Source organism: Carcharodon carcharias, chromosome 7, assembly GCF_017639515.1.
Source record: "Carcharodon carcharias isolate sCarCar2 chromosome 7, sCarCar2.pri, whole genome shotgun sequence".
NCBI classification, from domain to species: Eukaryota; Metazoa; Chordata; class Chondrichthyes; order Lamniformes; family Lamnidae; genus Carcharodon; species Carcharodon carcharias.
Genome location: NC_054473.1, coordinates 77,274,599 through 77,396,494, shown reverse-complemented (window position 1 = coordinate 77,396,494; position 121,896 = coordinate 77,274,599). Strand labels below are relative to the sequence as shown.

The 121,896-nt window shown below is 44.7% G+C and overlaps 1 long non-coding RNA gene across 2 annotated transcripts; it reads left to right on the top strand.

Annotated features, from left to right (window-relative positions):
- Positions 1 to 846: 846 nt before the first annotated feature.
- LOC121280277 lies at positions 847 to 76,591 on the top strand. 2 transcript variants are annotated; one of them, XR_005943583.1, is made up of 4 exons: positions 847 to 974; positions 74,562 to 74,702; positions 75,716 to 75,834; positions 76,435 to 76,591. It is a non-coding gene; the product is annotated as an uncharacterized LOC121280277 (long non-coding RNA). The 2 variants fall into 2 exon arrangements; XR_005943582.1 differs by lacking the exon at positions 847 to 974 and adding an exon at positions 24,519 to 24,745.
- Positions 76,592 to 121,896: the final 45,305 nt, after the last annotated feature.

Sequence of the window (121,896 nt, the reverse complement as noted above, 5' to 3'; positions counted from 1 at the left end):
AGTTGTTTGCCCATGCAAGTAAACAATGAGGATGTTCCCATTCCTCAAGAATTTATTTTGTTATTGTACTTCCTGGATTCATCACCAGTATGTGCTAGACAGGTTAGAGATTGGACAAGTCGAGACCCAATCTTATCCAAAGTACAAGAAGAAATTCTTCATAGTTGGTCACAAGAACAGGAATCTGACTAAATGAAACCCTATTTTCAGAGAAGATACAAAAAAACCAGCCAGGAAGGTATCTTCTTATAGGGAGCACGAGTGATTGGTCCTCAAAACAGATGAAAGCCATTGTTGTCTGTACTTCACTGCACATCCTGGACTTTCCCGAACGAAGGCCTTAGCACACAGCTATCTTTGGTGGCCTGGGATGGATGGAGAAATTGAGAACTTAGAGGCTGTATGCAGTGTCAGCAAGTGCAAAACCTTCAACAGCTCCATTACACCCTTGGGAGTGACCAAGAAGGCCATGGGTGCGATTACACATTGACTATTTGGGACCTTTTATGGGAACAATGTTTCCTCTTATTGTTGATGCTCACTCAAAATGGATGGACATATGTGAAGTGAAATTGCCGACGACATCTGCTACAATTGACAAGCTACGGCAATTTTTCACAATCAACGGACTAACAGAAGTGGTCGTATCAGACAATGGAGCGGTATTTACTAGCGCTGAGTTTCACTGATATATCAGCCTCAATGATATTATTTGTAAAATTTCACTGTACCACCCTGCCAAGAGAGCAGTTAAGATGTTCAAGTCTGGTATGAAGAAATTATCTATCGATTCTAATAGCAACTAAATTAGCACGTTTTCTTTTCCATTATAGGACCACCCCTCATACGACAACAGGTGTCACACCTGCGGAATTGTTGATGAAACACTGTCTCCAATCAAGATTGAGCCTAATTATGCCAAGCTTGGTTTGGCGGGGGGGGATGCTGGTGGGAACTTATTACATATTATACAGGTAATATTTATCATTCCATAATTATGTCTATTGTATTTACAAACTAAGGCTTTAACACCAATGACAAAATCAAACTAATGTAACAACTTGGGTTAGGAGATCAACTTGTACCAATTCAGATTTGCAACTTTTCCTGTAAACAAGAATTTATTTTACTGCTGGTTGATTCACGTTTTCAACCTTCTTACAAAATCCTCCTTTTCATTTTGCATCATCTTTATGGTTCTTTCGGTGTTCTTAAAGATGTTACACTTCAGTTGTGTGTTCATGAACAGTGTGCTGAAGCTGCCTATACATTTTCTCCAGCTTTCCCTTGGGCTGGGATTCCAGAAGTGCATTCTACTTTCCAGAAACTAGGTCATATTTGGTTGATGTGTAAAATTTCTCAGCTCATGCTGTCAATGTTCCATTTCTTTGAGCTGAGGTTCATTCATACAGTTCATACATTTATTCTAAGATATCATACAAGAAGCTCATAATAACTAAAAATTTGAAATCTATTTGTGATGAGTTGCATGCTTCATGCCGTATTTCAGAATCAGAAACTGGCATTTCTATAAACTTCAAAATAGCATTTCAGATTCCAGTAATTTCATATCTAATAGCTTTTGAGATATTCTATTCTCCATTGGGTCTCGCATAAAGGCTTTGTGGTAATACAGTTAACATGTTTTTTCAGTATATACCATTGTACTGCAGAGGCAGGAAACAAAAAATATATGCATTGGAGAGTTCCACAAAAATGAAGTCAATTCCAGGCAACTTGTAGCACTATCCCCAACTACTAAGTCCAGGGAATTACATCCACATGGCATATCAAATGTTTGTAGATTTTCTTTTAAGATTCATGCCTAGAGACCCCTTTATTTTTTCCTTTCATATTGGACCCGTTATCATACCCCTGACCTCTGCAGTTTTGTAAGTCCAGCTTGCATTCTGTTAAGAAATCAATTATAATATCATGGAATCCTTTTTCAGTAGTATCTGTAACTGATTTACAGTTCAGAAAATGCTCCTTAATTGTAAAATTTTCTACGTCAAAAAATTTTATGTCAAATGAAAGTTGCTCAGTAGATACGACTAATGTCTGGAGTACAGTCTAAAATAAAGCTGAAATATTTGGCTTCTTTAGCACAATTTAATATGTTTTCTTGAACAGCATTTCCCAGCAAACTAATTATTTCATTCTGGACATTTTTTCCTTACAATAATGAATTTGAGTTTCGATTCAGACAACACCCAACGCAAGTGTTCATTTGTTGTCACATGAAATTTTCCAAGTAATTCAACAACCTACAAAATTCCTATTGTTTTTGGTGTAAACAATCTATCTGAAGCTCCTATGAAAGTTAAACTGAGTTCAGCTAAATAAAGGGTGGTGCTCATTAAATGTTCCAAGGCTTTATTCCAATGCTCTTGCCCTTTTTACATATGTGACTACATCTCCCTATCTATAGTTTTGTTAGTTTGTAATCACAAAGTTGACTCAAACCACTTCTTACGACATTGCAGGTTAGGTACTGAATTTTCATGTGACTGCAAATATTCATGAGCATGTTTCTAGTCATTATTTCCAGATGTTCCTAGAGATGACTGACTTGTGACAGCAAAAATTTTGTTGCTGCTCTGGGTATACTACCCATCTCCTGAGAAACTTTCCACCATTGTTAATTTTCCTATACATCATTGAAACTACATTTATTTACATCTTTTGGAAAGCTACTGTTGTTGTTAATAGGAAGGGGCTCATTCAAAATTATATGATCAGTTTCTGCCACTGACAAATTATCAGATCAAAGTGCTAGATCATAGTAATTGACATGGTTCTCCGTGTTTTCATTTTCACTTTGAACACCAATCTCAGGATTTCCAGCTATTATACCTTTGTTCAGTTCTTCAACATTACTGACATTTTGGTCCTGATATTTGGATTCCTGAGTGTGTTCGTTGTCTTCTTCAGATGATGATGGTGTTTTCAGCTGGTTTGACGAGACCAGACGACGAATTTGTAAAGCTGGATGCTGGTGTTGAAGGATTTAAGGCTGCACTCCTCCCTGGGTTGATAGTAGGACTGGAAAAAAGTTGACAATTTTGGATGTTTCTTGAACTCTTCTTGCTGAAGAAGCCTTTTTCTGTTTTTGTAGCCTGAACTTTTTTGGAGGCATATCGGAACTGGAAAAAAACAGGAGAAAAACCATGAAAATGCGACCGACAGCAAAGCATTTTTTAAAGTCAATTTTATTGGGCGACAAGGGATCAGTTTTTATTATTTTCAAGAATGAAACTCTGATACGGTAAAGAAGAAAATGGTGGTTTATCATAAAAATATCAACCGTGATGTGGCCTGCATCACCACTAACACCACTTGTTTTAGCATTGTGACAAGCAACAATACCATATATATATGAATACCACTTACCTTTTATTAGTGATTATTGTAAATAATTGTTGTTTCCAAGCTGCTCCATGCCAAGTCACATGACAGGTTAAGGTGTCCCTAAGTGCACTATTGGCTAATATGAAGTTAAATAACACTAATTAAGATTGTAATGCAGTATTATAAATCTTTAAACAATTCCATTTCCTATTTAGGCATTTTTTTTTCTCTCTCTCTCCAGTTTTTGGCACTCCTCAGCACATTGCACCCTGGATAGCTATCCCCGATTAGTCAGGTCTTGAGCTGGCCCTGCCTGGAGATGTTTATAGTTCCGTGTTACCAATAAACACTTGAAATGTTCAACCATACAAGGCTCCAGACCTTTCTGTGGGACACAGAACAAATCCTTATAATATGGCAGCAGCTAATGCTCATACAAAAAAGCGAAGAAACTGGAGTAGGACCCTGGAATCGCAAGATATGTAAAGCTAAAGAAACAAATTCTGACTGGACTGTGATGTATCTGAACCCAAGACACAGCTGGAGCTCGCCCAAAGAAGCTCCATTGCCAGACCTGGTCAAATGCAGAGTCAAAGGACTCCATTTTGTTCAGTTGTCTTCCTGGGTGTTGCTGAATGGAATAGATTTCCATATTTTAACCCCAAAACATCTTGGAATGCAGTAGATTCCACCGTCTCAGGATGATTACTCTGCTAAATTCATGCTCAATACTTACGGGAGACAGATGGGCTGCAAGAGCCGGGTCCTTCATTATATCATTCTGATCTCTTTCTGTTCAGACTGGATAAACAGCATGATGTAGAGAGTCACATGTTGGTGGACTGAGTACTACCTACATGCTGGCTTACCATGCAGGTAGTACCTAGTTAAGGCTATACCCTGGAAATGTTAGAAATGAACACTTCATGCTTCCAGACTTCTTCGTGATACATGGAACAAACCCTTATAACAAATACCTCTTCTAGGAGAGGTGAGGATTCACCAGCATCTATCAGGGTTTAACTCTGAAACTTGTCTGTAGACACTTGTACACTTAGACTGCAGTGCACATGAAGCACTTTGTGCTTTGAGCAACATGGGGATTGTAGTCTCTGTGGGAGAGATAGAGAAAGCCAGATGGTCAGGAGCAGGACGCACCAGAATTGCAAGAGGGTGCCCGACCTGGACAAGAACAAGGGGCTTCTGAGCGCAGGATGGTGCAGCTACAGAAGTGTGGAAGGAGGCTTTATCCACCCAATCACGTGTACAAAGTGAAAATAACATACTTGCATATGACTGAGACACAGTGCCAAAGGAGACTCGGGCTGTCAAAAGCTACTGTTACCTCAGATGATGGCTGGGGGATTGCTTCCAATTACGTGGGTGGTCATCCAGTGCCAGTTGCCCTGAAGGTCACTAGTGCTGAATTTATTTTGCATTCGGATCATTTTGGGCTATATGTGGGGACTTCAGTGGAATAAGGCAGCCTGCTGCCCACCACTGCACAAAGGTCTTTACAGATGCAATGTGCATAAGAGCAAGTCAATATATCAGATTTCACCATGGACTGCAACAGTTCATCCGTATGAGCCAGAGGCTTTGTGGTGATGGTAGGTTTCCTCAGGGTTCAGGGAATTATAGACTGCATGCATATCACCATAAATGCTCCACCAGGCCAGCCCAGGACATTTATAAAGAGAAAGAGTGACCACTCTCTGTTCAACTAGTATGTGACCATCAACAGAGAATCATGCAGGTCTGCGCTAGGTACCTGGGCAGCAGCCAAGACTTGTATACACTCAGGAACTGTCAGGGGCCAGACATGTTCACTGGGCCTAATGCTTTAGAAGGATGGCTGCTGGGTGATCAGGGCTATCTGTTAAGTGGCTCATAACACCACTGAGGGTTCTTAGTGCAGACGTTGAGTTGAGCACAGGTACAATAATAGCCACAGGACAACCCAGGCCGTCATAGAGCAGACAATTGGCCTCCTGAAGATGAGGTTGAGGTGCCAAGATCAGGAGAAGCTCTGCAGTATGCTCCATGAGAGACTCCCTGATGATTGTTGTGTGCTTCACTCTGCACAACCTTGTGCTCCAGAGAAGAGGATGCCTTGGAGGAGGAGGAGCCAGAACAGACCAGCGCAGGAAGATGTGCAAGGGGCCACAAGGGAGTGTCTTGATGGCCATGAGGCCTTAATACTGCAGAGGTTCCAGTAGCTCAGTCACTTGAGCCCTCTGTGCAACATATACATGGTTACATTTCTGCCATCCCACCCCCACAGGAGACCATTTAGACAAGTCAGCTTATCACATTCACAGCAGCCATCCATCACCCTTGGTTACAACCCGACGCACCTTCACACAATATTCTGCATGGACTTCATCACCGTCCATTTTCTCACAACTGAAAAATCTACTGCGCCTCTCTGATGCCTAAACCAAACATCATGGCCCACCTCAGAGTAGTGTCAGAACCATTCTGAATGAGGGGAATGAATTGCCTACTTAGCTGTAAGTTAACGTTACCCGTAGCCTTCTTGTCCTGTGGTGCCTCATTTGAAGCAAACTAGGCAGACTGCAGCGTAGTGCAAGATAGTTGAGGCTGCGACCCCATAATATAAGAGGACCTGGGCATACCCCTTAAGAGCAGCCACTGATAGCGTTGGTATTTAAAGTGAAAGGTTAAGATTTGAAGCATCTCCACAATTCCACAGGCATTTCACAGCTCACTTATTATTTTTCTTTTTTTAAAAATATTTAATTCTGTTGTTATTGACTAAACTGTAAATGTAATTTTAAATATTTTTTGTAATTTAAATTTTTTTTTAATAATTTAATATAATGGTCAATAGTTCTAAGTGTACTTAGATTTTCTTATTTAGTAACTTGGCAGGTTTAAAATAAATGACTAAGGGCAGAATTTTGTCCTTGGGCAGTCGGGAAGCCAACTGCTGCCCACAATTGGCACTGGGCCACGATTTCATGCTGGTGGGCCAATTAAGACCCACCCGGCGTGAAATGCGATTGACAGCGCTCAGCACTGCCTACGAGGAGTGGGGGGGGAGCGCTTCATACGCACAAATGAGCCCTTGATAATCTCTTAGGCACAGCTGTCTCAGGGAGATGAAGCGTTGTTAAAAAAAAATAAAGATGTAATAAAATATGTCCCCTCATGACTCTGTCATGAGCGGGGACATGTTATTAATTCAATTGTAAAACCTGTACATTATTTTTATTTGCTTTTGGAAACCTCATCCCGCCCGTGGATGAAGTTTCCAAAAAATGCAAAGGCTGCTGGGCATTTTCACCTGCTCACCAACTGTTAGGTTGGATAGCCAGCGGAAAATTAAGGTTAATTGTTTAATGGCCTTAACAGACCTTTTAATTGCCGGTGAGTGTGCTGCTAACCCCAGTGCAGCCCGCCGACTGAACTATTGCACGTCATTTCACACTTGAACAGGTTGGGCACAGCCTACCAGCCGAAATTTCTGCCTTAAGTGTAGCCTGTTGAACAATACTCATTTTTGCATGGGGCAGGATTTTGAGTTCGGTGTGCAGGCACAGTCGGCAGGCCCTGGAGCGGCTGGGAAACAGGCTGCCGCCACCTGTGATCCATCCCTTGCTGGCCAATTGACAGCCAGCCAGCATGAAAGTCGCACTGAATAGCTCAACGCTGCTGGAGTGGGGGCGGGAGGAGGGGGCTAGCGCGGAAGTCAGCAGGTGCGCGGGTTGGTACTCACAGAAAGCTCCCCGAAGGCTGAGAGCTGCCTCAGGGAGCTGAAGAATTCAAAGGCCATAATTAAAGATTTTCAAATACCGAAAAAAATGTCCAGGCACTAAGAACAGTCACCTGAACATACGGCTGATGTAAATTCTGTCCAAACATTTTGGGAAGAATCTTCTGATTGGCGTGCAGGTGCTTAAAATGTCACGCGAGCGTCCCGACATCTATGTGCAGCATCGCAATATTTCGGTCGGTGGGCGCGCTATGTAGCGGGACACGCACTCGCCATTAATTAAAGGCCTTGTTAAGGCCTTAACTTGCCAATCGTCGAATATTTTGAGGGGCCTGTGTGAACATCAGCTCGGCGCACGGGCCTGTGATTTTATGACAAACCTCATCCAGTGGCGGGATGAGGTTTGATAGCGGTTTTAAGAATGTTTAATAAAGTTTTTATTCATTTCATTAACATGTCCTGTCTCGTGTAACATTTTCACATGAGGGGGACATGGTAATGAATATTTTACTGTGCTATTTCTTATATTTGCCAGCCTTTCAGCGATCTCCCTGAGGCAGCACTTGGCCTCAGGGAGATGTGTGCTCTTCCGTGCACATGCGCAAAAGAGCGCACTCTGACGGTTGGGGAATCCCCCCCCCCCCCCCCCCCCCCCGGCACAGGAAGTGCATAGCACTTCCGGTCGGGCGGCCTGCTGGGGCCCGTTTCGGCGGCAGTGATCAGCTGCCCACCCGCCCATCAAGGGCAAAATTCTGCCCTTTATCCTTTTTTTAAGTTAATATGGGAAACCTCATCCTGCCCTTGGATGAGGTTTCCTCAAAAAGGCAAAGGCCGCCTGGCCAATTTGCCCACCTGCCAGCCATAACATTGGACAGGCAATGAAAAAACACCATCGATGACTACGTTAATGGACTCTTAATTGTCGGCAGGTATGCTGCCGACTCGCGCGCCGGCTGACCGAGATTTCATGCGATGATGTTGGGACGCTTGCCAGACATCATCACACGCTATTTCATGCTCGAGGGGATTGGGCACGCCAAGTGAAAAATTCTGCCCATGTAAAAGTGTAGTAATCTGATATGTAATATACCTTTAAGGCAAGTATTGTAAGGTCACATGATCTTGATGTCCAATAGCAGAGCAGCGTGGGCTACCTCTATCTGGAGGAGTCTTGAGTTAGTTACTGATGAGTGAAAGACAGTTTTATGTTGTAAGTGTACAAGTGTAGCTGCAGAGTTTAGTTTGTAAGTAAACAGCATATGTTTATTCTAACAATGTTTTCCGGATGTTCTGTCTCTGCACCAACTGGGTCACCCCGAAACAAGTGTGAAACCAGGATCCTTTAGCCCCAGCAAACCAAGGACACTGGATCTAACAAGACCATACAAGTGCAGGAGATTGTGCTGAAGAAAAGTCAGGATTGTGGTGAAGAATTTAACATTCTCCGAGGTGAGGTGGAAGCAAGGCGTAACCACTTGTTAGGGTGTGGGAAGACGAAACCACCAAGGAAGGTTCAGAGTGCTGATTGGAAGAAAGCAGCAACTGTTGTCAGTGTAAACAGCACCATACATAAGACAGTGAGTCTGTGCCATAAGAAATTGCATGATTCGGATTGTGTGTGTAAAGTCCCCGGGGTGCAGACTTTTAGCTGTCAACAGAAATCATGGAATGATTACGAGACAGGACAGCAAGATTTTTAAAAACCATTTCTTAGACAAAGCTGGGCCATAATGCCCGGGAGCGCTCACTGACTGGAAGTAGGGAATGTACATCAAGGAACTGATGGAACGCATGGTGGCTAATTGGTCTCTCCAACCCCGTGATAAATTGCAGTGTATGAGATTTGGGGATGAGCGAAGGTGATGTTTAAATAAAAATGCTGAGTGCTCACACCAAAATGATGGTTAATTTGTGATAAAAAAAAATTTGCTTTTTTCCTGCCTGATGCAATGGGACATATCAGGTGGCAACGTAGGTGGGTTGGCTTCAGTGTCCGAGATTCCTGAATGAGGTCAGGATAGAATGGAGGCAAGTACATCGCACCAATGTGCCACGGTAGCTACAGCGGAGGAGAGGCCTGTCAGGATGATAAAATGTCTGATTGAGGGCAGTGCTGATGACAATACTGTGCTAATGCTAAATGTAATGGTGCTTGAGGAAGGAAAGGGAAGCTCCTTGAGCGCTTTTGTCAAGATATATCACAGGGCTGGAAATTCAGTCAAATTCATACTTGTAAGCCTTGATTGATTTAAAGACAGGTTATTAGCCAGCATCTGCACGAGGTTCATATCTAGCATCTGCAGATTATTCTGCAGCAGAATGAGATTCTAAACCAGCATATGCAAAGAAACTGTTCTGGACAGGAGGAGATATAATTTAAACAGCTCTGGTTTCTCCACCCACTACCTGTCCGTAAACAAAAGTGTTTTTGATTTCTGATTTCCTCCTGTTTAAGTGATGGCATATTTTCTCCAACCCTTCAGTATTGGAGTGATCTAATTCTCTGTTAATAACCCCACAGCAAACTGGAGATGGAGGTAAAGTAAGAGGGATAGTTTATTTTACACACAAAAAGTGGGAAGGGGCTTTGCAACATATGTCTCTTTTTGCATTAATACAATAAAAGAGGGATAAGAGAAAAGAAAGGGGTTCAGGGCAAAGGCCAGGGTTAAAAATAAGAATTATGATTTCAAGTGAGTCCAAAATCAAAAAGTCCAGTGGTGCATTCCTTCAGGGGTTAGTAAGATGAAACTGTTGTAAGGTGATCCGCTTTTCCAGAAGTGATGACTTCCACAATGGAAGAAGGCACGTGGCAATCAGTTAGTCTTCTAGGCATAGATACAGAAGTTCAGTTGTTCCAGTAGAGCACAGTGTAAATTAGGGCCACACAACTTAAAACCTGGTCAGAGATCTTTATTGCTACCTGTAAGATGGTTAATGGTAGACAGAGGCAGGCTGCTAGCCTTAAGTCCTGGTTCTCTTCCGAGGTTAAACAGCAACTGAAGGTAAAACCCAAAAGCTGTATAATTAAAGCAACCTAACGGCTCAAGTCTCGGTCATGTGATGGTTGTTTCGAGTCGAGCTATTCAGCTAATGCGTTCCCTTGAACAGGTAACTAGAACCATTAGTAGAATGCTGGAGATGAGTCACAAATAGCTTTGCCTTTGTCTATAGCTGGCTGATTGTCTACTATCCTTTGTGTTAGCTTGGCTGGAATGTTTATACAATTCAAGGGGTGTTACATTCCAGGAATTTTGTGTGTTAGCCTTAGTCCATTTTTAAACTGCTCAGAAACTTCCAGAATTACCACCAAGTGGTCAGTGGTGGCCATTTTCTAAGTCCAGCCATTTGTCCATTAAAAAAAACAATCTAAACAAGAGGATGTGGAAGAGAAACAAATTTCTTTTCGATTTTTTTTCTTCTTCGTGCTGTCTCGGTGGGACAATGCAATCAAGTCATGAGCCAGCATAATGAGGTTCTTTGTCAGACTCTGGCTAAAATTGTCGTGTCTGCACCTTGTGGCCAGCAACAACTCAGAGGAGGGAACCCTGCTGCTGGGCAGCCCCTGATGCCCCGGCACACAAGAGGTCTCATCATAGAGGCGGACGGGTGGTGCAGAAGGAATTGGGGTCCCTCCCTCCATCACTGCCTCCTCTACTTCATTTCCCCCTCTTTTTTTCATATGGGATAGTTTGTCTGTATTTTCATAGCCTTTGTGTTTCTTATTTATATTGTTACTAACTTGACTGCACACTTTTGTTACATTTTACTTTATATTTACTTTTTGATTTGTTATTTATCAGTATATTTATGCCTTTACTTAAAAATGCACTGCCCCACTTCAGGTTTGAATTATTTTACTCATTAATAGTTATCTTAAAGTATTGTGCTTTTGATGCTTGAATAACATATTTGCAGTAGTCTTTTTAAAGCTTTATAAAAGCTTTTAATCACAAATAAAGGAAGAGATATGAAATCTTGTGCTGAATAATACCCGCATTTCCTGCTTCACGATGCAGAGGATGTCAGCATGCTGGTTTACGATAATATATGTGGGCGGTCAAAAGGTCTGAAACACACCTGTGCTATTAAATGTTAATCTAAATGCCAATTGAGGCAATTAACAAGCTATCTGACTGGAATAGTACAGCCACAAGGCAATAATACGGCTTCAAGGTGAGCTTTATATCAGATGGGGAACTTTTTTTAAGGGCAACCTTGCTTGGGGGTTTTTTAACTGTAGTTGAGAGCAGAGTCTGAGCTATGCATAGCTATGCAGACTCCAGGGACTCTCTTTTCATGGGGTGGGTTAAATTTTGGATATTTTCTTGAGATGGACTTTCATTCACAGGGCTGCTTTGATAGTTCATTGAATATTCTGTCCATAACCCAGGGATGAAGGGTGAATACTCTTGGAGACAGGTGAGGATTGTGGTCTCTGTTGGAGGCAGCCTCCAATGAGGAGGGGAAGGGTGAGAGAATAAGGGATCAGAGCGGGGAGGCTCAGGATGCTGTGGATCCTCAGGAAGGGGACAGAGCAGTGCCAGATCCTGAGCGTCAGGAGCAGTCGATAGAAACCCTCATCGGAGCTGCAGAAGACATTATGCTGTACCAAGGACATACAGGCAGCGATTCAGCTACCTGCAACTGAATGAGATTCTGCAGAAAATGACTGAGGTTTTCAAAGGCAACTGTTATATCACTGTGAGATGCTCGCAGGGTAGATCTTTTCAATCTGGGGGGTGGGGGGGCACTTGATGTCTGTCGCCTTGAAGGTGATAGTGCTGCTGAACTTATTCACCACGGGCTCTTTTCAGGCAGCCTGTGTAGCCTGACGGGGATAATACTGCTGGCTGCATAACATTGTATCAAGGTGTTCATGGATGTAATGTTCCAGAGGGCAATTATATCATTTTCACCCAGGATACCCAAAGCCAGAACGAGAGAGCCCAAGGATTTCCCCAGGGTACAGGAAGCCATCAATTGCACACATAGCCATCAAGGTTCCTGCGGGACAGCCCTGCACATTGCTGAACAGAAAGGGATTCCACTCAATCAACGTACAGATGGAGTGCAACCATAAGTGGCGGGTCATGCAGGTGTGTGCCAGATGTCTGCATAGCAGCTGCGACGAATGTATTCTTAGAAATTCTCAAGTTCCAGACCTTTTCACCAGCCCAAATGTGTTAAAGGGATGGCATCTAGGCAATAAGGGCTATCCTCTCGAGGTGGCTTGTGGTGCCTTTGAGGGTCCCAAGATCTGATGCAGAGACCTGAACTAGCACCAGGGCCATAGTGGAGCAGACCATCGGACTCCTCAAGATGCGTTCTTGCTTCCCCCTCACCTGTGTCCCTAATGGTCGTGGCCTGCTGTGTCCTCCAGAACGTGGCTGTACAAAGAGGAGATGCCCTGGAGGATGAAGACAGGCCAGAAGGGGACCAATCCTCTTGAGGATGAGGTGAGGGAAGACAGTGATGCTGTTGCAAATGTCCCTGGCTGTGACACTAGGGATGCCTTAACATGCCAAAGGTTTCTGTGGAGCAGTGAAAGGCAACCTAGACTAGTGAGCGGGCTGCATGAATGGCCCTCCTTCATCTCTGGGTCGCAAGATTGAAATCGGGCACGGGCACTCACCATGACCCCAAGAATAAGATTAAATACATGTAATACACGCGAAATATTTCATAATGCGTTACTGAAAATGCTTAATCATTCATATAAATCGTAGAACTGTCATCAACGTCAAATGGTAAAAACAAAAATATTTACGCTTCCCTTACATCATACTCTGCAACTTCTGGTTGGATCTGTCCTGTCCTCCACAAACTTTCTTCGATTAGGAATCACGGATGTGCAGGCGCTTCACAATTCAGCACTGGGGTTACCACCCATTAGTCTGTTGTATTTATTGCATTCGATGTATCCCATAGCATGCCTGCTGAGTTGCAAACATTTAATACCGTTGACAATTTCCTCTTGGTTTTTAATCCCATGGAATAAAATACCTGAGCATTCGGTGATGCATTATTTCACTAATTCGCTATTCAAAACTGGCTTTGCGTTACTGGCAAAATTAACATTAAAAAGTGCAACCTCCCATATCCACCAGTGTTGCAACCAAGACGGTCTCCTGGGATATGGTAATTTTGCTAACTGCGCTTGCGTACTTAGAACTTGCGGGTATGGTTCTCACAGTTAATGTTGTGTGCAATCAGCATGCACCTCGCTTCATCCTGCCAACCACCCGTTATTTGACTTGATCAATGCTTGGAATGCATAATGGCATGGTTTTTAGGACAGCTGTGCCCTTGTGGAAACATGCAACTTTGGATGAGCAGCTCATCTCAAACATTTACTTAAGAGATCTGTGTCACATCCCGATGCCATACCCTTGCTTTGCATGCATATCACTTTAGTAATACAGATAGGAAAAAAACTACATGGACAGAAACCAGTGAAATCAGGCAATCCTGTAGGTGGGCAACGGTCAACAAACTAACTTGCGGCATGCACTCAGACCCCTGATGGGCTGCATGTGGCTCGCAAGTTGCTCACCACTGCTACATCAGGGGTTACGGGAAATATTGTTCCCCCCCCACCATCTCCCAGTTGCAATGAGCAAGGCCTGATGCCCTTACATCTAAACCTCCTCCATTTACCTACACATTTACATGATTCCTCCAGCCCTCCCTCAATCTTTGATTTCCTACCTCAACCCACAGGCATAACAGCCAAAGCTATCAATAAAAACATAAGCATGAAGGAATGTGAGTTCTGTGTTTATTCACAAGCCTTCAAGGCATATCAACATCATTAAAGGCAAATGTCACCCATGTGCTCCTGTTCATGACTAATGCGGATATTTACAAACCCATTTGGGTGTTGCACCTGCACTGGAAATGGGTGTCAATCTGCCGCCTTCCTCAGCCTGGATGACTTCAACGGGTGCCCTTTGTGCGGTTGTGGTCTTCAGTGGCCGGCCACTCCAGCGGACTCTTGCACAGACACATGTGACTCTTCAGTCACCCCGGTAATGGTTGAGCGGTGGAGGCCTGTGTCAATGGCTGATGAACAGAGGAGGTGCTGCCCCCTGCCCTCAGAGGTGCCTTGAGAGGAGCTTCCAGATGGAAACAGCTGTTTCTCAACATTGCTTACCCACCCCCAACCCCAGCAACCACTAGGGCTGGATAGTGCTCCCTGCCAACTGGAGAGGTTCCAGGAGTTGAGTGGGTGATGAAGCTCCCAGTTCCACTGTTGTCCTAGATCTGTGCCCCTGAGCTCAGAGCCAGGGTAATGGTGTGCAGGTCGGAGCGCATCCCGATAACTGTGTCTGCAATGCCCTCGCTTTGCCCCTACAGTATAGTCACCAAGCTGTCTATGGAGGAAGTGTGGGGCTCTGAAGAGTGGGTGATCACAGTGCTCATGGCCTGGGCGGACGTCCACAGCCAGGGCCAGAGCATGTAATCCCTCTGGTATACCTGCCAAATCTTCACTGATCTCTCGCTGGACATCCAGCATCTGTTGCCTTAAGGACAATTCGAGGCTTATCATCCGACTCAGAAGCAGTCTCTGGATCACCCTGGACACTCCTCCAACTGCCCGAGGCCTGCTCCACCACACTCTCCAGCAGCTGCACATGCGAATGTGAAGTGCTCTGGCTGGTATGTGCGTGACCCCTGTCTGACAGGCAGAACCCTGACTAAGCGCCAGTATCTGCAATAATGCTGGGTGCGGAGAGAGGAAGTGATCCTCTGAGGAGGATCCTTGGGGGAGGTTGCTGCATGGATTCTGCTGCAGCTTGCGCTGAAGAGGCTTCAGAGAGGTAACAGAGAGAGAGATCAGTAAGGGAGTAATGGGGTATCAGATTACTCGAGACGCATCACACGACTCATAAGTCTTTTTGTGGCCTGATGTGCATGAATGAACTCAGCAGACACTATGAAACCTTGAGCAATGACATGAATCTTCATGTGTAAAATCTATACACCAAACACATTGCAATTTCCTAACCTCCTTTAAAACAAACTAACCATCTTTTCTTATCACCCAGTCTGATAATTTTGCCATCTCACCAAAACCAGACTTCCCTCCACTCTTGCTATTGCCTATAGTTCTGGTCATCTCGGGCTTGAGCAGGGCCAGCACTTGCTCCTGATAAGGAGTCAGGATTTCCATGTGGGGTATGCCTCTGCCTGTACAGGCTCACACTCGGGCATCGTGGGCTCGCTTCTCCTGAAAAGATTGGACATGGAGATTCCATTAACAAAATCAAATTGTCAAATGGATAAAAGCAAGATACTGTGGATGCTGGAAATCTGAAACATAAGCAGAAAATGCAGGAAAAAGTCAGGTCTGACAGCATCTGTGGAGAGAGGAACAGAATTGATGTTTAGAGTCCGTATGACCCTTCAGAGCTAAAGAGAAGTAGAAATATGGTGCAATTTATACTGCTTAATGGGGGTGAAGCAGGTGAAGCTGGATTGAAGACCAGCGATAGGTGGGGGCAAAGTAGAGACTGACAAAGATAAACAAAAGTTCAAAGGGAGTGTTAATGGTAGTGGTAAGGGCTAAAAAAGGTGCTGATAGTGGCATATGTCAGAAAGCAGAATGTGATAATAGCAGAACAAGGGTAAGCACTCTGAAAAGATTAACATGAACAAGTAACATGGCCCTTGTGGGGGTGGGGTGGGGGAAAATGGATCGAAAATGGGGGATAAAACAATAAATAAAAATAAATAAATTGAAAATAAGTGGATAAAAAATAAAAATCAATTTTGAAAAAAGGGATGAGAAAAGAGGAGTTCATGATCTGAAGTTGTTGAACTCAATGTTAAGTCCGGAAGGCTGTAAAGTGCCTAATCGGAAGATGAGGTGCTGTTCCTCCAGTTTGCGTTGGGCTTCACTGGAACATTGCAGCAGGTCAAGGATGGACTTATGGGCATGAGAGCAGGGTGGGGTGTTGAAATAGCAAGCGACAAGGAGGTCTGGGTCATGCTTGCAGACAGACCGAAGATGTTCTGCAAAGCAGTCACCCAGTCTGTGTTTAGAATAAGAATGATGAATCTCGGGCGTGGAGCCAGCGAAGACTCCGGAGATCAACCATCGTGGAAGTGGAAGAACCTACGTCAGCAACGTAGAGATGACATCAAAAGAGAGAGAGAACGAACACCTGGCCAGCGTCAGCTCTCCTTTTCAGGTATTAGCCTTTATATTCTGTGACTACTCGGAGTGTCAGAGAAACCTAGTGGGGTGCGTTTGGGTATAAAATTGTATAACCTGGTGCAAACTGCATGTCTATATCTAGCCAGATGTAAAAGCTATATGTATATGATCTAACGACGTGAGTAAAGCGAATTGAGAGTTAAGAGAGAATTGACTCTTCTCCTCTTGTTACTAAGCCAATAACCGTAACCGGTGACCCCCAGTCAACATAAGCTACGTTCTTAATGGGTATCCCTTATCATCCAGTGGTAATTCCAGGTGATGTTGTCATGGTCCGGTGCAACCTTGAGTTTGCCAGGACGAATGAGTCCTGGGCACTTCCCAGTTGTTTGCATTCATGTTCAAGATCTTCATTTGGGCATCGCACACCATCACCACTTTCAACAAATGGAACCTCTTCCTATTGAAGAAGGAAACAGCCTCATCTGTTGGTAACTTCAATGGAATATGCCAGGGTTGGCCAACCGAACGCAAGAGCCACATATGATAATCTTAAGATGTCCGAGAGCTGCAAGACATGAACACAGGTTACTTACAGCTAGCCGAGGGCTTGTGGGTCTCCATCCTGGCCATAAGTCTTTTAAAATCTGACTGATATGCTGTCAAGTCTGTATGAAGGAACTCCGTCAGCTATTGATTTGTAAGGACTGCACGATGTTTCCACTTTACAAACTTAATTACAGAGTACAATATGAGTTGCTCACTAGTTTTCTTGAGTTGAGGATATTTTGTTTCTGGCACTTGCTTCCAGAACCCGATTGTAGACTGTGATTTAAGTTTCACCTTTAGACCCTTGTCTTTCTGGAAGTCCAACAGCTCCATTTCTACAGCAGCTGTTACTATAACCAGAAGTTCGAGAATTGGACAGCCATCGTTGATCACATCAACTATGAATGGGTTTACAAAGGAGGTGGAGGAGGATCTCAACTTCACAGGTCATTAAACCGGGCTCGAAAATGATCAAGCACTTGTTGTAACATATCCCTGTATTCTTCAAGTTTGTGATCTTTTATTTCAATATCAGGAAATGTGTTTACCCTCTGAGTTGGGGAAAGAGGTTGAAGTTTATTGATAATATGTTTCTTTGCAAAAGGCTTATTTGATTCTGAAAACTGTCTAAGGTCAGAAATAATCTCCTCTGCAGTGCCAAGTTGAGAGTTAGTAGATGTTGCATAATATCAGTGAGAAACATCAGTTCCTGTATCCATTCGTCCTCATCCTGCTGTGGATAGGATCTTTCCTTTTCTTTAAGAAGGCTCCAACTGTTCCACAAACCTACTTAAGACATCAGGTGGAATTTTCCGTGCCTGCTGGCATTGGGGATGCTCAGTGACGTGAGCAGGCAATATGGTGAGCAGGCCAGAAATCAGTTTTACAACGCCGTGAAACCAGTCTGTGATCATCCGCTTAGCCTGTCAATGATGGGCTGCGTTTCCCTGTATTGGACGTAGGGAACCTCATTGTATAAAACATCTGCATATCATTATAAGACTCATCCTGCCCCGCTGGATCATTGCCCACGTCAGTGTGATTGTACGCCAGTGTAGAACGCGCCTTGACAATTGTGACGTGCAGAGGTCAGGACTCAACTGCCAGGGCCTTGCTCACATCACGGACACCCAAGGAACAAGATGCTGGAGCCTGACAGTTAAGGCACCCTGGAGGAACATCCATGACATGCTGAGTGGATTCTTATGGACATGGCTCTGCTGCGAAGCAGCTCACGGAAGGTAGAACATCACCGCTGAGGTTCTGCTCACAACGGATGATGGTCAAGCGGGTGGAGAGGAAGGTCCAGCTGTGTTTGAGAGAGGTAGATGTACTGAGGGGGTGGGAGAAGGTCTAGGATTGACTGGGAGAGGAAAAGGTGTCGGTGGGGGGAGGGGGAGGAAGAGATGGGTGAGAGTGTTGAGCTGTTGGGGGAGTGGGGGTTGGGGGTTGAAACGGAGGTGTCGGTGGGGGGTGTGGGAGAAGACGGCAACTAGGGAGTTCGGAGGTGGGGAAGGAGATGGGAGGGAGTCCATTGGGAGGAAGGAGTGTGGAGAGGGGAGGGAGTAAGGGTGGAGGAAGGAGTTCAGAAAGGGGAAGGAGTAAGGCTGGAGGAAACAGTCAGTAAGGGGAAAAAACTAAGGGTGGCAGAAGAGGTAAGAGTGTCTGAAGGAGACAGGAAGGGGGAAGGACTAAGTCCAGTGCGGGGGGGGGGGCGGGGGGGTGCGATGTCCAGGCAAGCGTGCAAGGGAGGGCTTTGATGAGTTCATGTCTGCCTCCAGGGGAACAAACTGAGAGGGAATGGTGAGAATGACTGAGGCCAGAGGAAGATAGGAGGGTGAGGGTTGGACAATAGCAATAGAACATTGAAGGTGTTTGGTGGGGACTTGGAGGCAGATATGGAACCTGGGGGCGGGAAGGAGGAGGTCGGGGAGGTGAATGCAGATGGGGGTGGGGTTCTCAGGAAGGAAGAATCCCGAAGGAAAAGGGTTGTGGCTGGGAGGGGAGGTGGAAGGTGACGCTGGGGTCGGGGGTGGGTCAACAGTGATGGGGGAAAGGAAATGGGTAACTGGGGGAAGGAAAAGGGTGGGGGAGTGAATGAAGAACCAAATCACCACCATGCCATCTAAATCGAAAGTGAAACAAGAGTCGTGATGGGTGAGATCAGGCACTGCATTGGAGTGCGATCAGTGGGTGTGTGGAGATGCAGGTCAGCTCAGATGGACAACTGAAAGGGAACCCCTGCAGGCAGCGTTCAAAATGCTCAGGGCATTGAGGTGAGTGTGATATGGGAAGGATCCGTGTGCGTGGGAATCTGCTTGCACAAGGCTCCGAAAGGCTCTGCCACACACTCACTCCTCTCTCCAGAATCACTCCTTGGCCAGCTGCTCCCTCTGCACTGACAGAGGATGAGATTGAGGGGGTCACAAGTAAAGGGGACTCTGAAGGAGAGGACAGCCTCTGAGATTCCTGAGTGGATGACCCAGGGGTTTCCAGTTGCCGTTCCTCCTCCCTTCGGAGGCCCCGGCCTGACTCCTTGATGGGAAGGAGCACCTAGAGGGAAGTAGAGGTGCCCCATTTCCCTCTCATGTTGCCACTGCAGGAACTCGTCCCACGATGGAGTGCAAGACTGCACATATCTCCGTGTTCTGCTGGACCAGGTTCTTCATACAGGCACATGTGGGGGGAATCACTTCATCAGAGAGCAGGCAGATGTAATCCTCTGACTCACATGCCACTCTGTTGAGGGCTTCAAACAGCTCTGCGTGATGTTTTCTGCCCACTCCAGGATGAGTTGGAAGGCCAAATCCAGAGGTTCGTAATCTGACTCAGACTTCACAGATGCCTCTTCCCCAGCACTCCTCTGAGTTCCGGGGAGCTTGGCTGAACCTGCCTTCTCCTGCTGTGGACACGTCTGCGGTGACCACCAGATTGTGAACCCGAGCCTGTTCTAGATCTAGGTCCCACCGAGGTGTGTGTCTCTGCACTGGTGGAGGGTGTGCGTAAGCACTGTGACGGGTCTCCGAAGCTGCTTTTTTCCAGCTTTTCAATGGAGGAGGTGTCCTCTTGGCCAGGGGTGAGGATCTGGATGCAACTGAGGGACTGGCTGGCTGAGAGTGTCAGTCGCTTGGCAGAGCTCCCTGTGAACTAAGGTAGAGATAATTAGTGCATGGCAGCAGAGTCAAAAGCAGGAGAGAGAGCATTCATAGTTGTGTTGAGAGAGGGATAATGTGCAGGATCCTCACAAGTGTGTTTGGTGCCGACCTCATCATCACCGCAGGCACAGTCCACGTCCTCACCAATCAGTGTGATGGCACACTCCTCAAAGTGAGTGAGGGGCCCAATGTGGGCTTCTCCACCAGTCCATTCTTTCCCCGCACCCCACTGGTCTGGACCTCTCCCCATTGATAATGAGCATTTTCTCTTGTATGGAAACAGATGGAGAGAGTGCTGCATAGAATGTTTGTGTGGACGAGATGAGGATGCGAGCTCCAGAGGATATGAGCCTGATGGTGATGTGAGGGTGTGTGTGTGAGGTTGTCAAGAAGACATAATAATGTCTATAATGTTATTGGAAATTATTTTGAAATAGAGTTTAGTGGTGTCTGTGTCTATGGGACTTTTCTTTGTTAACTCTTTTTTAAAATATCTATAGAAACTCTTACTGTCTATTCTCATATTTCTGACTAGCTTTATCTCATAATCTAAATTTTCCCTCCTTATTGCCTGAATTTTTCCCTCTTTGGGCGGGCTCGGCGGGCAGGGGCAGTCAGGGAGCCAACTGCCTCCCGCAGTCAGCTCTGCACTGCAATTTCATGCGGATGGGTCAATTAAGGCCCGCCTTGCGTGGATCACGAGCAGTAGCGGAGCACTACCTGTGCAGGTGGGGGAGGAGGGAGAGCGACCTGGCACACAGTTCATGCATGCATACAAGGAGCTGCCTCAGGGAGGTTGAAGCTGTGTCACATGAGATGGGACAAGTTTTTAATGTCAAAAGAAAATTTTTATTTAATTTGTATTAGCTTTAGGAAACCTCATCCCAATTGTGGATGAAGTTTCCTAAAAATGTAAAGGTCACTTGGCCTTTTCGCCCGCTCACCAGCTTAGGTTGGACGGGCAGCATAAATTTGAGGTTAATTAATTCGTTAATGGCCTTAATAGGCCTTGCAATTATCGACGGGTGCGCAGCCAAGTCCAGTGTGCGTCTACTGAACGAAATATCGCGATGACATCGGGACGCACCCCGACGTCATCATGTGTCATATTACGTTCAGGCATGTCGGGCGCTTGCCCGCATGCTGAAGGTAAAATTCTGGCCTATTGAGTCTTTTAGTTATTCTTTGCTGTTCCATATATTCTGTCCAATTTTCTTACCTGCTACCTGTCTTTTCATAATTATATGTTTTTTTCTTAAGTTTGATACCATCTTTAACCTTTCTAGTTAACCAGGGATGGTGTGTCCATCCCTTGGACTCTTCCTTACTCATTGGAATGTATCTATTCTGTACATTCTGAAATATTCCCTTAAATATTTGACACTGCATCTCTATTGACCTGTCCCTTAACCTAATTTGCCAGTTCACTTTAGCCAGCTCAGCTTTTGTGCCCTTATAATTGCCCTTATTCAATTTTAAAAACATAGTCTTGGACCCACTCCTCTCTCCCTCAAACTGAATGTAAAATTCAATCACTTTATGGTCGCTGCTACCTAGGGGCGTCTTCACTATGAGTTCATTAATTACTCCCATCCAATTGCACAATACTAGGTCTAGTATAGCCTGCTCTCTGGTTGGCTGCAGAACATGCTGCTCTAAGAAACTATCCTGAAAACATTCAATATACTCCTCATCTAGGCTATCATTGCCCATGTGACTTTTTCAGTCCATATGTAAATTATAATCTCTCATGATTATCACTGTGCCTTTCTGACAAGCTCCCATTATTTCTTCCTTTACGCTCAACTTTACCATGTGGTTACTATTAGGGGGCCTGTACACAACTCCCACAACTGACTTCTTGCCTTTACCATTTCTCATCTCTACCCAAACTGTTTCCACATCCTGGTTTCCTGAACTTAGGTCATCCCTCTCTATTGTGCTAATACCATCATTAACTACCAGAGCCACCCCTCCACATTTTCCTTACTTCCTGTCCTTCCTAAATATCCTGTATAAAAGTATAATATTCAATATTCGGGTCCCAATCCATGTCATCCTGCAGCCATGTCTTTGTAATGGCTCTCAAATCATAATTATTTATTTCTATGCGCACTCTCAGTTCATCTGTTTTGTCTCGAATGCTATGTGCATTCGGATACAGAGCTTTTAATTTTATTATTTTTATAACCTCAAATTTAATCTGTTGTTTTCCTGTTAGATTTGTGCTCTCTGTCCTTCCTGTCACAGTCCGTTTTTTGTTTCCCGTAATAATACCTTATTCTTTTGCCTTGTTTCTGCTCTTTGATTTACCACATCTTCCCAAATTTGATCCCTTGCCCCTGCTACTTAGTTTAAAACCCTCTCTACTTCCCTAGATAAGTGGTTTGCAAGAACACCTGTCCCAGCCTGGCTTGGGTGTAGACCATCCCAACAGTACAGATCTCATTTTCTCCAGTACTGGTGCCAGTGCCCCACAAACCAAAACCCGCTTCTCCCACACCAGTCTTTGTGCCACACATTCATCTCCCTAATCTGATTTGTCCTATGCCAATTTGCACATGGCTCAGGTAATAATCCAGGGATTATGACCTTTGAGGATCTGCTTCTTAATTTGGTGCCTAGGTCCTCAAACTGACTACGCAGAGCCTCCTTTGTCTTGCCTATGTCGTTAGTACCTAAGTGGACCATGACGACTGGGTCCTCCTCCTCCCACTGCAAGTTCCTCTCCAGTCCTGCACACTGGCATCAGGCAAGCAACACAGCCATCTGGAGAGAACGGTGTCAATCCCTCTGACTATATTATCTCTTACTACCACTACTTTCCTTTTATGCTCCCCCCACTTGAATGGCTTCCTGTATCACAGTGCCATGGCCAGTTACCTCATCTACCCTGCAGCCTCCACTCTCATCCAAACAAGGTGAAAAGACCTCAAACCTGTTGGACAATTGCAAGGGCTGAGGCTCCTGCTCTCCTGCCTTCTGAGTCCTCTCACCTATCTCACTCACAGTCACACTCTCCTGTACCTGACCACTGACCAAATCAGAAGACCCTGTCCAAAGAGACTGCCTTCTGGTACAAAGAAAACAGGTAACTTTTCCCCCTCCTTGATGTGTCACAGTATCTGCAGTTCAGCCTCCAGCTCATAAACTCTGAGCTGAAGTTGCTCAAACTTCAAACACTTAATGCAGACGTGTTTGCCCTGGATCAAACTGGCATCTTCAGGAGCCTCCATATGCTGTAACTGTGACACATCACCTGTCCTGACATCCTTAATGTGTTCTAATTAACTACTTAATTATTTTATTCAATTATATATTTTATTAACCTTATCACCAGTTGCTAGACTATTTTGAACCTTAGGAATAGAATAAACCTGAGTCACTCACTCATCAAATAACTAACTTCTCCTGTAGCAGAGTATGACCACTTGCTGAAGGCTGAGAAAGTTAGAAAGCAAATTAGCACCTCTTTCCCTTCCTTCCCTAACTCCCTAATTACCCTTGTCCCAGCACTCTATTCTAAGTCGTATATCTTGCAGTAAATCTTAGCTAAAGGACCTCTTTCCCCTTTTCACCAAATTCCCACTTAGAACTAAATTTCCAAATATACTCATACAGTCTCTCTCCTTCAGGCCGAAGTCTCCCCTTACTGATCTTGCGCCTTTTACTTATCGTGCGCTTAAAAATCCCTTTCTTATATAGATCTGTGATGAGTCCCCCTCTAGCTTAGCTTCTTGCTACAGTTATTAACACCTAATTTAGGCCCTATTCAGGCAAAGGGCTTTCAGGTGATTGACAGTTAACTGCCACTAAGACAGTTGCCTATTTAATTTGGCTACTTAAAGGCTATTAATGCTGGGTTGATAGTTCTAGGTCAGAATCTGACTCTTATTCCAAAATTGAACTTGAAAAAGATTTACCAGTTCCCAAATATACTCACTCAGTCTCTGTCTCACTCAGGCCAAAGTCTCCCCTCACTGATCGTGCGCCTCCTACTGATCATGAAGCCTTCTTAGCTGAGCATCAAAATAAACAACATCTTAAAGCAGTCAAATAAAGAAGAAAAATTAGCATGTTAGGTGTAAAGGCAAAAGCTTTAGAAACTCCTCTTCCAAACTGAAAGCATGATAAAGCTGAGACCCCAACTGTATATCCAAATAGACAAAGTTCAGAACAAAGAATTGTTAGTTTATGACCATTTGCGCTGGAATTTGTGCATGATCCTGGCAAAAAAAAAACACCCATGTAATTGCTGATGTTCCATCAAGAGTTGTTACAAGTGTAGGAGACAAGGAAAGCTCTGGGTTATGATAATTCGATGATTGTTTGGTTAAGCCCTTAAGATATGTAAATATCATATTTCACAACTATACATAACTATATGTATCGTGCTGCCTGTGGAGGATGTAATAAGTTATATAACGTGTATTTTGAAAATATCATTAAATAAAAACTTTGTGGTAAAGCATTCCTTTTCTCGGAAGGATGGAATGTGACGGTGTCTGGTGGGTTAAAGCCAGCATCGTTTTGTGCAGTCGGCTTGTGGGGGAAGCAGTGATGTTTGCTCTGAGATATGTGACATGAAAATACATGATCCAGTGTTGCAGCATGAAAGCAGGACCATGTGACAAGTTTTGCGCTTGAGTGGGTGTGTGGCATGGAAGGAGAACCCTAAGCCTGCAGCTGGAAGTGGACATTAAGCAAATATCAAGTTGTTGACGCTGTTGTTTCAAAATTGACCAGAACTGGCCATACAGTGCACAGGGTTCCTGCTGTTACAGCCAGGTGAGAGGTGGTAGAATGGATCCCCTCCCTGCCTCTCCTATCAGGTGTTGTAATAGAATTTACTTCTCAATTTAGTGAGTATTTAACTGTTTAAGGCTTGTGACTGTGTATGCTCACACACACACACACACACACACACGCTTTCTTGAAAGTTTTCAAAGAAAAGGAAATGGTGGTATTGTCCTTTACACTCGATAGATTAAAACAAAGATCCAACTCACTCTCAGATGCATTCAAAGAGACTTAAACACAGAAGTTGGTTACAGGGAAGGAGGGTAGGTTAAATTGTCCAAAAGAAAGTCAGTCATATACAGATCCTGATGGATGGCTTCAGGCCTTAGTGGATGATGTTTTTTCTCTCCTAATCCTGCACAAAGATGTTAAGTCTTGACAGATGATCTCTGCCTTTTCCTCTCATGTGAGCAGTTGTTTGGTATATATTGAAAATACTGCCTGCAGTGTTTGGCTGGTCAGATACAGGCAGGGCACAGTTCCAAAATGGCTGGAGGGAGAAAGACCACGTGTTCTCTTCTCACTGTTACTAGTGATCAGTCTGATTCTGACCTACACAAAGGGTTAGCCTGCGATCACAGGACCTCCATTCACAAACTAGCCAGTTACTGAATATATTCATCTGGGCATACAGGCAACAGCAAAGGTGGAGTAGAAGGGCACGTCAGTGCCATGCTTGGCCAAGGGAAGAGGCTCACCCTGATGATCAAGGGGCAGTGAGGCCCTTTCACATCCCAGAAGCTGAGGCTCACATAGCCATTGAGTATAGGCGTCTAGCCAGACCAAGGTTCATACCTCAAGATGAGCGAGAGACAGTGCCATTGGCGCCCCCACATTCCTAGAGATCTAGTGGCTGACATCTGCCACTTCCTCCAGGAGGAGTTGAAGCCGCAGGGACTGGGAGGCGATCCATCGTCAGTGGCTCTCAAAGTCACCACTGTTCTGAACTACTTAATGAGTAGCTCCTTGCAGGGCTCCACAGGGGAGCCCTGCAGGATCTCTCAAGCTCCTACACACAAAGGCATCTGTCATTTCCTGTATGCAAGGTACAGTTACGTGAAGTTCTTTTGAGATGAAACCAGCTGGATTCTTACAAGCGCAAGGCACCATCGACTGTACTCATGTGGCTTTAAGAGTTCCCTGGCAATCACCGCTCCAATTCATCAGCTGGAAAGGGTTTCACCCAGAAAGGAAAAAACAATTCGGACCAGTTGAAGCCTGAACTGGTGCTTAACTGGTCTCAACTGGATTTTAATGGAATCGACTAATAAACTGGCAATTCTACTCGGCTCTTCAGAAATCCAGTAGGGGCTCCCAGTTTCTGAGATGACACCAGTACTTCTCAGCTGATTTGAACTGGTGCCTTATTGCATCTGCTGTCAGTTTGACTAAACCAAACACTGGTGAATGCTTCCCTTTCGTTCCTCTTCATGTCTTGATCTTAGTCAGTTACTTTGCAATTCATTTTAATTCCGTTAATCTTCAGGTCCGGTTTTATCCTTGTGCCCACCAGCTGAATTTCCCTGGAGTTTCATGGAACCTTGCCAACCAGATGCAGGAATTTTCCCACTCCCCCTTGTACAAACTAGCTTCCCCCCACCCCATAAACAATGTAGCATTGGCACTATTTCTCCCTCTGTCCCTTAGCTTCTATCTCTTCCCAAGCAGCCCCCCAGCCCCTCCCCCCTTCCTGACTATGGCCAGAATTTTACCTTTGCTGTGCGGGTACATGGCAGGTCCAACGCTTTGCAAAATGGGGTGAGATGACATTGGGAAGCCCTCCTGACGTGGCGCCTCGCGATATTTTGGTCAGTGGGCACATGTAGAAATTAGAAGGGCGCCTGCTGATGACTGAAGGGCCAATTAAGGCCATTAAAGCCCCAATTCACTGCAATTTTGAGTGGCCTGTGTGCTTTTATGCTTGGTGCACGGGTCAATCGGCCAGGCAACCTTCACGTTTTTAATTCTACGTCCAGGGCGGGGATAAGAGACCCAGAAGTTGTTTGGAGAGGTGAGAAGTCCGGAGTTTTTAATTGACTTGCTTGTTGGTGGGCTATCGGTGGTTTTTGGAATATTTTGGTTGAGTTGGATAATTCGAGGAGGGTTACACGTTTGCAGGGGCTTTCTGCAGAAAGGCCCCTTCAGTGCTGAAAGCTGTGGGACCATTAGGTCATAGTGGGGATTGTATACTCAGCTGGAGAGACCTCAAAACGAGGGGAGGGCCAGAAGGGTGAGGAGGCGAGTTGCCTGCAGGCACTGTCCCAGAGTCTGCTCTCTGGACTGAGAGGCACAGTCAGAAACGATGGAGGGCCAGCAGGCTTTGCAAGGGAGAAGGGCCCAGAGAAGGCGCAGGTTCAGGTGCTGATCACATTGCTGCACCTCACCTTTAAATGCCAGCCACCTGGCTTAATAACACGCAGCCTTCAACAGCACAGGAAGATGTGCCAATTTAAGCTCGGGATTTCACACCTGTGAGCCCCAACAACTGTTGTCACACACAAACGCACCTCTCCATGGTTACATCTGGAATCGGTACTGGCAGAGTGCAGAAAGTCATTGACCTCTTCCTCTATTTCATCCCCAGCAACAGTGTAGCACCTTCCAGATAAAGCTGTTAATAGTTAAGGATTGAAGGTCTGCATGCCACCTCTGCCAAAAAGATCTACTCCTCAGAGGTTTTCATGGGCACTGTCACCTCACTGCTTAGGGCTTAGCATCGCACAAAATAATCTTCTAACTGTCCTTATTACTGACTTACCTGCTCCTTCCTCCTGCGATGGTATTGTTTTAACATATTGATATGATAGCCAATTCTTTTTCCTACGATCTGGTGTATTTATCAAATAATTTACTTTACTAACCCTCTTGATTACCTTGTATGGACCAATGAATCGTGCTTTCAGAGGTTCCCCCTTTAATGGCAATAACACTAACACTTCATCCCCTGGTTGTAATGTTCAGATCACAGCTTGCTTATCTGCCCATTTTTTCATCTTTGTTTGAGAAACTTTTGAGATGTTCTTGAGCCACTTTGCAGCCTCCTGTGAGCCGTTCCAATTAAGGCCCGCCCAGTGTGACATCCGCCAGGAAGCGCCATGCGCTCTGTGGGTGGGGGGATTCCCTCAGCCAGGAGTGTGCTCTTCCGCGCATGTGCATGGAATAGTGTACAAATCTCCCTGAGGCTAAGTGCTGCCTCACTTTTAAGTAAAGAGTTTAAAAATTTTCCTTGCCATGTCCCCTCATGTGACACAGTCGCATGTGTTGGGACATGTCCATGACTTTTATTTAAACCTTTCATTAAAATTTAAATACCCTCATGAAACCTCATCCTGCCCATAGATGATGTTTCATGTTTTTTCACAAGCTCACCTGGGCTCCTGGCCTGCCCGCCAACCTTAAGGTTGGACAGGCAGGTCAGTTAATGAGCTGAAGTAGTTTTCTAATGGCCTTAATAGGCCATTGACATGTCGGTGGGCGCACAACCAACTCGGCTGCACCCTCACCATCCTGAAAATGGAAATGACACAGGTTGATGTTGGGAGTTCCACCCGAAGTCACTCCTGCGCCATTTTATCCGTCAGCGAGCGGGCCCCGGCCCTGCTCGCCAACTGGAAGATCCTGCCCCAAGTTGTCAAATCCATAATAGTAAGGATCTACTGGTGTCCTGCTTTCGTTTTTGGCAACGGTCCCACTCCCTACTGAATGGTTCCTCAGAAACTGGTATAGGAATTAAGGGCACCAGTTTGATTGTATGTTGTGATTTTTTTACCATCTGCCAAGTATAGCACAAAACTGCACTATATCTTTGTGAAGACCTCGCCAGTAAAAATGTTGGTTTATCCGGACTTGAGTTGTCAGTATTCCTACATGTCTTGCCACAGGAATTTCATGTGCTATCTGTAATATCTCTTTACCAAATTTGGGCGGTACCTCTACGTGATGAACAACTGTCCGCTCTGTCGGCTGGTCTGTGAGGAGATCTCCCCTTACTCCTAAGTATCCCATTTCTAATGTAATAACATTCTGGAATTCCCTCAGCTTCAGCTTGAGCTGTTTGTGCTATCTTAACTCCAGATCGGCTTGTTGAGCCCCAATTAGAGAAAATTTATTAAACATCTCTTTTGTGTTATTTAAGTCTTTGAAGAAAGTTTCAGCTAACCGGATATCTGTTTTTGGTATCACTTTGACCTCCGATGATGGACTTTGCTAAAAATTCCTGGAACCTTTTCCTGTAACTGCTCTGTCTCTTTAACTTCACTTTGGCTTTCTGTAATTATGGGAGAAGCTACTACCTTCGCTCCTGTTAAATCATTCCCCTGGAGTAAATCAACTCCATCCACGGGTAGCTGCTGAACAACCCCTACTGTCACTGTACCAGATGACAGCTCACACTCCAAGTGCATCCAGTACAAAGGTACAGGTATACACTCCCCGCCAATATCACTGACTAAAACTTCGACTTTTAATGTGCTCTATGGTGGAAAAGTTATGCCTTTTCCTAGCAAAAGTGTTTGAGTGGCTCCTGTACTTAAGTATGATTATAGGTTTAGCTGTCTCATTTGAAAGATAAGGGGTTACTTTTCAGCTTGACAAAAATACTTTATAACTCTCATGTATGTTATTCACCTCTCGAACTCACAGCATTGTCCACAGTCGGTTATACAGCTGCAGTTAATGCTACAACTTCATCTGTTGTACTTTCAGTCAGGGTTCCTTCTGAATCGCCCTTATGTACGCCAATAAGTCCCATGGATTTCCTGAGCAACTCCCAGCAATCAGCACAAATGTGTCCCACCTTGTTAACAGTGGAAACACTTAGTCGAAGGCCTATCACTTCCACCCTCAGCACCTTCCTTTCTGGCCTGAGGAGCTTCTGGGGTATTCCCCCCCATCCCTTCACTTCCCTGGCTACTTAGCTTCCTTTCACCTTCCCACCTTCTATCCTTCTCAGGTTTGTGGGGGTGACGGAAAAATGGTTTCGATTTATGGGCCAGCTCATAACTGTCAGCCATCTCTGCTGCCTGTCTGGCTGTTTTAACTCTCTGGTCTTCAACATGGGTTCTAACTAATGGAGGAAGTGAATTTTTAAATTTTTCTAGGGAAATTATTTCCCTAAGAGCTTCATATGTTGTCTCTACCTTTAATGCTCGTATTCAACGGTCAAAATTACTTTGCTTTACCCTCTCAAATTCAATACAGTAAACACCCGCCAGTCGTGAGGGTTCCCCTCCTGCGAGATCTTGTAAGGGTGAAATCGCGAACACAATTTATAATGCAACTGAATTAGATATGTTCCAGCCATCCCCAAATTTCACATTTTTATCTTAATGTAGTCAATAAAAATAATTTTTTTGATTAAATTAAGGACAATTTTACTTAAGAAAATGTTTTTATTTTCTTAGATTGACGATTGACAATGTAAAACTTGTCAATTACCGAATACAGTACCCTTTAGTACAATTTACAAATCACAGGTACAGTACATTACAGCACAGGCACATTGAAGACAACTTTACTGAGGAAACTTCGTCAACACAACAGGAACAATTTAAAATTTATCAATTGCAGAATACAATACATACCTTTAGTATAATTTACAAATCAGAGTGCAGGTACTGTACATTACATTATGGTACAAGTACCATACTTTACTGGAGAGTGGATGTAGATGGAGTAGGTGACATGGCTGATGCAGGCGTTGATATGGATGATCTGGATGAGAAGAATGATGTTTATTGTTCACTGCTTTGCCTTTTGTTTTTCAATTTTGTGCAGTTCTCTGGAAGGAGCAATAGCTGTGTCAATCGCTCTACAAAAGGTGATGCTTCTTTCCATACTTACATCATGGTCTGCTGCCTGTTTTTTCAAATCTTCAACTGACTTTATTGAGATCTACCATCACCATGGTTGTGAACTGAGCCTTTTTAGGCTCTTCCTGCTCCTGTTTGGGTTCATTTAATCTCATCAGTTCAACTAATTCTTTCATAGAGAGTTCCTCTTGATGAGATTGAAGCAACTCATCCACTTTAGATGTGGGTGAGTGATGTCTTCAAATCTCTCCCCTCCAACTTGTTTTGCCAAGTCAACAATCCTGGCCACTTCAGCTTCCACATTGGGAACTCTGTGAAATCGTTCACAGCCTCAGGCCAAACTTTCTTCCAGCAAGCATTTATGGTTGAAGCTATAACTTCATCCCATGAGTCCTTAAGTATGCCTCCTGCTGTGAGGATGTTGAATTCCTTCTAGTAATCACTGACTGTGGTTGAAGGGTCTGTTTCCAGAAGATGAAGGATTGTGACTGAAACTTCATCAGGTGTAGTAAACCTTGAATGAGGTAGTATTTGGCGGTAAAAACAAAATGTCAACATCCGGATCGTTCTCCACATTATCGAGGATTAGTAGGACTTTGAAAAACAGGTTCCTTTCCCTCGTATAAGCCTTGACTTCCGACAGAAAGCACTTGGCAAACCAGTCTTCAAATACAGCTGCTGTAACCCAGGCATTGCTGTAAGCTTCCAAAAGACTGGCAGATGAGATTTAATTTTCCCGTTGAAAGCTCAGGGTTTTCTGACCTATAAACCAGCATTGGTTTACAGTTAAAGCCAGGAACACAGCAGAACTGTCAACCTGTCCTTTGCTTCTGTAAACCCAGGAGCTGTCTTTTCTTCTTTTGAAATTTAGGTTGCCACTTGGCATCTTCTTTCAGAACAGGCCAGTTTTGTCTGTTGAAGACCTGCTCTGCCTGGTAGCCCTTCTCCTCAATGTATTCCTGCAGCACCTTGGGAAACTCTCCTGCAGCTGCATGGTCAGCAAAAGCAGCCTCCCCCACATTCCCAACAAATGCTTCTTAAAGCAATTGAACCATCCTGTGCTGGCTGAGAGTTCTTTGGAAATAGATGGAAAGTCACCTTCTGCACCACCTTCATTGTCATGAGCACTACCCTCTTTACTACTCTATGTTCTGGCACAATTCAAGAGCTTTGTTTTGAACGATTGGACCATTGACTGGGGTCCCCCTTTGATGCTGGTGCTGAATCCACACGTTGAGTAACTTCTCCATTCCCTCTAAGTGAGGATCTCTCCTGCTCACGAAAGTTAATCTGGCAGTACAACTACCAGAAACACGAACATTGGCCCTTACTTTTTCTTCAGACTACCTAATATACCTGGTTGTGGATTCATTCATAGCATATTCCCTGGCCAACATGGAAGCAGTTGCACCATTTTAAAGTCTATCTAGGATTGTGATTTTTTTTGTTCAAGTGTCATCACTTTCCCGGGACATTTTCTGCTTGGCTGTGATTCTCACATTTTTAGTAAAGTAGTGTCCTGTCTTGTAACTGTACTGCAAAATAGTGCACTACTGTAGAATTCTGTAAGTCATAGCAACCCACATGCACATGGAGACTGCACATGCGCAGTGAAGGGACTTCTGTAGTATGCGCTTTCTTTGAGGACAAGAGGACAGACAGCATTTTTAATGGAATTTTATACAGTATGTTCTTTATTAACCTTTGCATGCATGCTGGTTTAAATTGGGATTGTTACATTTTTAACTGTGGATGAGCAAGGTTTTGTGGGCTCGAACTGCGATTTGATACACAAACAGAATTGCACAGGTAAATGAAATTGGAGGGGGGTGTGAACAGCAGGAGCTTACTGTATAGGTCTACCCAGCCTGTTTCCTTATGTTACAGAATTTCTGCCTGTGCGTCTCAGGGACTAACTCACACTCACTCAGGGTTTTTACTGCATCATCATCCCCAGATATATTTTCTGACAGCAATGCATAAACCTCATGAGCTCTACCCACCAACCTACTCTGTAAGAGCAATGTCCATATTTCTTTTGGCCATTTCATTTGTTTAGCTACCTTTTCAAATGAAATAAAGGTTCTACATTCCTTTCTTCAAACTTTGAGAGGGCTTGTACAAACTTAAAACGCCTCCCCACTGGGCTTTGGGTTAGAGGTGGTTTTTTTCATTATCAGAACCTCCTTCTACATCTGAGGCCTCTTTTTTAAAATCTAGCCTTTTAAGTTGGTATTTCCTTTCTCGTTCCTTCTCTCTTTCCTCCATTGCTAACTTCTCTCTCTGGAGGTCAAGTTTTCGCATTTCTGATTTTTTTCTCTTGTCTTATCTTGCTCCTGCCTTACTGCTTGCTCCCTTTGAAATGATCTCTCTTTTCCTTTTCTTTCGCCCAAAATTCTAGTTCCAACTTTTTCTGTTCTAACTGAAACTGTGTTCATGTAAACTTGTCTCTTCTGATTCTGAAGGTTCCTCTGGTTCTTTAACTTCCATTTTCAGCTTTCTTGCCTCTAGTTTTCGAAGCTCTGGTTTGTTAGCTTTCGCTCTATCTTCTATCTGCAACTCCTCCGTCACACTCACCAGTTGAGCGATGGTTAATATTAAAGAATCATAATTTAACCCAGGCTGTTTCAAAAACTCAAACAGAATTACCTGGAAAAACTCAGCAGGTCTGGCAGCATCGGCGGAGAAGAAAAGGGTTGACGTTTCGAGTCCTCATGACCCTTCGACAGAACTTGAGTTCGAGTCCAAGAAAGAGTTGAAATATAAACTGGTTTAAGGTGTGTATGTGGGGGGCGGAGAGAGAGAGAGAGTGGGAGGTGGAGGGGGGTGTGGTTGTAGGGACAAACAAGCAGTGATAGAAGCAGATCATCAAAAGATGTCAACAACAATAATACAAAAGAACACATAGGTGTTAAAGTTAAAGTTGGTGATATTATCTAAACGAATGTGCTAATTAAGAATGGATGGTAGGGCACTCAAGGTATAGCTCTAGTGGGGGTGGGGAGAGCATAAAAGATGTAAAAAAAAAATAAAATAAATAAATATTTTTTTTTTTCTCTTTTTATAATGGAAATAGGTGGGAAAAGGAAAATCTATATAATTTATTGGGAAAAAAAAGAGAAAAGGAAGGGGGAAACAGAAAGGGGGTGGGGATGGGGGAGGGAGCTCACGACCTAAAGTTGTTGAATTCAATATTCAATATTTCAAAAACTCATTGCTTCAAAGGTAGCCATTTTGGTATACTAATGTATTAGAAACCTGGTCTCTGTCCTTCTATCCCTTACCAGTTGCTGTTATTCGGCGTCTAATCATCTGCTGTCTGCGTTTCAAATCCCGCAAGAGCCCTCAACTTGGGCTGAATTTGCCCTTGATGTGTGGGCGGGCCCGACCGACTCAGCAGTGGGCGGCAGCCGATCGCTGCCACCAAAATGGGCTCCGCCGCCATTTTACGTGGGCGGGCCAATTAAGGTCCACCCAGTGTGACGCCCGACGGGAAGCACTATGTGCTTTCTGTGTGGGCGGGGGTGTGGGATTCCCCAACTGCAAGAGTGCACTCTTTCGCACATGCACGTGAAAGAGCGCACATCTCCCTGAGACTAAGTGGTGCTTCGGGGAGATCACTTAAAGGTTGTGAAAGATTAAAAATAGAACAATAAAAAGATCCTTAACGTGTCTCCTTCGTGAAAATGTTACACGAGATGGGACACATTAATGAAATACACAAAAACTTTATTAAACTTTTAAAAATCTGATATCCCGCCACTGGATGAGGTTTGTTAAAAAATCACTTACCCGCCTGCCCGTTGGGCCCGTCCGCCGAGCCGAAGTTTGCACGGGCTCCTCAAAATCCTCGTTAGTTGGTGACTTAATGGCCTTAACCAGGCCTTAAATTAATGGCGGGTGCACGTCCCGCTGCTTAGCGCACCCGCCGACCTAAACATCGCGTGACATTTTTAAGCGCTGACGTGTGGGCCCCGCCACCCGCACATCAGCCAGAAAATTCTGCCCCTTATGTTACGACCGGGATGGGATGATCCAGCCCCACTACTCCGCGGCCGTACCTTTAATTCAAAAGTTTAATATTCTCACCAAAATAACCAATTATCTATTTCTGCTACTGGTGCCCTGAATAAAAGAGCCTTCAACCAGGCTTCTTTCAATAAACTAAGGACAGTTGTTTATTATAAAACAAAACTTCTTTTAAACAAGTTAACACACAACAGTAATCAGGAAGTATAACTATCTATCTCTTTCTAACGAATTCCCCCAGCATACACTGAAAATATTTTCATCGGTGACAGATTTAACTTTGGTGTGTTATAATCGGGATGGGAGGAATGCGCGAATTATCCAGCCTCACGACCTCACAGGCCGTACTATTAATTTAAATGTTTAATTTTCTCACCAAAATGGCCAATTGTTTACCTATACTTCTAATACCCAGAAGAAAAGAGACTCTGACCAGGCTTCTTTCAATAAGCTAAGGACGGTTGTTTATTATAAAATAAAACTTCTATTTAACAGGTTACAAGCTCCGGTGTGTACACAACTGTAATTAGGAAGTACAACTATCTATCTCTTACCCTAGCACACAGAGACAAACAGCTAAGACTCTCTCTGCAGAGAAAGGCTTTAGAGGATGGGCGTTACAAAATAAAGTGTCTTGGCGCTGTCGACTTGGAGCTTCCTCATGTGCTGGTCCTGGTGGATGTCTGGAAATTCTCACCACCTGGTCTCAGCTTTGCAGGTCCAAATGCAGACTGGTTACACTCAGATGAGGGTTCTCTGGCTACAGGTTGATAGCCACACACCATTTTAGGCAAGGTAGACAGAGAGAAAGCCAGTTAGGGTAGCCTTCCTTCTTCAGCATGTTCCCCATCAAGACTACCTTCAAAACCAGCAAGTTTAAAATGTTAGTTTTTTTCTCTCTGACATCTGATTTCCAGCAAGTTACCTAACTGTTACTTTTCTTCAATTTTTTTTCTCCATCAATTAAAGTGATCGCAGCTCAAAAAAACAAGCAGATCTTCCTCAAGTACCATAAAGGTCAGGTAATTTCTTGGAAGAGGCCTGTCTGTTTACAGTTCCAAGGTGAATTTATGACCTTTTTAAAAAGAAAATCCAGGTTAGCATCCAAATGTCCAGATAATGCCATCACCTTCCATTTTGTACAAGAAAACTACAATCATGAGAGATGTGATTCCCACAACTGTTAAGTAGATTTTGAGTGATCTTAGCAGTTGTATTAAGACTCTGAACAAGCAACAACACTTAGATCTGATGATACAGGGAAACTGAACGAGTCACCAAGAAATTGGCTATTCTATCTTGTCAAAGATTAACTGCCCTCCATGGAAAACAACCTTGGTCTCCTCCACGTCAATACTAAACTGACCTGTTGATATGCATGATCTATCGTCTGGATGATTATGGTATCATTGCCCATGCTGCACCAAGTTTGCAAGCTGCTCATGATCTGTTCAATTCTACATATCTAAACCTGGCCTGTCCATGAATGTTACCAAAACAAAACTCAACCTACACCTGACCAGCCAAGTGCTCCACCTCCCATATATGTTGAAGGAGAGATTCTGAAGTATGTTGATCATTTTCCATACCTTGGCAGCCACTATTGGAGACATGCAACAAAGCAAAGATGTGAAGGCATTGAAGAGAGTGCAGAAGAGATTCACGTAAGTGGTTCCGGGGATGAGAAACTAAAGTGAAGATAGAATTGATAGAGATGTTCCAAATCAAGAGGGGTCCAGGGTGAAACTGTGGCCCTGTCATGAAAGGGCACAGATTTAAGTAATTTGCAAAAGTGATGAAAGAGAACTTCTCCATTCAGGGAGTGGTTAAGGTCTGGAATGAACTACCTGAATGTGGTTAGAGGTAGGTTCAATCAAAGGGGAATTATTAGGAAAAGGAATGATGTGCAGGGTTATGGTGATAAGGCTGGAGGATGACACTTTCGGAGAGCCAGTGCACTGGGCCCGAATGGCCTCCTGTGTGGTAGAAATTCAGCTGTGCCAGTTCAGCCTTCAAACTACAGCAGTGAGTGTTTGACAAAAACCTCAAGTCAACAGAAGTCCAACTGTACAGAGCAGTTGTTGTCACCACACTCACTGCAGTGAGACCTAGACTGTATCAGCAACACAACGTGAGAGGAATTTTTATCCAGACTCGGTGGGACGAACAAACGCTAATGTATTTTTGAAGCCAGCTCCACATGCATTCAGGCAAAGCTGCAAAATAGGCTTGTCCAACCGTCTCACTTGGGGACACCTCATTTCAAAATTTCTCTCGCTCAGGGGACTGACACACAAGTTTTGGAAAGAAAAAGGAATGGGCTCAGAGGAATGGAAATTTATCTTGTCGTTACTCCAAACAGCACAAATTTGCATCGCTGTGAACAAGCTGCGGATGAGAAGACTAACATATCGCTTTGCCTTCACCACACCGCATTGAGCACTGATTCAGTGAGACAGCTGGCATTCACTCGATGTAGCGCTGTGGGGTATCCCACAGCTGATGCCCGTCTCATTGGGAGTGATCTGATTTTTTTTGTATTTCTGGACAAGAAAGCTGGAAAACCTTCTCATGAGGGTTTTCATTATTTTCTCACTCGCAGGAGCCATTTGCATGTTTTGGGAAGAAAAGGGAACAAAATCAGATGGGTAGTAATTTATCCTGCCATGAATCCAAATAAAAATCTGCACCTTTTAAGAAGGGCTTCAGATGAGAAGACCAATTTATCCCCTTCCCTCCTCTGCACATAGAGCACTGATTCAGTGAGATATCTGCCCTTGCTTTTGCCTGCACAGGAAGTCAGTGCCTGCCCATGTATTTGATGTAGCACCATGGCGTGTCCCAGACCTGATGCCCGCCTGTCGGGAGTTCTGGGAGGAAAGAACAACCAGGTTATTTAGGAATTTATCTCGAGCAACAGAAACCTTCATCTTTCTGAGCAAGGTTTACATGAGAAGACCTTACCTTCTGCACACCACAGTGAGCGTGGATTCAGTGGGACCTCAGGCATTTCTTTTGCTTACACACTTGAGGTGCCGATGCGGAGTACTCTGGGTAGGTTTCTGTCTGTCAGCAATAATCCTGATTTGGACTTGATGTTGTTCGTTCTTGAAAAAAGACACTTGCAACAATATGTGCTGCCAAACAATGCAGTGAAGCGACGGGCATATCTTAACAAGTTTGTTTGTAAATCAGAGGGAACATAACGCCTATACAATATCAGAAGGTGATGCTCTGTGAAAGCACTCTTCAAGGCAGTGTCATTCTGCATCTCAGTTAGCTCCATCTGGAAAGTAAGAGGCATCAGTCCCAAATGGATCTGCAAACAGCTTCATCTCATTGCAGTGACCTTTGAAATCTGCTAATCTGTGCTTGAATTCATTTCTCAAGTTGCTGATCTGTGCAGCATACTTCTCCTGGTCCACTGTCTCAGCATTGCCTTGTGGAGCTTGTGAAATGGACAACTTGCTTCCTGGCCAACTGTTTCAGAAGCAGTTCCAACCTCTGAATGAACGTTTGGACCTGCTGATACAGTCTGATGAACTGTTCCTTTCCTTTTAGTTTCACATTCACGTCCACAAGAAGCTTAGTGATGTCAACTGTTACGTTTTAATACTGGTACTGCCGATAGCTTTTCAAAGATTAATCAATACACGTGTAGGTGCGGAGGTGTTTGAATATTGCAGCTTTTGTTTTATATTATTTCAACCGAACTAAAAGAGCAAATGGATTTTGTGATCACACAAAGCACTGGCTTGCAAAGTATGGCAAGCTAAACAAGACATAGGGAAGAATTTTCCCCCCAGTGGGGGGGAAGTTCAGGAGCGGGTGCATGCGGGCACACCTCCGATCGGGGGCGCCGCTGCCATTTTATGTGGGTGGGCCAATTAAGGCCCACCGAGCATGATGTCCACCAGGAAGTGCCATGCGATCCCTGTGCGGGTGGGGGATTCCCTCAGCCGGGAGTGCGCCCTTTCATGCATGCGCACGGAAGAGCGCATTCATCTCCCTGAGGCTAAGTGCTCCCTCAGGGAGATTGGTGCCAAATTAAAAAATGGTGCAGGTGGAAAAATAAAATTTCCCTGACATGTCCCCTCATGTGACATTGTCACATGAGTTGTGATATGTCCATCACTTTTAATCAAACATTTATTAAATTTTTAAAAACCCTCATCCCGCCCCTGGACGAGGTTTCATGCTTTTTCTGAAGCTCGCCAGGGCTCCTGGCCTGCCCACCAACTTCAAGGTTGGACGGGCAGGTCCATTAATTATTTCAATTAGTTTTTAATTGGCTGTTGACAGGTTGGCAGGCACACAGCTGATTCGGCTGCACCCCCGCCGACCTGAAAATTGAAATGACGTCGGGAGTTAGGCTTGACATCATCCCACATCATTTTATGCATCGGCGAGCGGGCCCCGCACTCCGCTCGCCGACATAAAGATCCTGGCCATAGAATACGTAACATCAACTAGGAATGCCAAGTCATTGAGCCACTAATTATCGTCCATGAAACTTGCATATTTTCCTTTGCCAGCCATGAAGGTTTTTATCTCCAAGCATTGCCCAGAATCTGGTTAATGTGGCCACTTTGCTGAGCCAGAGAATCTGGCTGAAGTAAATGGTGTCCTCGTGCTGTGATCTGGTCCCTGAGAGAGGCTCAGAACTGTCTGTGGTTATGCCCCTTGGACCTTATGAAATTGACTGAGAGAATCTTCTCCATCGAATGTTTTATTTCCAGGGTCTTTGCAGACAGCTGCTCCTGGTGGATGATGCAGTGATGTGTGACTTCCTGAGGCACTGATTTGAGTATCAGACTGACAAAGCCGTTGTGCTCGTCTGTCATCGAAGGAGCTCCATCAGTTGTCAGACCACAAAGTTTGTCTTCTGGAAGATTGAATTTCACCAATACACGTTGCACTTCATGGAAAATGTCTTGCCCTGTTGTTGTGCCTTTCATTGGACAGAGGCTAAGCAATTTCTCATCAACTCTGCCATGAAACTTGCATATTTTCCTTTGCCAGTCATGAAGGCTTTTATCTCCAAGCATTGCCCAGAATCTGGTTAATGTGGCCACTTTGCTGAGCCAGAGAATCTGGCTGAAGTAAATAGTATCCTCATGCTGTGATCTTGTCTCTGAGAGAGGCTCAGAACTGTCTGTGATTAAGCCCCTTAGACCTGCAGTTTATCATCAACTTCAAAAATTTTCATGACTCCTCTTGCAAAGATTCCCAGTTGAGCTGTATCACTCACATCCGTGCTGTCATCGAGCCCCAAACTGTAAAACTCAAAGGCATTGAGTCTATTGATTAGGGAACTCTGAATGTGGCTGCTCTTCTAGCAACGGTCTGGTGTGAAAGACTGGTTCTCTCCACCATCGACTGTTAATCAGGGCGTACCACCGATGCCAAGAGGCCCAAGCAGTCTTTCACAAATTCCCCATTGGACAATGCTTTCCCTCTCTTGACTGTTGCTTTGGCAATCAAGAAACTGACCTTGGTCGCTGCCCCAGAACTATTGTTTGCAGCCTTGAAGGGAGATTGTTGCTCGATAATGTTTTGCTTCAGTGAGTTCACTGTCGATTCTTGCCTAACCTCTGAAGCTGTCAAATTTGCCAGCATGTTTCGTAAAATAACTTTGCTTGACATAGTACTCCTTGAAAACAGCTAACTTCTCTCGACATATCAGGCACAATAATCCCCCGTTCTGCTCAGTAACAAAAGTCATCAATCCAGGAGCCTTCATAGACTCGGCCTTCCAAGTCAATTCTCGTTTTCTTGCTTGCAGGGAGCCCTGAGGGGGGCAGTCACCATCACTAATCGATAAGTATTGTGGGTGATTCATGCTCATAATCTCCTGGAGTAGAGATGTTGCTTTTTTAAATCGTTCTGATCCTCAAGAGAGTGAACACAAGTGAGCTCTGTCTGTAAGGGGTAGGAAAAAGAACAACATTATAACCAGCGCTTAAGTTCTCAGTATATAGTCACCGCCCCCTTAAAGATAGCAATGGTAGGGCTTGATTGGCAAATCTCCCTGCCCCCTTTATTGTTGTTGCAGGGTCCTGCTCTGCCCACCCGCCAAACCCCTCCCCCCCCCCCCCCCCCCCCCCCCCCCCCCCCCCCGCCCCCTCACAGGCTGTATTAGGGCCCTGCTCAAAGTCACAGTGAGGCTGCCCGAGATCTGGTCCAACCCTGCCCCGCCTACCACTACTCAAAGTAAGCGAGAGGCCACCTTAGGTCAGGCCTGGCGCAGCCCGACCACTCCCAGCTGAAAATAAGTGAGAGTCTATATGAGGTCCAGTCTGATCTGACCATCCCCTCCTCCCCCACTGGCCCACTGCTGCTGCTGTACTTGCCAGTCGCTCTGAGCTCCACAGGCAGAAACTGAGGATTCAAACTTACCTGGCAATTGCCCAAGTGCTGCTCGTCCAATCACAAGTGAGCCAATCTGCAGCCAATGCATGGACGAACCAGCCTGTCATTGGATGAGAAGGCTCCCAGCATTTTTCAAAATTCTGCCCATCAAGTTTTCAACGGGTGAGTCCAAAGTCGTGGCGGGCCGGATCAAATTGCCTCAGGGGCCACATTCAGCCCGTGCGTCTGACATTGGATAAGCCTGTTGCAAAAGGTACTCAGATTGACTTAGTTTTTAGCCATTCGGATATAGTGCCTGTCTGGTCTAGAACAGGTCCTGTTCTCAAAACTCTGAAATGGCCAACGTTCTAGGGGAGGAGAAAGAAAATGTTCCAAAAACACTCTGAAGCTCTCCTTGAAGCGTGGGAGCATTGGCCTAGATGACTTACCAACTGGGATGTCGTGCCCCATGTGCCCAAAGATCAGTGGGTTTAGAATCAGCCTTGTCAGTCAGATCAAGTCTGGCAGATATCTGCGACCCTGTAAATGTCCTTCTCAAATTGTGGGACAGATGACATTTATACAGATTTTTAATATAATAATTCTGGATCTTGAGATCTTTACTGTTATTTTGTAGTTGACCTGTCACTTGAACTAAAAGATTGTGGGTTCAAGTTCTGGAGTTAAGCACAAAAATGACACTAGTGCACTAAGGGCATGCCTGTGAGATAGTTGTCAGTATCTAGGGAGCGGAGTTTGTAGCAGGGACTGAAGATAGCTTTGAAGACATTGTGTCAAGTAAGCTTTTGTTGGATTAGCTATCTAAATGTCAGCTGTGCCTCTGTGCAGTGTTCTTGCCTCTGGATCAGAGGATTGTGTGTTCAAGTCCCATTTCCAGAGACTGGAGCAGAAAGACCTAGCTGGATGCATTAAACCAGACTGAGGAAGTGCAGCTTTTCAGATGAAACATTAAACAGAGGTGCTGTCAGATCCCAGGAGGTCCCAGAGCTGGGGAGTTTATCCCCTATGTTCTGGCCAATATTTATTTTTTAATCAATTATTACAAAAAGCAGATTCTATTCCATTAGCTGTGCAAGCGTGCTTTCTGCAAGTCTTCTGCCAGGTCCCCCACATTCCAAAAGTGTTGACACTTGTAAATTATTTCATTTGTGTTCAGGAGGAACTTTATACTGCGTGTCTTTCAAATATGATGATCATTTTTATGGCTTGGGTAGAAAAAGAACTGAAAATAAAGCATTTCACTGGGCTTTCACATTCAATCGTTATGGTTTATATTCACCAATAAAATAAAAAATCAGAAACAAAACTTTTGAAAATGCGTATTAGGCCAGTCAGCCTCTCAAAACAGGAATTAAGGTAATCAGAATCAAAAATTGATTTGAATTAAATCAACACGTGCTAGAAATGCTCCCATACACAAGTCTACCATGATGGCTTCTCCCTTCACTATGATGGATGAGCTCAGTAAGAAGACTAATTGCTCACTGAGTTTGGTGTTGTCTGATATGTGATGTTAAACCAAACCTTGAATTACAGATCTGATTGCAAATATTACATATGAAGTTCCTGTTGGAGCAGTGGGTGAAGGCACTGATTTTGTGATGTGCTCGCTTGTCCTGTAGGGACTAGACTTTGCTCTGTGTTGAGATTGTTGAAGACAGACTTCTCCATCTGGATCTGTCCAGGGTTGTTGTTCTCCCTTAGTGGGATCCAACCTACAGGCTCTGAGGTGACCTTTCAAAATACCTTTGTGTTGGATTTTGAGACACCCTTCTCAGTGCTGGCTGTTGAATGCTGCCTTTGATGTGCAGGGATCCTCCACGTGAAGCACATGGCCAACCCAGCAAAGTTGAACTTCTGGCGATCAAAAAAATGATCTTGGTCACTGCCTCAGAAATCTGGTCTGCAGCTTTGCAGAAAGAGATTGTTGCCTGAATAATGATTCACAGTACTTGCCTGTAAAGTGGTTTCAGGTCAGTTCCTTCACTTGATAACTTACAGATATCAAATCATGACTTAAATATTGCTTTTGAACGTAGAATTTCACAACCAAGTGCAAGTAAACACTTGCCCGCTGAATTCAGGTAGGACAGCATGCTTTTGTTGCATGTAAAAGCCAATTGTTGGAAGTTGAATGATAAAACCAGTGGCAGTATTAGGGATGCTTATGGAGTCTTCAGAAGAAATTGTAGCAGAATAGGAAATGGGTGTTAAAACAGTGGCAGTGGTGCAAGTGGCAGGTATTTCCACAGGGAGCAAGCTGCACTAATAATTGAAGATTGTAAGAAACTCTGCATGGCATCTACTGTTTTTACCTTGGGAATAGGTAGGAATGGAAAGTGAGTCAGGTGACTGGAGGTTATAGAGCAGGTTCAGCAACCTTTCAGAAGTGGCATACCAAGTCTTCATTTATTCATTCTAATTTAAGGTTTCATGTGCTAGTAATACATCTAAAGGTTTATAAAGCCTCTATATAATTAAACAATTGTTGTTTGTAAAGTAAATAAGGTTTTTAAAATACTTGAGCTCCATTTAAAATTCAATTAAAATCCAGATCTTACCAGTTTAGTGTGATCCTTGCCCTTGCTTTTCCTTGCTGAGTTTTCCAATGTCCGGCATGTATTTGATTACTTTAAGCTGTACACAGGCTTCTGAGTGACCAGTTGTTAACTGGCTCCAAGAGGGACAGAGGACTGACCTCATGTGTGAAAACACCTGTTCATACAGGTATGTGGATCCAAAATGTTGAAAGCAATGCAAACACAGTTTTCTTCAAATGGTCAAATTTCACTGGCAGGGATGTCCAGCAGGTCAGAATCGAGGCCCCATGATCTTTCTCGGTACCTTCAAGTTCTGCAGATCTCTAAACTTTGCCCACAATTCTGAGCTTGTCAAATGGCTGGAATACTTGAAATTGTCAACATTCTGATTCCAGTTCTTGCATGTACATTCCAACCTCATCGACATGAACAGTGTCGATAGCTCTTTTCTGTGTTGGAAGCAGCAGAAGATCGAAGCTCGAATTTCTTGAGAAAAAACTGCTAGTTTTGGGAGAAATGCCTTCCAGATTTATTAAAGATCCAGAACCATTTGTCCTGCACCACGGGGTCAGAGAGTAGGTGAGCGGTGATATCAGTGAGAAACATGACATTATGTAGTTACTTGTCACCTAGTTTGGGGTAGTTTTGTCCTTTTTCCGACAAAAAGACTTGATGACATTAAAACAGTTTACAAAGTGCGGACAGCGCAATCTTTTTTGAATAAATCCAAATTAGTCTGTCCAAGAAGGCTGAAATGAACGGTTATCTAACTTTGCTTCCTTAGGGGGCTGACATTTTGTCAAATGTACTCCTCAGTTTACCCTGCTGCAGCCTGACCTCGTGTCAGGATGAGATGAAAATGTCCAGCCTCTGTTTCGACGAGAGCAAAACCAGTTTGGCCAGTCTCACCATTGTTTCAATGACAAACCCGAGTGGCGATAAAGATACTGGAATGAGAAACAGAAGAAATTAGTGCAGAAGTGGGTGGTCTTTCTGCAGCTGAGATTGAAGTGCATTGTTGGGGTAATGTGAAGGAAGCTTTACCCTGCAGCTTTGCTCTCCTCTTTGACATTGATGGTGGTGCCAGAGCTGGAAAACAAGTTACAACCCCCAGCATGTTAATATTAGCATAAATATCACCTCAAAATAAAAATTAAAGAAGATTAAAAATTAATATTCCTCACATGCTCTGTACAGTGTGACACTTTTGATTTTTACAATCATGACAGATGTTAAATGCAGTGCACTGTTAAGTGATACTGATGTAAGCAGCATTATGTGACTTTGTGTCGTTCATTAGACTAGCAGTGAGAGTGCCACTCAAAATCATCACGTGTGCCGTGGTTACCAACGCATGTTACAGAGGTTATGTCTCTAAAGGACCAGTGTTCCCTTACTCCGCTGATGAAGCAGGTCAACAAATTAACATTTTAATGGTGGCTGATTTGTGTTAACAAAAAATATAAATATGGGTTATATATGGGACTTTGGAACCTGCTCCCTTGTATGAAGTCAAGTTACAAAGTGACTTAGGAAAACAGAGTTGTTCTGGTGGGAATTGTCCCTGGTTTACCTACGGAAGGTATGGATTTTATATTGGGTAATGATTTGGTAGGTTTGAAATTCTTAGCACTTCCAAGGGTTTTGAGACAGCCAGTTGAGGGTGAGAGAGAGACTTTGCAGGAGTAACATCTTGGACTGTTCCCCAATTGCGTGGTAGCTACAGCCCAAGCTTCTAATGCTAGGCCAGATGAGGTGGAAAAAGCACGAGCCCAGGACCCAAGACAAGTTACAATCAGAAATGCAAGAATGTCAAAGGCTGCCTGAGGAACCAGGCTCTAAGGAAAAGCTGTTCAATGTAGAGAACCAACTTTCGTGCATGAAAGATGAGTTTGCTAATGAGAAACAACTGGTGAGGATATAAGTGTCGGTCACAGCAAGTAGAATGCTTGAGGACTTGAAATGTATAAATGATAAACATGTAGAAACAAATTCAACAAAGATAAATCTTCAATTAAAACTTGATGAATTTCAAGTGTCAGAAGTTTCTTAAGTATTGTGAAAAATGCCATGAACAGGAAAAGGAATTGCTGATGAATCAGAACAGTTATTAACTGCTGAATTAAAAACCAAGACTGACAAACTGCTGGAACTTCGTAGTGAAAAGAGCAGAGAAATTCTTGAACTCTGATACAATTTGGAGAACAAAAAGGATGAGATGTGCAGAGTGGAAGAGCAGATCCAGATTTCAAAAGCAGCGATGGAGACTTTTAAGAAACTGATTGAGGATCTAACGAGTAAATTGAAAAGTCTAAGGAGCAGTCAGTAACTGTCTATATGAAGTTGTCAAACTTGCGTAAGGGTTCTGTAGACAACTCTAAACCAGTAGTTCCTAACCTTTTGTATTCACAGCACAGCTTTATAGCAGAAATATTTTCTCCAACTGAACTGACCTCTGATGAAAGCTTTTTATCTCTAAAAACATGTCCAGCCACCATCTAATACAATTTTCATTAGTTTAAGCAATTTACAATGAAAGCCCTATCACCAGTTGCATGTCAAATACAATTTTTTTAATAGAAAAAAAACATTTCCCATTAACGATTTCAATTGTTTTCAGTTTCTTTAAGTCTGCATTCCTCAGTGTGAAAGTTCATGTTCATAACAGTAAAAAAAGTTGTTTTCTACTTGGTTTAAAAAAAACTTACTGCAATTAAAAGTATATGATTCAAGGCAAAATGCGGATTAAGGTAATACTGTGAGCAGCATCTTACTGACAACACTAGTGTGACACCTGGGCCTGCCTCTGTGAGCAGAGTCTTTTGATCCCGGGAGGAACTGATGATGGGGCAATTTGCAGGTCTTGCTCCACTGATAGGTGCTCCCTTCTTTTTTTGCATAAACCAGTGTTGAGAGTGTCAACTAGCACAGGTAGGTTGTAGGAAACGCTAAGAGCACTGCTATGGTGCAATCTGAAATAGATGGATATTTTTGTCCAGCAAGGAACCAAAATGTGTCCAGGCATCTCTGCAAACTTCAGTTTCAGTGTACAATCCATCCTGAGCTGTGCAAGTTCCTCTTGTTCTTTAAATGACAACTTTGACAATTCAAAAGAAAGTGAACTAAATGGATTACGTACCCAGTCAAAATCGTCCATACTCGTGGACGGGAAGTAGCAATTGAACTTCTCTTGTAGTGTTTTGAGATGTGTGGAGATAAGATTGAGTATGGTTTTGCCAGCAGGATTCGCTGATTCCAGTTTGAACACCTCAATCGATCCACTGGCCACCTTTTCCTGCCAAAGGGCCAGATTTGATCTGAAACCTTTAAATTTATCTGTGCCAGTCATAATGTTCTTGTTTTTCCCTTGCATTTTAACATTCAGATGGTTGAATATATATGAAATATATGCAAGCTTAGCGCATCAAGAATCATCATGTTAAATCTTTTATATGGCAACTCATGCAGAGCAAAAATTCTTTCAATGGGCAGAATTTTGCCCTCGGATGGCGTATGGGCCTCACCGGCTTGGTGGCAGGCGGACAGCCGACCCTCGCCATCGTAACGGGGCCCGCCGCCATTTTGAGTGGGTGGGCCAATTAAGGCCCGCCCAGCGGCCTGCCCGACAGGAAGTTCTATGCACTTCCTGTGAGGGGTGGGGGAGGGAATCCCCAACTGTCAAAGTGCGCTCTTTTGCACATGTGCAAAAGAGCGCACTGCTCCCTGAGGCAAAGTGCTGTCTCAAGGGGATTTGAGAGAGGTAAGTAAAGTCTAAAAATATTAAAATTATTAACATATCCCCCTCATGTGACAATGTCACACAAGGTGGGACATGTTAATAATAAACACTTAAAATTTATTACATTTTTTAAAAACAGACATGAAAGTTCATCCTGCCAGTGGACGAAGTTTCATGAATAATCTGCAGCCCGCTGGGGCTACTGGCCTGCCTGCCAACCTTAAGCTTGGACGGGCAGGTCTTTAATTATCTTAACTAGCCTGTCAATGGCCTCAATTGGCCGTTGACAGGTCGGCGGGCAGACAGCTGATTTCGCTGTCTGCCCACCTTCCTAAAAATTTAAAGGGACTGGGATGACATCGGGGATTCCTCCTGATGTCATCCCACATCATTATCCCGTTGGTGAGTGGGGCCTGCCCCCAATCGCCAAGGGGAAAATCCTGGGCGATGCATTACGGAGCTTATAAATACAGGCCAGAACCTTCTCCTGAGACAGCCATCACACTCCTGTGGGCACAAGTAAACCCTGGTACTCTGCTCCCATCTCTTCACACCAAATAGGAAACAAGTGCGATTTTGAAGGACACGAATTTACATAATTCATGATTTTCAGTTTCATCTAATACTGAGTTAACTCAGGCTGGATTGTTTTGGAAACAAGGGCTTTACGGTGCAGGATTCAGTGGCCGACCTGGATGTCAGGATTCTATTCTTTCACTTTACTCACAAACACTTTGACTTTTCCCCCTCATGGAAGCTGCTCTGTCAGTGCAGATGGTTTTGCACTTGCTCCAGTTAAGATTGTTTTCCCCCAGATAAGCAGTTGTGACACGAAAGAGTTCCTCTCTGATCATGTGACCAGACAATTCTTTGCAAAAGAAGAAATTCTCTTTGATAGACTCCCCGTCAACATTCCTGACATTGGCTAAGAGCTGCCAGTGTCTGCTAATATCTGTGGACTCATCAATCTGCAGGGAAAATTTCCACTCATTTCTAATTTCTCTTGAAGCATCTGTGCAATATTAACTGACATTTCGTTACTATGCCATTTGATTGTTTCTCTTTCAGATACATTGGTGATTTCTTTGGCAGCATCAGCTCCCACTATTATTCTTTCGATACTTTTGCATGCTGGCAGAATTAGGGTTTCGGTAGTGGGGTGCAGCTTCAATGTCGTGTGGCAAATCTCTTGAATAAGCTAGAAAATGACTTCCTCAGGTTTACTCATCTGGTGGTTGATCAAAACAACGAAATGAAGAAAGTGATTGAGCAGGATCATTTTGGAAATGGTTGTCAATCAGACACGTTACGTGGGCAGAATTTTACACCCATAGGCATGCGCCTGACCCGATCGGTGGTAAAATCACCTGAGATGATGTTGAGTGAGCATCCCGGCGTCACCGTGCAATCATAATATTTCATTCAGGCGCCCACAAAAGTTGGAAGTGTGCCTGCCAACAATTAGACAGGCAGTTAAGCCTATTAACAGCGCAGTTGTGTGATTTTTCATGGCCTGTCCAATCTTACGGTTGGCAGATGGGTGAATTGGCCAGGCGACCTTCGCTTTTTGCATGAAATCTCATTCAAGGGCGGGATGAAATCTCTGTTAGGAAATAAAATAGAAATATCTGGTGACAGCGTTTTTCTGAAGTACACTTTCAGGTGCTTGATTATGCTGCATTGACATTTTTTAGAGCTTTATTTCATTATTTTCAGGTCTAGCTACCTGAGGCAGGTCTCTGGGCAGGGAGTGCTCATCCATGCCCTCGGTGATGTCATCACCCGCCCTCTTCCTGCCTCCACCCCGGCAGTGCTGAACTTTTCAGCACGTGTTTCATGCTAGCTAACGGTTAACTGGTCAGTCAGTGTGAAATCATGGTCGGGGATCCGTTTCCCAGCCCCTCCCAGGCCCACCGGTCGCACGCGCCCAACAACCAAACAATTCAGGCCATGGTTTCTGTAGCGAGTTTGATGGACACATTGAAGGCATGTTTCCATTACCAGGAGAAACCTATATCAAAGTCATTTGTAACATATGGCGTGACTAATATGCATCCATATGTGAAAAAGGGGAGACTGCCAGAATATTGGTTTGCAGTTACACCAAAAAGGTTGAAAACCCATGGTCCAAAATAGAAATACAAGCTGGTCAAGATTTTTCTAAAGAAAACTTAATCTTTGGTTGACCAGTTGTGGTCTTTTTTGGATTTGGTCACCTGCTCAGTGTATTTGAAGTAACTTTCGCTACCTGGCTCGCAACAGACATCGAATTTGTATCCCTGTATTTTTATCAGAAGTTGTTGCAATCTGCATGGCACTCTCATCAAAGTCCTGTGCCAAATGATATTCAATGGTTTGCGATCAGTTTCTATAGTGAATAATTTACCAAATAGGCACGTGTGATAACAAGTACCAGAGCAAGTGGTTCATACTTAAGTTTGAATAATTGGATTGTGCTTGCAATAGACCAGCTTGGCCAAAATTACTGAATCTATGAACCACATACGATAATCTTAAGATATTCGAGAGCCGCAAGAAATGAACAAACTTTACACAGGCTGCTTACTGCTAGCAGAGAGCTTGTGGATCTCTGTCCTGGCCGTAAGTCTTTGAAAATCTGATTGATATGTTGTCAAGGCTGTACGAAGGATCTCTGTCAGTGTTGATCTGTAAGGACTGCACAATGTTTCCACTTTATAAGCTACATTACGACGTGCGGTGATTCACAGCAATATGTTGTGCTGAAAATTGAAATGAGCTGCTCACTAGTTTTCTTGAGTTGAGAATATTTTGTTTCTGGCACTTGCTTCCAGAACTCGATTGTAGACTGTGATTTAAGCTTCACCTTTTGACCCTTGTCTTCCTGGAAGTCCAACAGCTCCACTTCTACAGCAGCTGTTACTGTAACCACAGGTTTGAGAATTGAACTACCATCATTGACCACATCAACTATGAATGGGTTTACAAGGGAGATGGAGCAGGATCTCAACTTCTGCGGGTTATTAAAGCAGGTTCGAAAATGATCAAGCACTTCTTGTAATATATCCCTGTATTCTTCAAGTTTGTGATCTTTTATTTCAATATCAGGGAACATGTTTACCCTCTGTGTTGAGATGGGGAAAGTGGTTGAACTTTCTTGATAACATGTCTTTTTGCAAAAGCTTTACTTTATTCTGGAAGCTGAAAACTGTCTAAGGTCAGAAATAATCTCCTTTCCCTGCAGTGCCAAGTTGGGAGTTTGTAGATGCTGCATAATATCAGTGAGAAACATCAGTTCCTATATCCATTCGTCCTCTTCCTGCTGTGGATAGGATCTTTCCTTCAAGAAAAGCAATGATAGGTTCCAACAGTTCCACAAGCCTGTTCAAGACTCTTGGTTGACAACCACCTCCTGCCCTGGGACACTTATTGGGACCTCTCCCTGTCCCTCTCCCTCGCCCTTCTTTCCGGGACAATTCCTGACTATGGTGCTCCACATCTGGTCACTTGACCCAGCTTTTCACGCCCTTTTTTCTTATGCGCAGGGTGCACAGGGCCTGTCCAGGATGATGTCATATCGTTCTTATGCCATCTTAAGTGACATAAAAATTGAGGATGGGTTCAAGGTGGCAGAGATCTCATCGAAGGTCTGTTGAGGAAAGCTAATTATTTACAGCAATGTATAAGTCACAGGCACATGTGGTGTCTGGGCTACGAGTATTTACTTAATATACCAGGCTTGTCCAACCTCTTTGTTCAGGGAGCCACGTTTCGGATTTTCTCTGGCTGGCGAGAGGGGGGGGGGTGGGGTCGAAGCGTAAGTTTTTGGAATAAAAGGAAACAGGCTCAGAAGAATGGAAAGTTACTTCGCTGTTACTCCAGACAGCACAGTTATGCACCACTATAATCAAGCTGCAGATGAGAAGACTAACTTATCGACTTACCTTCTCCAATAAAATGGAGGCTGCCTGAGATCTCCCGAATCTGGGTCCGCATCTCTGAGCACCCCCCGCTGCTGCCCTCCCCCCACCCCAGTGAAAATTAAAGGCCTGTTAAGGTCAATAAAAAACCAATTAACGTAATTATCAACGTTGCCCGCCCATACTTAAGGTTAGTGGCAGGCGAAGAGCCCAAGTGGCTTTCGTGTTTTTCAAGAAACCTCATCCACAGGTGGGAAGAGGTTCCCTATGTAGGTTTTATTAAGTAAACAAATATTTTTTCATACTGTCACATGAGGGGACATGTGTAAATAATTTTTATGTTTCTTTATTGAAAATTTCAATACTTAATCTCCCTGAGGCAGCTCCGCGCCTTGGAGATTTCTCCGCTCTTCAGTGCAGCCTCCGACTCTTCCCCTTCTCCCTGCCTGTACAGGTAGCGCTGAGCGCCATTAGCCGTGTGTCATGCTGGGCGGGCCTTAATTGGCCCACCTATTTAAAATTGCGGCACAGAGCCGATCGCGGGTGGTGATCAGTTCCGCGCCCGCTCCTGACATGCCCGCCCGACAGGGAGAAAATTCTTCCCATGGAGAATTCATCCCTCTCCTAAAAACTTTTCTTTGATTAATTTCAGAGGACCTTTTACCTCATGTCAGTAAACTAATTCAAAAGGACTAAAACCAGTAGATTGATCTGGTGAATCTCAGGTAGCAAATAAAAAAAAAATCCAGTCCTTTGCCTCAATCATGGGGAGATTCATGAAAATATGCTTTAATCATTGTTTTGAGAGTTTGATATTACCTCGCTAAAGCTCCCTGTTTGTGTAAATGATATGCTGTAGACCAAACTACTCATTATGTTCTGAAAAATTTTAGACATAAAATTGGAACCTTGATCTAACTGGATCTAAAATGGGTTAACTTCGCTACCACAACTTTAGCCTTGATGGCCCTTCAAGGGATGATCTCTGGAAATCGAGTTGTTATATCCATCATAATAAGGATATACTGGTGTCCTGCTTTCATTTTTGGTAACGGTCCCACACAGTCCACTAACACCCTAATGAATGGGTTCCTCAAAAATTGGTATAGGAATTAAAGGTGTCGGTTTGATTGCATGTTGTGGATTTCCTACTATCTGGCACGTATGGCATGTTTTACAAATCTGCACCACATCCTTATGAAGACCCGGCCAGTAAAACTGCCGGTTTATTCGCTCTTGAGTTTTCCGTATTCCTAGATGTCCTGCCATAGGAATTTCATGTGCTATTCGTAATATCTCTACGATATTTGGGCAGTACCACTACCTGATGAACAAGTGTCCCCTCCTCATCTGCAGGTCTGTGAGGAGATCTCCACTTCCTCATTAAATTCCATTTCTAATATAACATTCTAGAGCTGCCTTAGCCTCATCTTCACTTTGGGCTGATTGTGCTGTCTTACTTAACTCTGGATTAGCTTGTGGAGCCTCAACTAGAGAAGATTTGTTAAACATCTCTTTCCTATTATCTAAATATTTAAAGAAAGTTTCAGCCAGCCAAATATCTGTCTGTGGTATCACTTTGACCTTTGATGATCGATTTTGCTTAGCCATTGCTCGGGTCATCAGACACAAAGGAAAAATTCCTAGAACCTTTTCCTGTAATTGCTCTGCCTCTTTATTCTCACTTGGGCTTTCTGTAATTATGGAAGATGCTACTAACTTCGCTCCAGCTAAGTAATTTCCCATGAGTAAATAAACTCCATCTACAGTAGCTGCTGAACAACTCCTACCATCACTATCCCAGACAAAGGTACAGGTATATACTCCCCACCAATACCATTGACTAAAACTTTGGATTTTAATGCACTCTATGGTGGAAAAGTTGTGCCTTTCCCCAGCCAAAGTGTTTGAGTGGCTCCTGTATCTCTAAGTGTGATTATAGTTGCAGCTGTCTCATTTGAGGGATAAGGGGTTACTTTTCCGCTTGACAAAAATTCTTTATAACTCATGTCTCTTATTCACCTCCTGAACTCTCAGCGGTGTCCACACTCAATTTCACAGCTGCAGTTAATGCTACAATTTGATCTGTTGTACTTTCAGTCAGGACTCCTTTTTTTGAGTTGCCCTTCTGTACCCCAATAAGTCTCATGGATTTCACCCTCAATTTCCAGCAATTGGCATGAGCATGTCCCACCTAGTTAGGCCTTCGAATATCACTTTCACCTTCAGCACCTTCCTTTCTGGCCTGAGGAAGAGTTTCCGGGGTATTTCCAGATGTCCCATCCCTTCCCTGGCTATTGCCTTCCTTTCACCTTCTATCCTTCTCATGTTTGTGTGGATGACAAGAGAAAGGATTTAGATTTATGGGCCAGCTCATAACCGTCAGCCATCTCCGCTGACTGTCTGGCTGTTTTAACCCTCTGGTCTTCAACATGGGTTCTAACTACTGGAGAAGTGAATTCTTAAATTCTTAGCGGAGAGTTATTTTTCTAAGAGCTTCACATATTGTCTCTACCTTTAATGCCTGTATCCAACGGTCAAAATTACTTTTCTTTACCCTCTCAAACTGAGTATAGGTCTGCCCAGGCTGTTTCCTTATATTTTCTGCCTGTATGCCTCAGGGACTAACTCTTGCGCACTCAGAATAGCCTTTTTAACTGCATCATAATCCACCTCTTCTGAAAGTGAAGCATAAACCTTGCGAGCTGTACCCATCAACCCTCTTTAAGAACAATAGAGCAATGTCCAGATTTTGTTTGGCCACTTCATTTGCTTAGCCACGTTCTCAAACGAAATAAAAAATGTCTCAACATCCCCTTCCTCAAACTTTAGAAGAACTTGTACAAATTTAAACATTTCCCCATTTGGCTTTGGGTTGGAGGTCTTTTCATCATCAAAAGCCTCCTCAGCATCTGAGGCCATTCTTTTTAAAGTCCAACCTCTTAAGCTGGTATCCCTTTCTGTTCTTTCTCTCTCTCCTTTGCCTTTCTTTCTTCATACTTCTCCTTTAACTGAAATTCCAGCTCCAACTTTATAAATGTTCTTTTTCTTTTACATACAGACAAGGAGCAGGGGAAGATCATTCAGCCCCTCAAGCCTGCTCCACCATTTAATAAAATCATGGCTGATCTGGCAGTAAACTCAAATCTGTATCCTGCCTACCCCTGCTAACCTATCACCCCCTTGCTTATCAAGAATCTATCCACCTCTGCCTTAAAAATATTCAAAGACTCTGCCTCCATCGCCTTTCAGGAAGAGAGTTCCAAAGATTCATGACTCTTGAGAGAAAATAATTTCGCCTCATCCCTATGTTAAACGGGCGACCCCTTATTTTTAAACCCCTAGTTCTAGATTCTCCCACAAGAGGAAACATCCTCTCCACATCCACCCTGTCAGGATCTTGTATGTTTCAATCAAGTTGCCTCTTACTCTTCTAAACTCCAGCAGATACAAGTCTAGTCTGTCCAACCTTTCCTCAAAAGACAACCCAGCTTTAGTCTGGTAAACTTAATCTGAACGGCTTCCAACAAATTTACATCCTTCCTTAAATAAGGTGACCAATACTGCACACAGTACTCCAAATGTAGTGTCACCAGTGACCTGTACAACTGAAGCATAACCTCCTCTCTTTTGTATTCAATTCCCCTCACAATAAATGATAACATTCTACTAGTTTTCATAATTACTTGCTGTACCTGCAAACCAGCCTTTTGTGACTCATGCACTAACTCACCCAGATCCCTCTGCATCTCAGAGCTCTGAATCTCTCAGCATTTAGATAATATGCTTCCCTTTTACTCTTCCTGCCAAAATGGACAATTTCATATTTTCCCACATTATACTCCATCTGCCAAATCTTTGCCCACTCATTAACCAGTCTATATCTGTAGCCTCTTGCTGCCCGTTCCCTTTCCTTTTATTCTCTTCTTTTTTTCTTTTGCCTCCAATTCCAAGTTTTTCAGTTCCTTTTATTGTTTTTAAGTTGCTTCATTTGCAACTAGTCTTCTTACTGAGCTCATCCATCATAGTGAAGGGAGAAGCCATCATGGTAGACTTGTGTATGGGAGCATTTCTAGCAAGTGTTGATTTAATTCAAAACAACTTTTGATTCTGATTACCTTAATTCCTGTTTTGAGAGGCTGACTGGCCTAATACGCATTTCCAAAACTTTTGTTTCTGATTTTTAAAATTTTATTTGTGAATATAAACCATAACAATTGAATGTGAAAGCCCAGTGAAATGCTTTCTTTTCAGTTCATTTTCTACCCAAGCCATAAAAAGGATCATCATAATTGAAAGGCATGCAGTTATAAAGTTCCTCCTGAACACAAAACGTCTCAAAGTAATTTACTGACAGGAGTCAGCTATTGACTAGACTGACCCCTCCCTCTGAGCACATTTGCCTGGACATTGCCTCCCGCTTCCTTTGCTGCTCACCTGTACCTCCCCATGCCGATGTCCCTGGAAGTCTGAAGTTGCTGCGTGGATATTTCCCATCTTCCGAAAGCTGCTTCACGGAGGAGCCATGTGGATGAGGCTCCACCCACCATGCGATGAACATGTTCCTCCAGAGTCTGGGCCTCCACCATCATTATCTCCTCGGATGTCCATGAGCTAAGCAAGGCCCTAAAAATTCCCGAGTTTTGCACGCCACATGTTCTGGATTGGCGTGTTTTCCCGCTGGCGTAACAGAGAATCAGAGCCGGGGGGGGGGGGTGCTAAATTTGCATCCCATTAGTGGGATGCAAATGGGTTTCTCACTGGCCTCCAATAGGATTCCCAATCCGCCATGGCAGGCAGCATCGGAAGATCCCGGTGTAACCTCAGGCAGGCGTGAAACCAATTTTTGGACCCCCTGCTGAATTTCCGCCCACCATCGATCCCACTGGCGGGTGCATGGGAGAACCCAGCTGTTGCTGCAGCATCTGTTCTCCAACAGCATGGGGGCAACAGACAGGCAGCAGGTGCAAATTCCAAAGAGACACAGCACTCAGAAACTACATTTGCATAGCACCAAATGCAGCCAATAACCAAGAACATCACAACGGTGAATGGAGATTTGGCTACGAACTGGCAGTCAGGAGGTCTTTAGCAGAATTTTAACTCTTTAGACCAGGATTTCCCAAACTCTGTTCTGCAGAACCCTGGGGTTCCATAACATACGTCAAGGGGTTCTATGGTAGACCAAGCTTGTGCAACTCGTGGTCTTCAACTCATTCAACTGTTGCACATTTGAAAAATGCTATAAAGCTGCTTGTCCAATCAGAAATCACTAGTCCAAGCCATCACTAGTGAGCCAATCAGCAGCTGACGCGGTGAGAAGCCAGCATATGATTGAATGAGCTGGAAAAAGCGGGAAAGTAACTTTTCAATGTGACTTCCAAGTCGGGAGCACAGGGAAGCGAAGGAGAGCGTGGAGTGAGGGGCAGCCTCACGGAGCGGGAGGTAGAGCACGGGCCACGGAATGGGAGAAGATGTGAAGTAACAGCTAGGAAGATGGAGAGAGGTGCAAAAGTTGCAGGAAGAGATAGAGAGATTGAAATTACACTGAGCTGTCTGAGCTGTGGGTCTCAACATTTTTACCTCCAAGAGTTCCCCAGACCCCACCCCTTGTAATAATTCCGCAGACTGCCTTAAACTGATGATTTCCCTCTGTGCCTTCCCTTTCCCCCCACCCCCGTACCCACTTACGGCACCAATCCTGGACTTTGTACGCTAAATATTCATGGTGAACCTTCCAGTTCTACCACAGTTACCTCTCTCTCTTGATCTCTTTCTCTCCCCCTCTAACTTAAAAACAGAATGGCACACTAAGAGCCCAGGATGCACAGAGACATTCTCTTCACAACATTTCAATGGCGAAAAAAATTCAGTTATAAACTGGAGGACACAAAAAATTAAGACAGTTACCTCCATCTTTGTGGAATTTCTCTCACTGTGGTTCTTTATCTCTCTTTCTCTCTGTCTGTATCCTGTCTCTCAGACCGTCTCTGCCTTGTTCTCTCTCGTTCCTGTCTCATTTGTATTTGTCTCTTTCTCTCTATTCTTTGTGTGATCTTCGCAAATGTACTGTCAAATATTTCAGTCAGACCCTTAATCATATGTAATTGCTGCATTTGTCATGTTACATTATAGCGAGAGTGAATGAAGGGAGATAGAGCGAAATCCCCCTTGTCCCTCATGTACACAGATTCTGGACTTTAATTTAAAGCCCTTCCATGTGTTTTGAGGATACCTTCCCTTGCGCTGTTGTCAGATGCTTCACGTTTAACCTTCCATCCAGAGGCCAGATGTCTGCTCATGTTCATCCAAAATCTGTTTCTGTCGTGCCTATTATCTATTTTCTTCAAATGAAGCTTTTGTTTGCTTTCACAATGCAGCTCACTTCCTCTCTGGTTCAATTCTACCCCCCGCTCCAAAGCGCAATTAGCCGGTTTTCAGCTCACGGGAAATGCCACTGTCTAAGGGCTGAAGAACCACATTTGGCTTGCAAGCCGCAGTTTGGCCACCTCTGCTATATAATGAAAGAAACAGTAGACCTTATGTAGGGAATGTCAGTATACTTGCAGAATAATCTGTGACAATATTGTTTTTGCACACTTATGATCAAAATTTCTTGATTTTTCGTGGTCTACCACTTCTAGGTGCTGCCCTGACATCTGCAGCAGCGGTGGAGGGAGCCTGTGGAGTTGTTTGTCCCATTACCTTTGAAGATTTCGGTGGCCGTCCTCTGGAGAGCTGAGGCCTTGAGGGCCTCGCTGTCCTCTTGTGGGTCTGCTGCTCCCTCTGTGGTGACAAGGTTGAAGGGGATTCGGAGGAAGTGGACAACCTAACCTCTGAGATTATTGAGTGGATGACCCAGGGGTGTCCAACTGCTGCTCCTTCTCTCGACCCCGACCCGACTCCTTGAGACGAAGTAGCACCTGGAGGGATGTCGAGGTGCCCCATTCCCTTTTGTCGGTGCTACTGTATGAACTCACCCATGGCTACCGTGATGGAGTGCAGGTCTGCGCACATCTGTGACAGAAACTGGGCATTCTGCTGGACCAGGGTGTCCATGGCGTCCGCCATCCTCCCCGAGGAGACCTCAATGCTTGCACATGTGGGCAGCACTTCATCAGAGTAACTCTTTCGAGTACAAACCCATTTCCATCTGTTTCAGATGAAGTTACATTGTTTCATAGTTTGCCATTGTGAGATTTGAACTCTTGATCTTGGGGTTACAAACCCAGTACCATAACCACTTGGCAGAGTAGATGGACAGACTTTGCTGACTTGCTTGCCACTCTATTGGGGGCTTCCAACAGCTCTGCGTGATGCTCCCCTGCTTTCTGCTGACTCTTCATGATGAGTTGGAAGGCTGATTCCAGAGGCTCGTCATCTGATTCGGACCTCACCGATGCCTTTCCTCAGCAGTCCTCCAAGAGCCAGGGAGCTCAGCTGAAGTTGCCTCCTGTGTGAACACATGTCTGTGCGGTGACTACCAGATTCTGAGACCCTTCCTAAACTAGCAATATTACTCACTGAGGTGTGTGTTCCTGAGTTGGTGGAGAGTGCATGACTTATGAGACACTTGTCCAGGTGTGGAGCTCTCCTCTTCTCTTGCCTGGCTCATATCAGAGCTGGCGCTGAGGCCTGACAGGGAGACCTCCTCCTCCTCCTCAGGCTTTGGTCTCTTCATGGAAGTACCTGTAAGTGAGAGAGGAGAGTGCAAGTAACAGCATCAGCTGCCTCCAACATGGAGGCATATTTGACCCTCAGGTTTGCATTGAATGGATGAATCCTCACTGTTACGATCCCAGCTGAAGTTACCTCTGGACAGCCAGATCCCAGGATGGAACCCGGCTTGATAGACCCTAACTTTTATTCTTTGTTTAGATATGGCGGAGAGTGACTACTGAACAGAGTTACAGGAGTCAGCTGATGAACTTTTAACAAAAGAATAAAACATTTATTAAACAAGAAAATATGAACAATTACAATACTCCTTCACTTACAACTATACCTTTAAAGATATACACAGATTTATAAGGAAAACACAAGTTACAAAAGCTATCTTATACTCTCATGATCACAATAATACACAGTCCATGTAAACCAATAGGCGACCTGTAGTCAGACACACCACACTCTGAAACCAAGTGACAGATGCTACCTCAAACAGATGCTATGGATCTCTCCTCAACTCCCCCCACACACTCATCAACTTCTCCCAGACATTTGTCACACCAATTGTTCTCACATCTCTATCTTTCACACGAGGGTTTCCAATCTCCACTCTCGAAGAACTCACTTTGGAATCTTCTCCCAAACAACGTTTTCTCTCAGACGCCTTCCACAACGCTCCACCTCCAGGGTTTTGAACTCTCCTTTCGATGTTCCTCTCCCCTGAAACGCCATGTGCGTTCAAGTTTTCTTCCATGCACTCTCTCTCAAATGCTCAGGTGTGCCAAGAGAACACCACTGTTTCACGTGCCTAGTAAAGAGTTACAGACCTTCAGCTGTCTCCTTGGATCTTCTAGCTTCTCGCAAGCCTATTTTCCTTTATGTCTGTGTCCTGCAGCTTTCACCCTTGGAGCCCTCCTGTCTGCTCCTTTTAACTTTACTTGACAGCACCTTTTTCAGACTCCAATCCTTATCCTTTGACTTAACAGTCCTCTTGGAACCTTTTCTGTTCCACTCCCTGGTTTTGGGGACTTTGTACTTTAGTTTTTGGAACCTGCTCCTGCAGTTCCCTCTCCTGTGGCCTGCTTCTCCTGGCAGCTGGTTTCAACTGAGCCAAACTGCTTTCAGATTGTCTGTGGGCCTCCTGTTGCTGGCAACAGCACCATTTTTTCTACCTTATGTTTATTTTAATTCCCCTTCAGGAGTTGTAAAAGCTAATTAAAATGCAGGCATCTTTTAAAGTGAAACTAAAACTCAAGTTCCCCCCTTAATGCACAAATAGAAAAATACAAATTAAATTTAAACTTAAAGCTAAAACTCATTCCTAACACCCACAAATACAAGTACAACTTAAACAATGTCTCATTCCTAAAATGACTAGGTGGATGCCTGAATCTAAGCTCCCCATCACCAATGGCACAGTCTCGCTCCACTCCTGCAAGATGAGCCGCCCTGAAAAATGGGCACCGCCTTCCATCTTCTCAGGTTCTCCGCGATTGTAATGGAGCTTCTCCTGTTCAAAGAGGAGAACATGTTTGAGAGGAGTTGCAACGTGCATGGGTTGAAGCATTGGAATTTGCTTCATTTACCATTCCTCCCCTTGTAAGATAGCCTGCTTCTGCATGGCAGGTCATCACCAGCTCAAATTGTGTAGAAAGATTGTGGACCAACTGCCCCCGCACCCCCCCCCCCCAAAAGAGCACTGAGACCATCCATATGCAATGGGAAGGCTCAGACAGGCGTGTTATTTGCGGAAGTTTCTGGTTCCCTGTGCGCCTAAACCCATTTCTCCTGCCCCCCACCCCCCTTCCTATGCAGTGTTCTATGTCTGCTGAAGGATGAGGGAGACACAGTGGGCTTTCCACTGCAGTATGAATGCACTGAAGGTGGGACTGAGGTAGGACGTGCTGTTGCTACTGGCCCTTGCACCCTGAATAAGGTCGCTCATCCTTTTTCAACGCTGTATAGCTGACCTCCTGTTTGTTCCTTGGGCACTGACAGCATTGGCCATCTGAGCCCATGCGGGGTTGGGCTCTGTATTTGGCTTCCCCCCTCCTATTAGGCAGGTAGAGTATATGCCTTCGCACATCTACGTGATCCATTAGGACCCACAGGGAGGCATCACTGAGCTTTGGAGCTGGAACTGCTGATCCCCTTCCGGACATCTGAGTTTTCAATTTCACATCGTGGAAGTTCGGGCACCTTTTAAATATGGTGCCTGGATATGACGGTGGGGCATCCATCCCGCCCAACACAGAAGATGGTGCAAAACCCCCGAATGCATAATTAATTACCTTGAGGCCGGAAGATACCGCAGGATTTCCCATTGACCTCTGCAGCGGGATTCACTCCCCATCCCCACCACAGGACTTAGTCCCAGATGGGAGAATTCCACCCAGTGTATCATTGTGGGCTCAAAACAGTGTGCTGCTTTGGGGGGGTGGGGTGGGGGGGGGAGAAAGCTTGCTTCTCCTTTTGCTGTACTTTTTAAAAGTAGCACCTTAGATGTTTGGCTTCTAGTCTGGCTTGAAATAAGGAGAAAGGATTTTAATTTGCAGAGATTTTGCCTTGCTTGTTGCATCTGTTGCAGCATTGAAGCTGTGCCGTTTGATTCTTCTGGCTTTCTAACATCACTCAATCGTCGGGGCGAGAAAGCTGGTTTTGGCACACAGTGGTGTTGAGCTCTGCCGAGAGCTGTTGGAACTTGTCTCTCCTGGCCGTCAGCATGGGGCATGTTTGTTTTTATTGTTGGAATGAACTTGATGTTGTTGACCTTCACTGTTAAGATGAGTAGTTTACAAATAGCTGATCCCGATGCTCAGATAAAACGGGCCTGGCTGCCCAAATCACTGAGCCTAGAGTAAGGTCTTCACTCACTTCCAAACTCGGATGTCTGTTGGAACTTGTCTCTGTGCCTAATGTCAGATGCCGAGGTGTTATGGTAGAAGAACTGGACTGTTTCTGGTTTTAAACCAAAGCACCTGGACTGAGGTTCCCTATGAGTGGCTTCCCTTAAAGTGCTGTACTTACAGACTGTCCTTCCCTCGAGGAGTCTGGATTGGAGCTGGATAAGTGGAATCACTACTGTGTTGGTGTTGCTGCTTAAGCCATCATCTGCCTTGTGTTCTGGTATCTTCAAAAATTACCTCCGCTGCTGTGAGATCTTTATAAGTGACCATCGCTGCCAAGCGTGTTGTGGACTCTTATGCTCTGCTGCCACCACATATGTTTAGGGTGTAGACCTCAAGGGATCTGTCCCTGCTATCTATGCTAAGCAAGATATTACGACTGACAAGGGTTCCGGTTGAACACAATTATGTGAAGTTTATTACTAGAACAACTATATATAGCTCTGCACACGACTTGGTCTTGCCTGGGTCCTAACAGTTACATAGGCTGATTACTTGACTAAATGCCTGATTCATAAGGTATACATGAAGTCTTAAGTCTTACTGTTACAGCGCAACAGACAGTGGTGAATATCTGCAGCAGAGGTCACAGGCAATAGTGTACACCTAACATGGAGGCTGTACCTTCTATCCTTCAGCCTTATACACGGTGATGTCATAAGATGTCACCACGCGGCTTCTTAAAGGTACGTATCATTGCCTGCATTGGCATGCATACAATATCACAACACTCTGCCTTGTGGCTGAGTGTGGGCTCTGGCTGTGCATGCAAAGGAGCACAGTGCACATTTGTGCACGTGCAACACCAAACATCCTCAGACAGCAGAAGAGGGATTAAACAGTGTCACATTCGCTGCCTGGAGAAATATGGGACAGATAGAAGCCATCGTACGGGAGAAATCAGAAAATGACAGGATGATCTGTAAAATACGGAATGGGTGTTCACCATGACTGTATGGTGTAGGCTATCCCTTTCCCTGATCAGCTACTTAACCCTTGCAGTTTGGAGGTCTACTCTGGATATCAATGACTCAATCTACTTGTGTTACAAGCAACACTTTAATTAACCTAAATCCCATGGCATATAAATTGATAACGATGTAAAAATGCTGATACAAATATATGCTAATAATGCACACTCTGAATCTGGTTGCTTGGTTTCTTGAGAGACTGAGAAGATCGGGTGGTCAAACTGTACTGGTCTGTTACTCACATTGATAGCTGACGAGGCTATCCTCTCTTCCGACTGCAGCCCCGAGTCTCCTGCACATCCAGATTTTATACCCTTCTGTTGGATCTGCATATGACATTTGTAGTGATGTCGCTTTCTCATTGACACAGTGCTTTCAGCCTCAAGTTAAGCCCCAGTAAGATGGTGGGTCCTTGAAGTCATCATATCCGCCCAGATCCAGATTGCAGCATTCAAACCACACTGGGCTGGTCTTGTGTTCCAGGGTTCTGTGTGTGTGTAGGTGCAGCTTGACTCGTTTCTGCCTTTATGTCTGGGCATATTCTCCCTTCTGGTCATTGTCTGTCCACAATCTAACCCCCTCCCTGTCAGCTCCCAGTCCATCAAGCAACCATTTTGTATTATATTAAAAATGTACTGTTCAATCTCTAATACATTTGGTATGACTTCTACAATGAAAATCAGTACATAAATCATTTCAAAAATATGGATCAAAGAAACAAAAATGTTAATATATTAATATCAAAATATCAACATCTATAATAGCAAATGGTGGGCAAGTTCCATTCTGAAAATTTCATTGCGATCTTGTTCTATCTCTATATTGCAAAAGTCAATGGTTAAGTTACAGATGTTATTCTCTTCATTCACTGACAACTAAACCACTCTATCTGTTGTACAGCAACAATGTATAGGGTGCTGTTACCAGGCTTATTAACACTTTTGTGTCCACAATTGGTTCTCCATTTTGTGTACTGGAAGTCATCATTTCCTGGAAATTTGTCATCAACTCTGCTTTGTGTTTCTCTGCAACAATGTTATTTGTAATCATTGTACTAGTTGACAAAGAATTCCTGCTCCTCTATGGTGTACAGGCAGATGAATTCATTCAACTTAGTTGGCAATGGTCCAGAATTTTTCTAAACTTCATGTGTTCAATGTCAAATTCATAAATGATTTGCTATTATGAAAGTGACGCAAAAGCTGCTTTTTCATTTGGTACCTTTCCTGGAAACCTTACCCGCGTGATCATAAAGGGATTTTAAAAAAGTCATTAATGGGATGTGAGCTTTGCTAGCTGGGCCAGCATTTATTGCCCATCCTTAGCTGCTCTTCAGAAGGTGGTGGTGAGCTACCTTCTTGAACTGCTGCAGTCCATGTGGTGTAGGTACACCCACAGTGCTGTTAGGGAAGGAATTCCAGGATTTTGACCCAGTGACAGTGAAGGAACAGAGATATATTTCCAAGTCAGGATGGTGAGTGACTTGGAGGGGAACTTCCAGGTGGTGGTGTTCCCATCTATCTGCTGCCCTTGTCCATCTAGATGATGTGGTCGTGGGTTTGGAAGGTTCTGTCTAAGGAGCCTTGGTGAACTCCTGCAGTGCATTTTGTAGATGGTACACACTGCTGCTACTGTGAGCGTCGGTGGTGGAGGGAGTGAACGTTTGTGGACAGGGTGCCAATCAAGCGAGCTGCTTTGTCCTGGAAGGTGTCAAGCTATTTAAGTGTTGTGGGAGCTGCACTCATCCAGGCAAGTGGAGAGTATTCAATCACACTCCTGACTTGCGCTTTGTAGATGGTGGACAGGCTTTTGGGAGTCAGGAGGTGGGTTACTCGTCATAGGATTCCTAGCCTCTGACCTGATGAACCGCACACTATTGTTTTATTAAATGTGGAAAACACTGTGTGAGCTGTGTGGCAACATCATGTTTTTCTCTAGCATGTTCTAAATGCCTTTTCCTAATGACAACTAGCATGTGACTACATGCTTGATGAGCTCAACCTACTCCAGATCATCAAACTCTTTAAGGCTTTCCCATCGCATTGCTGAGGAGAACCCGGCCAAGTGACAGAGCCAAAGGCAAGAGGAGACTCACACATCACTACCCTGGAAAACAAGGGTTCAGAGGAAAATGAAATTACGGGGCAAACTGTTTCCCAGGGAGGTTTCATATGGGAGGTGGGAGAAAAGTTAAAACTAGGGACAATTAATCACCTTGTGCCACCATAACTACACACCTGTGAAGACTCACTGAGGTGAGAGCAACAGCAGGAGGGAGCTGTGGGTTTGGTGTCTTCATGGGCAGGATTTTAGGTCCCGCAGGTGGGCATGCCCGACCCAATCGGCGTAAAATAGCGCACGATGACATCGGATGAGCATCTGCAGACAGGATGAGGTTTCCAACGGTAATTTAAATAAAATGAAAATTTTTAGACATTTTTAATATGTCCCTGTTCATGTGACTGGACCATATTATGGAGACATGTTTCTCTCATTTTTAAAATCCTTGTTTCTACAAATCTTCAGCTCCCTGAGGCAGCTCCCTGCCTTCAGGGAGTTTTCAGTCCGTGTCCCCCCGTGCATGTGCAGATTTCTGCATTTGTACTCCTCCCGCCCCCACCCCGGCAGCACTGTGCTTCTCAGTGCGCCTTGCACACTGGCTGGCTGTCAATTGCCCAGCCAGCATGAAATCGTGGCTGGGGCTGATAGCAGGCGGTGGACCATTTCCTGGCCGCTCCCAGGCCTGCTTGCTGCACCCGCCTGACGACCGGAAAATCCTGCCCCTTGAGTGGGAGATATGAGGAGACGTTCCCCAGGTGAGTAGAAATCTCTGCATTGCTGGGGCTACCCAATGTTAATCAGTATGTGACAGTATGTATTAGATGGTGTATTGTACCCCTTTAGTCTTCCATCTACCAGGAGCTCCAGGTTTTGCCAGGTCTGACTTCCTGCTCTCCCATACCCTGGTTATCTCCATTGCCTTCTACATAGAAATGGGGTTATTCGATAGGGGACCTTCTGCCGCCTTGGCAGTCTCCCTCGCTTTGTTTCTCCTGCAAGGACTAATGAGTGTGAGATGTGGCACTGCTGTCCTCTCTGCCCAGTGTTATCTACCCCTGTGAATTAGGAGCTGCATGTCTCAGTGGTGACAGGTCCTCAGCAGCATCATAGCTGTGAGCCATTGAGGGGCCAGTAAGTTCCCTGAGGAGCAGCATGTGCCTTAAGACAGCACAGGTGTTGTTTGCCTGAGAGCTGGTCTGGAAGATTGAGATTTGCACTCCTCTTGTCTGAGGTCGTTGCGCCTTTCTCGGCACTGGATCCAAGTTTTCCCTGTCCTTCAGCAATTTCCAGCCAAGCCTGCTTACTGGTAGCTTCTGGGAAAAAGATCTCCCTCTTCACCCTCACAGCCTAAAATTGAAGATAGGTCATTTCCAGATGCAAATCTGGATAAAGACTTAGACATTAAGAAGCACACAGATGTGGAAGGAAATGGAGAGCAGGAGCTAGAACCTGAGCAGAATGGTGCAGGCATCATTCTGTCATTTGAAAACTCCTGTTCCTCTAAATTCTGACTGAGTGTGATGTGTCCGTGTATTAGTGAAGATTGTGGAGCTTTTACTTTCCAAGTCGCAGGTCCCTCACCACCTGACATTTCAGTCTGACGTCCGACGCACTTTCTCCCACTGGACTCATGGCATCGGCTTCACGGCAGCCTTACACAGATCAACTGGAGATGGAGGGGTGGTGATCTGGTCATCACAAACGTCCTCTTCTTCAACAGCCTGAAGGTTTTAAGGTGAAGATGGGAGTCACAGCATCACTCCACACCCAGAGTGAGCACCTGCTGCTCCACTGGATGACACTTAAAACAGCAAGGGGAGAGCGGGAGTTCAGTTTAAAACAGTAGGAGAGCCAGGAGTTCAGTTTAAAATACCTGGGAGAGAACCAATAGTCCAGTTTAAAACAGCGAGGAGAGAGCCGGGAGTTCAGTGTGGGAAGTGTGAGGTCATGCACTTTGGTAGGAAGAATAGAGGCATAGACTATTTTCTATTTGGGGAGAGAATTCAGAAATCTGGAGTACAAAGGGACTTGGGAGTCCTAGTCCAGGATTCTCTTAAGGTTAACTTGCAGGTTGAGTTGGTAGTTAGGAAGGCAAATGCAATGTTGGCATTTATTTCGAGAGGACTAGAATATAAAAGCAGGGATGTGCTGCTGAGGCTTTATAAAGCTCTGGTCAGGCCACATTTAGAATATTGTGAGCAATTTTGGGCCCTGTATCTCAGGAAGGATGTGCTGGCCCTGGAGATGTCTTCCCTTTTGGCAACATAGACTAAGGGGAAGGTCAGTGGATGAGCAGTGGCAGACATTTAAGCAGATATTTTATAACGCTCAGCAAAAATTTATCCTGGTTAAAAAGAAGAACTCGATGAGAAGAATGAAGCACCTTGGTGAACAAAGGTGGCCAAGGAGAGTATCCATCAAAAACTAAGGCATTCAAAGCAGTGAAAACTAGTGGTAGGCCAGAGGATTGGGAGTTTTTTTAGGAAACAGCAGATGACTAAAAAGCTAATAAAGAGGGAAATAATTGATTATGAAAGTAAATTGGCAAGAAATATAAAAACAAACAGCAAGAGCTTCTACAGGTATATAATAAGAAAGAGAATAGCTAAAGTGAGCATGGGGTCCTTGGAGGATGCGACTGGAGAATTGATAATAGGGAACAGGGAAATGGCAGATAATTTAAACCAATATTTTGCATCGGTCTTCACAGTGGAGAACACAATAAACATCCCAAAGATATCACATAAACAAGGAGCTAATGGGAGGAAAGATCTTGTAAAAGTTTTGATCACTAGGGACAAAATATTTGACAAACTAATGGGACTAAAGGCAGACAAGTTGCCAGGACCTGATGGCCTGCATCCAAGGGTTTTAGAGGAAGTGGCTGTAGAGATAGTGGAGTCCCACCCCCACTGCCCCCCGCCCCCTAACCTTAAACCAGCCTATATTTCACCCCTTCCTTGGATTCACCTAGTTCTGTTGAAGGGTCATGAGGACTTGAAACGTCAACTCTTTTCTTCTCCGCCGATGCTGCCAGACCTGCTGAGTTTTTCCAGGTAATCCTGTTTTTGTTTTGATAGTGGAGGCATTGGGCAAAATATTCCAGAACTCTGGATTCTGGAAGGGTCCCAGTGGATTGGAACCCAACCGTCCTGTCCCCTCCCCCGCCACCGTTCAAGAAGGGAAGGAGACAAAAAGCAGGATGCTATAGGCCAGTCAACATAACATCTGTTGATGTTTCGAGTCCTCATGACCCTTCAACAGAACTAAGTAAAAATAGGAGAGGGGTGAAATGTAAGCTGGTTTAAGGTGGGGGGGGGGGGAGGTGATGGTTGTAGGGACAAGCAAGCTGTAATAGGAGCAGATAATCAAAAGATGTCACAGGCAAAAGAACAAAGAGGTGTTGAAAGTGGTGATATTATCTAAAAGAATGTGCTAATTAAGAGTGGATGGCAGGATATGCAAGGTACAGATAGCTCTAGTGGGGGTGCGGTGAAATAAGACTAAAAGGGCATAAAAGGTATAGATTTAAAAATAATGGAAATAGGAAAAGAAAAATCTATATGAATTATTGGAAAAAACAAAAGGGAAGGGGAAGAAACGGAAAGGAGTTGGGAATGGAGGAGGGAGTTCAAGATCTAAAGTTGTTGAACTCAATATTCAGTCCAGAAGGCTGTAAAGTGCCTAGTCGGAAGATGAGGTGCTGTTCCTCCAGTTTGCATTGAGCTTCACTGGAACAATGCAGCAAACCAAGGACAGACGTGGGCAAGAGAGCAGGGTGGAGTGTTAAAATGGCAAGCGACAGGGAGGTCTGGGTCATTCTTGTGGACAGACCATAGGTGTTCTGCAAAGTGGTCGCCCAGTTTGCGTTTGGTCTCTCCAATGTAGAGGAGACCACATTAGGAGCAACAAATGCAGTAGACTAAGTTGGGGGAAATGCAAGTGAAATGCTGCTTCACTTGAAAGGAGTGTTTGGGCCCTTGGATGGTGAGGAGAGAGGAAGTGAAGGGGCAGGTGTTGCATATTTTGCATATGCTTGGGGAGGTGCTGTAGGTGGGGGTTGAGGAGTAGGGGGTGATGGAGGAGTGGACCAGGGTGTCACGGAGGGAGCGATCCCTACGGAATGCCGCCAGGAGGGGTGAAGGGAAGATGTGTTTGGTGGTGGCATCGTGCTGGAGTTGGCGGAAATGGCGGAGGATGATCCTTTGAATGCGGAGGCTGGTGGGGTGATAAGCAAGGACAAGGGGAACCCTATCATATTTCTGGGAGGGAGGAGAAGGCGTGAGGGCAGATGCACGAGAGATGGGCCGGACACGGTTGAGGGCCTTGTCAACGACCGTGGGTGGAAAACCTCGGTTAAGGAAGGAGGACATGTCAGAGGAACTGTTTTTGAAGGTAGCATCATCAGAACAGATGCGACAGAGGCAAAGGAACTGAGAGAATGGGATGGAGTCCTTACAGGAAGCGGGGTGTGAGGAGCTGTAGTCCAGGTAGCTGTGGGAGTGGGTAGGCTTGTAATAGATATTGGTGGACAGTCTATCACCAGAAATTGAGACAGAGAGATCAAGGAAGGGAAGGGAAGTGTCAGAGATGGACCATGTGAAAATGATGGAGGAGTGGAGAATGGAAGCAAAATTAATAAATTTTTCCAGGTCCCGACAAGAGCATGAAGCAGCACCGAAGTAATCATCGGTGTACCGGAGAAAGAGTTGTGGGAGGGGGCCGGAGTAGGACTGGAACAAGGAATGTTCCACATACCCCATAAAGAGACAGGCATAGCTGGGGCCCATGCGGGTACCCATAGCCACACCTTTTATTTGGAGGAAGTGAGAGGAGTTGAAGGAGAAATTGTTCAGTGTGAGAATAAGTTCAGTCAGACGGAGGAGAGTAGTGGTGGATGGGGATTGTTCGGGCCTCTGTTCGAGGAAGAAGCTGAGAGCCCTCAGACCATCCTGGTAGGGGATGGAGGTGTAGAGGGATTGGACGTCCATGGTGAAAAGGAAGCGGTTGGGGGCCAGGGAACTGGAAATTGTTGATGTGATGTAAGGTGTCAGAGAAATCACAGATGTAGGTGGGAAGGTACTGGACAAGGGGAGAGAGAAGGGAGTTAAGATAACGAGAAATGAGTTCCGTAGGGCAGGAACAGGCTGACATGATCTGCCAGGACAGTCCTGTTTGTGGATTTTGGGTAGGAGGTAGAAGCGGGCCGTCCGAGGTTGGGCAACTATCAGGTTGGAAGCTGTGGGAGGAAGATCTGCAGAGGAGATGAGGTCAGTGACAGTCCTGGAAACAATGGCTTGATGTTCAGTGGTGGGGTCATGGTCCAGGGAGAGGTAGGAGGAAGTGTCTGCGAGTTGACGCTCAGCCTCCGCGAGGTAGAGGTCAGTGCGCCAGACAACAACAGCACCACCCTTGTCAGTGAGTTTGATGACAATGTTAGGGTTGGACCTGAGAGAACGGAGTGCAGTAAGTTCAAAGAGTGCCAGGTTAGAATGGGTGAGAGGAGCAGAGAAATTGAGACGACTAATGTCATGCCGACAGTTCTCAATCAAAAGATCAAGAGAAGGTAAGAATCCAGAGGGAGGGGTCCAGGTGGAGGGAGAATATTGGAGGTGGGTAACGGGGAGAGGACTCCTGCCCAAAGAAGTGAGCACGGAGACAAAGACGGCGGAAGAAGAGTTCAGCATCGTGCTGAGCCCGAAATTCATTGAGATGAGGGCATATGGGTATGAAACTAAGTCCTTTGCTAAGCACTGAACGTTCAGCGTCGGAGAGAGGAAGGTCAGGGGGTATAGTGAATAGATGGCTGGGGCTGGAGAGACAGGCAGTGGTGGAGGGTCCTACATGGGTGTTGGTATCGATGAGTTGTTGGAGCTTGCGTTCCTTAGCACTTGAGGGAAAGAGAAAAAGTTTCTTGTTGAGGCGTTGGATGAGATGAAGAATAAAATGAAACTGGGGGCACGCGCAGCTTTGAAAAAGGGTGCGGCGGTGCTGCTGGAGGGAGAGGTCGAGTGTGTTCATATGGCAGCACATGGCACTGAGTGTGGATCTCAGAATGTGACGGGAACAGCAATCTGAGAAACGTTTTATGTCCCGGAGATACCTGTAATCCTGGGTTGGTTCAAAACATGAGGGATGGAATTTCAGTTGAAATCCACGTGGGGTAAGTCGGAGACAGAGACAGTCACTGAGAAAGGAAATATGGCTGTGAAAGAGGGTTTTAGTAAACACCTTGTCAAACACCAGGAGAGAAATGGAAAGCAATGAAAGCGAACAAGGCAAAAGAGATACGGAAATCCTGTCGGAGAGAAGAGCAATACTTCTTCAAGGTAGGCATTTCTTGAAGAGAAGTGGCAGTCAATCAAACACAGATAAAAACAAAAAACTGCGGATGCTGGAAATCCAAAACAAAAACATAATTACCTGGAAAAACTCAGGTCTGGCAGCATCGGCGGAGAAGAACAAAGTTGACGTTTCAAGTCCTCATGACCCTTCAACAGAACTAAGTATCTAAAAGAATGTGCTAATTAAGATTACAGGAGTTCCTCAGGATAGTGTCCTAGGTCCAACCATCTTCAGCTGCTTCATCAATGACCTTCCTTCCATCATAATGTCAGAAGTGGGGATGTTCGCTGATGGTTGCATAATGTTCAACACCATTCACGACTCCTCAGATACTGAAGCAGTCCATGTCCAAATGCAGCAAGACCTGGACAATATCCAAGCTTGGGCTGACAAGTGGCAAATAACATTTGCACTGCACAACTGCCAGGCGATGACCATCTCCAACAAGAGAGAATCTAATCATCGTCCCTTGACGTTCAATGGCATTACCATTGCTGAAATCCCAACTATCAATATCCTGGATGTTAACATTGACCAGAAACTGAACTGGACTAGCCTTATAAATACCGTGGCTACAAGAGCAGGTCAGAGGCTAGGAATCCTGCGGCAAGTAACTCACCTCCTGACTCCCCAAAGCCTGTCCACCATCTACAAGGCACAAGTCAGGAGTGTTGTCTGGATGAGTGCTGCTCCAAGAACACCTTGAGAAGCTTGACACCATCAAGGACAAAGCAGTACACTTGATTGGCACCACATCCACAAACATTCACTCCCTCCACCACTGATGCACAGTAGCAGCAGTGTGTACCATCTACAAGGTACATTTCAGGAACTCAACAACGCTCCTTAGGCAGCACCTTCCAAACCCAAAACTGCTACCATTGCATGTTTTGTGCCTTGAGTATCTGTGGTGTAGGGCTGCCCCTCCTCTTTCATCTACTGCCCCCTCTTTCCGAAGCTGTGCCACTTTCTGCCCCACCTTTGCGATCTTCCCTTGCAGTTGTGCTTGGATGTGGGTGGAGGGCTCAGGTACCTCCTGTGAGGCAGAGGGACTCGCTCACAGTCACTCACCATCCTGATTTGGAAATATATCGTCTTTCCTTCACTGTCACTGGGTCAAAATCCTGGAATTCCCTTCCTAACAGCACCGTAGGTGTACCCACACCACATGGACTGCAGCAGTTCAAGAAAGCAGCTCACCACCATCTTCTCGAGGGCAAGTAGGGATAAGTGCCGGCCCAGCCAGTGATACCCACGTCCCTTTAATGAATTAAAAAGATGTTGTAAATGGCTTTCTCTGCTCTAGAAGGAAAAGGCTGCTGCAATGGGGGTCGGCGAGAGTCAGCATGTGGTCATGATACAGGAGCTGGTGTTGGAAAAGGGCAAGTCCACGAAGCCAACTTGATAACCGACACCAGCTTCCCAGCAGCAGCAGGTGACAGAAGCGAGTCCCTCTGGCTCACATGAGGTACCTGAGCTCTCCAACCACACCCAAGCACAACTGCAAGGGAAGATCGCAAAGGTGTGGCAGAAAGAGGGGCAGCCCTGCGGCAGAAGATGAAAGAAGAGGGGACAGCCCTATACCACAAGGTGGAGATACCCAAGGCACAAAACATAAAGCTGGAAAATGCACAGGCAGTCAGGTAACCTGTCAAAGCAGCTTTAGGTAAGAGGGTGATTTTCCAGCACTTCCAGAGCCTGGGGACACAGCCATGGACCTCTACAACCCAACTGATGGCAGGGTTCTCGGCATCACCTGGGCTTTTCATCAATATGACAGTTCTAAGACTTACAGGTTCAATTGCTGGGTGGGGTTGAGATCCCGGAGCAATTGTGGCATGGAGTTGGGGGAAGGGGTTTGTCAAGGGGTTGGGGGTTAGTTGGTGGCGGGATGGGGGTGGGTGGAACCACACCCAGGAGTTAACTTCTGCTAAGAGAATAAAAGCAAAATCTGAAATAAAACAGAAAATGCTGCAGAAAGTCAGCAGGTCTATGACTCTTCTCCTGACCAGACCTCTGGAGTTTTTCCAGCATTTTGTTTTTATTCTGCAGAGTCAGTATCATCCAAAGTCTCCAATTTAAATCGGAGTTTCGGAGAGTTCCAGGTAAAGGGCAATTGCCTATCAGAAGTTTAAACTTCCTGGGAATTCCATGCAGTCCTTGCTTGGTGGACTTAAGGGGTGTCCCCAGTGCATTTTCCGGGATACACGTCCCAATTAATTCTAAAATCTGTTTAACGTGTCCTAATTCCGCTTACCTTTTACAATATGATACTGATTTCTCTCCACTTCAGCACAAAATCACCCATACCCCCATCATGACTACAGTGAATGTTTCAGATAAACAATCTACACACTGGCCACTAAGAAAAATCTGATATCTGTTTCATTGTGATTGCTGACAGTTCCCACAAGCAACTTTAAGGTATCAGTTGAATGCCTTTTCTGATGCAAGTGATGTTATTTCAGCTTCATTCCGTGTCAGTTGAACACCAATGATGTCAGTTAACTGCTTTGAAGGTTAGCAGTTGATATAGTTTGAGTGGTGTGATTTCATTTCAGGTCAGTGATTTCACTTAATCATTATTGGATGTCAAGTGATGACTGAAGCATCATTTTGGAAGCAGATCATTACAAACGAATGCAAATGAACACTTGTGCGCAGAATGATGTCAAAATTTTCAGCTAGTTGTTGCTCTGTAGCTAGCAAACTAATACTCAAGATGGGTAAACATGTAGCAATCTGATCTCAGTTTAAAAAGAAATTAGTATATTGATACTAACATCACCTAATACATTATTGAGCTAACCTAGTTTTGCAATACTTCATATTCAGAATTCATAATGGTGATATCTTAACGGTATAGAGTTGTATACACAGCTTGATATTGTGAACAGGTTAACAATTACAATGACATTACATCATGCTGGAAAAGAATTCCCTGGAATAGCTTTAGTCAGAGTCGGCAACCATACCTCAAGGGCAATTAGAGATGGGCATGAAAGCTTGGCCTTGGCAGCAATACCCACATCCCATGAATGAATATATATAAATATTTGAAAAATTCCTGACAGTGTGACTCCTGCAGAAACAGAACAGCAAAAAAGCAGTATGGGAACATTGGGTATGTTATTAATAAGGTTTACGTATTATAGATTAATATATAATACATGTAAATATTAAAATCTGTTTTTGAAGTACTTTGTAAAAGTAGTATTTTAATACATTAAATCCCTGCTTAACATTGACTCAGTTAATGTTATTTTGCTTTAACACCATTAATAAAATTAGGACAATGTATGTGTATAATATTACGAGGTTCACTTTAACGTTGTTTGCCACAAACTTCTTGTTCTGGGGCCTGCATGTGCAAAGAACCTTTTCCCCAGCAGTTCCGCAGCCACCATTATCCCAAAGTCCTTCTTTCTCCTGGTCCTGTTCCTGTTCTCTGTTCCTTCTTTTAGAATCCGGTATCCGTGGCCCCAACTGGGGACTCCTTTAGCTGCTCCTCTTCCCTCGCTCCCACTCAGCTCGCTCTGAAGTCTTGGGATGACTACGCCAACAAACTTCTGCCACTAGATGGAGGCTGGTCAATCCGAAACAAGGTGTGTAATTTTTTTACATTTATATTCACTTACTGTATACTATATTTTATTATTAATTTTCTAAAGTTTATTTCATTTAGGCATTTCGGAATGTACAGCATTTGAACTTATAGGGCTAAGTTTTCCGGTGGGGGGTGGGGTGCGGTGTGTACTGCTCATCGTCTAGAAGTCGTCACAAAGGCTGCCCTGCAGTGATAATACGCTGTCTTAAGGCAGCCTTAACAAGTTCAGGGTCAGACTTCAACCTATCAATGGAAGGAAGTCCTGCTGTTGAGAGCTGCTGGCCAATCTGGACACTGCTTAAACTGCGAGGAGTCCTGGGAAGAATCCTGGAGATAGAGAGGTTGGGCCATCTTGGTCAGGGAGGGATTGGGCACCGTAGGGAGGGGTGGTGGAGGGTGGGCTTTGGAGACCGGGTGGAGAGCCACAAGGTGCGGGCGGGGGAGGGGGGAGGGTAGTGAGTGGGGGTCCCCCGATGCGTACAGGGACCCTTTCACCAACTATGGTGAAAAAAGCGGCCTTCCCACTCTAGCCTGTTTTCCCCCACCTGTTATGGTGTGGGCAGTGTAATATTCAGGTCAATTGGCTTGTTAACAAGCTCAATTACCTGCTGATTTTGGAGCCCACCCACATACTGTATTATGGGAAACCAGTATATTGATATAGGAATTAGATATGGGCACCTTAAACGGTTTTACCAAATATTCAAAGGAGCCCCCCCCCACACCTCACCAAATCACAGTTTTGAAATGGGGCATAAGATCATAAGGAGTTTGAGAGATGGGAGGGTAGCTCTGTCCCAGAGGGTGGAGCTACTGGAAGCTCAGAATGTAAAGCTACAAAACACAAACTGCGGCACTCTCAGAATTGGGTATCTTATTTGTTTGTATATTACTCGACATAATACATCTCCCTCTGTGACTAAAGCAGCATCGAATGGGAAACAGGTGTGTAAATTTGCATTGACGCAGTGGCCTCCCAGAATGGTACAAATGATCTTTTCATCATTGCAGCAAGTGTGTCAGTGCCGACACCAGGTGGGTACCCAATATCATCGAAGCAGAGTCACCCTCAAATGCTTCCAAGCAAGGCAGCGACAGCCAACAGCCTGTACACCCCAACTGATGGCAAGGTATTAATCTTAGATGATTGTCAGAGCATCTGAATTGTGGCTTTAAATACAACTACATGTAGAAGTTGATCAATGTGACAGTACTGACTGCAGTGTTAAATTTACCTAGTGCCAGTTCACTGAGATTGAACCTTAATAACTCATCTATTGAAATATGTGATATTTTCCTATTTTAGAAGTGGAATACTGATCTGTCCCTGATTTTACTTATGGGTGCAATTGTTGGATGGGATCAAGATCCCGGAGTGACTCTGGAATTCTGTTCATTGGCTAGAGGACTAGTTCCTTATTCATTAAGTGCCTAGCTGTTGGCATCTGGGGCTCTGAGACATTCCGGGAGACGTCAGTCTGTGGGAGAGCATGCCCACAGTTTGTGACCACTTGGGCATTGCCAGGCCAACAATTTTGATAAGGTCAAATGCTGTAAAAGGAATCCACTCAAACCTCCACTTTAATGTAAATTGTTGTCACCTTCCTTGTTCCATGTTTCTGATCTTATTTTTCATCTCTGACTTTGCTTGTTATCAATGTCCGTTTTGTGCTGTGACTAAAGGCTTCAGTAAATCCTTGCTTAACCGTTTTCTCCTCTCTACCCACCAGCTTTCCTCCTCCACCCCCTTCGCATTCAGGGCCTAAGCACAGAGGATGAGACAAAAGAAATGAAGAGGATGAGTAACTATCTTGGATAAAATACAAGACCCCAACAAAAAGCGATTGCACAAAATGAACTGGGTGGAAAATATGTAAATTTTGTAAAGTTGACTTTAATGAATAAACACTATCTGATTATTCTGTTCATGGCTAGAGGACTAGTTCCTTATTCATTAAGTGCCTGGTTGTTGGCTCCGAGACATTCCGGGAGAGGTCAGTCTGTGGGAGAGCATGCCCACAGTTTGTGACCACTCGGGCATTGCCTAGCTGTAAGATTCAAACTTTTATTAGAAAACACAATTAGTGTGTTTCACTTTTCTTCACTAGGTTTTCACAATTGCGCACAAGGCCCTAGTGAGTTGGAGGTGGACTCGCTATATATTTCCCTTTCAAAAGGGCTTAACAGAGATAAACAAAACAACAGCTGACAACTGGCCTTTGGTTGGAAAAGCCAGCCGGTGGTGACTGTTTCCAACCGGTGTCAACGGTTTGCAGTTGGAAAATGCTGCCGACAGCAATGGGTGTCGGCTGCTCCCAACTGGGGAGTCCAAGTGCTGACAATCGGGGCCAACTGTACCAGTTGGCAGCTCTTCCACCTGTTCTGGTGAACTGTTATTCATTCTGGGATTGTCCAGCACAGCACAGCAGCCAGGAGCCTTGGAAGAGGTACTGCTGAAGAAACGGAGTTGTGGGTCTCAGGGGAAGTCAGTATAGAAACCAGGCCAGAGAAGGAAGGGGAGTGTCATCCAGTGGAGCAGCAGGTGCTCACTCTGGGTGTGGATTGATGCTGTGACTCCCATCTTCACCTTAAAGGTGATGTTTGTGATGACCTGATCACCACCCCTCCATCTCCTGTTGATCTTAGTAAGGCTGCTGTGAAGCTGATATCATGAGTCCAGTGGGAGAAAGTCAAGTCTGAAATGTCAGGTGGTGAAGGACCTATGACTTGGAAAGTAAAAGCTCCACAATCTTCACTGATACATGGGACACGTCACACTCATAGTCAGAATTTAGAGGAACAGGGGTTTTGAATGAATTAACAATGTCCTGCTCATAGAAAGTGACAGACGTTTAGGATAACGAGTTAAGGGATCATACTACCAGTCTTTGCGAACAGATCGTCCTATTCACTCAGAATACACATCCGTGAGCCAGTAGCTGAACTTGTAGTGGCTGCAGCAATCCAGCAATGAGTTATCTGCTGCTGGGCACGACTCTGGCAGAGAAGTCAGGTCATGGGTACAGAGAAGATGCAGACAGAATTAGGTTCCCTATTCTCCCAACTTTGTAGCAACTGCCCACAAGCAAAGAGGGCAGGGTGAATTTTTGCTGTGCTATTTCTTGATGACATGCTGAGCTATTTTCTTGGCTGTTTTCAGTCCCTTAAATTAAAAATTCTTTCCTTGAAAGGTCCTTTACTTTCAGCAGTGACCTTGTGTGAACCCAGTAAATCTAAGGGCAGAATTTTACATTCCGCGAGCAGGCGCATACCCAACCCGATTGGGCATAAAATCACACGAGATGACATCAGGTGAGCGGTCCGACGTCATCGTGCACTCACCCGATATTTCACTCAGTGGGCACAGGCACCGACAATTAAGCCCTTTAACGGCGCAACATGATTTTTCGTGGCCCGTCCAACCTTATGGTTGGTGGACTGGTCAATTGGTCGGGTGGGCTTCATGTTTTTCATGAAACCTCATCCAAGGGCGGGATGAAATCTCCGTTAAGGAAATGAAATAAAAAGGAATATCTAGGGGCAGCATTTTTACGATGCATGTGTCAGAAAGATATAATAATTTTCATAACGTTATTGGAATTTATTGTAGAGTAATACTGGGGTCTCTATCTGTGTGTGTGTGGGATTTAGACAGCCACTCTGAAGGCTTTAATGTAACATAAGATAAGCTAGGTTTGAAATGCTAAGCAGGTAAACATAGGTGTAAAGGGAACTTTTGCACTTTTAAATAAACCAGATTAGCTTGAATTTAAAAGAGGCAGTGAAATGTTTCGCCTGGACAGGAGAAGTTAAAAAACTGGCCAGAATTTTTACCTCGTCAGGTGGGCTCGGTGGAGGGGTGGGTGGGAAGCCGACCACGATTGGAGCTGGACTGCGATTTCATGGTGGTGGGCTAATTAAGTGTGAAATGCTCGCTGCAACGCTCAGCGCTGCCTGTGTGGGTGGGCGGGAGGGAGGGGAGGAGGGCGAGCAAGAAACTTAGCATATGTGTGCAAGTACATGCAGGAAAAACATCCCGAGGCACAGAGCTGCCTCAGGGAGATGAATATATCAAAAATAAAGCATTTTGAGATGTTAAAAAACATGACTGGAACATGTTAGAAATGAGTATGAAAATTTTTTTAAAATGACAGATCGAAGCCACATCCCGCCCGTGGATGAGGTTTCACAGAACCCTTTTGCCTGCCCGCCAACTGTAAGGTTGGACGGACAGCGAAAAATTTAACTCAATTACATTGTTAATAGCCTTGATAGGCCTTTTGTCAGTGGACATGCTGCCAACTCCTGCGCGTGCCCGTCAACTGAAATATCATGAGTGCACGATGACGTTGGGATACTCACCCAACATTATCACGTGTCATTTTACTCATTCAGGTCAGGTGCACGCCCACCCAATGAGCAGAAAATTCTGCAGTGTGTTTATTTTTCCCAAAGATTATTGGTAAGATTGGTACTTTGATGGATTTTTATTATTAGAGAGGTAAAGTCCAAAGACATAGTGAAACAATGGGAATTTGCATTCAAAGGGGAAAATATGTATAAAGGAGAGAAGGCTGTGTGCAAGTGAAGGTATTCTAAGATCTAACAAGTGTGAAAAGCTTCCAGCATCTAAACCTCAAGTTTATCTAAAGAAACTGAAGTTAAGAAAACTCACTTTGAATTTGACTGTTCAGGGTATTGTGTGTTACTTTGCCTGGGTCTTTTAAAATCTGTATGTCTCTGTTGCCTTAACGGAGGTGTAACTGTGTGAAACCCTGCTCTGTCAGGCCAGTTTCTTTTACAATAATGAAGTGACAATATGAGTCTGGCAGTCAAAAACGCAGAAAAATGAAGACGTGACAAGAAGACGAGGGTCAACAAAAAGACAGTTTGTGATCTTATTTTAAAAAGATTTAAGTATTGAATAGGGGATATTCATCAAAATGTATGGGCGAGGAAAGTTCTGAATTATCTGATTCCTTGCCAAGTGGTGGGGATACCACAATGACTGAAAAAGTTGAACTAGTGGACTCCGAAGTGACAATGGACCTACAAAATATTGGTGATTTTACTGAAGTTAAGGAAGAAACCTACCCTTAAGACATTGCATTATGACCAAAATCTGTTTCACTGGATATGATAGAATATTTCTTATTAAATAAAGCAAAAAACATAGGTAATATGGAAAATTTGAGAGTAGAGAATGAGGTAGGAGGCCGAAAGCAATTTAGAGGCCTTCATGAGTCCCATTTTCTGAAGATGAAGGAAAATGGGACTACAGAAATGAGAACTTGGTTGATTTTTCCAGAAACTACTAAGGCAGTCTACTGTTATGTTTGCAAATTCTTCCCTGACCGTAGTAAAAGGAAACAATTATTGACGAGCACTCTAAATGGAGAAACGTTGTAAGAGATATTGCGGATCATGAAACTTCCAAAGCTCATATTCATACTATGTGTAAGTTCGTTCAAAGGTGTAAATTGTCTGGAAGAATTGATTCTGTGTTGTCGGCTCAGTTTGAAAAGGAGTGTTCTTATTGGAGGAAAGTGCCGAGATGTGTGGTTTCTACTGTTTTCTTTGGGACTACTTCTAAGAGGATATGATAAGTCATCCTTCTCAAATCAAAAAGGTAATTTTTTTAATCTGCCTTGAATATCTTGGTGAATTTGACAATCTTCTCAAAGAGCACTTGAAAAGCTATTAGTATTGTGACTCAGGGAAGACCAGCTTTTTAACTCACCAAACCCGCGATGAATTCATCATTATGAAGGGCAGAGCAGCTCAGAAACCAATTCACTGGTCAACTAAGTACTATTCCATAATATTCAATTCAACGCCACATTGAGTCATGTAGACCAATTAACATTACTTTTAAGATATGTGACTGGCAATGGTGAAGTGGTAGTGATTTTTTTTTTGGTCCCGCTAAAATCCCACACTTCTAAATGTTTAGAGACAACAGTTTCAGAAATGATAGCAAATTTAGGTTTGGACTCAAAAATTGTCATGGGCAGAGCTTTGATAATGCTGCAATTACGGCAGGAAAAATATTCAGGTCTACAGGCAAGACTGAACAATGCAAGCCCCTCTGCTTTATTCATACTGTGTTCCAGCCATTCCTTAAATTTAATCTGCAACACTGTAGCCAAATCTTGAGGGAGTATCACATTTTTTTCACTTCATTCAAAATGTGTATGGCTTTTTTTTCCGGTTTCCACACATCTATAATCTCATTTGGAGCAGGCAAATGAAAAACATTCGACAATCAAAAGAATTTGAGACACCAGGTAGTCTGCTCACAGAGATGCTGTTTTGGACATCAAAAATTGTCGTGGGCAGAGCGCTGATAATGCTGCGATTATGGCAGGAAAATATTCACGTCTACAGACAAGACTGAACAATGCAAGCCGCTCTTGCTTTATGCATACCATGTTCCAGCCATTCCTTAAATTTAATCTGCAACATTTGATGCTGTTTTGGCTTTGAAAATGAGCTATGATGATATAAAGAAAACCTTATTAGACATAACCTTCATCAAATTCAGAAAAACCACGTGAGAGAACTGAAGCAAAAGCCTTAACAGAGAAATTTGAAAAGTACAATATTATTGCTGCTTTTACTCTTTTGTGGAACCATTTACTTCAAAGAATTAATGCTGTCAGCAAATCGCTGCAGATTGTTAGCCTCAGTAACAAGTTTTGTCATGGAAGTTCAAAATGTCTATAGCTCAGTGGAAGCAGAAGCACTAACGTTAACAGAAAATACAGGTTCCTCTGATATATTTGATGAGAAGTGCAAAAAAAGCAAGAAGCTATTTTTCGATGTAACCAAAAACAATGGAATCTATTTAAGAGGGAAAGAGAAGGTCATTGTTGAAAGGAAGAAAAACGCGAGAGGAGCTGGGACCTGAAGAGAAGCGTGAGGAGTTGGGAGTTGAAAAGGAGCGCAGGGGGATAGGAACCTATGCAAGGAGTCAGAGGAGGGGGAATCAAGGACAAGAACAAAAGATAGAAAGGGGAATAAGAAAAGTAATAGGCAGAGAAATCAAGGGCAAGAATCAAACAAGGCCTCAGTGAAAAATAGTGGGAACGGAACAAATAATGTTAAAAAGACAAGCCTTAAGGCTTTGTGCCTTAACGCGAGGAGCATTCGCAATAAAGTGGATGAATTAACCAAATAGATGTAAACAGGTATGATATAGTCGGAATTACAGAGACATGGCTGCAGGGTGACCAGGGATGGGAACTGAACATCCAGTAGTATTCAGTATTTAGGAAAGACAGACAAAAAGGAAAAGGCAGTGGAGTTGCATTGCTGGTTAAAGAGGAAATTAACGCAATAGTGAGGAAAGATATTAGCTCCGACAATGTGGAGTCCGTATGGGTAGAGCTGAGAAACACCAAGGGACAAAAAACGTTAGTGGGGATTGTGCATAGACCCCCAACCTGAAGTGGTGATGTTGGGAATGGCATTAAACAGGAAATTAGAGATGCATGCAACAAAGGAACATCTGTAATTATGGGTGACTTTAATCTGCATATATATTGGGCAAATAAAATTAGTAACAATACCATAGAGGAGGAATTCCTGGAGTGTATACGAGATGGTTTTCTGGACCAATACGTTGAGGAACAAAAGAGAGAACAGACCATCCTAGACTGGGTATTGCGTAATGAGAAAGGAATAATTGGCAATCTAGTTGTGCGAGGCCTCTTGGGGATGAGCAACCATAATATGATAGAATTCTTCATCAAGATGGAGAGTGATGTAGTTGATTCTGAGACTAGGCCCCTGAATCTTAATAAAGGAAACTACGATGGTATGAGGCATGAGTTGGCTATGATGGATTGGGAAACGTTTCTTAAAGGGATGATGGTGGATAGGCAATGGCAAACATTCAAAGAGCGCGTGGGTAAACTGCAACAATTGTTTATTCCTGTCTGGCGCAAAAGTAAAACAGGAAAGGTGGCCAAACTGTGGCTTACAAGTGAAATTAGAGATAGTATTAGATGCAAGGAAGAGGCATACAAATTGGCCAGAAAAAACAACAGACCTGAGGATTGGGAGCAGTTTGGAATTCAGAAGGAGGACCAAGGGATTGATTAAGGGGAAATAGAGTACGAGAGTAAGCTTGCAGGGAACATAAAAACTGACTTTAAAAGTTTCAATGGTTATGTGAAGAGAAAAAGATTGGTGGAAGACAAATGTAGGTCCCTTACAGTCAGAAACAGGGGAATTTATAATGGCTGACCAACTCAATACATACTTTGGTTCTGTCTTCACAAGGGAGGACACAAATAACATACCAGAAATGTTGGGGAACATAGGGTTTAGTGAGAGGGAGGAACTGAAAGAAATCAGTATTAGTAGGGAAATGGTGTTGGGGAAATTGATGGGATTGAAGGCCGATAAATCGCTGGGGCCTGATAATCTACATCCCAGAGTACTTAAGGAAGTGGCCCTAGAAATATTGGATGCATTGGTGGTCATCTTTCGAGATTCCACAGACTCTGGAAAAGTTCCAACAGATTGGAGGGTAGCTAATGTAACCGCACTATTTAAAAAGGGAGGTGGAGAGAAAACAGGGAATTATAGACCAGTCAACCTGACATCAGTAGTGGGGAAAATTCTAGAGTCCATTATAAAAGATTTAATAGCTGAGCACTTGGAAAACAGTGGCAGAATCGGACAGAGTCAGCATGGATTTACAAAAGGGAAATCATGCTTGACAAATCTACTGGAATTTTTCAAGGATGTATATATTAGAGTTGATGAGGGGGAGCCAGTGGATGTGCTTATTTGGATTTTCGGGAGGCTTTCGACAAAGCCCCGCATTAGAGATTAGTGTGTAAAATTAAAGCGCATGGGATTGGGGGTAGTGTATTGAGATGGATAGAAAACTGGTTGGCAGACAGGAAACAAAGAGTAGGAATAAACGTGTTTTTTTCCCAATGGCAGTCAGTGACTAGTGGGGCACCGCAGGGATTGGTGCTGGGACCCCAGCTATTCACAATATATATTGATTTAGATGAGGGAACTAAATGTAATGTCTCCAGATTTGCAGATGACACAAAGCTGGGTGGGAGGGTGAGCTGTGAGGAGGATGCAGAGATGCTTCAGTGTGATTTGGACAAGCTGAGTGAGTGGGCAAATGCATGGCAGATGCAGTATAATGTGGGTAAATGTGAGGTTATAGCAAAAACAGGTGTCGGAGATTAATTACACCGAGGCATCATTTCGCCGTAGAAACTCCATTTATTACTTGTGCACAAGGGAGAACAATACAGCGAGGGTTATTGTACTGTCTCAAAGCAGAATACACAGAGACTTGCTTAAAAGCATTTTACAACCAATCAGTAAATTTTGTACATCTCAATCCATTTATTTGCCTAAGTTTACTGACCAATCCATGTTCCAGTAAATTTCCATTCCTATACCACAGGTGCAGTTGTTTATAATTTGACTATCACAACTTTGATTACATTCGGCCCAGGAGAGGGACAGATGGAATGTCTCAAGGCCCATTCTGCCATAGTGGTCAGACAAGATGCTATTGTTCGAGAAGGTTGCAGTGTTTTTCTGTTAGGCTCAAGTGTTAATTCAATTGCTCCATTAACCCTTTCAATAATGAGTGGGCCCCCCTATAGTTGTCTTTAGGCCACCACACAGGAAGGCAGAATATTATCTGAATGGCTATAAATTGAGAGAGGGGAATGTGCAACGAGACCTGGATGTCCTCATACACCAGTCGCTGAAGGTAAGCATGCAGGTGCAGCAGGTGGTAAAGAAGGCAAGTGGTATGTTGGACTTCATAGCCAAAGGATTCGAGTACAGGAGCAGGGATGTCTTGCTGCAATTGTACAGGGCCTTGGTGAGACCACACCTGGAATGTTGTATGCAGTTTTGGCCTCCTTATCTGAGGAAGGATGTACTTGCTATAGAGGGAGTGTAGCGATGGTTTACCAGATTGATTCCTGGGATGGCGGGACTGACATATGAGGAGAGATTGAGTCAGTTAGGATTATATTCACTGGAGTTCAGAAGAAGAGGGGGGATCTAACAGAAACCTATAAAATTCTAACAGGACTAGATAGGGTAGATGCAGGAAAGATGTACCCGATGGTGGGGGAGTCCAGAATCAGGGGTCACAGTCTGAGGAGACGGGGTAGACCATTTAGGACTGAGATGAGGAGGAATTTCTTCACCCAGAGAGTGGTGAGCCTGTGGAATTCGCTACCACAGAAAGTAGTTGAGGCCAAAACATTGTATGTTTTCAAGGAGTTAGATATAGCTGTTGGGGCGAAAGGGATCAATGGATATGGGGAGAAAGCAGGAACAGGCTATTTATTGGATTGGATGATCAGCCATGATCATAATCACAGAATCACAGTGCAGAAGAGGCCCTTCGGTCCATCCCATCTGCATCGACACGTGAGAAACACCTGACCTACCTACCTAATCCCATTTACCAGCACTTGGCCCATAGCCTTGAATGTTATGATGTGCCAAATGCTCATCCAGGTACTTTTTAAAGGATGTGAGGCAACCCAGCTCCCTCCCAGGCAGTGCATTCCAAACCGTCACCACCCTCTGGGTAAAAAAGTTTTCCCTCACATTCCCCCCTAGACTTCCTGCCCCTCACCTTGAACTTGTGTCCCCTCGTGACTGACCCTTCAACTAAGGGGAACAGCTGCTCCCTATCCACCCTGTTCATGCCCCTCATAATGAATGGCGGAGCAGGCTTGAAGGGCCGAATGGCCTACTCCTGCTCCTATTTTCTATGTATGAAACTGTCAATGTTATTTGTGGCACAATAATGGTGCAACTGCAGAGTAGAGAACTTGGTTTATTTTGTGTGTTTTTTGGCAGAATTTTGGACAAAATGCTAAAAGCCTCTACAGTAAGAAATTAAGTGAATTTTACCGAGAGGACAGAGACACAAATCTTTTTGAAGATGAAGTGAAACATTTCACCGAAAATGATGAGGCCTGTCCTTCGAGGTCACCAGTGGATTTGAGTAGACTTGTACGTGACGTGACCGTTTGCAGGTAACCTTTCCAAATGTAGGAACCGTTCTGAAAATATTTCAAACAATACCTGTCACAAATGCTTCCGGTGAGCACTCTGAATCTCAAATAATTTTAAACTAATTTCAATACTGAAAAAATGAGTTGGGCGGGCAGGAGGGTTGTAAGAATGAGCGCAGGTCCCCACTAACTGTAAATTCGCCACTGGGAAAACCAGAAACATCAAACCACCCTTCAGCTAGAGACCAGATCGAGGACGTGAAGGTGATCATTACATCCCGGGGGCTTAATGAAATAGAGCAGTTGGCACTCCGAATGTAGCAGAAAAAGCCATAGAGAAAAACTTGGGGGGACGCGTTGATATCCAAAGGAGCTCACAACAGATCTTTGAAGTCCTGACAAGGGTGTTTGGTTGACAGCAGTAGTCTGCCAAAGCTGCACACTTTCTACAGGTAAAAACAATCCAAAGGCGAGGACTTAGGGAATCCACCACCTGCCCGCACAGGGAGCGCATAGCGCTTCTTGGTGGACATCACACTGGGCGGGCCTTAATTGGCCTGCCCACGTAAAATGGCGGCGCCAGTTATCAGTATCCAATGTATCGGTATTCCATGGTTCTCATCCTGTGAACTCATAATTAGGCAGTTACTTTAATTGGCCAGCTGTGCACACCCAGAAATCCAGCCACCCAAGATGGTCCTCTTACTCAAAATGACATTTCGTCGTTGGGTAGTACTGAGTTTGAGTCCTGCTGAAAGAAAGAGACATATCGAAGCTTTTTATCTTGCACTCTTCAGGACACTTTCGAAGATTACCAATATAGAGGAAAGACAACAATTTATGTGCAATGTATGTGCAAAGTGTGATCAGTTGGCAAGTGGTCTCTGATTGGCAGAGGCATTGCCATGGAAAAGGCACCAGTGATGGTGACTGACAGGCCAAGGGGAGGGTGCACCCTGTCCACCAAGAAGCGCTATGCACTCCCTGTGCGGGCTGCCTCAGGGAGATTGGCACCAAATTTTAAAATGTGAAATAGAAAAATATAATTTCCCTGACATGACCCTCATGTGACACTGTCACGGGTTGGGACATGTCCATCACTTTAATCAAACTTTTATTATATTTTTAAAAACCTACATGAAACCTCACCCCGCCCATGGATGAGGTTTCATGCTTTCTCTGAAGCCCAGCAGGGCTCCTGACTTGCCCTTAAAGGACCCACCCACCCAACCTTAGCAGGCCAGAGCCCTCTAGACAGAAGATGCCCACCAAAGTTATCACAGTCAACAAGGCGTAGCGGTCAGCAAGCTGCCTCCACCATCCATGACTATGGATGTCTGGGCTGCACCTAGGCACAGAAACAGAAAAAGATAAGGGAAGTACTTTAGGTGTTCAATCACTGTATGTGAATCACAATTCTAAATATGTTTAATTGCACTATTCAGGTTTTCTGTATTCTCATAGGGCAGAATTTTCCCCCCATTGGGGGTTTGCAGGTGTGCCTCTGATCGGCGCCGCCATTTTACGTGGGCGGGCCAATTTAGGCCCGCACAGCGTGATGTCCACCAAGAAGCGCTATGCACTCCCTGTGCGGGCTGCCTCAGGGAGATTGGCACCAAATTTTAAAATGTGAAATAGAAAAATATAATTTCCCTGACATGACCCTCATGTGACACTGTCACGGGTTGGGACATGTCCATCACTTTAATCAAACTTTTATTGTATTTTTAAAAACCTACATGAAACCTCACCCCGCCCATGGATGAGGTTTCATGCTTTCTCGGAAGCCCAGCAGGGTCCTGACTTGCCCTTAAAGGACCCGCCCACCCAACCTTAACTACAATTAGTTTTTAAATGGCCTCAATAGGCCCTTGACAGGTCGGGGGGCACACAGCTGATTCGGCTGCGCCCCTGCCAACCTGAAAATTGAAATGGGGCGGGGTGATGTCGGTGGTTTCGCCCCATGTCATCCCGCGTCGCCGAGCAGGCCCCGCCCCAACGCTCGCCAAGCAGGAAATCCTGCCCATGGTGCTGCTGTGGCCGTGGCGATTTAATGGCATTGCATTTTGTTCCCAATCAGATTCCCATAATGTGGTTCTACCGATAACACCATTTACTGTCTCACATCATCAGTACCTTCATCAGAGTATCCCGACATGAGTATGTTTCAGCCTTGGCCATCATTTGCGAATGTGCGGCCTATAGGGATGCATCAGACAACCCAGCAGGTATTGCTCTCATGGTTTTGAGCCCTCTCAGAATGCTGTCTGTGCTGCATTTGCAGCCAAGTCACTGCATGTCCTGCTGCTGATGTGAGTTGTGAAGAGGATGCAAAGAGGCCTCAAGGGAAGTTAGGCTAAGTGAGTAGCAGAAGGAATATGAGGGTCAAAAGCATGAGGCTCTCCACTGTGGTCTGAGAAGTCCACCAAAAGGTGGCTCCAAACAGACCTGGGTGTCCTTGTTCATAAGTCACCAAAAGCTGACCTGCAGATGCAGCAAGCAGTTTGGAAGGCAAACTGTATGTTGGCCTTCCAACACAAGGGACTTTGAGTACAGCAGTAAAGATGTCTTGCTGCAATTGAATAGCACGTTGGTGAGACTATTGTGTACAGTTTTGGTCTCCTTATTTAAGGAAGGGTATACTTACCATAGATGGAGTGCAATGGAAGTTTACCAGACTAATCCCTGTGGTGGCGGGATTGTCTTCTGAGAGGTTGAGGAAACTGGGCCTGCATTTTCTACAGTTTCGAAGAATGAGTGGTGATCTCATTGAAACTTACAAAGTTCTTACAAGATGTGACAGGGTAGATGTAGTTAGGATATTTCCCCTGGCTGGTGAGTCTAGAACCACAGGACACAGTCTCAGAATAAAGGGTAGGCCATTTAAGTCTGAGATGAGGAGGTAGTTCTTCATTCAGAGGGCGGTGAATCTTGAAATTCTCTACCCCAGAGGGCTGTGGAAGCTCATTCACTGAGCATGTTCAAGACAGAAATTGAAAAGATTTCTAGAAACCAATTACATCACAGGATAGGGGAATAGTGCAGCAAAGTGGCGTTGAGGTACTTGATCAGCCATAATCTAATTGAATGGCGAAGCAGTCTCAATGGGCTGAATGGCCTATTTGTGCTCCTATGTTCCTTGCTATTTTCCGATTAATAGGAAACCAGTCTTTCCTTGATAATATAATGAGGAGTGTGGGCAGTCAAATGGACCTGGCTGTCCTTGTTCAAAGGTAACTGAACTATCATGCAGGTGCAGCCGGCAAGTAAGGAGGCAACTGTTAAGTTGCCCTTGACTGCAAGAGGGATTGAGTGAAGGATTAAAAAGGTGTGTGCAGTTGACTACAGCCTTGGTGAGAGTTCACCTGGAGTATCATTTGTCCTGTTCGTCTCTTTACCAAGGGAAGGACTAGCCTCCCAGAACGGAATTGCGACCAAGATTCACCAGACTGATTCCAGGATCTGTGGGATTGTCCTATGAAGTGAGAGTGAGGAGAATGGGCCTGTATTCTTGAGTGCAGAGGACTGAGAGTCTAACTATGTGAAGCATAAAGACCTGTTATTAGGCTCTGCAGGGTTGATGCAGGAAGAATGTTTCCCATGTCCAGAACAACCACACAATCTCAGAGTAAGCGGTAGACCATCGAGGACTGAGATGTGTAGGAATTTCAACACTCAGAGGGTATTGAGTGTTTGGAAGTCTCCACCCCATAGAGCAGTGGAGGCTCTGTCATTGGGTAGGAGATCAATTATGGGGATATTGAGGGAAATCAATAATAACAGCCCTGAACAAGGTGAATGTCAGAGCGTTCTGGAAGGACAAAATGGCTTATTCATGCTGCTCTTTCCTATGACTGGATTTGCCTGAGAGAGTTCTCTACAAGGCATTTTCCCACTTGGAGCAGGTATCAGGGTAACAGGAGAGCATTGCTGTTCAAATAAGACTGCATGTGGCTTCCAATGTGACATGCACATGGGCTTGCTGCACCCAAGAGAATGTTTCCTTTTTCCTTCCAGAGGTCACAGGAGTACAAAGTGATGTGAATGTCTGTTCATACAGACTGCCACGTGCAAACGATCACACCAGCAGCAGAGCTAATGTGAAATAGTGCTTTTTATTTCAGCCCAGATAAAACAAGCCTACTGAAAGTAAAACATTATGTTTGCCCAAATAGGCAGCCGTGGTCTCCCAACCAGCAGAGAATTAAAAACCAAGTATAAAAGATAAGTATCAGTAGCTCACTCGGCCTGGAATCTATTAACTATCAGATTGTCATGGGCCTGTCTGCCTCAGCACAACATTGCCCTGGCTTCTGTCTGTCCATCTGTAACATGCTGGTCCCCAATGGTGCGGATGAAGTTGGTATCGCTATGGGATGGATGGATACTACCCAAACGTCCAGACTGAAACCCATCAATAGACACGCGGCTTGGAGGGAGGTTGAATATTTAAAGTGGACCGAACTCCAATGCCAAGGAACAGGCATCAAGTATTACAGAATTGACTACGCCTCAAATTCCTGGATCAAAACCTGTTTTAACATTAAACAGTCCAGACTCATTAACAGCTTACTACAGCGGTGTAACCTCTATCCAACAATATCCACCTTAAACCGAAGCAGACAACACGCAAACAAATCCTGCAGTCGATGTGAGGCCCCGTCCGAATCACTGGCTCACATATCCGGCAACTTATTCGTTAAAAATGCTCGGATTAAAAAAAATAGCAGTTTATCTCCAGGTACGGCTGGACATCTCGCTTGGAACTGAGACTCTTCGGGAAGGACAGGTCTCCCTAGAAGCCAGACCTGGTTCTCGTCAGTGACAGTGGAAGATGTTACAGTGCGTTTCGAGGACAATAACAAATCGTTGGAGAAAGCTTGGGCAGAGAAAGAACACAAGTACCAACATCTGAAGGATGAAATACTAGAACTGACAGGGGGCATGTTAGTGCATTTCTTCCAATTCGTCATGGGAGCAAGCCCCATCCTCACCATCCCCTTCCTCATCGTCAGGGGAAACATCTCAGTCCCCCATCTCTCCCAGAGAACTCTCAATGCTACGTGTGCAGGCCGTGGTCTCTTGCACTCACAAGATTTCTGCGATTGCAGCAAAATCCAATACTCTAGCTGCCTGGCTCTCAGGATCCAAAAGGAATTTCATGAATTCATCTGCTCTTCTGAAGAGGGTACCTGTCACCTCCTGGGTGTATTTGTGCCTCACAGACTGGGATATCCCACAGAGGTCCCCACTGCGATCCTGGAAGGGCTGGTAATGAAGTTTAGAGCCACTGTCACCTTTAACTCACCATTAACTCCACCCACCTGAAAAGAAATAAGAACAAAAAATGCTGGTCTGACAGAGCCTGTGGAGCGAGGTTTTGAGTCTGCACAAGCTGACAGGCTCTGAAGAAGAGTCACATGGACTTGATGCCAGTGGGCATGGAAATTTCCAGCCTTAATGCCTAATCGCCACTTTCGAACACGAATGATTGCTTCCACAAATTTAATAAGCTGCAGTGGCTTTTGTTGAATGTTTCAATGATCTGTGATCAATACTCATTCTGATTTACACTGTCAGGTAAGTACCGATCGCTTCGAGCTTTTGTTGGACGCTGAAACACTGTCATATCTTTCAGGTAGGGGTGAGGTGGGCAGATGGGTTAGTGGGCAGTCAGGTTGGCTCAGAGAGGTGATTGGGGGAGTCAGTCGTTGTGCTCAATTGAGCTATACTAGCTGATCACGGAGTTAGACCAAGTATTAAACTGTGTAACATTTCCTGGATAAGCATCCAGTTAAGTCCCACGTACCTAGCCCAAGTCTCCGTCCTGAGCTCAGTGTCAGGAGACATTGGCGGAGGGCCCTGGGCAGCGGGAATCAGCCCGTCAGATGTTTAAACTTCTCAGGCAATTTCAATACACATGAGCGTCAGGACTTCCGTGGGATAATGACGCGCATCTCCCAACTTACATCCCATTTCCAATGATCCGGATACTGGAAGATTTTGTAGTTTGGGGGCTAATTCTACCTGTGACATGCTAATAAAGACAGTATATATCATTACAGAAAGTGATGCAATATCTGTGATCCTGCTCTCCCTTGTAGACCTCACGGCAAGGAAGCCTACAGTAAGGGATGTTACAATAATGTTAATGTTTTCCTTACCTCAACAGATTATGTAAATATTCGGTGTTAGCACACCAAGACCAAGAATATTATATGGTGGCAGCGAATGAAAGAACAAGTATGGAAAAGTCTCTACCATTACTGGAAAGCTTTAAGCAGGTCTCAGCCAATCAGAACAGTGGCTGAACTGGCGCCATAAATTGACCAGGTATTGCACCACATCCGGCCTTGTGATGAAGCAGAGTGGCAAGCAGGTCAGTACGCTAGTTATATACGATGAGTAGCTGTGCAGACTATATCCCAGTCAGACAAGGAATTGATGAAGAAAAAATATGTACAATGAAGTAATAAAAGCATGTGATTCAATCTGTGAAAGAATAAGCATTGGTGTGAATATCAAGCATCATTAAGAGATTGGTTGGAAGTGATTAGGACCAGAGGCTCGGGTACCACTGTGGCCGTTAACGCTGCGTTATACGGGACCTCAGTATAGGAGATGCAAAGTTTGTATGAAACAATTCAGAGTTTTGCCCACATTGATCATGTACAGCGGGAGAACATGGTTAAGTCCTATAGTGAGCCTATTGGTGTGACTCAAATGTTAGGAGATGGAAGTACTGTAGTGACTGTTTAGGCAGTTTCAATCTAGAAATTTTACTTGAACAACTCACGTTCGAAGCGAGGGAGGTTTAGGGTGTGTGTGGGATTTGAGTGTGTGATCTATATTTGTGCGTGTATGATTGCTGTTTTATTGCAGTGGAGAGATTGTGGAGTGCAGGGTTTAGGTGTGGAGTATCATTTGGTCGAGGGTGATTTGCCCTGGTTATTTGGTGATATGGCTGCTTACGATCGTTTTCCGGTTCGAGTGGAAATTTGCGAAATGGCAAGTTGGTACTCTGTGCCGGCATTGATGCGTGCAATTAGACAGGTGTGCTAAATTAACTGGACAGTGCGTGAAGCACGACAGCAGGCGCTAGATTGTGAACAACGTGGATGGGACATGCCCCTATGCCCATGTTTGGAGATTGTGGAGCGTGGCTACTTTATTTTTTGGGTTAGGCTTTGGGCGAGAAAATTCCAGCAATTGAGATCATCAGTGAGTTTTTCGGACCATACAAAAGAGGGGAAATTGCAAGATTTACCTTCGTCGATATTTGTTGATGCTAATGATGCACATAATAGCTTTAATAATACCATTGTCAACTGCCCCTGCTAATCCTATTCGGTGTGGTGGGAAAAAACACAGGTGCAAAAATGATTCTGTCAAAGATGCCACTGCTATTTTTGCGGAAAGGGTCACTTTCAGCTGTGGATTGCAGCAAGAAGCTTCTACAGAATAAACAAAAAGAGGAGCCTTCAAACAGTGGCTAAGATCCATGAAATAGAAGATATCAGTGATATTCAGAGGTCTTTCCTTGGAGAGATCCAGGGACTAAGTGGAAGCTAATGGAGTGCTGATATCCTGGTAGAGGGAAACAAGATATGCTTTAAGGTAGACACAGATACAGCAGTTTTGGTTTTTTTCTGATGTTGAACCATGGCTACAATATCCACAAGGGCATCAGATTCATTGGATGGTACGATGTCGTGTCTGAACAGTTTGTGGCAGAAATGCTTAACCGACATATTAGGTTTGGCAAGGTGAATGGCAAGAGACCCAGGTGGTATGCTGCCCAGTCAGCGGTCACCAGATTGCCACGGAAAGGAGGATCCTAAGGGCACTCACCGTGGAATAGGGTGTGGGCAACTGTGCTGCTGACCCAATAGTACAGCTCAGAATCTGAAAGCTGGCAGGATGCTGGGGTGGAGCCAGCCCACTGCACGCCAGCCCGACCCAGAGCCATGACTTTCTGCGGGTGGTCTAAACAAGGGCAGTTTAAGACTTCCGCCCCTTACTGGCCAGCAGCCACAAGAAAGCATTAGTGGCCACTGCTGGGATTATGACGAGGGGAAAGGTGGCCGCCCATGGATACTGGAGCCAGTTAAGTCCAAGGTCTTGGGAGTGGAGGGTTTGGGCAGATTGTGGAGGGCAGGGGGTGCGCTTTATGTGCAAGTGGGTAGGAAGGAGGAGGGGGAGACCTTTAGGGATCCGCAAAGGGCAATCCCAGAAGATTATACCCAGCTGCCCATACCCCATCAGACTGCCCACACCAAACGTTTTATGGGTGGGCAGCGTATGATCAGGGTCAATTGGCTTGGTAACAAGTCCAGTTGACCCCTGATTATGCATTTGAATATGGAGGGTGAGCTTGGGGGATGGGGAGGATGGGAAGGTGCTTGATCAGGTCCTTCGGCTACACTTGCGTTACCTGCCTTTCCCAATTCCACCCTTGTAGCTGAGGCACTCACCCAACTGATCATAGGTGTCTAAGAAGTCACCCCAACATGACATCTCAATCCCATATAGTATTAAGGGTTGAGCACCATATTGTAATTCTGAGCCTCACTAGAGGCACTCATACACTGCCTAATTTGGATTTGAGATTACCATACCTTGCACTTGTGCCCTGTGACCCAAATCAAATGGACAATGCAGTTTGCAGGGTTTGATAGAGCTTCTTGCATATATCCAGCAGCTGTGCTCCCTTAATGGCTGGTTGCCTCTTCCCTTCTCACATTCCTCTGATGGTTAAATCCTCAATGAAACCACCTCTAATGTGACCCCAATGCCTAATGTGATCTCACATAAAAGCGCACCATGGCCAGGACATTTAGAGTAGCAGGGTTTCTCGACCCACCCATCCAAAGAGTCAGCGGGGAACACATCCCCTCCAACACTGCCTGTCCCAAAGCCATTTCATGCTGCAAAGAAGTCCTGCCCCTCAAATGAGAGTAAGTCCTGCCTTATAGAGCTGGTTGGCCAGCAGCTCCCCAGTCCTTGCAGCACCAGAGGCTGCAGTGACCAGGACTGGGACTGCATGCAGTCCCTGGAGCCTAAGTCCCGGGATTCCAGGAAGAGTTAAGTTTTGGAGGTCTCAGGGCAAGGAGGATAGGGGAAGCCTAGGGGATTGGAAATTATGTGGATTGAGATGTTGGGAGGAAAGGCTGGGGGAAGAGAGGTCCTGCGGCTACTGGGCCGTAGGCAATTCTGTTCCAGAAATGAGGTGGAGTGAGTCAAAAAGTGGACCAAGTACATGGCCAAAACCAGGACCTCATTAACTTTCTTCCTTATTTCACACAAAATTCACTGGCTGGGAAACGAGCCCCAATGAGCGAATGACTGGCACAGGCCAGGGTCCAGATTGGTAACAGAATCAGTGGGAAAAGGGAATCCCTTGAACATATTGCACAATCTGTTTGAGTCTCAGAATTAAGAACTGGTTCAAGACCCAGTAGGATCTGAAAGAACCCTTCATGTGTAAGCTTTGTGGCTGACCCCGATTCACTGTATGGTGCTGCTCCATGGCCTGGGACTCTGTGATACAAAAGGTTACATTCAATGTGAAGAACTCCAATGACTGAAACTGATGCTGAGTTGAGGTAATAGTTCATTTCTCTCCACTGGGTGATTTATCAAAATCACTAATTGTACGGTTGGGAGTAGTGGGAGTGGACAGACCACTTTCAAACTTGACCGACCAATTAGATAATTCGTATTAAGAGAAAATTTATTAGGGCAACAACCACCCAGATCCACCTTGAAGAGGGGAATAAAAAATGTTGCAAAAAGAGCACACTGCTTCAGGGGGAAGGTGGCTTGGTCAATCATCTCACTCATCAGGACCTGAGTACTGATCAACAAGGACTGGTCAGCATTGGTGGCTGTCTTGTAACACTTGGTGTACTGTTCACGTAGTTTTTTTTGTAACTAACTTTAGATTCAAAACCACCACTGCCACACAATCTGTCGAAGAAACAATAAAATCTTAGATGGAACCTGTGTATCACATTCCTTTTGCATTTGATCTGGAAGGACAATCAACTGTTCTTTCTTGCTGACCTCTTGCCAACTCACTCTGGGCTTCAGTGCATCACATTGTTGCTATTTCCAAAGTAATTAATATTCAACATCCTTTTTTAGCTCCTGTTGTTTTTCCATGGCTACTTTTGATTCTTCTTTGCATGCCTTTTCCGCCTGCTGTTTTGCCGGTGGACAAATGGTTGAGTTTTCCAACTCCTGCATTGATGTGCCAATTGTGGAATTAAGTTTCTTCCTGGTACCTTTGTATTGTCTCTCATCTCAAACAGCTTGGTTCACTGAAGACTTCAGTCTATCGTGCTTTTTCAGAGGTATACACTCAGCTTGAATCTTGTGCTTCAAATCTTCCAGTTCAGCTCTGATGTAAACATTTTCCTGTAGAATAGCTTCATTTACTTCTTGCGTATTTTGCTTCTTTCACATTACCTCAGGTAGCTTTCCTTCATTCAAAGCCATCTGCCTCCCTCCCTCTGGGGTCTTTTGTTGCCCTGTCTGATTTTCCCACGCTTTTACGATCTTGGCAGTGCAATTCTCCAATTACACTTTAACCCTTGCTCTGCTGATGGGTGGTCCACTTTCTTGTCTGCTCCTGATAACCCTTGACTTCCTTGTCTATCAAAAATCTAAATTTATTCAAGGCAGAGTTAGACAATGACCTAGCTTCCAGACAATTCCACATATGAATGACCCTCAAGAGAAAAAATTCTCCTCACCTCCATATTAAACATTAGACCTCAATCTTAAAACGGTGTCCCTGTGTTCTAGTCTCCCCCACAAGTGGAAACATCCTCCCAGAATGTACCCTTTGTAATTTCTCATTAATCTCAAATGTAATTAAAAACCCATAGACTCCAGAACTGGAATTTTCCCGAGGAAGGCAGGATTTGGGACCAGACTAGAGTCATGTTTTTGCTTCTTTCTCTGGGCTGCAAGGGTGTACAATTTTTGTGGTCCCCAGAGCCTTAATTGGCCAGGAGATGGTTCCTCAGCCCACAATGGCATTCCAAACTAGTATTTTAGAATGAGCCCGATTAAAGTCTGACCTCAGTTGCCATCTTTGTTCACAGTCCATATTGGCAATATTCAGGTAGCTTACAAATGTTGGCTACAGATAGGAATGTGAACACTGACCTTCATACAATCTTCCTCTTTGCTGTGCAATCTCTGAATGCTCCTCTGAAAGATGGCCCAACATCATTGAACCTTTATGAAATAGTCAAACCATTGCAACTTCAGGGAGCCTTAACTCTGCTGCCTGAGCCCCCTTACAACTAAACTGATGGCTCACCCTGTCCTGTCCTTGCTGCGCCCATGAAGGTGTGTCTATACTCCGCCTTGTACACCTGCAGCAGGCCCCAACGCTGTGCTGTAACAGAGCACAGCAACTCATTTCAGGGGCTGCTCTTCACCGACATCCATGAAGTGACGCTCACAGTAACCCCAGACTTCAAATGCAAGGACACAAAGTATACAATGCTCTGGACACTCCTCAATTCACACCATTCCAATGGAAGTTTATACCTCAAGGAAGTCTGCCTCCCAATAGCTTTGTCACACTGCAGGAACTCATTCCATGACAGCCTGCACACATGAACAGTGAGAGGCCAAGCTTTCACACAAGATACCCATCACTTGTTAAGGCAACCACAACTCACTAACCCCTCACGTTTACATACCTATCTAGCTGATGCTGTACTCGCCATGAAGCAAACTCACTCACTGATTTCTGCACTTCCTACACTCCAGTGCCGCAATGTCCCAGTCAGGCAAACCGGGGGACACCAGCTGGAAGGTTCACAGAAGGAGACCTCAAGGTGCTCACGTACAAGGTCAGGTAGAGGGCATTTTCCCAGGGCCAAAAACTCTCAGCACCCATACCAGGAAGGTGCGGATTAACATCGCAGAGTGATAGTGCTATATGTGGTGGTGGTGGGGAGTTGGAGGCTAAAGGATGTTGGCCCCTTGCAACACCTTGGGATTTTAAGGGTGGGGGTTTGGGCCACACCCCATGGAAGGAAAGTTGGTCAGCAGTGGCACGCTGGAAAGAAGCCTGCCGCAAAGCCCTAACGCACAGGCCTCATCTGTCAGAGTTCCTTGAGGCTGTGCAAGCTCATGGACTGCGAATGGAGGAGTCCGTGGAGCAGATGAACTCAGCCATGTCTTGGGCCTATAGGTACATGAGTTCTTTCTTAGAGAGCTTCCAACCTCAAAGAGAGCCATATGCAGCAGTACTTACAGTGCATGCCAAGAGCAGTTTGATGTCCTGCAAAGGATGCAGGGCACTTTATTTAACCTGAACCAGTCAGTTCAGAAGTTGAGCACTGATGTCCACTGGGTACATGAAGCACTAAGCAGCTTGGATAGGACATTTGCCCGGGTGACCCAATGGTGGCTGGAGGGAATGCTAACTGCACCCCTGCAGCAGACTTCCTCTTGCCAAAGGGAAAACGTAGCAAGGACTGAGGAAGTGCTAGAGGAGGATGATGGTCTCACAAAGCTCATGGCACCCTCATCATCCTCGGCCTCACAGCTCCCAGCAACTGGCTTAGTTATATTAAACAAAAATCAAATTTTACATGTCAAGCATTATCAAGGCCTTTTAGATTATGAGCCTAACAGAGCAGCCCAACACAACATTAAGCCTCTCAATGTTTATTTAACCATTGACCTTTCAAGACAGCCAGAGACCAAGGCCACACAATTATCAACATGCTATGGCAAGTAAGAGAATTTGGGATGCCGGATTCATTTGTTACATTTATTGCAATCCAAAATGGATCAAAATTGCTGAAATCATCGAAGCTCATCAAAGTCTAGAACACAGACCAGATATGGTTGTCAAAGAGTTTTATCTGAAACTAGAAGAGCTACTTCATGTTTTAACAATTCCCAGGAAGCCAAGTGTATTTTTGTTTGAATTTTAGTTGCAATGGGCTCTTGACCCAAGATTCCATGTGACAAAATGATTCGCTCTCAGCACTGTCAAAGCTGCAACTTACAAATAAATTCCCCTTGGGAGACAGAGAAATGGAAATTAATAAAGCAAAGACTCTGAAATGAAAAGACACATCAAGATCCCAGGACTCCTCTCACTCACTGATAATATATAATCCCAAAGAGACCATTTTACAAAAACACCCCGATATTAAATTCACACATTGGGAACAGATCTCAAATAAGATGAAGGTGAAATGCCTTACGACTGTCCCAGCATTTTTTTAAAATGCACACACTTATAAACTTAGTAAATGAAGACAAAATATGTGCCAAATACGATTTCGACAAGATTGTTGGAGCAACGTCATTCCATGTTTATCACCCTCGTGACTGGGTTCCCATACACTCCAAGGGCAGCCATTTTGTATTGGATTCACGATTAAAATTCTACAGGCAGAATCATCTCAGATTTGCACTAAATGTAGTAGCAGCCGTGAAAATGTTGTTCGACCCGTTGGCCACAATGGAGAGTTTTCATGCTGTATCGTCCCATTCCTGGTGCGTCCCGTTTCATTTAATAATGCGTTCACGGGAAACACTCTGGATCACTGGTGGACGGGCTTGGATTTGCCCGCCATGCCATGACCTCAGCACTTCCTCACTCCAAGTGCCATATTTAAAGCACATCAGAGCACATGCCTACTTCATGTCTACAGACCAGGACTGTTCCAGGTGACAGATGGCCTCAAAAGCAAAGAAGACAGCAGCCCCCAAATTTAGTGACGCCTCTCTGGGGTGCCTGCTGGATGCAGTGGAAGGCCACTTGAAGATGCAAGTTTGGCCAGGGTAATTCTCATTGATTTCCACTGTGACTAGTTTTAGAGATTTCAAATCAGTGCTAGTTGGTTGTGATTTCAAATTTTCTAATAGGCCATTCTGGCAGAAGGACCCCAGAGAAATAGCGCACCATGATAACAGAAGAAAGAATCGCTGGTACAGGAGATTTTGGTAAGGACAATAAGTCCAAGAAGCAGCTGCTGGAGACGAAAACTTCCCAAGAGGAGACCGAGCCTAATCCATCACAGCCTGTGGCTTCCCAGACCCTAGAGGAGAGAAAAAAATGAGGATCAAAGAACAGAGAGAGGGCAGCCCTCCAGCTGGTGAAAAATCTGGAGACTATCAAGATCAAGCTACAGGGGGAAATAACAAAAATAGGTGAGATACAGCTGTTATTTAATATTACAAAGTATGCCTCTTTCTGTGACTAATGCAGCCCTGTCTGTCAGAAACAAATGATAGGGATGGCCTCCCAACTCTGACAAATGAGTGATGCCAATTTTTTTCAATGAAGCAAGAGAGCTGGACATGCCTAGCTAAGGCAATGCATCCCCAGCACCAGAGCACTGGACATGCCTGTACCCCCAGCAGCATCCAGATAGAGTCAGCAAGCCTCAATGGAGCACTAAAAGGCCAGCGAGCAGTTGTAGACTGCAATTCATGGCAAGTAATGTTTCTTATAATTAATTTTCAAGATATCTGAATATTATTGTTGGATTTCAGGTCAGTATTACGTTGGATGCAATATTACACTTGCCTCCATCACTAATGATTTGTCATTCAGTGGGCTGCATATGGTGGGTTTCCTCAGATAGCTTTGCTTCATTCGGTCATCTGCCCACTCCACACTATCATCTGCTGTTGCAGTTTGGGTACTGTGTCAGCAGTTTCAAAAGCTCTATTTTTCCGTCTTTTGGTTGCTTCTCAGCCATTTCTTTCTTCTGCACTAATTTCTTCAGCTCGTGCATTTCAATGTACTGACATGGTCGGCAACCATCCTGTGGTTTACTTGAATACTGTCTCCCTCGGTCTGAGGTCTCATGTTGCCCACGGTGCTTTATTGGGCGCGTGCTAGACCTTTGTTGAGGGTCTAGCACTCTCCACAACTTGGAGTTGAACATACCTGTCAAAGACTTTTTAATATCTCACCAAATGTTGTTAAGTATTAATCTATACATTGGCTGTGGAGTATTTCACCCGCAAATAAACCAGCTACGAATAGAAAATTATCAACTAGTTCTTCTTCTGATTTCCTATTTAATCCTGTCATTCTCCTGTAAAGTAAAAATTCTCCAAGGCTCCCACTCTTGGGTCTGGTTTAGACACTTGCCTATCCAAGATGTGTCCGGCTCTTCTAGTTTTCTATCCATGGCTGTTTTTTCAGTAGTAGTTGCAGCTTTAAATGTCATTAGTAACCATTTTTTTCTCAAGCTGTCTGCAGCTGTTAGTTTTCTCTCCGAATCCCCACACTTCTTCAGGTTCGACAGGCTTCCTTCAGCACTCGTGGGTCCTTTTTTTTACAACTTTTGGAAAATTGCAGCAGTTTCTTCCTCTTTTTGATTTAATTCTGCAGGTTCCTTTTTTTAACTTTTTTTTAAACCTGCTCAAGTCTTCAAGCTTCTGCAATGTGCTGAGTCCCTGGGACTGCTGCCTTTTCCACAACATACATACAGCTTCCTTTTTGTAGTTTTGCTCATCTGAGTTGTGATCTGGCCAGGTTCCTTCACTCTGCATCACTCAGTGTCTTGCAATGGACCTCCACTCACTCTGGTCAATTCCTCAAATTCCAAATCTGTAATGAAGCTCCTTCAATTGTTTCTTTGGCACACATCTCTGGTCAAGCTTCAGCCGCTTTTAGATTTTCATTTCTTGGGATTCTGTTCCAGGTTCATTGTTTAAATTCATATCACCCACAGCCTGAAAATTTCGATTGTGGAGTCTCGCTTCTCGCCATCCAAAGAGTCAGCGGGGAACATATTCCCGCCCACTCTGAGTGCCCCACAGCCATTTCATGCTCGAATGAGTGTTAAGTGGCTGCAGGCAGGACTCCTGCCCCTCACTCAGAAGTCCCACCATAGAGAGCTGCCAGCCAATATGATTAACTCTCCAGTCCCTGCAGCGACAGTGCTGCAGTGAACAGAAAAAGAATTGCAGGATGATGCCAACCTCTTGTGCACCCCCTATGTCACATGGTGGTGGCAGATAGTGCCTCCCGTTGCAGAGGCCGACAGGAAACCACCACGCCTTATCTTCCAGCCTCGATATAATTATGCATCTAGGGGGTTTTTCGTTGTCTTCTGTTGCAGGGCTGGCTTGATGGCACACATCCCGCAGTGATATCCGTGTGCCATATTTAAAAGGTGCCCGGACATCCACAATGTCAGACCAAAAGGAGAGAGATGTCTCAAGGTCATCCTTCAGCCCAGCTCCAAAGTTTAGTGATGCGTCCCTGTATGTCCTCCTGGGCCATGTTGAGGTATGCAGCAATGTGCTGTATCCACCTGATAGGAGGAGGCTAAGCAGGGATACCAATGTTGCGTGGGTGCAGGTGGCCTATGCAGTTAGTGCCCAGGGAGTACACACAAGAGGTCTCATCAGATGGTTGCATAAACCACTAAAACTCCAAAATGTCAGAATCCAAGCCCCTAGTGGTAATGGCATATCCTGCCTCTCAGTCCCACTTCAGTGCATCCACACTGCGGTGGAAAACCCACTGTACCTCCCTCATCCTTCGGACATGGAACACTGCGTGGAAGGAGATTGGTTTGGGGGGCAGGGGTGTAGGGGATGGGGGTGGGGGAACTGGCGTAGGTGCAGAGAGAATCAGCAATCTCCACAAATCACATGCCTGTCTGAGGCTTCCCCTTGCATGTGGATTTGCTCAGTGTTCTGGAGGGAGCTAGTCCACAACCCTTCTACCCGTTTCACACCAGTGACGACCTGCCACAAAATGGGCTAACTTACTAGGGGAGTTATGATATATGAGCCAATTTCCACTGCTCCAATCCATGCAACTCCTCTCAAACATGTTCTCTTCTTTGAGCAGAAACTCTGACGCAATCACGGAGAATGTGAGTGTGCCAGGGAGGGAATCATTTCTCAGGTCACTGACAGGATTCAAGGGGAGGGCATCTGAGCTCACAGGAGTGGCGCAGGACAGAGACATTGGCAATGGGGAGCTCAGGCTTGGGTGTCCATCCAGTAAGGATTCATCCATTCAATGTTGGAGGCAGCTGATGCTGTCACTTGCACTCTTCTATCTAACATTCAGGTACCTCCAGGAAGAGACCAAGGCCCGAGGAGGAAGAGGACAACGACTCACCATCAGGCGCCAGCCCCAGCCCAGAGGTATGCCAGGAGGGAGCGGAAGAGGAGAGCTCCACACCTGTAGAGGTATCACAGAAGTCACTTGCACCCTCCTCCAACTCAAGAACACACACCTTGGTGGGTATTAGTGCCAATTTAGGAAGGGTCTCACAATCTGGTGGTCACCGCACAGACACGTGTCCGCAGCAGGGGAAGGCAGCTCCAGCCGAGCTCCCCGGCTCTCAGAGGACTGCTGGGGCAGAGGCATCTGAGAGGTTTGAGTCAGATGATGAACCTCTGGAATTTCCAACATGGTGGAGAGTCAGCAAGAGGTGGGGGAAGATCACGCAGAGCTGCTGGAAGCCCTCAAGAGTGGCACCCAAGTTGGAGGAGTCCATCTGTCTACTCTCTGATGAAGTGGTGCACCTAAGTGCGCGATGGAGGTCCGGGGAGGATGGCAGACGCCATGGACACCCCTATTCTACAGAACGCCCAGTTTCTGCCGGAGATGCTCGCAGACCTGCACTCCATCGTGCTATTGCCACAGGTGAGTTCATGCAGTGGCTATGCGACAGGGGAATGGAGACCTTGGCGACCCTCCAGCTGCCCATTCCCGTCAAAGAGTAGGCAGGGGTCCTCAGGCACCCAAAGGGAGTAGCAGCAGCAGCTGGGCAGCCCTGGGCTATCCATTAAGGACTCTGAGGTTCTCTGCTCCCTCCAAATCTCCTTTGCCTGTGACCCCTTAAACCTCATCCTGGTGTTTAAGAGGCAGCTTGACAAATACATGAATAGGATGGGAATAGAGGGATACTGACCCCGGAAGTGCAAAATGTTTTAGTTGACGGGCAATATGATCGGCACAGGCTTGGAGGGCCGAAGAGCCTGTTCCTGTGCTGTACTTGTTTTTTTCTTTGTTCTATTGCCCCAGAGGGAACAGCTGGCCCACAAGGGGACAACCAAAGTAAGCCTGGCTCTCAAGGCCTCAGCTCTCCAAAGGGCGGTTGCCAAAGCCATCAAAACCAACAGGGCCAACAACTCCACAGATGTCAAGGGAGCACCTAAAAGTGGCAAAGTAAAATCAAGAAAATTTGATCTCAAGTGGTTTCATAGGTAAACACTATACTTTCACAGTATTAGCTGCACATTTATTCATTCACACTAAATAATGTCTACTGCTGTACTAGCAGTTCAGCTGTACGCAGCCGGACCACGAGTGATTCTGGAGGGAGAACTGCCTGTGGCAGGGCCTTTTGGAGCAAGCACCCATCCATCACACTCATCTCAATGTCCCGAGCACTTTCAAAGCTGCCTGCTGAGTGAGCTGACCTGCATCTCCACCCAACGATTGCACTCCAATGCAGCACCTGTGCTCGTTCAACGCAAGACTTTGCTCATTTTTAATATCGTTAAGGATGACAAGTCAGATTTCTGATGAGCTCTCCCACCATGTCCCCTCCCCCAGGCACCCATGTTCTTTCCCCCATAACAATAGACCCCCCCTTGCGAAACCTTCAACCTCCCCACCATCACCTTCCAGTCCGAAAACTTCTCATTCTAGGATGACCAGGTGAATGTGTACGTTCCCTATCTTCCAGAGAACCCACCTCCGTCCACGTTGAACTCCCCGGCCTCCTCCTTCCCACCCTCAGGGTCCATGTTTGCCTCCGTGTACATGACCAAACACACTTGCCACTCCCTTCTACTGTTACCGAAGCACCCTTAACCTCCCAGGCTCCCTCTGCCCCTCTAACCATCCCCCTCCTACCACGCCCACCCTCAGTTCACTCACCAGGATGCAATCATTGCCTCCACAAACCCTTCCTTACATTCACCTGGACATTCCACCCCTCCTTACACCCTCCTCCCCACTAGCACCTTTCTCCCCCATTACAACTTACCCCACCGAACTGCCTCCCCCCTCCCATGTTCAACCTCCCCAACACCTTCACCACCCTCAGCCTCATCTTCAACCACCTTTTCCTCTGACTTCATCTCCCATTGGCATGTTTTCCCACTGGCATAATGGAGAATCAGGTATCGGGAGCAATTCCAGTCAGGCCTTCATTTGCATCCCATTAGCAGGATGCAGATTGGCTTCACATCGGCCTGTAGCAGGATTCCCAATCTGCCATGGCGGGCAGATTGGAAAATCCCACTGATAAATGATGCCGGAATGAAACCTATTTTTCCTGCCGAATTCTCCCCCCCACCCCGCTTACCACTGAACCCACTGACGGGGACATGGGAGAATTGCGACCCAAGTCCAGTCACTGGGTGAAAATTAAGTTCAAGGGTTCCAAGGACGGGGAGGGTAGGGAAGGCCTGGGGGGGAAGGGTTGCAGTGGGAGGGAGGTCCGGACACCACCAGACCTTAAAGGTGGGGTGGGGAGGGGGCGGGGGGGGGGGGGGTTTGCTGCCTGACTTCAAAAGGGGACTCCTGATGGAGGCCCACCCACCCCTGGGGTCCTCCCTGGCCTGGCCGCCTTCCTCACCCCTCCTCCCACCAAGTCATTTGAAATGAATGTTCCTATACACAATGTAGACTTCACCCCTCCCTAAGACCTGTTGCACTGTGACATAAAAGGAGCCCCTTAGACCATCGATTGCCCACCCCTACACTACCTATTCCCAATCTACAGGCTGCAGAGGCCTCCCAACTGTGACTCTGCCATCTGCAGCCGATTACCATGCCAGAAAACTCCCGGACTGCCGTGTGAGGGGCTGACCATGCCCTCTGCACAACATACTGACCACGGACTAACATGCTCTGTCCTAGTCTTTACAAGTTCAAATCCCTACTTAAGAGCTTTAGTTGGCTGTCTTTTCATTCTGCCTGGGTATCCCTTGGTACTGATGCCCTCGACTTTCTTTACTACCTGGCCACAAGATTTCTTTGCCCCAGTCTTCTCCCTGCTGCCCATCCCCTTAACCTGTCATGTGTCAGCATTCAACATTCCCCAGTATTTCCCTCCCCAGTCAAGCCTTTGCCCTCCAGCCCCTTCCCCTTGCCTCTGTCTTGCCCACCTAGTCAAACTTTTAACCCACTCCCACCTTCCTTGGGCTGGTCTTATATGTGGAGCCTTGCCTGAGAGCCCCCTGAAATCTGAAGCCTGGCACGGAGTCTGTGGAGGCGCAAGCGCAGCGCATGTTGCTTATATCCAGTCGTGATGCACGTCGGTCTAATTAGACACCAACATGGCTTTGCCATTTGATCCAGTGTCAGGGTATGATTCTGCCCAGCTACCATGGTAACGAGCATTTGTGATATTCTCATGTATTCAAATTGCCTTCCCGACATGGCTCGGCAGGAAACATGATCCACCATCGAAGGCTGGAGCGGAAGATCGCAACCCCTTTTCCCACCAATGGGAAACTGACATTTTGGCTCCTGCCACAGGCGGGAGCGGAGAATTCCCCCCACCCCCGCCAAATGTTTTATAGTGTGGGAAGCCTATTAGAGTCAATTGGCTTGGTAACAAGCCTAATCGACCCTTGATTATCTCCTTAATATGGTGGGCGCGATTTCAGCACATTATGGGAGTGAGCTCAGTTGTGGATGGGAAGGTGGTGGGGTTGGCACCCAGCTATTCTACATGCTGGGGACACGAAAAATGCAGCCAATTGAATAATCTCCTCACTTAAGAGTCTGTAGTTAATCTGAGTTTGTATTATCTTCCAATTTTACATGTAGGACACTCAGTATGTTCTTCATTTTACTTACAGGTTGTTATGATCTCAGACAAGACCATCAACTTCTGTTATAATCTGCTTAGGGACCAGCAACTTCTGCATTAAAAGTAGACAAAGCTTGATATCCCAGATAATTACTCAGAATAGAGCCACAATACAGATAATAATTTGCGACCTCCTCTATCGTGAATTTGCTTACCCATCCAAATGTGCAGGTACACCAAATCACGGGTCGTGGCCCCAAAACTTTGTATATCCACGATTTACAATGTTAAATTCTCACCTTTCCCACATAGAATGCATGCACTGCGCAGATGCCATCTCTGCACATGCGCAATTGGTGATTTCATCCTTCACAAGATTTCATGGGAATGGAACCCCCGTAAAGGACAGGAGTTGATTGTATTCCACTGTTTTAAACAAGAACTTTTACTATACAAGTGTGTGGTAATCTGAGGTGCAATACACCTTTAAGAGAATGTGAGCAGTTTGACCACTTGACTGTATTACCCAACTGCTGTGTAGTGTGTGCTACATTGTTAAACAGTAGTTTAGAATAAGGTCTGGTTTGAGAAGCAGACATGTGTTAGTGCTCTGTTACTTGCACTAATAAACAGCATATGCTTCATCTTACATTGGTCTCTGCGACTGCAGTATCTTGTTTACTAACTCACTCACGAGTAGATAGGCGTGGAACCATGTTCATTGAGCAAAGCAGCCCAACAGTAGGAACATAACAAATGGCGACGAGGCAAAACACTACCAGTTGATGACACCAAAGAAAACCACAAAAATTAAACATAATTAAATCAGCCGTACTTTGCAAGGCGATTTTAAGTACAGCTTTCATCACAGTCGTCGGAGTTATCTCCCTCCAGTATGCCGCAGTTTGGCTAAATTGAACCATTTGATCAGGCCATCGATGACTGGTCACATTCTAATGAACGCCTTGAGTTCTTCTTTTTGGCCAGAAGAGGTGGGCGATCCCCTCATTGACATGTGTCAGTAGAACATACAGCCTAATCCGTAGTCTAACGGCACCCAATGTCCCAGATTCCAAGAGTTTTGATGAGTCGGTAAATCTTGTGAAAAGAAAGCTGAAACCCTCGGTAACAACTTAGCGTCTTAAATTTAATTTGAGGTGTCATGTCCCTGAAGAGACAGTCGCTTGCTAGATGGCAGCCTTAAAACAACTGACAGAGCACTGTGAGGTCAGGATCTCAATTAACAACATGTTAAGAGACCAATTAGTATGTGGGATTAATGAAGACACCATTCATAAATGATTGCTGTCAGAAACAAATTTAGACTTCAGCAAAACACTGGAGTTGGCGCTCGTATTGGAGAGTGCAGTCAGGGATTCAGAAGCAATCAAGGGAGCACAAAACGGGGCCGTCCTTCACGTCGGGAGGGAAGCACCGGTTAGAAATGGTGTGAAATCATTGGGCTCCTCGGAAAGGCAGGGAACAGCCACCATTAACAGACCAGTAAAAAGCAATGGTTTAACAGAGAAAACCTACAATAATAATGGCAGAAATGTAACCAGACAGCCTGCAAGCAAACGACAATTTAAAAGAAGCTAGTGTTTCTACTGCCATCGTTATGGGCACTTTATGCGATATTGTAAAGACAAATTAAGACAAAATTTTAAGCAGAAAGGTAGAAATCGTGAAATCCACATAATAGAGGAACCAGAAGAAACAGAATCAGATATTTACTCACAACACAACTTAAAAATAGGTAAAACAGAGCCAATCTACATGACAGTGCAAGTCAACAGGAAACCCATCCTAATTAAGATGGATACAGGGGCATCCACAACGGTTATATGGGAACATACATTAAAAAATCTGAATGGAGGAGACCATGCATTAAATCTGGAAAATTCAGATGCTAAGTAAAAAATGTATACTGGTGAAGACATACAAGTAAGAGGTATATGCAAGGTTCCAGTACAGTCTGGAAAGCAGGTCTCTGCATCTTAAGTATCTTGTTTACCAACACACTCACCAGTAGATAGGTGTGCAACCATGTTCATTGAGCAAAGCAACCCCCAGAAGGAACATAACAAAGAGAAACCAATGCAAAAACTAATTATTATCTATCATATACTCAGTCTAACATTCAGAATTAACATGAGATAAACATGAATTAATAGACAAACTGTGGTTACTACCAAATGGCAGACCACAAATTCTCTCAGCAGCCCACCCATAAGTCAGTGATCGCTTTGAGTCACCGACATCCTTTAAAACTGTTTTCCCCACAAAGTAGTCCAGCTCTATTTCAAGCATCTAGCCTCCAATTTCCTTCAACAGCAGCTCCAGTTCAGACAGCCCTACAACTGCACACTCTTCCCAGCAGCTCAATCTCTTCTCCCAAGACTGCATCCCACTGGATTCACAAGCCTGAACCACAGCATCTAATCACCGACACGATTTCAACAAAACCTGCTCCCTGAGCAAAACGCCACTGTTCACGGGCTTTCCTTGATCATCAACTGCCAGCTTCACGGATCTGGCAGCCTGACTGAGCTGATGACTGCTCCTGGGTTTCTCTGAACCCCAATCTCCCCAGCTGCACTGAGCAACTACTGCTCCTGGCTTTGTCTGACCCTGAGCTGCAGGGAGCTAACCACAGCCATAAGGAGTTGGCAACCCCTTGTCGCCTCCTCAGTTCCAAACTGAAACTGTTACATGGGCTTACTTTACACACTGCCAAAATACCCCCAGTAACCTAGTCACTCTTTTCACACCAAAACTCCTGTCCCATAGTCATGTTTAAAACAAAGCGCTTTAAGCCATCTTTCACACATGCATAGCCTGTTCCCCCTGCATCCCCACCCAGCCACCACTCTCTGCACCTGCATCACTGGGCATCACCTGGTAGTGCATTCTAACCACTCCCCTCTGCGACCCAGAGCAGCAGGCAGCAATGTTATATTTCTCACACTTCTTTGCTTGGGAAAAGAAAGCTTCACTGCAGTGATGACCTCCTTACAATAAATTATTATCATCATAAACTTTAACATTCTGTGAGTTACCATTTACCAGGAACTGAACAGGATCAGCCATATAAGTATTGTGGCTATAAGACCAGGTGAGAGACTGAGAATTCTGTGGAAAGTAACTCACTTCCTGACTCCCCAAAGCCTGTCTACTATCTATAAGGCACAAACCAGGAATGAGATGGAATACTCTCCACTTGCCTGGATGAGTGCAGCTCCAAAAACACTCAAGAAGTTCAACACCATTCAGGAAAAAGCACCATTTGACTGGCACCCCATCCACCACCAATGCACGGTGGCAGTAGCATGTACCATCTACAGGATGCGCTGCAGCAACTCACCAAAGCTCCTTCGGCAGCAGATGCAAGGGAACATCACTACCTGCAAGCTCCCCTCCAAGTCACACACCATTCTGATTTGGAACTATATTGCTGTTTCTTCATTGTCGCTGGGTCAAAATCCTGGAATACCCTCTCTAACAGCACTGTGGGTGCACCTATACCACATGGACTGCAGCGATTCAAGAAAGCAGCTCACCACCACCTTCTCAAGGGCAAGTTGTGATGGGTAATGAAAATGCTGACCTAGCCAGCTACACCTAGGTCCCATGAAAGAACAAAAAAGAACTTTTAGCAAATAGTTTATCAAAAACTGTACTTCACAATTGCAAATATCATATTTACAGTTATAAAAGCTTACCTAAAACAAAAGCAAGTACATATAACATGTAGTATTAGCATGAATTATCACAACTCAGGGCCTGCGTTTTCTCCTACACCCTTTCTTTAAACTCTGGACAGAACATCAGTAACTACGTTGTTTTTCCAATAATCTTTTCAATGTCAATCAAATATAATGCAGACACGTTGAAGCTTTCTTTAGGAGCATGTTAACCAGCTTATACTGGTTTTGTGCAGCAGTTTTCCGCCTTTTCTTTGGAACTGTAAACCAATACTCTGGCAGCCTCCCCCCTTCATATATAGATGCATATTAGTCACACATTATGATACAAATGACTTTCCCATAGGTTTCCAACTTTAATGCAGAAGATGGGATCATCTTACTCTTCTCCTCTACTGATGGAAGCATGCCTTCCATTGGTCCTTTTAAATTTATTGAAGAAAACTTGAATTTCTGATTGACCATCAGCTTCAAAATCGTCTTCCTTATTCTTGTTCTTTTATTGTTTATATCAACACCAGATGAGGGAGATTTGCACCATTTATTCAAGTCATCTTCTAGTTTGGCTTCTTTCTAGACACGTACGTAATCTTCCTGCTGACCCTTCAAAAGTGGAACCTTCATTTCCACTGCTTTCACCACTTCATCCAAATATTTGTTTACTCAATTATTTTCTAATTCTTTTCCAAGATCCTGTTATTCATCTCAGCAACTGCGCTGGTCTTATCAGCATCTACCTCAACCAGTCAATCTTCAGATGTTTTATGGGCTTCATTTGCTTGTTTCAGTAGACTTTGAAAGCTCCTCAACTGCTGAGTTCAGTTGCCTTTGTTCCAGTCATCTGCAGAACCCTCATACAAGTTTGACAACTTCACATGGGCATTCCGTTCATTCTGGAGCCTTTCCCCCACGGTTGCTGACTGCTCCTTAAGACTCAAATTTACTCATTAAATTTTGATACATCTCACCGTTTTTGTTCTCCAGATTGCATCGGAGAAGAATTTCATTCTTTTTCACAACAATGTTCCAATAGTTCATGAGTCTTGCTTTTTAATTCTGCATTGTAACCAACTATCCTGATTCATCAGCAATTCCCTCTCTTGTTCAAGGCATTTTTCACAATACTTAGAAACTTCTGATACAAAGTTCATCAAGATTTAATTGAAGATCTATCTTTGTTGAATCTGCTTCTACAAGTTTATCATTTAGACATTTCAAAGTGTTCTACTTTTTCCATGACCGACACTCATATTCGGCTTTTAGAGTAGTTACATCTGCCGCTTTATCAGTGATGTCACTTACCCTATACAAGGGAACACATTCACTCAGTCCCCCTAATAGCCCCATTAATACCTTTTCTGTCATCAAACCATCTGACTGAACTGCCCAAGTGTTTCCCAAATTATTAACTTGTTTACTTGTTTCGCTGGAGACAAAATCTTTATAACCTATGGTAACCAGACTCACTTTATCAGTATTCAAAAGGAAGAATCCCCCTGACATTCCTGAGCCATATTGTCCATTCTAGTCAGTTGAGGGAACATGTTTCAATTGTACCATTGCCACTGTTTTAACACCCATTTCACTTACTGGTACTGTCTTTTCTGAAGGCTTCTCAAGTGACCCTATTGCTGCCACCGATTTAACTTTCATCATAAAATGGAGCATGTAAAAGCAACTGTTGGAAGCTGAGAGGATATTGGTTTCTTTACATCACTTTTATCCTTTATACTATAATTTTTATTAAATGGATCAGCATCTGTCTTCTCCCTAAAGCCAGACTCATTTTTATTCCTCCAGCTTCCCTGTGGGTTTAGAAATGGAGATCTACTGTACCTTAGCTGTCTATCTGATATATCATACCCATCTGCCAGAACTGGCATTTCCCTTATATTAGAAACTTTGTGACCTAATAGCTATTGGGATGCTGTTTCGAAATTCTTCCATTATCATTAGCTCTCCCACATATTCAAAATTCTGTTCAAGTTTCAGGGTTCAAAAAACCACTGGTCCCACAACAATTCTTTCTCCCTGGCAAATTCCACATTTCATTTAGTCTTTTAATTGAAATGCTTCTGGGACAAGTTCATATGATGCGTGAAGTGCCGCAGTTTTAACTCTCAATCTGAGGATTATTCTTTCGAAAGACTAGAACAAACATTCACTGCTTTCCCCAGCAAAATGTTTTATAAAATTAGAGTCCATGTGTTGGCACTGACTGCTGATGGTGCTGAGAAATGCAAACTTGCTGAGTTTGCTGGCTGCACTGCTGCAGGCTCTGACAGGGTCAGCAAGACCCCGTAGCAAGGCAAAGCCATGTCAGAATGATAACCAAATTTGAATACTCGGATTCCACTGTATAGCATGTATCATATTGATGAAGGTCAACCAAGGTCAGATAGCAGGTGGTCGGAAGTTAGCCAACATAGCAGATTCAATGATGTGATATCTGCAGCTAAATCTGCGACTGAGATCTGACAAGCCACACCCACTGATGACAACACAAAGACACACACATTGTGGTCACAGGTGAGTGATTTATAATCTTCTAATAAACCTGTCAAAGATGGGAAAGTGTTTTGGACAGTCTGTAAAAAGCGAGCGAAGTAAAATGAAGTTATTTGAAAAACACTTATTTACTTGCATACAGAAATGATGATGACAAGGCAAAAGGAAGATGAGGGGAAGAAATGTCATAACTTTGTTGTTGAAGACTGACACTTCTCAATAAGGTGGAGGCATTTTGACAACAGTTAAGTGTAGGGTTCCTAGTAAAGCTAACATCTTGGCATGGAAGGAGATCACAATAGGCTCCCCTCTCCATTGGCTTTCAACAAACCAAAAGACCTGAATTTACCATACAACCCTAATGAAAAAGCAGTGCACAAGATATCACCTTTTACAAACTCATTTAACAAAAATCCTAAAATCAAAATAAATTGAACATGAATCAACAGGCAACTCAGTCAATGCAAGTTATAAACTACACATTAAACAGCAGATATCATAAAGATACATCTCAGATTTATCAGGCAGTCCACTCAGCATATAGGGCATCCTTTTCAGTCACTAAGTCCTTCTACCTCAAGTAGAATTCTTCAAGGACATAGCCACTGACTCTCATTGGACAACAGCTCCCCATCAACTCAAATGGCCACGGTACAACTGTCAACAAAATGCGCACACCTTCAGAACCTTCTCAGCTCTACCCAGCCCTTGATGCCGTAGAACCACCACAGAAGCGAACCTTGCTTCATTGGAAAAGAGGGTCCAAGGCAATGTGAACAGCGACCGGAGATTTTGGCCAAACCTCCAGGGTTTGGTGGGGTTGGGGTTGAGCAAACTCTAATTATACTTGTCAATATTATGCTTGTCCTCACTAGATATTCAGGCTAAGGGATCAAATCTTCACAGCCATCCGATTGAATAAGTTTAATGGAGAAATGAGCATGTATAAAGGAAATGCCTTGATCCTGAAAGTGCAAGAGGCTTCATTAACTGTTGAGTTACCAGAATTTACGAACATTGTAAATGGAAAACAGATAGTAGGCAGTGATTTGTTAAAGTAATATCAAGCTCTTATTATTGATTATAACCAAGGGCAGGGGCAGCACTTTAGTAGGAACGGGGAACTAGTGAACTGGTTGAGATTTCTGAGGTTTATTCAATTTTTGCTATTAAAGCATTTGGTAGCTTTTGAGCACGATTGTGGGAAATTGCAAGGTGAAGAAATAATTAATGGACCCTGACATTCTTTTCTCAAACAGTACCCGATTCCCAGGGAAAGCATTTCTTTTTTGGAAGAGATAATAAGAATCACTCTTTAAGCAGGCCGTGTTAAGGCAAGGCACATTTGTGACAAGCTGATGCATTGATGTACACCCATTCTTAGAAAAGCACCCACATTGTTTTCTGAAATACCAGCAAGAGCTATAGATTGCAAGTAGATTCTAGAGCATACCAATAGCAAAAAGGGATCAGTACAAGTTTGCATTCACATTTGAGGATCATAGCTCAACTTGGACAGAGATCTCACAAGCGTTTCACAATGCTCCTATTTTTCATGAGAATCACAAAAATTGAAGGCCTTTACACAGCCAAAATGTTTGTTGCAGTACGTGAATACATGGATGATTTGCCACTGAAACAGTTCATAAACATCTTCAATCATTAGACAAATTGTTATGGAAGGTGGATGGGAATGTTAACCCCAAAAACATTCAGCTATTGCAGGAAAAGGACATTTTCCTGAGAGCATCAATATTGTCCTGTGGTCTGAGTCCAGAACGGAGAGGAGAGGCCAGTGAGAGTGGTATAAAAGGGCATGAAAAACAGAGGCCGAGACCGGAGAGGAGCGGTGTACCCTCAGGACCTTCAGGCGGTGGAGTTCGAAGTGATGTCATGATTCAAAAAGTGACATGACGCGGGGGAGGCAGCTGATTGGGTCAGGTGAGTACTTCTACTTTTTCTACTAATTAAACTGCTGCAGTCCATTAGCTTAAAATAAGGTGAGGACTTATGACTGTAATGAGAATGTTTGGAGTGGAATAAGTCCCCTAGCATAATTAGTATTCTTTAAAGGGAGTAACTAACAAGCTTAATCTAAAGGGAAGTCATGGCAGCAGAGCTCCTTAAGAAGGTAATGAGGAAGAGGCCATTGCAACACTTAGTAATCTGGAGGATAAGCTCCTGGAGGTTGATTCGCCATTCCAATCGACAATAGCCACAATATATAAAGTCCCTATTGTCATTTTTGAGGAGTCATCTGTTTCTTTTGCAGCTGAGTACCATTCAGATCTTTATCCCACTAAACCTACCAATGTAATACCTATTCCAATGCTGGTTTACCGTTAAGAGTGTTCCAGGGAGAGCAACATGCTTGATTCCAAGCTTAAGCCCATAAAGCAGCTGTTCCCAACCGGTGTGCCATGAAGGTTGGCCAAGTGTGCCATCAGATACGCCAACGAGCCCCGGGTCTCCAGCGCATGCTTTGGCCAGGAATGGGCTGCACATACGCGGTTCAGATTCTTTTAAGCTTGTTAGGCCCAGGACACGCCCATGCGCCCGGGCATAGAGAGAAAAATGAAGGCGGCCACAAAAACCCAGGCCATGTGACTGGCTCCAGGGCAGGAGCAAGTGTAGAGAGAGGGGCAAGAGATGACAGTTTAAACAGTGAGATTCAGGACAGTTTTTTTTTTATGAAGAAAGAAACTTAAATAATTTTCTACTTGCTTTAAATTTAGGGTAAGAGTATTTTAACTAAATGTATGCAGGGGAGCTGAGTCCCGTGTGTTGCACGGCCTGCAGAATGTGCTAAATCTCAGATGCTTCTGGCAGTCTGGATGGCCACATCTGCAGAAAGTGCCACCAGTTTGACCAGCTTGGGCACCAAGTTTCAGAGCATCAGCTGGATGCACAGCGGTGCATCCGCAGGGCTGAGAGTTACATGAATAGCATGTTTTTAGATGTGGTCACCCCGCAGCTTAAGCAAGTACAGTCAGAGAAGGAATGGGTGACCACCGGTCAGGAGGAGGAGGCAGGCAGGTAGTCAGAAAATCCCCAGAGTGCATCTCACTCAAGAACAGTTTTTCCATATTGGAAAAGTGAGAATGACGGTTCCCCTGGGGAGGGCAGCCAGAGCCCAGCAGCAGAAGTGGGGGGCAGGGGAGGAGAAAGAAAGGAAGAGCAATAGTGGCAGGAGACTCCATAGTGAGGGGTACAGACAGATGTTTCTGCTGCCACAGATGTGACTCTAGGATGGCGGGTTGCCTCCCTGGGGCCAGGGTCAAGGATGGATGTCACTGAACAGCTTCAGGTCATTCTGGAGAGGGAGGGCCAACAGAGATCGTGGTTCACGTTGGTACCAAAGACATAGATAGAAAGAGGGGTGGAGTGTGAGGTCCTTCAACAATTTCGGGAGCTAGGTAGCAAATTGAAAAGCAGGACCTCAAAGGTTGTAATCTCTGGATTATTCCTGGTGCCATGTGCTAGTGAGTTTAGGGATAGGCGGATAGAGCAGATGAATGCGTGACTGAAGAGTTGATGCAGGAGGGAGGGCTTTAGATTCCTGGATCATTGGGTCCATTTCTGGGGAAGGTGGGACCTGTACAATTCGGACGGGTTGCATTTGAACCGGAACGGGACCAACATCCATGCGGGGGGGTTTGCTAGTGCTGTTGGTGGTTATTCAAACTAATTTGGCAGGGAGATGGGATGCAGAGTGGAAGTATAGTGGTGGGTAATGCACAGACAAATATAGAAGCAAAATCAAGTCAGTCTGGAAGGCAGAGCGCACAAGCGAGCATGGCAAGGTTGGATTGGATGGCATTTGTTTTAATGCAACTATATCCACGGGAGGGATAAGCTTTCCGAAAACTATTAATTTAACAAATTTCCTACATATAAAAACATGTCCCATCTCATGTGACACAGTGACATGAGTGGACATGTTTAAATAAACTTTTATTCCATAAATTGAATATTTTCAGTAGCAATTCAATCTCCATGAGGCAGCTCCATGCTTGCGCGAAAGAGTGCTGGCCCTGACTCCCTCTCCTCCCCCCGCCTGCACAGGTAACACTGAGCGCACCCGCTGCCTGAAAAATTCAGGCCTATGACACTATGACAGGTGGGCAGCGAGAGGTCCCAAGCAGGGGCGAGGGGACAGGGAGAGGTCCCAAACAGGGGAGAGGGGAGACAGGGAGAGGTCCCAAACAGGGGCGAGGGGACAGGGAGAGGTCCCAGAAGGAAGTTCCAAGTAAGGGAAGGTGACAGAGATCTGAGAAGGCAACCGAAGGTTCATAACTCAGTACTGCGGGATGATGGGGCAAGAATGCCCCTTTGGAGCAGCACCCTGAATGAACTGCTGGCATATGGTATCATTATACGTGGCCATGGGTAAGTTCTAGAAGAGGAGAATCCTGCTCAGATTCAAATGTAGTCATGACAACAGAACCAAGAGAAAAAAAAGCCAGGTTCGTGCACAGACAGTCCAGTGCCAGCTACCTGGCCTTTGGAAACAAGGTGTAAAGGGAAAATTAACATATAATGGAGAGTGCGTGTCTCAAGAGGCGAGTTAGAGGATAGCTGAGCTCATAGCGAAATTGAAAAGCCATACACCATTGCCGAAATCCTAACTGCCGACATGCAAAAGTAATGTGAGAGTAATGCTAGGAGCTGATGCTGTCAAACAAATCAATACTCAAACGGCGTATTAACAAAATGTCAGTTAATATTGCACAGATGCTTCAAGAGAAATTAGAAATGAGTGGAAATTTGCCCTGCAGGTTGACGACTCCACAGATATTAGCAGATACTGGCAGATCTTAGCCAATGTCAGGAACGTTGATGGGGATTCTAACAAAGAAAATTTTTTCTTTTGCAAAGAACTTTCCGGTCACATGATCGGAGAGGAAATCTTTTGTGTCACAACTGCTTATCTGGAGGAAAACAATCTTAACTGGATCAAATGCAAAAGCATCTGCACTGACAGAGCAGCTTCCATGACGGGAAAAATCAAAGGGCAGAATTTTTCCGTTGGCGAGCTGGGGGTGGGGCCTGTTTAAATATTCAGGAAGGTGGGGGAACAGCGCGATCAGCTGTCCACCTGCCGACCTGTCAATGGCCAATTGAGTATTTATTATAAATTAAATAATTCTGCCACTGTAGCTAGCTGGCTATTCCTCACATCTCTGTAATCTGCTTTCTCTGAAAACCCCTGTCAAAAGGAAAAGGGGAAAAATCACCAGTAGAGATATTAAAAACCACAGACTGAGTACTGAGAGACCACTTCGTGTCATCAACAACAAACTACAAGGAATTTGGAAGACATCGATCAAAATCAACCCATCTAATCCTGTAGTCCAGAATGGTGCTATTGAAGTTTGAAACACTGTCAGTTATCTCCCTGAGGCAGCAGTCTCAGGGAGATGTGCACAAAAGAGTGCACTCTGACAGTTGGGGAATGCCTCTCCCTTGCACAGGAAGTGCCTAGCGCTTCCCGTCAGGCGTCACGCTGGGCAGGCCTTAATTGGCCCACCCACTTAAAATGGCGGCAGGGCCTGTTTCAGCAGCAGTGATTGGCTGCCCGCCCACCCGCCGAGCTGGTGGGGCCCGCCCACCCGTCAAGAGCAAAATTCTGTTCAATGAAATTATTTCCTTATTGGGCCGTAACATCTGACTAGCGTCAGGAAGTGTGGCCCACAGAAATTAGAAGAAATAAATACATGCTTAGCTGGTCTTGAAAACAGTGTGGCCACTTTATTTGAGCTGCTTGGGGCCTGCAGCGAAAGACTCCTCACAAGCCCCAGCGAAGCATAGCTCCAGTGAATTCAAGGAGGCCATGCCCCTTTTTTTTACAGCACTAGATGTCATCAAGCATCTAAGTTTAAAGGGCCAGGGACATTGGCAGGCCAGGGAGAAGTTAAGTGTCTAAGGTAAGTGGATAGGATCTGTGGGTTAGGGTGCACAGGGCCATCCGGAATTGAGGGGGAGGGATGGTGGGGGGTGGTGGGGGGGGCAGTCCCAGTTGGTCAGCCTGGACTTTCACAATAGTTACCCAGAAGTTAGAAGTGGTTTTAATTCTTCTAACTTTTTCTGGGTAACTATTGGTATAACCCCAGTGGAACCATCCGAAGTTTGTGATTTAAATCACTTTTTCGGATGGTTCCCAGCGCAGCGCAATTGTCCAGAGGAAGTTATCACTTCTGGGCAATCGCCATGTAATCTCTTAGAGGAATTCCCCAGCACACCTTTGGGGTACCCCCAAATCTAACGCTAGGGAGCCCTCAAGTTACAGGCCATTAAGTTTACAAACCTGGTGCTCATATTCTGTTAACCTAAATTAAACAGTTAGGTAGAATTGGGGCAGTCTGGCAGCTTAGTCAAACTTTTCACATCTGTCGTGGCTCGGGGAACAGTGGAGTTTGATGTTACCGTGCGTTATCCCCAGCAAGTCGTGACAAACTTTGGGGGCTTCTCCGGGATATTTTGGAACAAAAGACAACAACAATTTGGGTGTTGATTTAGTAAGCAATAAAAGCTAAAAGGGAACACCAGGTTTATACTGTCATAAATAAGATGGCACTGGAAATTGCTAAAGCTTTCCTGCAGGTGGAAGAGATGTCCCTGATGATTTTACAAGGGATCCCAAAAGCCAGGTTGATCGAATTGGCAAGCAAAGTAAGAGTAGGATTGTTTGCCAAAGCTAAGAAGGCAGGGATAATTGAAAAGATAGCACAGCATTTAAAACTGGAAGGAATACCTGAGAGATTGAGTTCTCCAAGGGGTGATCCATTGGAATGGGCTCAAATTCAGTTGCAAATAAAAAAAAATTGGAACTAGAGGCAGCAGAAAGAGAAAGGGCATTCCAAAGGGTATTAGAAATGGTGAGATTAGAAAAGGATGAAAGAGAAAGAGAAAGACAGAGAATTCCAGGCAAGAGACAAGGATAGAGAACAAGAATACCAGCTTAAAATGCTGGCAGTTAAAAGAGACACCAGGAGTTGAAGCAGGATTTATGTCCAGATCAAAATCCAGTGGGGAGATGTTTAAATTTGTACAAACTCTTCCAAAATTTGAATAAAGAGATGTTGAAGCATTCTTTATTTTATTTGAGAAGATAGCTAAACAGATGAATTGGCCAAAGGAAAACTGGACATTACCCATGCAGAGCAAATTGACAGGTAGAGCAAATTGACAGGTAGAGCACAGGAAATTTATGCCTCACTGTCAAAGGAGGTTTCTGGGGATAATGATGTGGTGAAAAGGGCCATTTTGAGTGCAATGAGTTGGTCCCTGAAGCATACTGTTTCAAAAGTTTCGAAATTTAAGGAAACAGCCTGGGCTACTTACATTGAATGTGAAAGGGTTAAGCAAAGTAGTTTTGACAGGTGGATACGAGCATTTGAAGTTGAAACTACCTATGAAGTTCTCAGAGAGACCATTCTCTTGGAAGAATTAAAAATACCCCTACCTTCTATAGTACGAACCCAGGCAGAAGACCAAAGGGTTGCAACTGCTGGACAGGCAGCAGTAATGGTTGACAATTATGAGCTGATCCATAAAATTAAAGCTTTTTTCCATCACCCCCATAAATTTGAAAAGGATAGAAAGTGGAAAAGTGAAAGGAAGGCAAGTAGCCAAGGAGAGAATGGATTGCTGGGAACACCTTGAGATCTCCTCCCCAGATCAGGAAGGAAGGTGCGGAGGGTGGAGGTGAAACTCGAAGGCCTGAGTATTTCCACTGTGACAAAGTGGGGCACGTATATTCAGAATGCTGGGAGTTCCGAGGGAAGCCCATGAGACTTATTGGAGTTCATAAGAGAGTCCAAAAAGGGAACTCAAAAAGAAAATGCCACAGATCAAATTGTAGCTTTAACTACAAATAAGGGTCTGGAGGTAAACGCTGCTGTGAATGCAGGTGAAGTGAATAAGGCAGATGAGATATCAAGGGTTTTTGTCTAAAGGAAAGATAGCTCCATTTTTCATCAAATGATGCTATATTAAAGGACACAGGAGCTACTCAAACTCTTTTGCTGGAGAATGACCTAGTTTTCCCTCCAGGGAGTTCAATGAAAGTTAAAGTATTGATAAATGGGATAAGTGGAGAGTATATCCCGGTTCCATTGTACAAAGTGCAATTGGAGTGTGATTTGTTGTCTGGATCAGTGGTTGTGGGAGTGGTCAGAAATTGCCCGCAGATGGATTTGATTTACTCCTGGGCAATGATTTGGGAGGAGTGAAGGTTATAGCTTCATCCATAATTACATAAAGTCCAAGAGCAGCTAAAGAGACAGAGCAGTAACAAGAACAAGCTCCTGTTTTTTTTCCATCATATGTGGTGATCAGAGCAATGGCTAAACAAAGTCCATCACCAGAGGTCAAAGTAATACCACGAGCAGATGTTATAGAGGAGCCAGAACTTTCTTTTAAGGATCAGGATAATTCAAAGGAAGTGTTTGGCAGGTCTTTATTAATTGAGGCTCAGAAAAGCAGATCCAGAGTTAAACAAGTTAGTACAGTCAGCTCACACTGAAGCTGAGGCGGAAGGAGTTCCGGAGCACTATTACATTAAGAACAGAGCTCTGATGAGAAACCGGAGACACCCTCGCAGACCTGAGGAGGAGGAATGGACAGTTGTTCATCAGATAGTCGTACTGCCCAAATATCGTAAGGAGATATTGCGTGTAGCACATGAAATCCCTATGGCAGAACATGTAGGAATATGGGAAATCCAAGCATCGATAAGGAGACATTTCACCTGGACAAGACTTCCTTAAGATGCGCTGCAATTCTGTAAAACGTGTCATACATGTCAAGTAGTAGGTAAAACTCAAACCAGCACCATTAATAGCCATATAAGTTTTTGAAGAACCATTCAGTTGGGTATTAGTAGATTGTGTAGGACCATTACCCAAAACAAAAGCAAGACATCAATAAATCCTTACAATCAATAGATATGACCACCCGATTTCCAGAAGCTATTCCTTTAAGGACAATTACAGTGAAGGTGATAGGGGAAAAGTTAACTCAATTTTTCACCCATTGTGGCCTACCAATTGAAGTACAATCTGACCAAAGTTCCAATTTTACATCGAAGATTTTCCAGGATATAATTAGCAGTTTGGGTTATCAGGCATCTAAAGTTTACCGCTTATCAACCA